The 141,975-nt window shown below is 47.6% G+C and overlaps 4 protein-coding genes and 1 pseudogene across 5 annotated transcripts; 2 read left to right on the forward strand and 3 right to left on the reverse strand.

Annotated features, from left to right (window-relative positions):
• Window positions 1–26,594: 26,594 nt before the first annotated feature.
• ITGAL (integrin subunit alpha L) lies at window positions 26,595–69,386 on the forward strand. Of its 2 annotated transcripts, none has more exons than XM_036278877.1 (31): window positions 26,595–26,801; window positions 27,847–27,949; window positions 28,539–28,633; window positions 28,744–28,811; window positions 31,328–31,445; window positions 31,569–31,699; window positions 32,446–32,591; window positions 36,266–36,398; window positions 36,567–36,717; window positions 39,623–39,696; window positions 39,788–39,920; window positions 44,655–44,806; window positions 45,126–45,263; window positions 45,719–45,916; window positions 46,043–46,173; window positions 47,673–47,833; window positions 47,933–48,084; window positions 49,699–49,788; window positions 52,785–52,838; window positions 52,928–53,001; window positions 53,291–53,432; window positions 55,336–55,446; window positions 55,769–55,848; window positions 55,961–56,047; window positions 57,732–57,807; window positions 63,236–63,349; window positions 63,609–63,665; window positions 63,749–63,850; window positions 64,234–64,329; window positions 65,040–65,150; window positions 67,191–69,386. In XM_036278877.1, the coding sequence occupies exons 1-31, from the start codon at window positions 26,747–26,749 to the stop codon at window positions 67,362–67,364; spliced, it is 3,507 nt and encodes a 1,168-aa protein (XP_036134770.1). In that variant the 5' UTR covers window positions 26,595–26,746; the 3' UTR covers window positions 67,365–69,386. The 2 variants fall into 2 exon arrangements, with proteins under 2 accessions (XP_036134770.1, XP_036134771.1); XM_036278878.1 differs by having other exon boundaries at window positions 63,752–63,850.
• Window positions 69,387–73,303: 3,917 nt separating this feature from the next.
• ZNF768 (zinc finger protein 768) lies at window positions 73,304–75,852 on the reverse strand. The gene is made up of 2 exons (XM_036279501.1): window positions 75,605–75,852; window positions 73,304–75,314 (listed from the first exon to the last, which is right to left on the reverse strand). Exons 1-2 carry the CDS (start codon window positions 75,687–75,689, stop codon window positions 73,801–73,803), a joined length of 1,599 nt encoding a protein of 532 aa, XP_036135394.1. The 5' UTR covers window positions 75,690–75,852; the 3' UTR covers window positions 73,304–73,800.
• A 6,637-nt stretch (window positions 75,853–82,489) lies between these two features.
• On the reverse strand, window positions 82,490–99,062 carry LOC118642169 (zinc finger protein 764-like). The gene is made up of 6 exons (XM_036279768.1): window positions 98,357–99,062; window positions 97,936–98,049; window positions 96,657–97,173; window positions 85,311–85,543; window positions 85,047–85,157; window positions 82,490–84,243 (listed from the first exon to the last, which is right to left on the reverse strand). The coding sequence occupies exons 1-6, from the start codon at window positions 98,550–98,552 to the stop codon at window positions 83,327–83,329; spliced, it is 2,088 nt and encodes a 695-aa protein (XP_036135661.1). The 5' UTR covers window positions 98,553–99,062; the 3' UTR covers window positions 82,490–83,326.
• A 10,096-nt stretch (window positions 99,063–109,158) lies between these two features.
• Window positions 109,159–109,496, forward strand: LOC118642859 (annotated as a pseudogene).
• Window positions 109,497–122,480: 12,984 nt separating this feature from the next.
• Window positions 122,481–127,230, reverse strand: ZNF689 (zinc finger protein 689). Its single transcript, XM_036280552.1, has 3 exons — window positions 126,698–127,230; window positions 126,385–126,498; window positions 122,481–124,570 (listed from the first exon to the last, which is right to left on the reverse strand). Exons 1-3 carry the CDS (start codon window positions 126,900–126,902, stop codon window positions 123,387–123,389), a joined length of 1,503 nt encoding a protein of 500 aa, XP_036136445.1. The 5' UTR covers window positions 126,903–127,230; the 3' UTR covers window positions 122,481–123,386.
• Between the last annotated feature and the right edge of the window lie 14,745 nt (window positions 127,231–141,975).

Below are 141,975 nucleotides of genomic sequence, written 5' to 3' on the forward strand. Positions count from 1 at the left end.
TGTAAAAGTGCTGGAGATGGATTGCACAATGGGAATGTACTTCACACTACTGAACTGTATAGTTAAAAATGGGTAAGATGGGCCCAGCCAGTGTGGCTCAGTGGTTGAGCGTCGACCCATGCACTAAGAAGTCACCAGTTCGGTTTCCCATCAGGACACATGCTCAGGTTGTGGGCCAGTGGGGGCATGCAGGAGGCGGCCAGTCAATGTTCTCTCTCTTTGATGTTTCTATCTCTCTCCCTCTCCCTTCCTCTCTCTCTCTAAAATCAATAAAGAAAAAAAAGTGGGTAAGATGGTAAATTTTATGCTATGTGTATTTTGCCATAATTAAAAATATAAGTAATATAGGAGCCACTTATAGTACCTGTCATTACACTTGGTTGTTATGAGTGCACAACACAGTATTGAGGCATGGAGTAAATTGGAAAGAACTTGAATGCTAGAATTAGCTTGAGTTGTGATCTTGGCTTGGGTGAATTGACCTTGGGCAAGTTGTCTAACCTCTAGAAACCTCAGATTCTATTGCCTATAAACTGGTCCTTTCACCTGAAGACAATACATACCAGAGAGGAATGTTATGAGAATAACATTTTTAAATGTGTATAAAGCACCTAACATAGTTCCTGACTGATGGTAAACTCAGATAAATGATAGACCCTATTATCATACAGTACTGTTAATGTAAATGCAGGAACTGGAATTTAAATTTACAAAACTTATAATATCTTGGAAAGTCTTTTATAAAAAATCCATTTTTGTTTCTTAAAAAAAAAAGAATAACTATAACAGCAAAACACTGGAAATAACCCAAGTGTCTGTTAAAAGGGGAATATAAAAATACATGTGGCATAATCTCACAGCGGAATATTATTTATCTCTGAAAATGAATTATTGATCTAAGAATCAATATAGATAATATAAAAAATAAAATATTGGGAATAAGAAGCAAGTTGCAAGATAATACATAAACTAAAATGCTGTTTATCTAAAGTTCAACAGTAGGCAAAGCAATAATATATTAAGAGATACGTAACTGAGAAAATGTTTTTAAATGGTAAGAGGAAATTAATAACAAAATTTAGCATAAGAATTACTTCTGGGGAAGGGCACATAGAGGACTATTATGTTAAATTCTGTTGCTTGGACTGGGTGGTAGGTACTGGGTGTTCTTTAAACATTTTTGAAAATAATTTTTTTTATTGACTTTAGAGAGAGAGGAAGGGAGAGGAAGAGAGATAGAGACATCAATGAGAGAGAACAGGGATTGGCTGCCTCCTGCACACCCCTCACCAGGGATTGAGCCCATGACCTGGACATGTGCCCTGACCAGGAATCACTGACAACCTCTTGGTGCATGGGTTGATGCTCAACCACTGAGGCACACTGACTGGACTACAGGGTGTTTTTTAAACTGTGCACATATATTTTTCCACACTTTTTTGTAAGCTATATTTCAACATTAAAAAAAGAAAGCATGCTATATTTCAAAATAAAGATACAAAAAGAATAAATGAGATCATGAAAAAGCAATAGATATAGATGCAAAAGACTTTTGGTTTTTGTCTGACCTTTGGATTTGCTATCAGTGAGCTGGCTGGCTTTGAGGAAGTTATATAACCTCTCTACATGTTAATTTCCACTTCTATAAAATGATGGTCATAATCTCTGCTTAGGATCTTGTGAAAGGTTTTCATATGAAAACCTCAGCTGTGAAAAGTTGTTTGCAAAATGTTCTGCATATTATACATGTGAGAGATCCTCATGTCACTAAAGGGAAACCAAAAACATTCTATTCCACCAGCGGTCACCTCACCTGGGTTAAAAAGTGACTAGATCAGCCCTGGCCAGTTTGGCTCAGCGGCTAGAGTGTTGGCCCATGGACCAAAGAGTGGAGAGTTCAATTCTGGTCAAGGGCATGTACTCTGGTCAGGCCCCTGTGGGAGGCAACCAGTGAGCAACCAGTCCGTGTGTGTGTCTCTCTCCCTCCCACTCTATCTGTACTTTTCCCTTTGTACTTTTCCATCTCAGCATTTAGCACAATTTGTAATTATTTGTTTTCTTCTGAGTTTTTGCTAACATGACTTTTTAAAAACAAGTATCATACCAGTGTGAGGGGTGAGGGTGGAAGAAGAGGGAGGGGAAGGGAGGGCAGGGGAGGGGAGAGAACAGGATATGGGGTAGAAATTCAGATCTATTGGTAGTAAAGCTCCAGGTTCATTTCATTGTGCATTTCATCACCAGTTTGTAATCTTTTTAATTTAAATTTTTACTTTATTGATTTTTTAGAGAGAGAGAAACATCAATGTGAGAGGGAAACATCGATCAGTTGCCTCATGCAGGTGCCCCACACAGGGGTCGAACCCCAAACCTGGAATCTAACAAGCCACATGTTGGTGTACAGGATGCTCCGACCAACTGAGCCACGCCAGCCAGGGCTCAAATTTGTAATTCTTTATTCATGCAATTACACCAGGACTATCTGTCTGCCCCTCTAGTCTGCTGGTATCACAGGGCAGGGACTTTTTTTTGTCTACTTTGGTTTCTCTAGCCCTTTACAAATGACAATTACATTTGTTGAATCATTGTATACAATACACTTTGCTGAGTACATATGATGAGCTAGGCATGGTGCTGAGCATTTCACATTTATTTACCTCCTCATAGCAGCCACAGGAGATTCGTATTATTATCTCCATTTTACAAATGAGGAAAACTGAGGTCCCAGATAGGTTAGGTCCTGCACAGGGTCATCATCTGGGAATCAACCTGAGAGAATGCAGACCCAGGTCAGTTTGAACTGAAGGCAGTGTTCTATCCCTCTTCCTGGGGGCCCAACAACTCCCACTATGCCCCTTGAAGAAACAGAACTCTTTTAGGGGAAGGTTTTTATTAATATAGTTCCCTATTGCTTCCATTTGGAAGCAATATTCACTTGGGCCAGTGCAAAGAAAGTCATGAATTTGTCTTGGCCCGTGACCAACCCACTGGGCTCAGAACAAGTTCATGTGCAGGCAATTCACATGGGACTCTTGAGGGTGATTTTTGTGACAGCATCATGGACATTAAAGCATCCTTTAAAAACAAATCTTTTTCTTGTTTTTTATTGAGAGATTCACTGATCTACGTTTATCATTTGGGTTAAAGTACGTGGGTGAAAGATTTCAAGGGTAATAAACCTGGAGAGGAGGTTGGGAGAGCACACAAAGGAGAAGAGAGAGGAGTTTCAAAGTCCCTCATTTGTTTTTCACATACAACAAAAGCATTGGGGCTAGGGCTATTTATAGTTTATTTTTTAGTATGATAATTTAGAATTATTACATTACATTTTAAGGTTTAGTACACTTTTTTCCAATTAAAATTTTTATTCTTATAAACAAATGTTATATTAGTTTCAGCTAATAATTCAACATTTATATACCTTACAAGGTGATCACTGCAATAAATCTAGTAACCATCAGTCACCATACATAGGTATTACAATATTATTATGACCTCGTGGCTAGGTGGGCCAGGGAATTTTAAAGTTCTAGAAAACTCTGTTCCCTATGCTGTACATTATGCTGCTGTGACTTATTCTCTAACTGAAAATTTGTATTTCTTAATCCCCTTCTCCTTTTCTTTAAAATTTTTTTTCCTTTATTGATTTTAGAGAGAGAGGAAGTAAGAGGGAGAGAGAGATAGAAACATTGATTGGCCGCCTCCTGCATGCCCCCCACTGGGGATCGGGCCCACAACCTGGGCATGTGTCCTGACCGGGAATCGAACCCACGATCTCTTGGTGCATGCGTCGACGCTCAACCACTGAGCCACAACAGCCAGACCCCTTCTCCTTTTCTGCTCAATCCCCCAGTGAAATCATATGGTTTTTGTCTTTCTCTGTCCAAGACTTATTTTACTTAGCATAATACCTTCTAGGTCCATCCATGTTGTCACACATGGTAAGATTTCATTCTTTTTTATGGAAGAGTAATACGTAATTATTATTATTATTATTATTTTTTTTTTTTGGTACGTGCCCCTAGTGGGAACTGAACCCGAGACTCTCTGGTCCGCCGGCCGATGCTCCAACCGCTGAGCCAAACCAGCCAGGGCAATAAAGTGATTATTGATAGGCATGTACTTGTTGACATTTTATGAATTGTTTTCTGTTTTTTGTTTTTTCAGTTTTCTATTCCTTTCTTCTTTTCTTGCTCTCTTGTACATTGATGATTTTCTTTAGTGATTTGCTTGGGTTCCTTTTTAATTTTTGTATATCTATTATAGGTTTATGATTTCTGATTGCTATAAGATTCATATACAAGAAGCTATAACTACCCTGGCCTGTTTGGCTCAGTGGTTAGAGCATTGGCCTGTGGACCAATGAGTCACGGGTTCGATTCCGGTCAAGGGCATGTACCTTGGTTGCGATTCCTCCCTGGCCTGGGTTGGAGTCATGCGGGAGGCAGCCACTCGATGTGTCCCTTTCACGTAGATGTTTCTCTCTCTTCCTCTCTCTCCCTCCCACTCTATCTGAACAAAAAAATGGAAAAATGTCCTCGGGTGAGGATTACAAAAAAAGAGTCTTTAACTTTTAACGTTTTAATTATGATGTGCCTTGGTGTGGGCCTCTTTGAGTTTGTCTTGTTTGAGACTCTGGTTCCTGGACTTGGATGTGTTTCCTTTACCAGGTTGGGGAAATTTTCAGCCATTATTTCTTTTTTTTTAATCCTCACCCAAGTATATTTTTGCATTTATCCTCAGAGCGGGAGGGAAAGGGGGAGGAAGAGAGAGAGAAACATCAATGTGAGAGACACACATCGACTGGCTGCCACCCACATGACCCCAACCAGGGCCACAGACAAACTTCAATTGAGGTACGTGCCCCTAGCGGGAACTGAACCCGGGACTCTGGTCCACGGGCCGATGCTCTAACCGCTGAGCCAAACAGGCCAGGACTCGGCCATTGTTTCTTTAAGTAGGTTTTCTGTCACTTTTTCTCTCTCTTCTCCTTTTGGGAACCCTATGATTTAAATGTTGTCCCAGAGGTCCCTTACTGTCTTAAAATGGTTTTTTGGGGGGGGGGGGTTGTTTGGATTCTTTTTTCTTTTTGCTATTCTGATTGAGTGACTTCTACTACTTTGCTGACTTGTTCTTCTGCATCAACTAATCTGCTATTGATTCCTCCCTTCCCCCCCATTATTGTATTCTTCAGTTAATGATTGGTTCTTTTAAATATTTTCTATCTCTTTTTGTTCTCACTGAGTTCATTTATTCTTCTCTCATGTGCATTGAGCATCCTTATCACTTGTGTTTTGAACTCTTTATCTGGTAGGATTGCTTGTCTTTGTTTCATTTACTTCTTTTTTTTTCTTGGGTTTTTGTCCTAGTCTTTTGTTTGGAACATGTTTTTCTGTCTCATCTTGGCTGTCTCTCTGTGAATTAGATAAAACAGCAACCTCACCTGGTCTTGAAGGAGTGGCCTTATGTAGGGGCTTCCCTTTTGTAGACTGCATGTGCTGCGTGCTCGGTGTCTTTGGCAGGCCAGCCGGGGGTGGAGGGAGACCTGGGGGAAAGTTAGGGTAGAGCTGGAGCTGGAGTGGGCAAGTACCATGTGGAATCTCTGGGGCAAGCCTTATTCAGGCTGCCCTGGCAGGCTGTTTGGGGCTGTAGTTGGAGACAGCTCAAGCCATGGAAAAGCCTCTCTGGGTCCTGGAGCTGTAGTTGGAGCAGGTGTGGGCCATGGGGAGTTCCGGGGACAAGCTGTGGAACTGGTGTGGGCCGGGGGCCTTTGCTCATACTCACTGCCTTGGCCAGAGCGCCTGGATCGTGCTCCTGCCTGTGTGATCAGGAGGGAGGGCGAGGGCCGCAAATGGCACTCTCCAGCGCCTCTGACACAGGAGGGAGTTCCTGCGGTCCCTCCCATTTGGCAGATGCTCTAGGGTTAGTACATGGAGTTCCTTTCCATGTAGTCTAGGTCCCCTTTAAACCACTATTCTTTGTTACTGTGCCCCAGGCCTTCGAGTCTGTGGGCTTGCCCTTCAATGACCCCTCTCAACAGCAGGGCAGTGTGGTACTCTAGCTCTGTCTCTCCCACTGTTTCTTAAGTGTTCTCTCTCGCGTTTGCTGTGCAGAAGCTGCTCTGCCAGCCTTCGGTTCTTCTTCAGGGACATTGCTCTGTCTGTAGCTGTAAATTTGACATGCTTAATGGGAGGAGGTGAGTTCAGGTCTTTCTATACCCCCACCTTGGACAGAAACCAACACTTTAAAAAATGTTTTTTGTTGTGGTAAAATATACACAGTTTATTTTCAGTACACTAAAAATACTTCAGTAAGTTCAGTACACTTTTAGTTTTTTTCCAATTCAAAGCCATTCTGTTGTCATTGTAGAAAAATTACAAAATGCAGCTCAGTAAGAAGGAAGCTGAAATAGATCGAAATCTCTCCTGCCACACTGAAATACTAACACCGTAGCTGAGCATATTTTACAGTTTTTTTCACTTAAATGAGAGACACCACCTCGCACTGAACTCCAGGGGGCACACTGACATTCTCTCCACGCTGTTAAGCAGTGTACAGTGTGCTCTGTGTATTACATATACTTTTTAAAAAAAATAAACCAAACAAAAAATGGGGTCATCCTATTTTTTTTCTAGTAAGAAATAAAATAATGACTGAAAAAATGTCTGGCATGTAACAGATGCTCCCTGGGTCCATTCACAAATACATATTGAAGACCTCTTTTGTGCCAATCACTGCACTAGATACTAGGACTATAACAATGAACAGAACAGACAAAAAAAAAAAAAAAAATCCCTGTCCTCATGGAGCCGACATACTAATAGAGATAGCATTAGATATAATCAATCATTTGTTAGTTAGGGATAGATACTAAGGAGAGCAATGAAGTCTGGAGAAAGGAGGGTAGGAATGTGTATTGTGTGATTGTGGCCAGATAAGTCCTGACTGAAAAGGTGACTTTGAAGTAGAAGACTAAGAGGGAAATAATTCAGAAAGAGTGTTTCAGGCAGAGAAAATGGCAGTGCAAAAGCCCTGGGGCAGGAGTGTGCCTGGAGTGTTCTAGAAGCAACACGGCCAGGTTGACTGGTGATCAGTGAGAGGGGAGAGCTGTAGGAAATGAGGTCAGACAGATGTGGCACAGGGTAGCACAGGCCATAGGGCCTCAAAGGTCACAGTAAAACTGACATACTCTGACAGTACTATAGCTTTTAATCTGCAGTCAAAACCCAGAGGGCCAAAACCTTTCCAATTCGTCTGAGACCCTACCACTCTGGCCCAACGTTCAGTTCAGTGTTCCTATTGCTGGTTCCTGACTTGGGCCCGACACAAACCAGGCACAGCCCCAGTTCCCAGCCCTCCCCTCCCCTGGGCTGCCCCACGGGGCTTCAGCAGTAGGCTCTGACTCAGGATACTTCAGAACTGACACCCAGGGCCACAGCCCTCACACACTTAACCACCTTCCACCATCCCAAGCGGCAGGAAGCTTCAGCTTTATATCTGGGGTAAATGTGAGAAGCCTTGGTGAATCACCTCTTGTCCTAAGAACGAGAGAGAGAGAAGGGAGAGAGAGAAAGACTCAGAGTAATGACAGAAGTCAGGAAGTGGACAATTCAGAGATAGAGATAAAAAATGAGAGGATGGTTTAAAGGTGGTGAGGGAGAAAGTCCTGGAATAATCTTGGGGAACAGTATTCTAGGCAGAGAAATATTCATGGCAAAGGGCTTGAGATGGAACAAGCCTTGTGAGTTAGAGGAACCGAAAGGAGGCCAGTGTGCTTTGTGATAAGTGGGTGAGGAGAGAGCAGGAGGAGGTGATGTGAGAGAGGAAATGAAAGGCCAGATGTATAGGCCACTGTAAGGCCTTTGAATTTGGCTCTGGGTAGGATGAGAGCCATGGGGAAGTTTAGATCCGAAGAGGGACACGATTCCTCTGGCTGTTGGGTGAGGGTGGATGGGATGGTGGATGCAGAAAGACAGTGAGGGGGCTGCTGCAAATTCCCAGGGGAGAGAAGATGGGGCTTGTACCAGATCATAAGAGGTTACCAGATTCTGGATATCTTTTGAAGGTAGAACCAACTAATTTTACATGATGGGTCATGTGAAGAAGTTTCGGACTTTTTGTCCTAAAAGAAAGAGAAGCCACAAGGATTGGTTTTAAGCAGGGTGATAACATGGTTGTATTTGCGTTTGTTTGTTTTTATCCTCACCCGAGGACATTTTCCCATTTTTGTTCAGATAGAGAGGGAGGGAGGGAGAGAAAGAAACATCGACATGAAAGGGACACATCGAGTGGCTGCCTCCCGCACAACCCAACCAGGGCCGGGGACAAACTGCAACTGGGGTAGGTGCCCTTAGCGGGAACCGAACCTGGGTCTCTCTGGACCACGGGCCGATGCTCTAACTGCTAAGCCAAACTGGCCAGGGCTGCCAGTTTGTTTTTTTAAAAATATGTTTTTAATGATTTTTTTTTTAGAGAGAGAGATAGAAACATCGATGTGAGAAACATCGATCAACTGCCTCCTGCACGCCCCCCTACTGGGGATCAAGCCCACAACCTGGGCATGTGCCCTGGCCAAGAATCGAACCAGGGTCTCTCAGTCCATGGGACAACACTCAATCCATTGAGCCACACTGGCTGGGCTGTACTTGTGTGTTTCAAAGATCATTCTTTTAAACTGGGCTGCTAGGAGGAGAATGACTAGAGGGGCAGCGTGCAGCAGAGGGCCAGTGAAGGTGGTGGCTTAGACTAGGATGGAATACGGTGGAGGGATAAACAGAAAACAGTGCAGCTCTCCCCGACTCTGGGCCTTTGCACAGGATGCTCTAAACCACCCAAAAGTCCTTTCTTCCCAACAAACAGTATTGTCTTCAAGACTCCAGGAAGTCCCTCCTCTGTGGTCCCATAACCCTGGGATTTACACTGTTCTAGCATTTATCATACTAGGTTTTCTCTGACATCTGTGAGCGCCTCATAGCTGGGCTCCATAGCCCGAGGCCCAGTATGTGGTCTGGTGCAGAAAAGGCCTCAGAGAGCATTTGCTAAATGAATCAATGGAAAGAATGTGGAGGAGGGAAGAGATCCACATCCTTATAGTCAGAGCTCGCCAACGCATTGCAAATATTTTATTATTACTGTTTTCTGATTATAAAAGTAATATGTGCTCTTTATTAAAAAAAAAAACACACTATAGCCTTGGCCAGTTTGGCTCAGCAGTTGGAGCATCGGCCGGTGGACCAAAGAGTCTCAGGTTTGATTCCGGTCAATGGCACATACCTCGGTTGTGGTTCAGTTCCTGGCCATGGTCGGAGCGGTGCGGGAGGCAACCAATCGATGTGTCTCTCTCACATCGATGTTTCTCTCTCTCTCTCTCTCCCTCCAACTCTAACTGAAGATAAATGGAAAAATATCCTCAGGTGAGGATTTAAAAAAAACACACTATAAATATATATCATAGCATGAAAATCCCCTAAACCTCATCCTCTATGCTCTAGAGATAACTCAGGACATCTCTAGAGTCTAGAAATAACTATGCAGAATTTAGTAAATTCCTCCTCCATTTGTTTTAATATGTATATTAAAAAATGAAATGTGGCCCTGGCCAGTTTGGCTCAGTGATTGGAGCGTTGGCCCGTAGACCAGAGTCCCGGGTTTGGTTCCTGCTAGGGGCACATACCAAAAAAAAAGAAGAAGAAGAAATGTGTAAGAGGCAGAGATAAGAGGCTGAGGAAGACAGACTGCCTGCTTAACAGAGAAATAAGATGTAACACACACTGTTTTGTAATTTGCATTTTTCTACTTGCATTATCATGGCAATCTTTCTATATTAGTACATGTATATCTACTATATTTGTTGACTAATGTTCTACAAAATGGATTTATTTAATCAATATAACCAACTAACTATTATTGCTGGATATTTAGTTTATTTTCTTCCCTTTTATATTAAAAGGTTTTTCGGAGCATCTTTATTGCCTTTATTTTGAGACACCAGATTTTAGGAGGATAGTTAAAACGGTGTTTCTCCTGGGGTGGTCAGAGGACTTGAAATTGTCTTATGGGGAATAGTAGATGTAACTGAGAATGTTCAGCCTGAAAGAGAGAAGAGTAAGGTGTGACAGGAACCTGCTCCAAATTTCTGAAGGGGCTTCCAGGTAGGGAAGAAAACAGACTTGTCCTGGGCATTTCCCCAGGGAAGAACCAGGGCTAAAGCATGGAAGTCACAAGAAGGCAAGTTGGTATGTAATACAACGAAGCCTTTTCCTACAGGTGATGCTACTGGAGACTCACTGCATCTCCTTGAGAAGTCTCTGGAAGTGTATAAGCAGGGCCTGGTTGAAGATTTAGTACCAGGTAATATATAAGGGACAGTTTATGCGATTGTAGAGGGTTGAATTAGGTGATATTCAGGAGTCCCTTTCAAATCTGAAATTGTTATTATACCTCTAGTCAAAGGTATCATAAAGATGGCATGGGAAAGTTGACGCGATGCCTTACAGGAGTGGGCAGATTTTGGAAGGGGTGCTGGGGAGTGCACACTGCAGGCAAAGGGGACAGGCTGATGAGAGACGGTGGAAGAAAAGTAGGAAATGAGGCTAAAGAAAGTTTGGGCCAAGTTATGGAGTAAGATTGAGCTTTGCCCCAGGGAACAAAAAACTTTTGGTGTTTCTGCCTAACCCTACAATGTCTACTTGAGAACTATCTACCCCGAGCTCCTTCTGGGGTTGAGGGTTTGTATTTAGGATGTGCCCCTGTTCCCTTGGCCATAGTTAATTACTGTATGGTAGACATTTGTCTCCAGCTACCCCAATCAGATTCTCCCTCCTGAGTGTAGAAATTCAGATATCGTAGTCTCTGTGGACTTTTCAATCAGTATATGTAAAGTTGGGATGAGTTTGTCACTGAGGGACAACCACATTGAACCTTTGCTGAGGTGGAGAAAGGTGGCCTGCAGAGAGACAGAGAAAAATGGGGGAGATGTGGCGCCCTTTCCAATCACCTTGGAGACCGAATTGTATTGGGGTTCCTAGTAAGGGCTTTATGATATCCTGTAAGCAAAAAAAATTTTTTTTTCTTTATTGAGTTTCAGAGGGAGAGAAGGATAGAAACATCGACTGGCCGCCTCCTGCATGTCCCCAACTGGGAGATTAGGCCCACAACCTGGGCATGTGTCCTGACTGGGAATCAAACCGGCAACCTCTTGGTGCATGGGTCAATGCTCAACCACTGAGCCACACCGGCCAGTCAGCAAATGTATTATTATTTTTTATCTATTTATTTATTTATTTTTATCCTCACCCGAGGATATTTTTCCATTTTTTGTACAGATAGAGTGGGAGGGAGAGAGAGGAAGGGAGAGACAGACAGAAACATCGACGTGAAGGGACACATCGAGTGGCTGCCACCCGCACGACCAACCAGGGCCGGGGGCAAACTGCAACCGAAGTATGTGCCCTTAGCGGGAACCGAACCCGGGTCTCTCCGGACCGCAGGCCGACGCTCTAACCGCTGAGCCAAACTGGCCAGGGCTATTTATTTTTTGGTACGTGCCCTTAGCAGGAACCGAACCCAGGACTCTTTGGTCCGCAGGCTGATGCTCCAACTGCTGAGCCAAACTGGCCAGGGCTGCTTTTTTTTTTTTTAATCCTTACCTGAAGATATTTTTCCATTGATTTTCAGATAGAGTGGGAGGGAAGAGGGAAGAGAGAGAGAGAAAAACATCAATGTGAGAGACACACATCGACTGGCTGCCTCTTGCACGACCCCAACCAGGGCTGGGGATTGAACCACAACCAAGGTATATGCCCCTTGACCGGAATCAAACCTGAGACTCTGGTCTGAGGGCTGACGCTTCAACTGCTGAGCCAAACTGGCCAGGGCTGTATTATTTTCATCTTAGCCAGGCAAATGAGTTCCTATTACTTGCCACAATAGGAGATTTGGCCAAGACCCTCTAAATTAATAGGGAGTCATGCAAGTGTTTGAAGGGAGTCACCCACAGCCGCTGAGAAGCTTCAGAATACTCAGCCGCAGGAGTTGTGGCAGAAGGGGCTGAGAATCGTCTGAGTGGTGGTGAGACCAGGGAGGAAGCCCTGCTAATCATCTAGGTATTAGTGATAGCTGCTGCTTCCTGTAAACACGTCACCTTATTAGACAGTGCAAATGCATCGTACAACAACCAGTCCTCTAGATTCTGTTTGATTTGTTTCCTCGATGAACTTAAGCTTCTAGTGAGAAGACATGAAATGTTTTCCTTTTACCTACTGAGGTAGAGTGATGAAAGGGAGTTCACTGTCCTTGGTGTAACAGGTAAAACACGCAGTGTATACTGCTATCGCCATCACATATGTAGCAGGTCAAACTTAATTTTAGGCCACTTTGGAAGTTCAAGAATGACTGCGTATGTCTGGAGAATGAACAAGGTGACCCTACAGAAGACCTTTTTTTTTTAACCCTTACCCAAGGACATTTTTCCACTTTTTGTTCAGGTAGAGTGGGAGGGAGAGAGAGGAACAGAGAGAGAGAGAGAAACATCGATGTGAAGGGACACATCGAGTGGCTGCCACCCGCACGACCGACCAGGGCCGGGGACAAACTGCAACCGAGGTACATGCCCTTAGCGGGAAACGAACCCGGGTCTCTCAGGACCCGCAGGCCGACGCTCTAACCGCTGAGCCAAACTGGCCAGGGCCAGAAGACCTTTTCAAGAGGAAGCAGTGCCCCGCCAGTGTGGCTCAGTGGTTGAGCGTCGACCCATGCACCAAGAGGTCGCCAGTTGGATTCCCGGTCAGGGCACATGCCCAGGTTGTGGGCCAGATCCCCAGTGCGGGGCATGCAGGAGGCGGCCATTCGATGTTCTCTCTCATTGATATTTCTCTCTCTCTCCCTCTTTCTTCCTCTCTCTCTCAAATTAGTAAAGGAAAAACAATTTAAAAAGAAAAAACAAAACAAAAAGAGGGAGCAGAGGAACTTCCTGAGAGTGGGGGGAGACTCGTGATAGTATGAACTTGACCCAGGAACAAAGTCTTAGTTGTCAGAGGGGAGAAGTGATGTACATAGTGGCTATTTTTCAAATATATGTCTGGCTCAGCCCCCTGAATATAACTCGAGGTTCAGTAGAGACTAAGAAAAGGAGCACAAGTAACCCCTGAAAGAGCTGCTCCATTAGCCTGTACACACTGGAGCCCAGGAAGAGGCACCTGGGGACACCTCTACCATGATGTAACTCAAAGCAGAGAGAGTCTCCTCAATTCTACCACAACCTCCCCTCAGCTTTGGCATTTTTGAGGGTTTGAGGCCAACAGTAAAGAACGGCTGTATCTAAGGTCTTGGCTATCAGAACACTAGCCAAGATGTGAGCTGGAGCAGCTCACGTGCCAGGGAATGGAGCACCAGTCAAATACCTCTGGAGACTTTCTGAAATAACATGGGAATTCACAGGAAGCCGGAGATCTTGTACTAGCAGGTGGAAGTAATAAGGCAACATATAAGAGTGTTAAGATTAATATGATCCTGTTTGAACTCACAGATTGGTGAGTCCTATAGAAGTCTGAGCTATGTGCAGAGGAAGGAACCAAGGCCCAGAGAGGTGGAGAGATTCATCTGCACGACATAGCAAAACACTATAGCCAGGAACTGGTTCCCAGGTCTCTGGCCCTGAACTGTCTGCTCTTTTGGCCACAAACATCAACCACATGCCTAGAGGCTGGAACGGGAGCCCCTGGAGTGAGGTTACCCCATGACAGCAGGGCCCCGTGGACTGGACTACATGTGAATACACAGGGTGTGCCATCCTTAGCAAATCCCTACCTGTGGTGCGTTCAGCTCAGCCCTCCCTCAGAAAATCCAGGCAGAGTTTGCTAGAACTTTAGAATGCCCTGGCCCACCTAGCCATGAGATCATAAGGGCCTTGGAATAGGGTGGTGATCTCCTCTTCTCTGAGGCCCAGCCTCCTTCTCTGGGGAATTTCCCCCTCTATCCTCCTCTCCTGCAGGTGGGAAGAAAGGGAAAGAGCACTGTGGTGATTCAGATATTTCTGTCAGAACTGTCCTGAGCAAAGCAGCCTTTGTCAGTGTACCCAGGAGGAAATGGTGGGTGGGGAGCCTGGGCCAGGAGATAGCAACTGATGGCAATCACCAGCAAACCTTCTGTGTGAATCTGAAGAGAGAATGTTGCCCTCATGATAGTATGAACTTGACCCAGGAACAAAGTCTTAGTTGTCAGAGGGGAGAAGTGATGTAACCGCACAGGGCCCTGGCCAGTTTGGCTCAGCGGTTAGAGCACTGGACTGCAGTCTGAAGAGACCCGGGTTCGGTTCCTGCTAAGGGCATGTACCTTGGTTGCAGTTTGTCTCCAACCCTGGTTGAGTCGTGTGGGTGGCAACCACTCGATGTGTCCCTTTCACGTTGATGTTTCTCTCTCTCTCTCTCTCTCTCTCTCTCTCTCTCTCTCTCTCTCTCTCCTTCCCACTCTATCTGAATAAAATATTTAAAAAAGTGTCCTCGGGTGAGGATAAAAAACAAAAAAGTAACCACACAGGGCGATCTGATCATAGGTTCCTAACTGGGTACGTCATGGTGGGTATTCGCGCCCCAGGCTTATAACTTCTTCAGTAAAAGGTTTATTTTTTATTTTTATTTTTTATCCTCACTCGAGAACATTTTTCCATTTTTTGCACAGATAGAGTAGGAGGGAGAGAGAGAGAGAGAGAAACATCGACGTGAAAGGGACACATCGAGTGGCTGCCACCCGCATGACCAACCAGGGTCGGGGGCAAACTGCAACTGAGGTTCATGCCCTTAGCGGGAACCGAACCCGGGTCTCTCCGGACCGCAGGCCGATGCTCTAACCGCTGAGCCAAACCGGCCAGGGCAGGCTTATTTTTGCCTTAAGCAAGCCCTCTCCATTGTTTCTGTGCATTTAGGTGAACATTCTCTTGGACTCATGTTGTGAAATTTTTCCTGCACCAAGTCAAGAACCCACACACTCCAGGCTGGCCCTAGGCAGACCCACCAAGGGCCAGGTCCCCTTTCCTGTAACTTAGCCACTACAGAAAACAGTATGGAGTTTCCTCAAAAAATTAGAACTGGAACTGCCATTTGACCCAGTGATCCCACTTCTAGGAATATATCCTAAGAAGCCTGAAACACCAGCATTATTTACAATAGCTAAGATCTGGAAATAGCCCAAGTGTCCATCAGTAGACGAGTGGATAAAAAAGCCGTGGTACATATACACAATGGAATACTGTGTGACTGTAAAAAAGAAGGAACTCTTACCCTTTGTGACAGCATAGAGGGACCTGGAGATTATTATGCTAAGTGAAATAAACCAGTCAGAGGAAGACAAATATCACATGATCTCACTTATATGTGAAATTGAGACAGGCCAGTGAGCCAGGACAAGTGGAACAGGGAAGCGGAGACAGAGCTGAACAAACTGACAGCAATTTACAGCAGATACGGAAGGTCACCTTCCTGGAAGTGACATCTAGGCCTCAGTTGTATTTCAGCTCCAGACCCAGAAAATCAGCAAAACCAGGTGGGCAACATCAGGACCAGCTTCAATGACTCAGGACCCCTTGCCCTGAACTGACTAATCAGTGATGCCCCCCACCGTGTAGGAGCACACCCAGGAAACTGATGAATATTGTTGAAAACCTCCTCTGAGACCTCCCCTAAGATTCCTGCCTGCAAGAGAGAAATAAAAGCCTCAAGACAAGGACCCAGCTCGAGTTCTCCTTCCCAGGAGCGCCCCCAAGTCCCCTTTTTCTTCCCCCACAGGCATGTATCTCCTAGACTGTAAGGGACTCCAGGAAGCTTGCAACCAGAGCAGCAATGGGCAGCGGCAGTTCATCCCAGGCAGACCCCTGAACCTGTCCCCAAGGCCCCTTTTCCTCTGACTTTTTGTAGTCCTCACTCTAGGATATTTTTCCATTGATTCCTCAGTAGAGTGGAAGGGAGTGAAGGGGAGAGAAATACACATCAGTTGGTTGCCTCTCACATGACCCTGAGCCGGCCAGGATAGAAGCTGCAACCCAGGTACGTGCCCTTGACCTAAAATCGAACCCGTGACCCTTTGGTCCGTGGGCCGACACTCTAACCCCTGAGCCAAACCGGCCAGGGCTTTCTCTGACTTCTTAGTGAGCCAAAGCAGAGCAGCCGAGGCTCATTTCCCTAGCCCTTCCTTGTTTCATTGTCCCCAGCTTTTATACTTGGACTCATGTTGTGAAATTTTTCCTGCACAAAGTCAAGAACCCACACACAGTCCTCACTCGCTCCAGGCAGATCCGCCAAGGACCAGGTCCCCTTTCTGGTAACAGAATCTAATGAACAAAATAAACTGACAAACAAAATAGATCCAGAGGCACGGATGCATGGAACAGACTGACAGAATGGGGGGCGGGGGGGACAGGAACGATTAACCAAGGAACGTACATGCATGTATGCATAGCCCATAGCCCATGGGCACAGACAATAGTGTGGTGAAGGCCTGGGGAGGGGCAGGGGCTGGGGGGGGGGGGGAATAGGGGACATCTGTAATACTGTCAATAAAAAATAAACTTAAATTCTCTACAGGTTTGGGTGTTTCTCACCTCAACAGCTGATCAGTGCTGGGTTTGTAGGCAGTCAGGCCTAGTGGACTGGCGTGCGGGTGGGAAGTGCTCAGCCTGCTTTTCTTGCTGCCATCTACATCAGCCAGAGGCCCATGGGTCCCCAAGCATGCCCAGAGGCTCCCTGCTGTCACACCGCTGCTTTTCTACATTTTATTCATGTAAGAGCCATAAGAGAGAAAGAGTCCAGTGTGAGAGTATGTGGACTGGGTCTAGAGAGGCCATTGGGGATGGAGGTAGCCTTCCGAGTTATCGCTGTTCCTCCGTAGACCTCATGATTTACCTCTCAGGACATCTGCTTCTCTGCAGTTCTGCACCATTCTCCCCTTATTTATAACTGTGCAATCCTCTCTACATCCTTGGAAGGAACTAACTGATTGCTTACCTGTCTCCAGTTTGTTATTCAATTTTATATATTTATTAAATAAATTCCTGGCTCTGGAAATTCAGCCCTCTTCTTTTAACTCCTTCCACTTTTCCATTTTGGAGATACAGCGTTTTGCTTCTAAGAGCCTAGGCTTTGGAAAGCAAAAAACCTCTTAACTGTCCTCAGGGGCAAAGGGCAGCCCCAAGGAAGCATTCACTCACTCAGTAAATATTTATGATTATGTATTTACCTGCTATGCTCCAGGCACTGTTTTAGATACTGGGGATACAACAGTAAACAACAAATACTAGGACTGTCCCAGTAGAGTTTACATCCTATTAGGGAAGATGGACAATGAAATTAGAAAGTATAAATAGAAGTCTGTAAGTGTTAAGGATCAAGATCTAAAGGAGATAAAGGTATGAGCCCCGAGGGTTTCTTGAGAAAGCCAAACAAGAGAGTAGCAAGTGCAAAGGCCCTGAGGCAGAGGTGTGCTGGAATGATATAACAGTGTGACTGGAGCCCTGGCCAGTTTGGCTCAGGTTGGGGTCATGTAGGAGGCAGCCAATCCATGCCCCCCCCCCCCCCGCTTCCTCCCTTCCACTCTAAAATCAATGGAAAAGTATCCTCAGGTGAGGATTAACAACAAAAGCAAATAAATAAGAGTGTGCCTGGAAAGGAGTGAGCTAATGGAAGGAGAGATCAGAGAGATAATGGGATATCTGATAGGTTAAGGCTTCGTAGGCCACATTGAGAACTTTTGTTTTTAGCCTGAGTAAAACGAAAAGCCAATGGAGGGTTTTGAGTAAGAGAGTGACATGGTCTGACATATTTTTAAAGGATCCCTCTGGCTGCTGTGTGGAGAACAGACTGTAGCAGGGGAAAGGTTGGAAGCAGGTAGACCAGTTGGGGGAGGGGGGGATGACACAAAATCCAGGAGGCACAATATGATAGTGTCTTGGACCAGGGAATAAGCAGTGATAAAGATGAGAAATGGCTGGACACAAAATCCTGTTTACTCTCTTAAGTGGAGCAAGAGAAAATGCTCTCTCATTGTTTTCGGAGAAATCTATAGAGAAATCTATAGAGAAAATTATTAAAATAATTTTACCTGACAAAGGACACAGGACTTGAGGCATCCATACCACTGACTCTGTCTTAGATACACAGATTCTGGGTACCCCAGAATGTCCCAGTTTAGGATCTCCTTTGTCATTCACATATTAGATTATATGTTTGAGTCCATTTCCATGATCCTGTATGGAAAAATTCGTAGTGAGTATGGTGACCAACCCATCCTGAAGAGAGCTGGGATGTGTTGGGTTCGGTCTATCCATGGCCACCATTGCCCTGGGCGTTGATTTCAGGTCCTGTCAGCCATCACCTCACCAGCAAGATCAGTTCATACTGTTCATCTGATGTAGCCAAGATGAGGTCATGCTGCTGAAGCTGCTTTCCTCAGGGGCTGCCAGTATGGCCAACATTTTGAGTTTCATACTCTCCAGATACTTAGTCTATCTGAACACTGCCGAGAGAGTCGGTGAGTTAGAGCCCAGGGTATGGAGAGGCAATGAGGCTCCTGAAATATGCCCACAAGCTTGAACTTGATTTAGTGTATGCGAAACGGAAATCATGAGAGGTTTAAAGGCCTGAGAGGCATGCTCGGGTTTCTCCAGGTTAATCTGAGAAAAACTTCTCTAGGGGGAGCCAACTGAGAGGAAAAGAAGAACTGGAGCGGCAGTAATGGTCCTGTCGAGATGAAGGTTCAAACAAAAGGAATAGAACTGAGAGACAGTTCAAGGTACTTGGGCCTTCAGAGAGCTGATAGTCTGAGATATGAAGTCGGCCGGTTGTCCGTGTGTGTGTGTGTGTGTGTGTGTGTGTGTGTGTGTAAGGAACATCCTGCCTCTAGACATCCCCATGTGCTGCCAGCCTGAGGTCTCTGCAGCCTGACTCTTCAGGGGAATTACCTGCTCTCTGGGCGCTGAGCCCCTGACTACTTCCCAGAACACTTGGGGTTTACTTGTACTTGGGAGATTCCTTAGCTTTATAGTTCTTAACCAGAAGGGGAAAAGGCATTCTTTTTTTTTAAAAACAGAACATGATAAATATATAAATGAGTATATTTTCCTGCTGAAACATATGCATAAACTGTAATCTAGGCAGTGGAGACTTTGAGATTATTTTCTGGCCCTGGCCGGTTTGGCTCAGCGGTTAGAGCGTGGGCCTGCGGTCCGGAGAGACCCGGGTTTGGTTCCCGCTAAGGGCACGTACTTCGGTTGCAGTTTGTCCCCGGCCCTGGTTGGTCGTGCGGGTGGCAGCCACTCGATCTGTCCCTTCACGTCGATGTTTCTCTCTCTCTCCCTTCCTCTCTCTCCCTCCCATTCTATCTGTACAAAAAATGGAAAAATGTCCTCGGGTGAGGAAAAACAAAAACAAAAACAGAAATGAGATTATTTTCTGAATTCCTTTTATCCCAGGTGTTGCTCAGATACACTTAAAGTTTCTATAAACTTAAGCCCTAAGGCAGGCATCTAATTTTTTTTTAACTCATCTTTTTTTTTATCCTCACCTGAGGACATTTTTCCATTTTTTGTTCAGATAGAGTAGGAAGGAGAGAGAGAGAGAAACATCGATGTGAAAGGGACACATCGAGTGGCTGCCACCCGCACAACCCAGCCAGGGCCGGGGACAAACTGCAACTGAGGTACATGCCCTTAGTGGGAACCGAACCCGGGTCTCTCCGTCCCACAGGCCGATGCTCTAACTGCTGGGCCAAACCGGCCAGGGCCCAAGCGGGAAATTTTTAACTACAAGTTTTCACAGTACTTTAGCTGTATGTTCTTTATGTTTTATTGCCCTATTGTCTGTCCTTCACACCCACACTGTTGTCAGTGTCCATTGGTTGTGCATATACGCATAGAAGTTCTTTGGTTTATCTCATCCCGCCCTCCCTCCTCCTTTCCCTTTGAGGTTCATCAGTCTAACAACCAATTTGTACTTCTTAATTCCTTCTTTTTCACCCACCTCCCCAGCTCCCACCCATCTGGCAAGCAACAAAAAGTTCTGGGTATCTAGGAGTCTATTTCTGTTCTGCTTGCTCATTTTGTTTGTAGATTCAATTGTTAATATATATGTATTAATTGCCATTTTATTGTTCATATTTTTGTTCTTCTCCTTCAAGAAGACCCTTCAACATTTCATATAATACTGGTTTGGTGGTGATGAACTCCTTTAGCTTTTTCTTGTCTAGGAAACTCTTTCTGGACCGCAGTCTGACGCTCTAATCATAGGAAACTCTTTATGTGTCCATTGATTCTAAATGATAGCTTTGCAGAATAGAGTAATCTTGGTTGTAGGTTGTTGCTTTTCATCACCTTGAATATCTCTTGCCACTCCTTTCTGGCCTGCAAAGTTTCTTTTGAGAAATAAGCTGACAATCTTATGGGAGCTCCTTTGTAAGTTACAAACTGCTTTTCTCTTGCTGCTTTTAAGATTCTCTCTTTGTATTTGACCTTTGGAATTTTGATGATGAAGTGTCTTGGTGTGGGCCTCTTGGGGTTCATCTTATTTGGGACTCTCTGTGCTTCCTGGACTTGTATGTCTGTTTCCTTCACCAAGCTAGGGAAGTTTTCTGTCATTATTCTTTCAAATAGGTTTTCTTTCTTTCTTTTTATCCTCACATGAGGACATTTTTGCATTTATCTTCAGATAGAGCAAGAGGGAGAGAAGGAGGGAGAAAGAAAGAAATATCGATGTGAGAGAGACACATCGAGTGGTTGCCACCCACACGACCCCAGCTGGGGCCGGGGACAAACTGCAACCGAGGTATGTGCCCTTAGCAGGAACCGAACCCAGGACTCTGTGATCCGCAGGCCGATGCTTTAATCACTGAGCCAAACCAGCCAGGGCTCAAATAGGTTTTCAATTTCTCGTTCTCTTTCTTCTCCTGGCACCCCTATGATGCGAATGTTGCCACGTAGGCTCTTTACACTATCCTCATTTTTTTGGATTATTTTTTCTTTTTGCTCTTCTGATTGGATGTTTTCTGCTTCCTTATATTCCAAATTGATGGTTTGCTTCTTGGCTTTACCTACTCCACTATTGATTCCCTGTAAATTATTCTTTATTTCAGTTAGTGCATCCTTCATTTCTGACTGGTCCTTTTTTATATCGTTGATGTTCTCACTAAGTTCCTTGAAGGTTTCCGTAAGAAGTTCCTTGAAGGTCTTACTAAGTCCCTTGAATGCCTCGCCAAGTTCCTTGAGCAACCTTATAACTTGTTTTCTGAACTCTGTATCTGATTGATTACTTATCTCCATTTTGTTTAGTTCTTTTCCTGGAGTTTTGTTCTTTTCTTTCATTTGGGACATGTTTCTTTGTCTCCTCATTTTGGCTGCCTCCTTGTATTTGTTTCTATGTATTAGGTAGAGTTGCTATGTCTCCTAGGCTTCAACGGGTGGCCTATTATTGTAGGTGTCCTATAGGATCCAGTGGCACAATCTCCCTGATCACCCCAGCTGAACCCTCGAGGTGCACCCCTAGTGTGTGTACACCCTTCTGTTGTAATTGAGTCTTTTTTTTTTTTTTTATCCTCACCCGAGGACATTTTTCGATATTTTGTTCAGATAGAGTGAGAGGGAGAGAGAGAGAGAGAGAAACATTGACGTGAAAGCGACACATCGAGTGGTTGCCACCCACACGACCCAACCAGGGCCGGGGACAAACTGCAACCAAGGTACGTGCCCTTAGCGGGAACCGAACCCGGGTCTCTCCGAACCGCAGGCCAACGCTCTAACCGCTGAGCCAAACCGGCCAGGGCTGTAATTGAGTCTTGATTGCTGTTGGCACTTCAATGGGAGGGATTTATTCAGGCTGATCAGCTGCAAGAACTGGCTGTGCCCACTGACCACTGGCCTCTGACTACCTTGGAGGATCAGCTGTGCAGGGGCCACCACACAGAGCAAGACTTACTTCATCAGGGCTCTGGTACCCACTGAGTCCACTCTTTGGGTGTGTCACTTGTGGAGGTGGTTGGGTGGTGGTGTTTTGATGTGGTCTGAAGCTGGCTCTGGGCCAAGGTCAGCCACTGCCTGTGTTCTATCCAGAGCCACCCGGCATAAGCTACAAAGCGATCTGCAGATTGCTTTTTGTGCTGGGCTTGGAGGTGCCCAGGAAAAGCCAAGTTGTGAACCAAGGCTGGCTGCTGCTAGTGCCAAGACTGGGCCACTTAACGAGAGGAATGGGGCTCGCTGAGACTAGATGCTGCTTGTTTGAGAGATTTTAGGAAAATATGAAGCAGGATCCAAGACAGGCCAATCCTATGGTAAAGCCTTTAGAGACAGCTTGGGTGGGCCTGAAAGTTGGGGGGGCGGGGGCCTCAGGGAATCACCAGGGCGGGGCAACCAGTGTGAGCCAGGTTGCTGGAGTCCCTGATATGGTGGCTGTCTGCCGCCCCAGGGAAGGGCTCACCAAAGGAACATCAGCCTCCACCAGCACCTCTGTCTAGAAGAAAGCTGCCTCTCTAGCCCCCGTCCCGAGGCCAAACATCTCAGTTTTTCCCTGTATGTTTCTGGTGCCCCTCAAGCTGCCTCCCCTCCAAGGTCAGAGAGAGCAAGTCCAAGTAAGTCCATGTATGGGCCCTTTAAGAAATGCTGCCTGGAGCTCCAGAAGCCGCAGCCTCCCTCAGCCTCTTCCTGCTGGTTTTACAGCCAGAAGTGATGGGGATTCTCTTCCTGCACTGGAACCCTGAGCTGGGCGCCTAGTGTGGGACAAGGACCCTCACTCCTCAGAGAAAACCTTCCCAGCCGAGGTGTTCCTCCATGTGGCTGCCTCTTTAGTTTTGTAGTTGTAGTACTTCCATTCAGCTCGATTTCAGGTGGTTCTGAATGATGGTTGTGTTGTAGTTTAGTTGTAATTTTGATGTGGTTGTGGGAGGAGGCGATACCGCATTTACCTACACCGCCATCTTGACCAGAGTCTCCAATTTTTTAAAAAATAAATATTTTTATTGATTTTTAGAGAGAGAGGAAGGAACAGAGAGTGAGAAAGATCAATCTGAGAGAGGAACATCTATCAGCTGTCTCCTTGCATGCCCCCTAATGGGGATCAAGCCTGCAACCCAGGCATGTGCCCCAACTAGGAATTGAACCAGTGACCTTTTGGTGTACTGGGTGATGCCCAACCAACTGAGTCACCCAGCCAGGATGCATCAAAATTTGGAGGCCTAAAGGAAAACCTTCACACTGGAGATAGCTAATTTGATTGTTAATTCTGGGTAGATGTTCTCTGGTGAGATAATTACAGTTTTTCCAAACAGGTCAAACAGTTCTAGTTAACTAGAACTAACAATTTTTTGTCATGAAGATTGTATGGCTCCAAATTGTTAACTATGATTATTTTTGAGATTTAGGAACAAGAGGTGGATGTTAAAAGAAAGTCTTTATCCTTTTACTCTATACACTTCCGTAACTTTTGAATTTTAAAATGTATATTTTTGTCACTTCAGAACAAAACAAAAGAATTAGGTTCGATGTAAATTGGAACCACTATACAGAGAATCAAAAAAATCAGTCTGAATTATCTGATTTTAACTGAATTTGAAAAAGACTGTCTGACATCATCTAACGACCAGGAGCCGACTTGCCATGTTGCAGCTGCCTGGCAGCAGACCACACGTCGACCTGCAGAAGCCGCTGCCGGGGCAGTGACGCTGGGAGTGGCCTCGCAGGTGGAGCAGGCCTTCCTCCAACAGGGAAACTCTCCGCGCCTTTCCCTTTCCCATAAACACACACAGTTCCTCTATTCTGTTGTGTTTTTAATATTTTTATTTTTTCAAAACTACCCATCAGCCCTGGCCGGTTTGGCTCAGCGGTTGAAGCGTCGACCTGCGGTCCGGAGAGACCCGGGTTCGGTTCCCGCTAAGGGCACGTACCTCGGTTGCAGTTTGTCCCCGGCCCTGATTGGTCGTGCGGTGGCAGCCACTCGATGTGTCCCTTTCACATCGATGTTTCTCTCTCTCTATCTCTTCCTCTCTCTCCCTCCCACTCTATCTGTACAAAAAATGGAAAAATATCCTCGGGTGAGGATAAAAAAAAACAAAACAAAAAAACTACCCATCATATATCGTTATTGTAAAATAATTTTTTTCAGGCAAAACAAATGTATAAACCTTATTCTGTTTGGAGTGTGGTTGTGTCCTTTCGGATTTGTTTTACATACACACATCCACACTTAATTTCAACTTCTATTTTTCATTTTTCGAGATGTAATTTACATGCCATAAAAGTATCATTTTAAAGTGTATGATTCCGTGTTTGTTTCTCTGTTTTTGTTAATCCTCACCTGAGGATATTTTTTTTCCAGATAGATCGGGAGGGAGAGAGGGAGGAAGAGAGAGAGAGAGAAACATTGACGTGAAAGGGACACAGCGAGTGGCTGCCTCCCCCACGACCCCAACTAGGGCCAGGGACAAACTGCAACTGGGGTACATGCCCTTAGCGGGAACCGAATCCAAGACTCTGGTCCACGAGCCGACGCTCTAACCGCTGAGCCAAACTGGCCAGGGCTCCATTAAAGAGAGTGGAAGGGAGGGTGGTGGGGAAGAGGCAGGGAGAGAGAAAGAGAAACATGGATGTGAGAGAGACACATCAATTGGTTGCCTCGTGCACCCAACCAGGGCTGGGGATTGAATCTGCATCCCAGGTACATGCCCTTGATGGGGATAAACCCATGACCCTTTGGTGTGAGGGCCAACACTTGAACCACTGAGCCACACTGGCCAGGGCTACAGTTCAGTGGTTTTTAATACATTCATAAAGTTGTGCAACAATCACTACTATCTAATTCTAGAACATTTCATCACCCTGAAAAGAAACCCTATACATACCAGCAGTTACCATTCCCTACTTCCTCCATCCTCACAACCACAAATCTACTTTCTGTCTCTATCGATTTGCCTATTCTGGACATTTCACTTAAATAGAATCATGCAACATGTGACCTTTTGTGCCTGACTTGTTTTTGGTTAATCCTCACCTAGGATATTTTTTTATTGGCTTTTTTTTTTTTTTTTTTTTTTTTTTTAGATAGAGTGGAAGGGAGGGGGAGAGAGAGAGAAAAAGAGAGAGAGGGAGAGAAAGAGAGGAAAACATCGATGTGAGAGAGACACATTGGTCGATTGCCTCCCACTCAACCCCAACTGGGCTGGGAATCAAACCTGCAACCCAGGTATATACCCTTGACTGGAATCGAACCTGCAACTCTTTGGTCTGTGGGCCAACACTGTTTGTTTTTTTTTCTAATCCTCATCCGAGGACATTTTTCCACTTTTTGTTCAGATAGAGCAGGAGGGAGAGAGAGAGGGAGGGGGAGAGAGAGAGAGAGAGAGAGAGAGAGAGAGAGAGAAACATCGATGTGAAAGCGACACATCTAGTGGGAGCCACCTGTACGACCCAACCAGGGCCGGGGACAAACTGCAACCGAGCCCTTAGCGGGAACTGAACCTGGGTCTCTCTGGACTACAGGCCGACTTCTAACCGCTGAGCCAAACTACAGCCAGGCCAATGCTCTAACCACTGAATCAAACTGGCCAGGCTGTGCCTGACTTTTTTAACTCAGTATAAGGTTTACAAAGTCCATCCATGTTGTAGCATGTACCGGTATTTTATTCTTTTTTATGGCCAAATAATATTCCATTGTATGGCTACAAACCACATTTTGTTTATCCATTCATCAGTTGATGGACAATGCATTGTTTCCAGTTTTCCTAATATGCATAATGCTGCTATGAGAATTTATGTATGTTTCTGTATAAACATATGTTTTCAATTCTTTTGTGCCCCTTGTCTATCCCTAGGACTTGCCAGGTCATATGGTAACTCTGTTTATCATTTCTCTTTTTTTGAGAAACTATCAAACTGTTTTCCACCATTTTACATCCCCACTGGCAAAGTACAAGGGTTTTAATTTCTCCACATTCCCACCCACACTTGTTATTTTCTTTTTCATTCTATCCATCCTAATGAGTGTGAAGTGATATCTTATTTTGGTTTGATATCCATTTTTCTAATGACTAATGATATTGAGCATCTTCCCATGTGCTTGGTGGCCATGTGTATATCATCTTTGGACAAATGTCTATTCAAATTCTTTGCCCACTCCAAAAATTGGGTTGTCTTTTTATTGTTGAGTTTCAAAAGTTCTTTTATATTCTAGATATTCTAGATATCCCATAACAAATATATAATTTTCAAATATTTTGTCTCATTCTGTGGGTATTATTTTTTATTTTTTAGAATCAAAATGAATGTCTAAATATACTGTTCTGTAACTTGCTCTTTTTTTTCACAGTGTATTGTGGGCATCTTTCAATGGTAAGAGAAAGCTATCCATTGTGGCTGTACCACAGTTGATTTGACCAGTCCTCTACTGAGCTTTAAAGAATCTTCAGTCCGTGTGTCAGTGAAAGACTAAGGTACAGCAGCTCTTGGTTACTGTGCTGTTTGCTTCTGGATGATTTGAAAAAGCAAGCAGGCCCAGGAAATATCTCTAACCAGCTGACACTTCCTCTCTGAACCCTTGCGGTTTCACAACCCCTACAACCCCTCCTTCACCACCACCTTGTGTCATCAGCCTGGTGCTTCTGTGAGAAAGTTCCACTGCAAGAGGCCCCAGAGCATTACCATTTCCCTCTTTCGCCCTGTCTGGGTTACCAGCAAATCCCAAGGGTCCTTGGAGACAACCTTGGTCAGGTCCCGCCAACTGCTTGAAAGATGAACTCATGCATCACTGTGATGAGGCTGCTGCTGTCTGGGCCTTTTCTCTTTGGTAAGCAAGGGAGGAGAGGAGGGGAAGGGACAGGTGTCTGTGAGCAGGGAACCACAAGGCTGTGGATCGAGAGCAAAGGAGGAGTTGTGCTAAGGGTGGTATTGGCCTTAGGTAATGCGGTGCCCAGGAATCTAGAGGGAGAGGAAGGCAAAGAAAGAAGGTCAGAGCCCAAAGCATAGGTGAAGTATGGAGAAAAGACAGAGAAGGGAGACAAAGATGGCAACAGTGAGAGACGAGGGAGTGGGACCCTAAAAAAGGCAGATGGTACTTGGTACCTAGAGCTGTGCTGGGGTCTGGTCCCGCCTATGGTACTACCTCTCTGTGCCATCTCAGGCAAGTCCTTTTCCCTTCTGGGCCCCAGTCTCTTCATCTGAACATGGTGGGCCTCATCTCTGACATCCTAGGATGCTGCGAAATAAGCCTGAGGCCTGGAAGGAGAGCAGGGCCAGAAAGGAGCTTGGGGCTTGCACAGGAGCTGAGGCTGCCTGAGATGGGGTGATAGGAGACCCACCAGTTAAAGAAGCGGGGAGTTAAAGATGGGGAGTGCATGAGAGGAGTGAGAGGCAGCTTCATGGGGATCAGGGGATCTTGAAACCATGAGCCTGTAGGAGGAAGCCTGAGGCTAATTATTTGAGTTCTCTGAGCGCCTGGGCCCCAGGCTCAAAGGAGAAACGAGTGTGTGGGGGAGACTCACCCTGCCTTGGGGCATCCCCTTCTCAGGGGGCCGCTTCTGCTCCTCTCTCACGGGCCTCTGTCTTCTCATCCTTCCTTTGTTGAGGCCAAATGGGAAGTTGTGTCCTTCCCAGGCCCTGGGGCTGCCAGAGATCTGGGCAGTAGGGAGTCGCTGCTTCCAAATTTCCCTGAGGCAAACACCCCACGGGAAAGTCCAGGGAGGCTGGTCCCAGCTCTGCCTCGGGTGTGGGCCACCTGGTCAGGAGGGAGCCCATCCCCTTGGGGCATGTGTAGCCAATCAGTGGGCGGGGCGCGCAGTGGGCGGGGGAGGTTCCTGGCCAGAAGTGACCTATGTGCTCGTTGTCTCCCTCAGCCCTGGCCTCCAGCTACAACCTGGACGTGCGGTATGTGCAAAACTTGTCCTTCCCACACGCCGGGAGGCATTTTGGGTACCGTGTCCTGCAGGTTGGAAACGGGTGAGCTGATGCCCCAGGTCTTCCCTGCCCTGCAGAGCGTGGGTCGAGGCCCCCCATGCCAGTCCTGGGGCTGGCCAGGTCTCAAGGAGTCTGTGCTGGGATTTCTCATAAACAGGAGCAAGTCCATCAGTTGGTAGGATGAGGACCATCCACTGCTAAAGCGCCACATAAGCGAAATAGAAAGGGAAACATCGGAGCCCCTAAAGCTCTTGGCAATGCTTCCTAGGTTCCTGAGTCTCCCCCCGACTGGACAGTGAGCTCCTTTCCCCTCGCCTAGCACATAATAGCTATGCCATAAATGACTTTTGAATTGATGGCTAGTTGAATGGACTTATAATGTAACATTCTGGCATATTCTCTGGGCCTCAGGTTTTCTAGACTGTAGGTGGAAAAAATCCTTAACTTTCTAGAATTCTGGTGTATTAGATTATTTATCTGGAATTCAATAGTGAAGAAATAGATGGGGCCTGAAGGAGAATGGCTGCATTGCTTTGAGGTACCTGGTGGGGGATAAGAAACCCCTTATGAGGTATGAGTGGGTAGGTGAAAATCTGGGTAACTCCATCTCACAAGTGAGATTTCTCATCAGGGTTGTCGTGGGAGCTCCAGGCGAGGGGAGCAGCCCAGGAAGTCTCTATCAGTGCCAGCCAGACACTGGGCGCTGCCTGCCAGTGAGCCTGAGTGGTGAGTAGCTGATGAGGGAGCTGGGAGGAGTTGTCTCAGGGAAGCGGAGGCTGGCCCCACCACACCTGGATTGCCTAAAGTCCTGCACATCAATCTTATGGTGCCTACAGGTTCCAACTACACTTCTAAGTACTTGGGAATGACCTTGGCGACAGACCTCACAAATGGAAACCTTTTGGTAAGAATTTTATGTAGTGTGATATCAGTCTATGAAGCTCGATGCTAGGAAACAGATTGAAAAAAAGGAAGAAAAAACTGGATTAAAGATCCTATAGAAGGCCCTGGCCAGTGTGGCTCAGTTGGTTGGAGCATCATCTGTGAACCAAAGGGTTGCAGGGGTTGAATTCTGGTCAGGGCACATACCCAAATTTCAGGTTCCATCCCCAGTGGGGCATGAACAAGGGACAGCTGATCGGTCTCTCTCTCTCTCTCTCTCTCTCACTCCCCCCCCCTCTAAGAAATCAATAAGGAAACATATCCTTGGATGAGGATTAAAAAAAAAAAAAAGAACCCTGGCTGGTTTGGCTCAGCGGTTAGAACGTCGGCCCGCAGACCAAAGAGTCCCGGGTTTGGTTCCCGCCAAGGGCAAGTACCTCGGTTGCAGTTTGTTCCTGGCCTTGGTTGAGGCTGTGTGGGTGGCAACCAGTCGATGTCCCTCTCATGTCGATGTTTCGCTCTCTCTCTTCCCCCCTCTCTACCTTCCTGCTCTATCTGAAGATTAATGCAAAAAATGTCCTTGGGTGAGGATGAAAAAAAAAGATCCTGTAGAAAATTAGAGGCGTCAGAGAGATTCAAAGTCAATCCTTTTTTTTTGAGAACAAATTATATACCAGCTATTTTCTTTTTTTTTTTATCCTCACCTGAAGACATGTTTTCATTTTTTGTTCAGATAGAGTGGGAGGGAGAGAGAGGAAGAGAGAGAGAGAGAGAGAGAAACATCGACATGAAAGGGACACATCAAGTGGTCGTCACCCTCATGACCCAACCAGGGCCGGGGACAAACTGCAACCGAGGTACATGCCCTTAGCGGGAACCGAACCCGGAACTGTCTGGACCACAGGCCGATGCTCTAACTGCTGAGCCAAACTGGCCAGAGCTATCCCAGCTATTTTCAAGACCTTACTTACCTTTTTCCAAATATTAAATGTAACAATTGATATACAAGATGATTTTTTGGTGGTATACAAACTCAATTTTTTGTTGTTGTTAATTCTCACCCGAGGATATTTTTTCCATTGATTTTTAGAGAGAAGGATGGGGTGGGGAGAGAGAGAAAGATTGATGTGAGAGAGACACATCAATTGGTTGCCTCCTGCACGGTCCCAACTGAGGCCAGGGATTGATCCTCCAACCCAAATACGTGACCCTGATGGGAATTGAACCCATGGCCCTTTGGTGTGTAGGGCCCACACTCTAACCACTTAGTCACACTAGCCAGGGCACAAACTTAATGTTTTAATACTTATATATTTATTCAGTAGATTAGTAGAAAAAATATAGAACAAGCACATCAAATTCATGATTTCATAGATTGCATTGCTTAGGATGAGGCTAAAGTTTTTTTTAAGTAAATAAAATATTAAGTAAATAATAGTATGACTGTTATACCATATGGCAGAAATTGTAAAGCAGTTCACAAATGTTTAAAGTTTGAAAAACACTGCTTTATCTCTTTTAACCCTCAAGACAGTCAGGTGAGTTAAGGATTAGTATTCACCTTTTACTTGTGAGGAAACAGGCTCAAAGGGGAGAGACTTGGCCAAGGTCACATGGTTTTAAAGAGGTAGAGCCAGGATTTGAATCAAATACCCACTTGATTCCAAGTCCATTGCTCTTTACAATTTATCCCAGCAGCATCCAACAGCTACATGAGAAATAGAAGACTGACTGAAATAACGATCCGTATTTAACTGGAGCTTGTTTACTTGGCTACTAATATATGCTAAGCAGTATCCTAGGTTATGATGAGAGAAGGGGAATGAGATACAAAGATGACCGTGACGTGGGTCCTGACTTTTAAGAAATTGCAGTGTAGGCCTGTCCAGTTTGGCTCATGGTTAGAGCATCATCCCTCAGACCACAGGGTCTTGGGTTTGATTCCCGGTCAAGGTCATGTACCTGGGTTGCAGGTTCAATCCCCGGCCCCAGTTGGGGTCCAGAGGCAATCAATTGGTGTGTCTCTCTCACATCAATGTTTCTCTCTCCCCCCACCCTTCCACTCTATCTAAAAATTGATGAAAAATATTCTTGGGTGAGGATTAATAAAAAAAAGAAAAGAAAAGAAATTTCAGTCTGGCAGGAAAAATAGTCACAAATGAAAGGAACACCGCTGTATATTCTGGGAATAGTGAGTAATTTGATTTGGCTTAAACACAGAATGTGTGATTGGGGATGGAAGGGGATGGGCCTGAGAATGTAGCATAGTGTCCAACTGTAAACAATATGAGTGCCAAACCAAGGATTTTAGATATTATCCTCTAGGCAGTGGAGCACCCACTGGCATAGAGCGTTGGTAATAGGGATGGAGATACTGGTATAAGAAACCGAGAGGCAGAATTACCTTGGCTTGGTAACCACCTGGATATAAGGAGTGAGGTCAGAGGATGATGACTCTGAGGGTTTTGTTCTTGGTTGATGATACTCAAAATACACAGCAAAGGGAAGCTGAAACCCTTTTATCTTTGCTTCCTTCAGGCCTGTGACCCTGGGCTGTCTCGGACATGTGATCAGAATATCTACCTAAGTGGCCTGTGTTATCTCTTCCACGAGAATCTGAAGGGTCCTGTGCTGCAAGGGCGTCCTGGTTATCAGGGTAAGAAGCTGGGGGTCCGGTGGGTAAACATACCTCCGAGTGGCTACCCATTCATGGGTACCAGCACGGGCAGGCCACCACCAGAGACACTTTACCAAGTCACTTTGTGTCTGGCTCCTGTAGAATGTCTAAAGGGCAACGTAGACCTGGTATTTCTGTTTGATGGCTCAAGGAGCTTGCAGAAACATGAATTTCAGAAAATTGTGGACTTCATGAAGGATGTGATGAAGAAACTCAGCAACACTTCCTACCAGGTAAATATATTAGTTAGGATTCGTGGTTATAGATAATACATGCCTACCCAAACTAGCTCAAGGCATAAAAGGAAAATTTAGTATGAGGTGTCTCCAGAACCTAAAGACATGGCTATAATTGTACCTCTAGAAGGGACAAGAACCAAGGAATAGAAAGCTTCTAGAATTTTCTCTAGTTCTTATTTCTGTTTTTATTTGACTTTTGCTTCCCTTTTCTCTCTCTCTGTAGAATGGCTCCTCCAGCTTTTTTGGATCACATGGGCCTTTGGAAAGCTCTTAAACTCACATGTTAAAGTTTCAAGAGGTGTTTTTTTTCTTCGTGTGTTTGGTGTGTGTGTGTGTGTGTGTGTGTGTGTGTGTGTTTAATCTTTCTCTCAACCAACCCTTCCTCGCTGTAAATTCCAAATTCTCAGGGAAAAATGTTATTACTGGCCTAGCCTCAGTAAAATGGCTGTCTTTGGTCCAGCCAACTGTATCTTATTTAGCGGGGTAACTCAGCAGAAGTATGGCTACTGGGAACCATTTCTGTTGGTGAGGTAGAAAGACCCAGAGAACAGGAGTTTAGCAGACAGCATTACATAAAGAGTCAGAGGTTTATTTAATTTTATTTTTGTATTTGTTTATTTTCAGAAGAATGGTTTGAGGCAGGGAGGTGAAGTTGGCTTGCCCAGGTCCCGGACAGGAAGTAGAGATTGGAGCAAACAAGAAGGGATATATAACATTTCATTTCTTCCTTCTTCTTATAGTTTGCTGCTGTTCAATTTTCCACGACCTACAAAACAGAATTTAATTTCTTGGATTATGTTAAACTGAAGAACCCTGATTTTCTACTGGGCAAAGTAAAACACATGGGCCTGCTGACCAACACCTTCGGTGCCATAAACTATGTCGCGTGAGTTCCCTTTTGCAGGAGAGAGCCCGCCCTTCAGTTGTCCTTTGCGCACTAGTTTCTTCGAGTTGGGCTGTAGAACTGTAGGCGGGTTCAGCAAAGGGCAGGTTCTTGTCAGAAATCAAGTGGAGCAATTTCTATCCAGGTTCTGGATTGTAAGTAACCGAAATTGATTTTATACTGACTAAATCCCAAAGGGATGCTACAGGGACAGCTCACCAGCCTCCAGGACAGGAGTATTGCTAGGCCTCATGAGGGATGAGAACCAGGACTTGGAAAGTGATTGTGAACCATGGCAGCTACAGCAGCTCCACTTCTTAGATGGAGATCGGCTTTGAAATCAGTGTATGAACAAAAATCTCAAATAGTCAAAATTATCCTTGAATTGTTCATAAAATTCAATATATTCAAATCCCACAGTGGAAACTAGCATACCTTGATTTCCTAAATTTACTACAGAAAAAAGTTTTCCCCAGAGTTGGATAAGATTGCTGTGTTTATTTATTTATTTTTGTTAATCCTCACCCGATAATATTTTCCCATTAATTTTTAGACAGAGTGGAAGGGAGGGAAGGGTAGAAAGGGAAAAAACAACAACAACAACGTTGATGTGAGAGAGACACATCAATTGGTTGCCTCTTGCAGGACCAGGTCGAGGATCAAACCTGCAACCCAAGTATGTGCCCTTGACTGGGGATCAAACTCGGGACCCTCTGCTCTGAGGGCCGATGTGCTAATCTCTGAGCCAAACCAGTCAGGGCCAGATTTCTGTGTTTAAATTGAGGCCTAAATGAACATAGTTGGATTGTATGGAAGGACCATGTTGTATATTTTATAATACCTCTTTTTAAACATTAGACTGGCCATGGAAACTGAGACCCATCTGAGGACTAAGAGAATTATACCTCCTATCCCATGCTCCCCCTGGGTATACACTTGAGTGAAATAGCCTGAAGGAGCTCCTGTACTTTTACACTTATTTCTCTTATTTTCATTTCTTTTCAAGTATATAGAGTTGAATTTGCATACGTGAACCATGCATGTGGTACATCTCAAGGCTCTGCATGTATGTTTCCAGCTCTTTTCTTCTTGAGTTCACTTGACCTGCCATGTACACTTCATTCTCTTCTCTCTGTAGACAGCTTTGCTGGGTACACAGTCAAGAGATGTCCACTGAAAAAATGGCAGCCTCGCCCAGCCGGTGTGGCTCAGTGGTTGAGCATCGACCCATGCACCAAGAGGTTGCTAGTTGAATTCCCAGTCAGGGCACGTGCCCAAGTTGTGGGCCAAATCCCCAGTGGGGGGCATGCAGGAGGTGGCCAATCCATGTTCTCTCTCATCAGTGTTTCTCTCTGTCTCTCCCTCTCCCTTCCGCTCTCTAAAATAAAAAAAATAAAAAAAAGACAGCCTCAGTTTCCAAACTGAATCCCAGCTTCCAGACAAGAAAATAATTGGCCAAACCTGGCTTAGGTGTCCACAGGTCCACCCAGCTGTGGCCTTGGCCTACTTGATGATGTAGAATCACATGGCACAAACATGGATTCTGAAGTCCTCCATGGGAAGGGGGCAGTTCTTAGAGAAAAGGGTCACTGCAGGATGGAAAGACACCCCAAAAGGTGTCAACTGTGGGAGCAAAAGGGGACAGTCATGGAAATGTATTTCACAAATACTTCTTGACTTTCTGGCTGTGTGACAGGCAGTGTTCCAGATTAGGATTTGGCAAATTTTTTCTGTAAAGGGCCAATTAGTAAATAGTTTAGGTTTTCCCGGTCACATACAGTATCGTTGCATATTTTTCTTTGTTTGTTTTTATAACCCTTTGAAAATAAAAATATAAAAAACCATTTTTAGCTCACGGACCCTATGAAAAGAAGCTGTGGGCTGGCTTGGGCTGGCAGGTGGGTGCTTGCCATGTTCCAGGGCCTGGCACTATAGCAGTGAGTACAGCAAAGGAAAATCTCTGCCCTCTTGGACCTTGACTTCCTAGTAGGGGAGAGAAATGCAATCAACAGGATGCATAAGTAAATTAGATAATACAGTAGAAGATATAACTTGGATTAAAAAATAAAGCAATACGCAATAGGACGCTCAGGGAAAGTTACATTTGAGCAAAGACTTGGAGGCGAGGAAGCGAGCCACGTGGACGCCTAGGGGAAGACCATCCCAGGCAGAGGGAATAGCAAAGCGCCTGAGATGAGAGCTTGGATGTCCCGAGAACAGCCAGGACACCAGTGTGGCTGAAGAGAAGTTAGTGAGAGGAGAAAGACGTGGGAAAGGAGGGTATCTGGATGGTTTGGAGACCATTGTGAGGACTTTGGCTTTTATTCTGAGTAAGATGAGAAATCATTGGAGGTTTTGAGCAGAGAGGTGATAATCTGATTTATGTTTTTTAAAAGGATTTCTGTGGCTGTAGGGTTGACATTAGACTGTGGAGGGGGCAGGGATGGAAGCAGGTACACCAGTTAGGAGACTATTGAAAAATCCAGATGAGAGATGACGGTGGTTTAAATTGGGGTGGAAATCCAGGAACAGGACCCATGACAGGCCATGTCTGTGGGGATGGAGGTTAAAGAAATGCTTGCATCACAGTAGAACTTGAGGTTGTGACAGCAGGTGTTTAGGCCCTGCCCATGAGAGCTCCTCTGTTTTGGGCAGCTTCCAAGTAACTTTTCAGCCCTCCTCTCTGTATCTGTCCTTCACCTCCCACTGTGGCCTCTCCATGTGGCTTTCAGCTTCCACTCCCAAGGCAGGTCGTGTCATAGTCAGACTGCCCTTGGATTAATTGTCCATCTCTGGTTGCTGTGGGGTGGGGAGAGAAGGAAGGATCGGATGGTTCAAATACAACTGTTATCCTAGCAAAGGCTGTGAGCAACCTATCTGGCTTCATGAGGAGGCTATGGGCAGGAGTCTGGAGCCTTGGCCTGGTCAGTGTTCAGTCCTTCTGTTCTATTACTTCACACTCACTGAGCACCTGCTCTGTGTCAGCAGCCAGAGATACAGCAACAAATCAAACATGGCTCTCCCCTTCGGGAACTCAGGTTGCAAGAGTTTGGGGGGAAATTGACACAGAAATAAGTCACTTCAGTTCCCTAGGAGACTTGATGTACCAGAGATCTATAGGCAGCCTGGGGCTGGTAGGGGTGGCAGAGACAGTGCTATATGAGCTTGCTCTGGACAAGTGACTTTCCAGTTTTTTTTGGCCATGGAACCCTTTCTTTTTTTTGGTACATGCCCCTAGTGGGAACCGAACCCAGGACTCTCTGGTCCACAGGTCGATGCTCCAACCGCTGGGTCAAACCAGCCAGGGCTGGAACCCTTTCTTTTCCCATCGAAATCTCACCTAAACCACTAGCATATCTGATTAAAGAGGGTTGAAATGGAGAGTAGGAAGCCCAGAATCTTCCCTCACAAAACCTCCCCCTTCCCACCCGTGGACTCTGGGACAACGTCCTGACCACCGGAATTCGGTTGAGGATGCTGGCTGAGAAGGAGGGGTGTGGAGCAAGGGCACGGCCGGAGGTTCAGAAGAGAACTTGGAAGGCTGAGAATAGCTGGCTGGGGATGTGAGAAGGACTTCTGCATCATCAGCAGGGCAGTGATTGAATAAGAGGGGTTGAGCGGGGGAGACGTCATATGATTTGGGGAGAGTCTTTCACATTCCTCTTTCCTGAACACAGGACCCAGGTATTCCGGCAGGACCTTGGGGCCCGGCCAGATGCCACCAAAGTGCTTATCATCATCACTGACGGGGAAGCCACTGACAGTGGCAACATTGCCGTGGCCAATGACATCATCCGCTACATCATTGGGGTATGGGCTCTAGGCCCCAGGCCTCTGCCTTCTTCCTACATCTCATCTTCCCTCTCCTGTTCCCAAACCCTACTCCTCTTTCTGCTTGGGGCCAGGTCTTGTGAAAAGAGCAGAACCTTGGTCTGAGATGCTGGGGATGTCAACGCTTCCCTCTTCTCTCCCTCACAGGTCGGAAAGCACTTTGCGACCAAGAAAAGTCAGGAGACACTCCATGAATTTGCCTCAAAACCTGCAAAAGAGTTTGTAAAAATTCTGGACACATTTGAGAAGCTCAAAAATCTGTTTACTGAGCTGCAAAAGAAGATCTATGTCATTGAGGGTGAGTGGCAGACCCCGGGGAGAGAGTCCCAGAGATCACATACAGCAACTCTTCTGGGATATTAGGTTAGAGAAACACGGAACGTAGAATGAGCACTCTCAGTACCTGACTCCCTGCTACGAGTGCTCCTGACAAAAGACCTCAGGTTGGAATTTAGGAGAGGGTGGTTTAGGAGCAACCTCTCTTCCCTCTGAAATTCCATCTTGCTCTTAAAGGTTAGCTTGGTCTAGGCTGGGGCCCAGGACTGACCGCTAGCTTACTGGTGTCAGCTGAACCCTGTAGAATGACTATAATGCCTTCCTCCTCCCTCAGTTCCCTCATTTTCACTTATCCTAGGCCTCAAATTACTTAAGATGGGCTGGGGCCAATTTCAGGTAGCCCATAGGTCCTCTTCCTTGGTCCAGAATAAGAAGATGTTGATTGGCATCACCAGATGGAGGACTAGCCATGGGAGGGTATTTCTCCAGGAGGCTTAGTCTGTTGGAAGGTATATGGTTCCCACAGGGGAGGCCCCTTGGCTTGGGACACAGCCTTGGTATTCAGTTTAGCACTTTGGTGGCATCTGCCTGGCCCCACGTCTTGCTGGAATACCTCAGCCCTGTGTCCAGGAAGGGCAGTGTGAGAGTTCAAGAGCAGTGTGGGGTTTATAGTAGAACCAGGCAGACCCGCTCAAGAATCCACTCTGGCTCTGCTGTGTGACCTCAGCCAGGTCATCTTCCCTCTCTCTGAGGCTCCCTGTCCTCTGTTAAATGGGGATAACAACACCAGTCTCACAGGATTGTAAGGTTTAACTGCTGTATTAGTTTAGATCTGCTATAACAAAGTACCAAAAACCGGTGGTTAAAGCAACAGAAATGTATTGTCTCATAGTTCTCTAGAGGCTAGAAGTGAGAAATCAAGGGGTCAGCAGGGCCATGCTCTTTCTGACAGTTCTAGAAGAGAATTCTTCCTTGCCTCTTCCGCTTCTGGTGTTTGCTAGCAGTCCTTGGCGTGTACTGCATCATGCCATTCCCGTGGCTGTCTTCTCCCTGTGTGTCCCCACGTCATCTTCTCTCTGTGCGTGTCTGTCTCTGTGTCCAAATTTCCCATTTTACGGGGACATTAGTCATATTGAATTGGGGCTCACCCTAATGACCTCATTTTAACTTGATTAATTCTTAAAGATTGTATTTCCAAATAAGTCCCATTTGGAAATACTAGAGGTTAGAACTTCAATATACCTTACCCTGGCTGGTTTGGCTCAGCAGTTGGAGCGTCGGCCTGCGGTACAGAGAGACCCGGGTTCGGTTCCCGCTAAGGGCACGTACCTCGGATGCAGTTTGTCCCCGGCCCTGGTTGGTCGTGCGGGTGGCAGCCACTCGATGTGTCCCTTCACATCGATGTTTCTCTCTGTCTCTCTACCTCTCTCTCCCTCCCACTCTATCTGAACAAAAAATGGAAAAATGTCCTCGGGTGAGGATTAAAAAAAAAAAGAAGAACTTCAACATATCTTTTTTAGAAACACAATTTAGCCCCTAACAACTACTTAGCAAATTGGTACCTTGTAGGCACTCACTGAGTCTAGCTCTTATTATTTGTAGCCCTATTCTCTCTCCTGACCTACCCTTACTCAGCAGTCAGGTCTCAGTTCAGAGGTCACTGCCTCTGACAAGGTCTCACTGATCCCCAAGTCTGGGCGAGGGGTTTCTTCTGTAACAGCTCTGTGCCTACTCAATGTCTGCTTCCCACACTGAACTGTGAAGTCCATCATGGAAAGAGTTGTGTCCGCTTCTTCTCCATTGTATCCCTGGCACAATGATGAAAAGGCAGTGAATGAGGAAAGGCAGTGAAATAGTCATAATAATTACTATTTCTTGCACTTTATTGATATGATTTCATTCATTCCTCTCAGTGTCCTTGCAAGGCTGGTGGCATTATTTTCATTTTCATGCATGCTTGCAACATCCATTACCATGCTCCAAGGACAACACACTCAAGGATGTTGCCAAAGTCGAGTTCATGTTCAAGTTGGATAGAGACAGTAAACTATAGATAGGTTTTTCAAGGAAAACACCTTTTTTTTTTTTGGTGGAAATAAAATTCACCCTGACATTACTTTTGAGCTGAGACATGAAAGACGAGACTCAAACAGCCATGTGAAGAATGTGGGCAAAGCATGTTCCAGGCAGAGAGAAGAGCAAGGGCTATGGCCCAGAGAGGGGAGGGCTTGGCCTGGTGGACGAACAGAAAGAGGGGTCAGTGAAGGGAGCGTGGTGAGCAAGGGACAAGGATGGTTGGAGAGATAGGCAGGGACATTCGAGATCCTAATAGGACTTTGAATTTTGGTCTAAAGAGCAATGAGGAGTAATGAAGGGTTTTTTAAGAAAGGGAAAGATGTGATCTGATATATGTTTAAAAAATATATATATTACTCTGGCTTGCTCATGGAAAAAAGGCCCAGAAAAAGGAAGAATGGAGTCAGAGACCAAATCAGTAAGTTTCTGCATTGGTCAGAGAAGAGATGAGATTGGGTTGGAGTAGTGTGGTGGCAACACAGACAGTTCAGGTGTATTTTGAAGGCACAACCAACATGATTTAGTGATATGTTGGAGATAGAACAGGGGGACCAGGAAGAATCCATGCTTATTCCTGGGTTTTTAACATGCTTCACGAGGTAGACGGGGAGCCGTCTGTTGCATTAGAGAAGTCTGAACAGGAACAGAAATTGAGTGTGCATCTTAGACATGCGGATTGCAGGCACTGGATACCATCTGTGTCCATGGAGACTCAGAATGTGAGCCACTTCCCAGTCTGTCATGCTCTTTCTACCTTGCAAATTCTGTGCTTCTCCCTGTGTCCTTTCATGAATATCACTGTTTTTACCACTCCTTGAGTCTCGGCCTGTTCTCCTCCCCTTGTCCCTTAGGCACAAGCAAGCAGGACCTGACATCCTTCAACATGGAGCTGTCCTCCAGTGGGATCAGCGCTGACCTCAGCGGGGTGAGTGGCCGGCCTGGAGCAAGGGGCCAAGGGATGTTGTGGGGCTGCCGCTGACCCTGCTCTGACCCTGCCTGTCTCCTTTCCTGGGCAGGGCCATGGCATCGTGGGGGCAGTTGGAGCCAAGGACTGGGCTGGGGGCTTTCTAGACCTGAAGGCAGACCTGCAGGATGATACGTTCGTGGGGAATGAACCACTGACACCAGAAGTGAGAGCAGGATATCTGGGTGAGTGCTTCTCTTTTATGCTCGGGTTTGGGGGTTTGAGGGGCCAGAGAGTCACTCAGACTGACTTTCAAAAAAATAAATAAATGAGCCCTGGCCAGTTTGGCTCAGCGGTTAGAGCGTCGGCCTGCGGTCCGGAGAGACCCGGGTTCAGTTCCTGCTAAGGGCACGTACTTCGGTTGCAGTTTGTCCCCGGCCCTGGTTGGTCGTGCGGGTGGCAGCCACTCGATGTGTCCCTTCACATCGATGTTTCTCTCTCTCTCTCCCTTCCACTCTCTCCCTCCCACTCTATCTGTACAAAAAATGGAAAAATATCCTCGGGTGAGGATAAAAAAATAAAAAAATAAATAAAATAAAATAAAATAAAATGAAAACAATTAAGCAACCAGCATGAACAAACTCAGAGTTTAAATATGGTTATAGCATTCATGCCTTGGCCAGTTTGGCTCAGCAGTTAGAGACTCGGCCTTCAGACCAAAGAGTCACAGGTTCAATTCCAGTCAAGGGCACGTATCTCAGCTGCGGTTTGATCCCCAGCCCTGGTTGGGGTCGTGTGGGAGGCATCCAATCAATGGGTCTCTCTCACATCGATGTTTCCCTCTCTCTCTCTCTCTCTCTCTCTCTCTCTCTCTATCTCTCTCTCTCACCCTCCCTCCTTCCCACTCTATCTGAAAATGGGAAAATATCCTCAGGTGAGGATTAAAAAGAAAATTAAATATGGTTATAACATTCTTAACTTTTCCCTTAATAACCCCTCAACTGGGTATTCATCGTTATTTTATGTTCTGTGTTTTATGGGCCTTGATATCTCGGGGCCTTGCTAGCTCTGGAGGGACCACTGCTCCCAGGGCCAGCTCATTGCTCCGTAGAGCAGACAGCACGCCTGTGAGCAGGCCTCGCACTTGCCAGACAGTGAATCCAGAGCCTGGAGCCCCAACCGCCCTCTCTATCTAACTTTCGTAAACCAGGCCAACATTCCCCCTGACCTAAATCACCCCAGGGCCCGCATTAAACACCTAAAGATCACCCCTGTAGCCCAGAGCCTGCCAACAGTGTTCAAACTGTCCAATCCTAAACTTGCTCAAGTTTGCCTACCCTGCCTCTCGTTCCTTCCCTCAGAGACCACAACACAGGCTCTAGGCCATACCCGCCCCTCCCTCCTCCTGCCCCCTCCCGCCCCTACTGATGTCGCTGCTTCCCCCTTGTGGCCCTGCATGGCCTGCCTGCTGCTGCTTTGGGGAGCTGAGAGTAAAAACTTCTTTCTGACCCCTTTGTGTTGTCACTTGGTCATACCTCTAAATTAAATCCCAGGTACATTTTTTTTTTTATCCTCACCCAAGGACATTTTTCCATTTTTTGTTCAGATAGAGTGGGAGGGAGAGAGAGAGAGAGAAACATCGACGTGAAAGGGACACATCGAGTGGCCGACACCCGGGGACAAACTGCAACCGAGGTACGTGCCCTTAGCGGGAACTGAACCCAGGTCTCTCGGGACCGCAGGCCGATGCTCTAACCGCTGAGCCAAACTGGCCAGGGCTTTTTAAATGTTTTAAATTGATGTTTTAGAGAGAGGAAGGGAGAGGGAGAGAGAGAGAGAAACATCAGTGAGAGAAGCATCAACATTGATTGGCTGCCTCCCTACTGAGAGATCGAGCCTGTGGCTGGGAATCGAACCAGTGACCTCTTGGTGTATGGGTCAATACTCAACCACTGAGCCACACCAGCCGGGCCCCAGGTACATTTTAAAACAGGCTGCCTCGTTAGTAGGAGGACCAGCAGCATCGCCGAGGCTTCCTTCTGTTGAATTGGCCGGGAGCTCCAGGCTGACTCAGTCTCCAGAGTTCCTCAGGTGCCAGGCACAGAGGAAAGCAGTGTGGTTACCCACAATGGCTGCCGTGCGCCTCTGCCTCCTGGTGCCACTGCTGCAGCCTTGTCCGGCCCAGTTCTGTAGGTGCTCGTCTACTCAAGGGGATGGTAGTCTCAGGCTACAGAGGGGTCTCACCGTATGTTCGGAGGCTATAGCCCTTTTAGTTCACATTCATGTAGTCAGCCTGTCCCAAGGCACAAACTGGCTCCAAGAGCCCTGGGAAGGACTGCTTCCAGGTTCTGCCTTCTCAGAGGTGGAGAACCACCCTGCCGCATCCAGGGTCTCTGTCTAGGGGATGGGCCACTCCTTTACCAGACAATCAAAACTAGGATCTTATTAAGTTATTTCCTCGGGAAAGTTGGTGCTATTCATCTGGCATTGACCCTTCTAAGGGAGGCTGCCTCAGTGATTTGTTTCTTTTTTTGACGTTCTTTACTGAGCAAGGCACTGTTCTAAGTGCATGACACGTATTAATGTATTTGATCTTCAAAACAACCCTGTGAGTAGGTATTTTTATTATCTCTAGTTTACAACTGAACAAACTGGAGAGGTTAAATCAGTTGCCCAGGGTCTCAGAACTGGTGGTGCAGCCCAGGCAGTGCCCTGAAGTACCTACACCAGCGCCTTCAAGGTGGTTTGTTTGTCCTTCAACATCCTGTAAAATAGCTGACAATGTCTCTCACTAAAGAAGAAGAAATAACTTCAAAATGTAATGTCTAGTTAAGCACTCACCCCACTGCACACACACATACACGCATGTACAAGTATATGAATAAAGTATGAATACATATAATCTGTAGTGCCTATTATGCTACTATCCTTTAGATCTTAGTTTAGATATCTCTAGCATAGTGCTAAGCATTTTATAGCAATGGTCTTATTTACTCCTTAAAACCACCCTATAAGGTTGGTTCTATCCCCATTTAAAAAAAAATTCTAACCCAAGGATATGTTTTCATTGATTTTTAAATTACTTTTTTTTTTTTAATTCTCACCTGAGGACATTTTTTCATTCAGATAGAATGGAAAGAAGAGAGAGAGAAACATCGACACGAAAGAGACACATCGAGTGGTTGCCTCCCGCACGACCCAACCAGGGCCGGGGACAAACTGCAACCAAGGTACGCGCCCTTAGCGGGAACCGAACCTGGGACTCTCTGGACCACAGGCTGACGCTCTAACCGCTGAGCCAAACCGGCCAGGGCTGTTTTTATTGATTTTTAGAGAGAGAAAGATCAATTGGTTGCCTCCTGTATGTGTCCCCCAACCGGGGATGGAACCCTCAACCTAGGTTTGTACCCTGACTGGGAATCAAACCCACAACCTTCTGGTGCAGGGGATTATGCTCCAACCAAGTGAGCCACTCAGCCAGGGTTATCCCCATTTTTTTTCGATGAGAAAACTGAGGCTCAGCAGCTAGAAAGTAGTAACACTGGAATTAAAACCTTGTCTCTCGCCCAGCCAGTGTGGCTCAGTGGCTTGAGCATGGTCCCATGGACTGAGAGGTCCCGGTTTGATTCCTGGTCAGGGCACATGCCCGAGTTGCAGGCTCGATCCCCAGTAGAGGGCGTGCAGGAGGGAGCCAATGGATGTATCTCTCTCACATCGATGTTTCTAATTCTCTTTCCCTTCCTCTCTCTCTAAAAAAAATCAATAAAAACATATTTTATTTTATTTTTTTTTATTTATTTATTTTTTTATCCTCACCCGAGGATATTTTTCCATTTTTTGTACAGATAGAGTGGGAGGGAGAGTGAGGAAGGGAGAGAGAGAGAGAGAGAAACATCAACGTGAAGGGACACATCGAGTGGCTGCCACCCGCATGACCAACCAGGGCCGGGGACAAACTGCAACCGAAGTACGTGCCCTTAGCGGGAACCGAACCCGGGTCTCTCCAGACCGCAGGCCGACGCTCTAACCGCTGAGCCAAACTGGCCAGGGCTTTTTTTTTTTTTTTAATTTTTTTCTTTATTGATTTTCAAGAGAGAGGAAGAGAGAGAGAGAAACATCAATGAGAGAGATCATCGACTGGCCGCCTCCTGCATGCCCCCCTCTGGGGATCAGGCTCACAACCTGGGCATGTGCCCTGACTGGGAATCGAACCGGTGACCTCTTGGTGCATGGGTTGACGCTCAACCACTGAGCCACACCAGTCGGGCAATAAAAACATATTTTAAAAAACAAACAAACCACCACAATAAAAAACCTTGTCTCTCTGATTTCAAAGACCTTTGTGCTTCAACAATATGCATGAATGGATGGGGAGGGGGTCAGTCCCTTCCTCCTTCCTCCCACGTGCTGTAGAATCGCAGACATCCCTGCTTTTCTCACTCACTCTCGGCGGCTTCAAGCAGTGTTCCTGTGGGTGGCCCCTGGCTCCGGCCTCACTCCTGGCCGCTCCCTGCAGCATCCCCCCAGACATGTCCTGGGTGCCGTGGGGAAGGGGCTGGCACCTCGCCACCGGAGGTGTGATGTACGAAGGTAGCCTTTAAGCAGGAAATGTTCGCAGGTGTCCTGCTTTATCTTTAATATTTGTGCAAACTTCGCATTCTTTTTACTAATATATCTCATTTTATTTTATTATGTATTTAAAAACGTAGTCTCCCTTACCAACCCCCAGGTGAGCTGAGCCTCGGGAAGACGCGCCATGTTTACGCTGTGGCTTCTTTCCTTGAGTGTGTGTTGTCCGCAGTATGGGAAATGCAGCCTCGGAACACATGGTTTCTATTCCCAGGAGAAGATCTGGATGTTTCAATGGATCTTTGCTGCTAACCAGTTTCCGAGGGTCTCCACCCCTTTTCCCCTGGGTTTTACCTTCTTCCAGCAGCCGTTGCGTTGCTAACTCCAAGTCCCACTCTCTCTCTCTGTAGGTTACACAGTGACCTGGCTGCCCTCCCGAGGTCTCACATCGCTGCTGGCAGCCGGAGCCCCTCGATACCAGCATGTGGGGCGGGTGCTGTTGTTCCAAGAGTCAAGGGACAAAAGACAATGGAGCCAGATCCAGATAATAAATGGGACCCAGGTGAGCAGGTCCATGAACGCTGCAGGTCAGGGGCTGGTATGACACCATCTATGCTCCCTGCTGCCTCTGAACACTTACCCACCTGCTGCACGGCAGGCCTGTGCCAAACGCTGTCACATTGTTCCCCCACGAAACCCTCTGAGGTAAGCTTTGTCATCTCCATTTGCCAGTTGAAGAAACTGAACCTCAGAGAAACAAACTTGTCTTAGTTCATCCAGGCTCTCAGTGGGATCCAGATGCAAACTTTCATTGGAGACCCCTGAGGAAGAGGGGTATCCTGCTCACCGGCTCCTCCTCAAACATATTCCTCTCTCTGCAGATTGGCTCTTATTTCGGTGGTGAGCTGTGTGGCATTGACATGAACCAAGATGGGGAAACAGAGCTGCTGCTGATTGGAGCCCCCTTGTTCTATGGAGAGCAGAGAGGAGGCCGGGTGTTTATGTACCAGAGAAAGCAGGTGGGGACCAGGGCATCAAGCCGAGGGGGTGGGAGAAACAGATTTCCAGGCCTGCTCAGGTCCCAGTTATTGTGAAAGGCTTTTCCTGTTTGATCATGTGTTAATCAGACCTTTGAACAACAGACAAACAGCAGCTGATACTCACTGGCAGTAGACTGTGTGCAAGGCCCAGTGCCAAGCCCCTACTGCATGTGAGCCCGTATTTGGTCCTCACAATCACCTCGCCAGCTACTGGGAGCTTTATCTGACAAATGGGAACTCTGCGGCCTAGCAAGGCTGGGGACTTCCAACGCCACAAAGTCACGTAGATAGCAAGAGGTGGGCTGGGCCTTGAACCCGGGTGAATCTGATGGCCTCTCTCCAGCTCTGTGAGGGGCTGCATCACGTATGAAACAGCTCACCTGTGGAAGCTTGCTGAGTGATTGAGGTGGGACCTGTCACCTTGCTTCTCCCAGCTGGGGTTCGAAATGGTCTCAGAACTGCAGGGGGATCCTGGATACCCCCTTGGGCGATTTGGAGCGGTCATCACTGCCCTGGCAGACATCAATGGCGATGGGCTGGTGGACGTGGCTGTGGGAGCCCCTCTAGAGGAGCAGGGGGCTGTGTACATCTTCAATGGGCAGCCTGGTGGGCTGAGCCCCCAGCCAAGTCAGGTGAGGTACCCTGCTCCCCGGGGCCTGGCAGCGTCTAAGCCCAAATCCCACTCCCCGGACTGACCCTTCCCCACCCTTCAGCCCGTCCTCTTCCTAGCTTAGCATGAATTTCTCTCTTGGTCTCAGCGGATAGAAGGGACCCAGGTGTTGCCAGGAATTCAGTGGTTTGGACGCTCCATCCATGGGGTGAAGGACCTTGGAGTGGACGGCCTGGCAGATGTGGCTGTGGGGGCTGAGGGTCAGGTGATCGTGCTGAGGTAAGACAGGGCTCCGGAGTCCCACCTAATAATAATTGAAGCTCTCATCCTTTGAACAGTTACTCTGTAGTGCGAACTGCTTATAGGCATTAGCTCATTTGTTCTTCCCTCCAACCCTGTGAGACAGGTTCTCTTTTTATACAGACCTCATGCCTTACCCCAGGTTAAGCAGCTGCTAGGATTTGAACCCCGGCCTATCTGACATTAAAACCTAGAGAAGCAATACCATGGCTTTAGAAACTGGTGACCTGGATTCAAGCCGAAGCTTTGCCATATGCTTTAGATAAAGTGGAAGAGAGGGAGTGGGAGGGAGAGAGAGAAACAGCGATGTGAGAGGGACACATCAATTACCTCCCCTTGACCCCTACCAGGCTGGGAATCGAACCCGAAACCCTTTGTACACAGGCCAACACTTTAACCGCTGAGCCAAACGGGCCAGGTCTGCCATTTACTTCTTGGATGATCCTACCCCAGTTACTTAGCTTCTCCAGACTTCAGTTTCCTCATCTTCGAAATGATGATTAAATCTCTTGCTTTTCCATATCTTAGAGTTATTGGAGGCATCATGTAACATCATATAGTGAATAGATATTTACTGAGCACCTGCTGTGTCTTAAATACTGAACTGAGTACAGTGTATGTATGGGAAAGCATATAACAAAAACATAAACAAATAATTGCAGTTGCAAGTGCTGTGAGGGGAATGAACAGGGTCCTGGGAGAGAGAATAGCAGGAGAGACCTACTACAGTGTGAGTGGCCAAAAAGGGCCTCTCTGAGGAGGTGATATTTGAGCTGGGACATGAAAGATGAGAAAGAGCCGGGCTGGCAGGAGTCTGGGGTAAGAGGTTTCCAGGTAGAAAGCCCAGGATGTGCCAGGCTGTAAGGTGTGGCTGGAACGTGGTCAGCTAAGGCAGAGTGTGTTAGGAGATACGACTGGAGAGGAAGGCAGTGTGGCGTGGATAGTAAAAAGTTTGCATTTTACTGTATCACGTGGCACGAGTAAAGGGTTATAAGCCTGGAAGTAGCTCCGTATGATTTCTCTTTTTAAAAGCTCACTTTTCTGGCCTGGCTGAAGTGGCTCAGTGGATTGGGTGTTGTCCCATGGACTGAGAGGTCCCAGTTTGATTCCTGGTCAGGGCACATGCCCGGTTGCAGGCTTGATCCCCAGTAGGGGGTGTGCAGGAGGCAGCTGATCGATGTTTCTATCTCTCCCTTCCTCTCTCTCTAAAATATCAATAAAAACATATTTTAAAAAGTAATAAAATAAATAAAAGCTCACTCTTCTGTATGGAAAATGGGTCAGAAGGCTGCTAGATTGAACCAGGAGCCCTAATAAATTATCATTATTATTGTTACTGTTGTTGCAAGGGGACAGTGATGTTGAGGTCTGCTTTAGAGAGGGAGGAGGCCTCTGGACTTTGATATGTGGAGCTCTAGGTCTGACTGGGGATTGAAGTTGAGGCCGAGGGAGAAAGTGCGTTGTTTCATGCCCGGCAGCTCACGGCCTGTGGTCGACGTCATCACTCTGATGTCCTTCTCCCCGGCCGAGATCCCAGTGCATGAAGTAGAGTGCTCCCACTCAACCATCAACAAGAAGAAGGAAGGAGTTAACATCACAGTCTGTTTCCAGGTCAAGCCTCTCACCCTCCAGTTTCAAGGTCAGTGCCGTCTTCCTGCTCCCCAGAGCATCGGCCCCTCCAAATCCAGGTGTATGGCCCAGGATCTGCCACCTTTCAACTCCTTTTCACCCCGCTCAGGACTCCTGGTTACCAACATCACTTACACTCTGCAGCTGGATGGCCATCGAACAAGAAGCCGGGGACTGTTTCCAGGAGGGAGACACGAACTCAGCGGGAGCACAGCTGTTACCATAGACAAGTCCTGCACTAAGTTCTGGTTCCACTTCCCGGTAAGAGAACCAGCAAAGCTGCTCCAGGAAGTGACGGGGTGGATGAGAGGCAGCCTGGGTGCAAGGCTTAGCTCTGGGTCGCAGCTGACTCGCAAGTCACTTTGATCTCTCTATACTACCATTTGCCCTACTGTACAACAGTAGTAATAATACCTTTAAAGTATTTTCTTCTAGTCCTTGATCTATATATAGAGAGATGCATTTTCCACATGATTATGATTATAAAATACTTACCATTTTTTTCTACTCTTTTTATATATCATATATTAATGCTGCTACCCAGCTTTCACAATTATTTATAAGAGCTATAGAATATTCACTCAGGGTAGCATGTCATTATCTGCTTGGTACACACTGTCATTTGTTATTCACAGCCATTCAGGAAAAAGATTTGTTAATATTGATTTAAACAATTACTGAAACACCCAAATTCAGTTTGCTCATCACAGCCCTGTGTAAAATAGTTTTGACTTGTAATTATTCTGATCTCTTGAATATTCATGAGACATATGATTGTTGTATAAGATCTTCACGTTGGTTTTATATTTTTTATTATGGGAATTTTCAGACATACAAAAGTTCTAAAAATATAGTTGAGTGAACTTCCAAGTATCTAGCACCAGCTTCAACAATTATCAACTCGATTTTATTTCATTTATACCTTCAACTCAGTGCCCTTTTGCCTCCTCGCATGCCGCCACCCCATTACAAGACTTGGAAATTTTAAATATAAATTTGCCAGTGAAGAGGTACTGTGACATGCTGGAAAAAACTGAAGTTTAGACTTGGGAGTTGGAGAGATTTGGGTTCACTTCCTTAGAAAAACTGTGTCACCTTTTTGTACCTTATTTCCCCCTCTTCATGGTGGAGATACTAATGCCTGCCTCTTCGACTTGGTAGAAACTAGGTGAATATGATTTGAGTGCCTTCAGAGTTCCAGTGTCCGGCCCTGGCAATTACATAAAAGACTTAAGGCCCGCCCTGGCCGGTTTGGCTCAGCGGTTAGAGCGTCGGCCTGCGGTCCAGAGAGACCCGGGTTCGGTTCCCGCTAAGGGCATGTACCTCGGTTGCAGTTTGTCCCCGGCCCTGGTTGGGTTGTGCGGGTGGCAGCCACTTGATGTGTCCCTTTCACGTGGATGTTTCTCTCTCTCTCTCTCTCCCTCCCTCCCTCCCTCCCTCCCCCCCCCCTGACTCTGTCTGAACAAAATATGGAAAAATGTCCTCGGGTGAGGATTTAAAAAAAAAAAAAAAAAAAAGACTTAAGGCCCTGCCTGATCTCAAGAAACTAGGATACTCTAGAATAGTCTTTTCTTGTGCAAATTTTGATAATGGTTGCCTAGAGCAGTTGGACAAAGACTGGGGGCTCGGACTTCGGTCAGACCTCCATGGAAGAAGGTGATAGCTTGGCGATGCCTGCCACGGAGTTGGGGCTGAGGAATGAGGCCTGTGCTGAGAAGCAACCCGATGCACAGTAAATGTCATCCCACTCCTAGTAAAGAAGACCACTAATTACTAGAATTCCATCATTTGTAAAACGTGAATAAGGTGTGCATGTACTGGGAAGTGTGGCAAAGGCTAAACTCTTGACATAAGATGTATTCTTATCACCCTCAGGTGTGCATTCAGGATCTCATCTCTCCCATCAATGTCTCTCTAAATTTCTCTCTCCTGGAGGAAGAAGGGACACCAGGAGACCAATGGGCGGTAAGGAGAGATCAGCTGGGGGAATTGATAGGAAATAGAGGAGAGTAGAAATTTAATTTAGTAAGACTGTATTATAGAGGAGTCTTTGGTTTAAAGCAATAGAAACCAGCCCTGGCCAGTTTGGCTGAGCGGTTAGAGCGTCAGCCTGGGAATGAGGGTTCAATCCCCAGGATTGGTCAGGGTTGGTTGGGAGGCGACCAATGGATGTGTCTCTCTGTCACTGATGTTTCTCTCTCTCTCTTTCTCCTCCTCGTCCCTTCCACTCTATCTAAAAAATTCGATGGGCCCTGGCCAGTTTGGCTTAGCGGTTAGAGCGTCGGCCCACGGACCAGAGAGTCCCGGGTTCGGTTCCCTCTAAGGGCATGTACCTCGGTTGCAGTTTGTCTCCAGCCCCGGTTGGGGTATGTGGGTGACAACCACTCGATGTGTCTCTCTCACGTCGATGTTTCTCTCTCTCTTTTTCTCCCTCTCTCCCTCCTGCTCTATCTGAAGATAAATGCAAAAAAATGTCTTCAGGTGAGAATAAAAAAAAAAAGAAAAAAAAATTTGATGGAAAAATATCCTCAGGGGAGGATTAACAACAAAAAATTTTAAATGAAGCAATAGAAACCAAATATGGCGTACTTAAGCAGGAAAGGAATTTTTGGGAGTTTGTATTTAAGAAAAATTTGGAAAAACAAGATTGGGAAGAAGGGAATCAGGGTGGACGCTCTAGGGCCTCTCCAGGGGAAAGAATAATGGATGGACTAGCAGGGTACTCATCTCATTAGTCAACATAATCACATTGTCACACCTAATTAAAAGAGAGCCCGAGAAGCCCTGGCCGGTTTGGCTCAGCGGTTAGAGCGTCGACCTGCGGTCCAGAGAGACCCGGGTTCGGTTCCCGCTAAGGGCACTTTCCATCGGTTGCAGTTTGTCCCCGGCCCTGGTTGGTCGTACAGGAGGCAGCCACTCGATGTGTCCCTTTCATGTCAATATTTCTCTCTCTCTCTCTCTCCCTCCCACTCTATCTGAACAAAATATGGAAAAATGTCATTGGGTGAGGATTAAAAAAATAAAAAATAAATAAATAAAAGAGAGCCTGAGAAACACACATGGTCATGTGGCCAGGTTTTTGTTTTTTTTTATCCTCACCCGAGGACATTTTCCCATTTTTTTGTTCAGGTAGAGTGGGAGGGAGAGAGAGAGAAAAACATCGATGTGAAAGGGACACATCGAGTGGCTGCCACCCGCACGACCGACCAGGGCCGGGGACAAACTGCAACCGAGGTACGCGCCCTTAGTGGGAACCGAACCCGGGTCTCTCAGGACCGCAGGTCGACGCTCTAACCGCTGAGCCAAACCGGCCAGGGCTGGCCAGGTTTTTTAAATGGAGGCTTTACTTTAAAGGTAGAAGGTGCCCTGGCCAGTTTGGTTCAGCAGTTAGAGCGTCAGCCTGCCGTCCAAAGAGCCAGGTTCGGTTCCGATAAGGGCACGTACCTCGGTTGCAGTTTGTCCCCAGCCCTGGTTGGGTTGTACAGGTGGCAACCACTTGTTGTGTCCCTTTCACATCCATGTTTCTCTCTCTCTCCCTCCCACTCTATCTGAACAAAAAATGGAAAAATGTCCTCGGGTGAGGATAAATAAATAAATAAATGTAGAAGGTGAGGGTGGATATATGGGGACAACCAGCAGTCTGTCATCTGCACTAAATTTTAAAAAGCCAAACTGTGTGATATAGGAATTTAGGGTAGAAAAGAGACCTGAGATCACAGTTGTCAAAAAAAGGCTTTCTGGGGGAAGTGGCACTGTCCCTGGATCCTGCAGAATGAGCAGACTTTGGGTAGGTGGAAAGAGAAGAGGCAAAGGGAACAGCATGGGGAAAGGTATGGTGGTAAGTTCAAGGCAAATGGGAGGTGGGCTTGGATGCTGGCAGAAGGAAACTGAGCAAGACAGAGGCCCTGAGTGCCCACTGGGGGCTGGCTGCGGTCCAGTGGGTGGTGGAAATCTGTATGAATGTTGAGGTTGGGTTTGAGCAGTCAGCTAACGCTGCCAGGACCCCCCACCCCTCAAGGAAGAGTCTAGAGGCTGCTTGGTAGGTGACCTGGAAGTTAAAGAGTCTGGAATCTCTCTAGAACGTACAGCTGATAACCCACAAAATAATTCTATGACCTCATTACGCTCAGGATAAAGTCCCAACTCCTAACAGGGCTTGCAAGGCCCAGGGCACTCTGGACCCTGCCCCTCTGACACATGGCGCTGCAGCCTGAGTATCTTTCTGTCCCTACACAGGCATACTCTCTCTTGCCGTGTGGTCTGTTCTTTCTTCCCTCTCCATTTTCTTCACTTGGCTCCCTCCTGCTCATCCTCTAGACTTTAGTTGAGAGGCCATTCCTTCAGTAAGATTCCCTGGTCCCCAAGTGTGGGGTAAGATTTCCTTCTACATACTCCAAAGATATCCTGTTCAATCGTAACCCTGAAGATTCGAGGTCGTTTCTGCCACCAGATAGGGAGGGCAGACAGTGTGTCCACTTTGTTCTTGGTGTATACCCAGTACTCAGCATGGGGCCTGGTCTGAGCAGAAGCTCTAGAAATGTTGCAAAAACTGGCCTTGATCTAGAAAGCTGTTCCAGGGGGAGCTGGGGTGCACTGAGGAGAAGCACAATAGAGGTCACGGGCAGGCGAGCCCGAGGTGTGCAGCAGACATTACGGCCAGGGGAGGAGATGGGCTAGGAGGAACTGTGGGAGCTGCTCTGTCAAGGCCCAGATCTTCTGTCCAGGAGAGGGAATGGACACCCTGATCCTCCCTCCCTCAGGGAGCTGCTACCAGAGGAGGCCTACACAGGGGCCCTGAGGCTGAATCAGGAGGTGGGACCTGCCCTGGGATGTGGTGGTTCCTGGGAGGGGTTAGCCCAGCTGAGCCCCAGGCCCCGAGCTACTGCATGCCTCCTGCATGAGTTCGGCTGCCTCAGCTAACTCTCCTGTCTCCCGGCCCTCCCACTGCTCCGTGTTCACAGGGCAAGGACATGCAGCCCATCCTGAGACCCTCGCCGCACTCAGAGACCAAGGAGGTAAGAGGGGAAGAGTGGCTGACAGAGGTCAGGGTCGGGCCTGGGTCTGGGTGCCTGAGCCTCCTGGTCCTTTCTTCTTGGCCTTTCAGATCCCTTTTGAGAAGAACTGTGGAGAGGACAAGAAATGTGAGGCAAACCTGGGGCTGTCCTTCTCCCCGGCAAGGTCTGTAAGGCTCCCAGCCCATTCTCCTGTTCTGCTCCCCAGACCCTCACCTGCACTCACTAGATGTGTTATCTGGGCCTTCGTCCTTCTCTCTGAGGAATGCCGTCCCTGTCTGTGGCATCCTGTCAGGATTAAACGAGATCGCAAAACGCAAAGCCTGTGCATAGGAGCTTATTTATGTGTATTTATTTTTTCTGGACTACCAGATTCCTCAGTTCTGAAAGTCCCCACCTCTGATCCTGCTTCCTTCGCCTTGGCTCCCATAACTTTCCCCTGACCTTCCCCCCAGGTCCAGAGTCCTGCATCTGACCCCCTCTGCCAGCCTCTCCATGGAGCTGACACTGAGTAACTCGGGAGAAGACGCTTACTGGGTCCAGCTCAGCCTGACTTTCCCCTGGGGACTCTCCTTCCGCAAAGTGGAGATGCTCAAGGTGAGCGAAAAGGCAGGCCTGCCCACATTCCCTGCTCGTCCCTGCGATTCTGCTACCCTCTGGGAGCCTCTGCCGGCCAGGACAGCCGAGCACATGGGCAACAGCTGGCATGCAGAGGTCTTTGGGCCACATGTGGGTTCGCAGCCTGATAGCCACCCTCAATTATATGACGTGAGATATGAGGTTCACCTTCTATGAACTTCAGTTTTCACAACCTAAAAATGAGGCTGGGGACACCTGCAGGGTTAGTGAGAGGGCCCCATGAAATGGAGCGTGACAGAGGCTCTTGGGCCTGGTGACCAGGAAGATGTGCACCGGTTTACCTCCCTCCTCAACGTGGTTTTGAGACCTGTGTTGGTTTAAATACAACTTGCATTTTTTAAATTGTTATTACAATAGTAATACATGATCCCCACAGAAATTTGGAAATTACAGAGAACTTTAAAGAGGATAATCACTCATACTTCTACAACTCAGCAATTACTCCTTTAAAATTTTGGTGTTTATCCTTCTGTTTATATATACAAATTACATCATATGTTTATTTATTCTGTATTTGTTTTAACTGAATTGGCATTTTACTCTCCATATTTTTTTCCCGTTTTTTAAAAATGTTTTCATTGTGGTAAAATATATATAATATAAAATTTACCATTTCAATTATAGAGTTCAGTGGCATTGAGTACATTCATGACGCTGTGCAACCATCCCCACCACCTATTTGCAGTATTTTTCATCATCTCAAACAGAAGTTCTATACTCATTAAGCAATAACTTCCTGTTCCCCATCTTCTCCCCATGGTAACCTCTAATCTACTTTACATCTCTATAAATGTGCCTATTCTAAATATTTTATATGAGTGGAATCATATATTTGTCCTTTTGTATTTGTATTCCTTCACTCAGCATAATGTTTTTGAAGTTCACGTATAAATTTCATTCCTTTTTGGTGTACAAGACAATGCTCCAACTAACTCATTTCTTTTTGAGGCTAAGTAGTATTCCATTGTATGGATAGACCACAATGTTTATCCATTCATCTGTCCATGGACACTGGAATTATTATCATTATTTTTTTAAATCTTTACCTGAGGACATTTTTTTTTTTCATTTATCTTCAGATAGAGTAGGAGGGAGAAAGAGAGAGAGAGAGAGAAATATCAATGTGAGAGAGACACATCGATTGGTTGCCTCTCACACAACCTCGACCAGGTACCACAACTGAGGTACACGCCCTTGACTGGAATCGAACCCGTGATTCTTTGGTCCACCAGTCGATGCTCTAACCACTGAGCAATCCAACCAGGGCTGGAATTCTTTTTATACAGCAACATTAAATGCTTCCTTAAGGGGTATCCAGTAGAGGTATAAAGAATTTGAGATCTGGAGTCAAACAGACCCGTGTTCAAGTTCCTTGCCACCTTACCCAGCTGTGAGACCTTGGGAAGCCACTTCACTTCCCTGAGCCTCTGTTTCCTTATCTAGGTCCCTTCTCCATCCGAGGCTGAACCTGTCCCTCACAGAATGTGATGGAGATAAATGTTTCATGCTGTTTAGTCCAGGACCAAATTCTTTTTAAAAATGGTTGCTGAATGTGTCGATGTAGCAGCATTTTAACAACCTCACAATATCCTCTCCTGTAACTGTATCACAATTTCCTGAATCATTTCTATCTCTTTGAACTGCTTGATCACTTCCAGTTTTTCACTATTATAAATATTGTTGCAGTGAACACCTCAGTACTAACCCTTTGGCTGTGCCCCTGGTTCTTTGGCCCCACCTCGCTGAGAATGTGCCCTGAAAGGGACAGAGCCGGAGGAGGTGGGCCCTGAGGGTTGGTGGCCTCTGGGGAACGCTTAGCCTTGACAACTAAAAAACTTGTTCTCTCTCTTCTCACCCCCAGCCCCACAGCCAGGTACCTGTGAGCTGCGAGGAGCTTCCTGAGGTGCCCCAACTTCTGACCAGGAGCCTCTCTTGCAACGTGAGCTCTCCCATCTTTAAAGCAGGCAGCTCGGTGAGTGCTTCGAGCTCGGGCGGAGAGGGGGCTCCTGGCTCCGGGGAAGAGTGCAGGTGATCGGCTTACCCCACCCCTGCCACAGAGGAGACATGTGCAGACGTGACTGTGTCATGAGTGGGGTTACTCATCTTGTGGCTTCACACACGCACAACTTAACCACGGATGACGGGGATCAAACCCCAAGGCCAGAGCTGAGGTGTAGTGAGCACTCCATGAGTGGTCGCTGTTATGGTGGTTGGGTACAGGGACTGTGAGGTGCTAAGGCTGCCCCCTGGGGCTTAGGCCCTTCCTTCTTCATCTCCTTCTCTTTCCCTGCCAGGTTGTTATCCAGGTGATGTTTTACACACTGCTGAATAGCTCCTGGGGGGACTTCGTCAATCTACACGCCAATGTGAGCTGGTGAGCAGGCCCAGGCAGGCCCCCACCAGCATTGCTGCCCTGGTCTCAGGCTGCCATGCAGTTCTGGCCAAGCCCTTCTCGTAATATTGCCCTTTCCCTTGCCCCAATGCAGTGACAACGAGGACTCGGGCCTCCTGGAGGACAACTCGGCCACCACCAGTGTTCCAGTCCTGTACCCCATCCACATCCTCACCCAAGAGTGAGTCATGAGCCCACCTAACCCTCTCCTCCCACCTCAGCCTCCCACCCAGGGCCCAGACCTTGCCTCCCGAGCTGTCCCTCAAAGCCCCCTCCCTGTTCTAAGTCCCCCAGCTTCAGGGTAATTAGAACTGACTCCAGCTACAATCTCAACAGTTTTCAACACTCAGAAGAGTGAAGGGCCTTTAAGAGTTCTGAGTCGGCCCTGGCGGTTTGGCTCAGCGGTTAGAGCATCGGTCCGTGGACCAGAGAGTCCCGGGTTCAGTTCCCGCTAAGGGCAGGTACCGCGGTTGCAGTTTGTCCCCGGCCCCGGTTGGGGTCGTGTGGGTGGCAGCCACTCAGTGTGTCTCTTTCATGTCGATGTCTCTCTCTCTCTCTCCCTCCCTCTCTATCTGAAGATAAGTGCAAAAATATCCTCGAGTGAGGATTTATAAAAAAACAAAAGAGTTCTGAGACAGAGCAGCATTTACTGATGGAGAAAAAGCACCTTGAATGCTGACCTTCCGTCAGACTCTGCAGCTGCACCGAGGCTGGTGGCTTTCCCTGGGCTTTAGCGCCTCCAGAGGCAGCTGTGCCTCCGCCCAGCTCACTAATGAGCACCCAGGGCTCGGAGTGGGGAGGAACTTGCCCAGAGGCCTACGCCGAGGAAGTACTGACGCAGGAATCTGAACCTAAGTCTGAGTCCAAGGCCCCAGCCAAGCCCTTTACTGTTTCAGCTGTGCTCCGTCCCCTTCCTTCCTGGGGCCAGCATTGCTAGTAGAGGTGAGAGGTTTTCACGGTGGCCCTTGCCCACACAGTTTATATTCAGATAGGCAGGACCAAACTCATGCACATACACAGTCAGTGAGTTTCAGAATATTGTGGAAGGAAGGACCCATGGGGGTCACTACTTGGATTTTCTCATTTACAGAAAAGGACATTAAGCCAGAGAAGGGGAGCGGCCCTTTACGCTGGCTCAGTGAGAGGGCGCCAGTGCCTGAGCCAGGGCCTCTGGTGCTTTGGAACACAAATGCCCAACAATGATGTCGTCAGAAGCGTGATGTGAAACTAGAGCCAGGGAAGATAATGTGGGACAGAGGGAGATGGAAGGGGTCCTGGAGAAGCTGAGGCTTGAACTGGGGCCAGGGAGGAGGGAGGACATTCTCGTCGGAGGGAACAGCCTGCGTGAGGCATGGAGGCAGCAGGCAGTCGGGCAGATCTGGGAGCAGGGAGCGAGCGGCTCAGGAGACGGCAGGTCTGCGTTGGGACAGCAGGCAGGCAGATGGGATCTGGCTTTGGACCTGACCTTGTGGGAAGCTGCGAGCCTCTGATAGATTCTGTGTAGGTGAGTAGCCAGGTCAAAGAGTTAGGAAGGTCAGGGACAGAAAGGGTGGGAGCCAGAGCCAGTGGCTGGCGCGGTTTCGAGGAGACGAGTGGGAAGTGGGAAGAACATGGCTCCAAAGGCACACCCACTGGGTTCCAGTCCCGGCCCTTCGCTGCACGACTCTGGGCAAGAGACTGACCCTCCCACAAGCCTTAGTTTCCAAAGGGAAAGAGCAGGGCATATGAGGATTACATGATGTCAAGCTAGAGAGGCCCCTGGCACAGCACTGGCCACTCAAAGCTCCCCTGGCCCAGGCCCCCTGGGTTTCCTCTGTGTTGTTGTCTTCTCCACCTTCTACCTCTGCTCTTCTCTCTCTCCACAGCCTGGAAAACTCCACATTCTACATAAGTTTCACCCCCAGGGGTGCCAAGGTCCACCATGTCAAGCACATCTACCAGGTAGGAATCTCAGTGTGAAAAGGTCCCTACAGGTCACACATTTATTCAGCCCCACCTGGGACCCAGGATGCAGAGACCAATTAGACACAGTCTCATCCTCCATGAGTCCAGCCCTCCACCTGGTTCTCCCGTCCTTTCTGAATGGTTCCCAAGTGCTCCCAGTGGAGCACAGTCACCGACTCCCTCCCACCACTGGATACATTATTTTTAGAATCAATCACAGAACTTGAGAACTAGAAGGACTCAGAGAGAGGTTCTAGTTTTTCATTCAAACATTTAATGAGCCACTGTTCTCGTGTAGGTACTTTGCTAGGCTCTGGGCCTAGCAAATAAAACAGGGTCCCTGTCTACTCACCAAACCCATTCTGTGCCTGGTGCTTATGTACAAAACCTGCATAACTCTCACAGCAGCCTGTGCGAGCCCATAACCTGTGCAAGCCCATAACCTGTGCAAGCCCATAGCCTGTGCGAGCCGGTAGCCTGTGCGAGCCCATAACCTGTGCGAGCCGGTAGCCGGTGCGAACCCGTAACCTGTGCGAGCCTGTAGCCGGTGCGGGCCCGTAGCCGGTGCAAGCCCATAACCTGTGCGAGCCCATAACCTGTGCGAGCCCATAACCTGTGCGAGCCCGTAGCCGGTACGAGCCCATAGCCGGTGCGAGCCCATAGCCGGTGCGAGCCCGTAGCCTGTGCGGGCCTGTAGCCTGTACGGCCTGTAACCTGTGCGGGCCCGTAGCGTGTGCGGCCCGTAGCCGGTGCGGCCCGTAACCTGTGCGGGCCCGTAGCCTGTGCGGGCCCGTAGCCTGTGCGGGCCCGTAGCGTGTGCGGCCCGTAGCCTGTGCGGGCCCGTAGCGTGTGCGGCCCGTAGCCTGTGCGGCCCGTAGCCTGTGCGGGCCCGTAGCGTGTGCGGCCCGTAGCCTGTGCGGCCCGTAGCCTGTGCGGGCCCGTAGCCTGTGCGGGCCATAACCTGTGCGAGCCGATAGCCTGTGCGAGCCCGTAGCCTGTGCGGCCCATAGCCGGTGCGGGCCCGTAGCCGGTGCGGGCCTGTAGCCTGTGCGGGCCCGTAGCCTGTGTGGGCCCGTAGCCTGTGCGAAGCACTGGCACTCCCGTCTTACAGATGAGAAGTCTATGGCACAGACAGGTCAAGTAACCTGCCCAAGGTACACAGCTAATAGGGGAAAGGTCAGATTCAAGCCCTTATTTGAATACCAAGATCCCTGTGTTCAACCTCTAAGTCAAGGATCTGTCATCTCTCACGCAACATGTTCAGTATGTAACAGCAATCCCCACTACTCGGAAGAAGGAGGCCTCCCTGAGTCCAAAGCTTGGGAGTGTAAGACTTTTTAGGGGTAACCTCAGGAGAGAATTAGGCACTGACCAGTCAACAGCATTTTCATTTTACGGTGGAGAAAACTGAGGCCCAAAGAGGAACTTGTCCCCTAAGGCCGCCCCGGAGGCAGGGCAGACTGGGAAGGGAGCCCAGCAGGAAAGGGACCCAGAGCAGTTTAGACTCTTTCAGAACAGAGGCCGGAATCATCTCCCCTGTAGACTGTGCTGGGGGAGAGTGGCCCTGGGGAAGGTCAGATGCGCCTGCATTGCAACAGAATGGAATAGCCAGTTGAGTTGGCCACTAGTGCTGTTCCCTGGGATGGCTGGAGCTTCCCGCAGAAGGCTGGCCATGCCATTCCTTTTACCAGGCATGGATCCAAACCCCGACTCTGCCGTTTGTACACTCTGTGGCCTTGGGCCAGGGACTTAGCTGTCCATGCCTCTGTTCCCCCTGTCACAAATGGAGTTTGGAATAAGAACTTCACTGGTGACATGAGGTTCAGTGGGTTCCTTTCTCCCTGTGGCGTGCTTGGCACAGTGCCTGGGGAGGTGGGGTTGCCGGAGGGGAAGGCGGGTGCTGTGCTCAGCCCTGCCATCGCCCAGCTGCTTCGGAAGCTCCTGACATTCTTGCCTCACTCGGCCCAGACCCAGCTCAAATCCCGTGAGCTTTCCCTTTCCTTTGGAGGCTGGAGACCTCCCTCCATCTATCTCCCTGCCCTCCAGCATCTCAAGCCAAGCAGTTGGCTCCCCACCCACTCTTGCTAAAGACTCTAAGATGATCTCCATTTTAATGAAACTGGCACAATATGGGACACTGGTAACCCATTCCCTATTTCCTGAAACTCCTCTTAGTCGAGCCCTTTTTGCCACAAGGAGGTCAGCTCTACTAATTGAGATTTATTATAAGCTGGACAGGCGAGAGCTGGGCCACAGAATCCCCTTCCTCATGGTCACCTGCTCCCCTCGCTGATAAGGAACACAGGCTTTAGTCAGACCTGACATCTTTTTGAACTCTGCCATTTAAAGCTGTGTGGCCTTGGGCAGTTTACCTAACTTCTCTGAACCTCAGTTTTTCAATCTATAAAACAAGGATAATAACCCTCTCTTTATGGGGTTGTTACAAGGAGCAAATGAGAAAATGTATTTCAAGTGCTTTGCCTAGTACTTGACACGTAAGGTATCTGTCAACATTGTCTGTTTTTAGTAGTATTACTATCACTGTTACCCAAGGAAGGCGATGGAGCATAGTACTTCTTGTCTCTGGAGTCAGCCTATGTTGAAAGGTCAGCTCTAGTACTTGATAACGTCCGACCTATTAACTCATCTCCCTGAGCCTCAGTGCTCCCATCTGTGAACTGGGGGTGGGAGTGTTGTCCACCACAGAGGAATATTGACAGAACTAAATAAGGTGATGCGTTTAGTGAGACTCAGAAGAGGCCTCGCACTCACAGTGCTCAGTAAATGGTGATTCTACCCGCGGTTCTAACCCTCTGTTTTCTGCTTTGTCATCACTACCACCCCCGCATAGCAGGTCCAGGCCCTGGGCTGGTGCTGCTGGCCGCTAGGTATCAGTTTTCCCAGCGTCCCCCTTCCAACTGACAGCTTCAGACTGCGTCCCTCCTCCTCCTCCAGTGCACCTGTCCCTGCAGCTTGTCACTCATCTCCACCAGGATGTCTTCCTAGCATCTGTGTGTGTGTGTGTGTGTGTGTGTTTTAACAACTTTATTGAGATATTCACACACCACATGATTTACCCACTTAAAGTGTACAATTCAATGTTTTTTGTTTTTTTTTTATCCTCACCCGAGGATATTTTTCCATTTTTTGTACAGATAGAGTGGGAGGGAGAGAGAGGAAGGAGAGAGAGAGAGAAACGTTGATGTGAAGGGACACATCGAGTGGCTGCCACCCGCACGACCAACCAGGGCCGGGGACAAACTGCAACCGAAGTACGTGCCCTTAGCGGGAACTGAACCCGGGTCTCTCCGGACCGCAGGCCGACGCTCTAACCGCTGAGCCAAACTGGCCAGGGCTCAATGTTTTTTTTGTACGGTCACAAAGTTGTGCTGCTATCACCATAATCTAATTATAGAACATTTTCACTGCTCTGGAAAAGAACCCTGTATCCATTTGCTTTCACTCCTTCATCCTCCGTCCCCCAGCTCTGGGCAACCACTGCTTTTGTCTCTCTGTAAAGATTTACCTATTCTGGACATTACATGTGGCTGAAATTACACAACATGTGGGCTTTTGTGACTGACTTCTTTCACTTAGCGTAGTGTTTTCAGGGTCCATCCATGTTGTAGCATGTGTCAGTATTTCATTCATTTTTCTTGCCAAATAATATTCCATTGTAAGATAGACCACGTTTGATTTATGCATTCATCAAATCACGGACATTTGGGTTGTCCCCACTTTTTGGCCACTACAGATAATGCTGCTTAAATACTCCTGCACAAGTTTTTGTGTGGACATATGTTTTAGTTCTCCTGGCTGTACATTTGTCCCTTGCCACTTCGCGCTTCGACTTTCGCGGCTTCACTCTATCGTGAATTTTTCTAGACTATATTTGAAAAACCGAGGATAGAGTGAAGCCGAGAAAGTCGAAGCGCAAAGTGGCAAGGGACAAATGTATGTAAATGAAGAACCCTACTTCGTGGAAATTCATTTATTGCCATAGAGTCTGGAACTGATTAACCGCGATAAACGAGGGCCAACTGGATAACTAGGACTGCAACTGCTCCTCTCGAAACTTTGGACTCAGCATGTTCTAAATTTATTTTCTTTTTCAATCCCAGCATCCTCTTTGGTTTGCTTAAAAGCCCTTAAAAGCCCCAGTTTTTCCTCAAGCCAAACTTCCAAGTCCGGGTGAATTTCTCTTTCCAACGTGCCTGGACGCACTGCCTCCTAACTTCTGTTGTCTATACTGTTTTATCCCTCTTGTCCCCAGTACTGCTCAGACTGAATTTCTCATCCTCTTGCAACTGGATTACTGGCCCAGGCTCCCAGCTTGAGCCTTGATCCACCTTTCCCGACTTCTTTCCATTCCGTGCCTGCAATGGAGGAGTCCCCTGGAGTCACCCCTCCTCGGCTGCTTTCCGTGACTCCCCACTGCCTAGCCAGGGTCCTCTGACATCTTGCCCCCAGGCCTTCTGGGCCCCACAGACTCTGCCCAAGTCTCCTTTCCAGACTCGTCTCCTATCTCTCCCCAAGCAGCCTACCCTCCGGCCACATCACACTCACCTCGTTGTCCTAACTCCCTGCACTTTCTCTTTCTGGGTATCTCCCCCCATCTTCACCTGTTAATTTCCTATCCATCTTTAACAGGTAAAGTCAAATGCTGCCTCTGACATTAGACCTTTTTAGTTTAATGTCACTGACATTTTAAAGTGTCCACAAATGATTGCTGAGTGATAGAATCCCTCAAATTGGATATCTATTTCCCTGCTTGACGTCCCTGAGACTGTCATTGGTGCTACTCTTGTGTCATTTTTTATACATTTCTGGGTCTTCCAACCCTAGCACAGATAGCTCTTTTGTACAAAAGGTACTCAGGAAATATTTCTTAAATCAGTTCAATGCACTTGCCAAAATGAGTCTTTCCCAACTGTCATTGTGCACCTGTCCTTGTGGAATGTCATTCATTCTTTTACTCATTCAGAAAACAACTTTTCTTGAAGCCTGGTATGTGCTAGTTTCTGTGTTGAGCAGTAGCGCACTGCGGGTGAAATAAACCACAGCTCCAGCTCTCATGAGCCCACGGCCTCGTGGAGATACAGACACACAGATGCTTTGCCATCCTGCTGGGGATGTAGAATGCTGTGGAAACACAGGAGTGGGAAGCTGCCCTATTCTTGGGGCAAACATTCATAATGATATTTGGGCAGGACCGTGCAGGATGTGTGAGGGTTTGCCACGTGGAGAAAGCAGAGAAGCTCATGTGACCCACACATGTCACTGAGGACAGGGACGGGGTGTGGTGGATTACTGCCCACAGCCTAACAACCGGGCCCTTTGGCCTCAGCCAGTGAGGATTGGATCTGGGGTGGCAGTTAGAGTGGCTGGCATTCAGGGCTCAGCAGCCTTTTGTCCTCTGTACCAGGCGAAAATTCAGCTGTCTGTCCATGACCACAACAAGCCCCCGCTGGAGGCCTTGATTGGGGTACCTGCATTCCACAGTGAGGGGCTCATTACTCAAGAGTGGATTGTGCAGACGGTGAGTGCTGCCCAGAGGAGGAAGGATGCCCAGGTCTGGGAGGGTACGCTCATAAAGGGGTACAGATGCTTGGGAAGGGAGTGAGGATGGAGGAATCCTGTCACACTCAGTGATGTCTGAATCTGCCAAGAGCCCGTAGGAGAGAACTGGAATGCCAAGGTCATATCTTTGGGGTGGAGAGGCATACCAGGTTCTGGCCTGAAGGGGCTGTGTCCTCTCATCTCTGGACTCACTGAAGATCTCGCCTCATCATTCCTAGGAGCCTCCTGTCGCCTGCAACTCTGAGAATCTGGAAAGGCCGCCCAATGTGGCTGAGGTATGGGTGTGTGAGCTGAGTGGGGGCGGGGCAGAGTGCAGGTAGAAAGGCCTCTCCAGCCCCTTGCTGTTCCTTATTCCTAGCAGCCTTGTTTGCCTGGAGTCCAGATCCGCTGCCCAATGGCCTTCCAGGAGGAGATCCTCGTCCAAGTGGTCGGGACTGTGGAGCTGGTGGGGGAGATCAAGGTAGCAGCACCTGCTGGCAACAGACAGGAAGTGGTCGTGGGGGCCTTCGGGGTGGGGGTGGGTTCCCCACCACGTGATCTTCCTGAATCTCCCGTTTTATCTGATGAAAAATCCCCGATGTTTACACAGTTGCAGATGAAAGGGAACCATGATGTGTTCGAAATTTGCAGGGCTGTTTTCACCGGCCTGTGGATAATTTTTATAGGTTTTTTTATAGGAAAACTTTCCTTCCAGCACTGGGGAGGGGCACACTGGAATGCAGAACTTCATAGACTGATGCCCCAGCTGGGACCACCCTCCTCTGCTTCTCCCCCTTGAGCTGAGGTGGGGTGGGAGTCAGTGGGTACTGGGGCCTTGTAACGCCTGCCCCGCTCCTCCCACAGGCCTCGTCCATGTTCAGCCTCTGCAGCTCCCTCTCCATCTCCTTCCAAAGCAGCAAGCACTTCCACCTCTATGGCAGCAACGCCTCCCTGGCCCAGGTATCTCGTTACCTCCTCAGGAGACCTGAGGTCAGCAGAGAGATCTGAGGAACCACAGGGCAGAGCTGGAAGAGCCAGAGCTAGGTGTGGGCAGCCACGTGGGAGAAGGTTTGGGCTTAGCACAGTAAGAACTTCCGCACAGCCAGAGCCACCAACCTTGGCAGAGGCTGCCCGGAAGCCATGAGCTTCACCACCACTGGGCAAGCAGACCGCAAGGTCACCTGTCTGAGATGCATCAGGTAAAGATCAATGTGATGGCAGCTGAACAGAGGGGTCCCCACTCCACAGGCAGAGCGTGACAGGAAGACGCTCTAAGCGGGGAGAGCAGCCAGTGCAGGGCCCAGAGTGGAGAGAGTGCGTGAGGCAGGTTCAAGAACGAGGCTCAGAGCAGGAGAAGGGAAGTTGCAGCTAAAACGCTAAGCAGAAACCAGGTTCTGGAAGGCTTCGCAGGCTGGGCTGAGACTCTGGCATTCTCTCCTGGGACTAAGGGAGGCCACTTAAGGTGGCTGCGGTGCATGTTTGCCAGCTCACACTGGTAGCTGCAGTGGGAGGGACACTGGACAGAGGGGGCTGGGCCAGAGCCTGGTGTCATGACACAGTTCAGACTGGAAACGTGAAGACCTAGAGATTGAGGCCAGATTCACAAGACATCTTAGCAGGGGTGGGGGCGGCCTTCTTCCCTGCACTTCCCTCCTCTTGTCCTCCCCCAGGTCGTCATGAAGGTTGACGTTGTATATGAGAAGAATATGCTCTATCTCTACGTGCTCAGCGGCATCGGGGGGCTGTTGTTGCTGCTGCTGATTTTCCTGGTGCTCTACAAGGTCGGAGCTTCTGGAAGGAACGGGCATGGCTGAGATGGGCAGGCTGAGGCAAGGGGAATGGCAGGAGTCAGGAAGGAGGATGCCAAGACCAGGGAACATTAAAACCTAGACGGGCCTCAGCCTGCTCCCTCTTTCTACAGATAAGCCTACTGAGGCCCAGAGAGCAAGCGAGCCTTTTCCCCCATCACGCCCCCGAGCTCTGGCAGGGCCAGGACTGAGGAGCTCTCCCAGTACCCAGGGCTGGGCACTGAGGTCCAGAGGCACATACCACAAACCTGTCCCTTGCCTTTGTGGAGTGCGTAGTAATGCGAGAGACAGACAGGAACACACAGGCTGAAGGCTCCTTCATGGGGCTGCGTGCTCTGGAGCCTGTAACAGGAGCCTCACTTAGGTTGGGGGAGTCTGGGAAGGCCTCCCAAGAAAGGTGGCATTTGAACGATGAGTGGGAGTTAGCCGGATGAAGAGTGCTGACGGGCAGGTGTTCCATGTAAAATATGCAACTATTCCAGAAAAAGTTTCTTCCTATTGCTTCCCACTGAATGTTGTCATTAACAACTTTTTTGTTTCTATTCCTCTAGGTTGTAGTTTTGTTGTTAATAATGTGTGTATGTGTGAGCATGGGAGAGAAAAATCAGTGTATGTGTGTATATTAGAAAATGTAAATGGAATCAGACTGTATATACTGCTTAGGAACTTGTATTTTCCTCCGGATGTTACACTTTGATGTCTTTCCGTCCAGACACAATCAGATCTATTTGCTTTGTAACCTGGGTGGTTTTCTGCCACCTGGGTGCCCACCTTTTCTTCAACACGTTCTCTACTGATGAACATTTAGATTGTAATTTACATCTATTTCAAACAGTACGACAAAAAAGGCTGGTACCCACATCTTCGCACACTTGTCCAAATGTTCTTTAAAATTAATTCCTAGACCTGGAATTGCTGAGCCAAATAATATGTATGTTTTGAGCTTTCAACAGAGACTGCATGACACATACTAAGAACTATGTGAACATGGGCTTTTATTAGTATTACAGATATTGTCCAGTCACCTTCCTAAAATATCCATACCTGACATTTTCATGAACCTAAAGGACGAACCAGTAAATGTACAGCTTTTTAACATATCGCAGGCAGACACTCTCACCTGTCCCTGGAATGGACACCACGTCTGTGGCACATATGAACTATTTTTTTTAAATCCTCACCTGAGTATATTTTTCTGTTTATCTCCAGATAGAGTGGGAGGAAGAAAGAGGGAGAGAAAGGGAGAGAGAAACGTCGATGTGAGAGGGATACATGGACTGGTTGCCTCCCACACGACCTGACCAGGGCTGGGGATGAACCACAACCGAGGTGCGTGCCCTTGACTGAAATCAAACCCATGACTCTGGTCCACAGCTGATGTTCTAACCACTGAACAAACCCGGCCAGGGAGGCACATATGAATTTTTTTTTCTTTTTATTGATTTTTTTTTTTAGAGAGAGAGGAAGGGAAAAGGAAAGAGAGTTAGAAACCTTGATGCACCCTGGCCAGTTTGGCTCAGCCGTTATAGTGCTGGCCTGTGGACTAGAGAGTCCTGGGTTCGGTTCCCGCTAAGGGCGCGTATCTCGGTTGCAGTTTGTCCCCGGCCCTGGTTGGAGTCGTGTGGGTGGCAACCAGTCAACGTGTCTCTCTCATATTGATGTTTCTCTCTTTCTCTCTCCCTCCCTCTCTCCTTCCTGCTCTATCTGAAGATAAATGCAAAAATGTCCTCGGGTGAGGATAAAAATTTTTTTTTTTTTTAAAAGAAACACCGATGATAATAGAACATCGACTGGCCACCTTCTGCATGCCCTCACTGGGGATCAGGCCCACAACCTGGGCATGTGCCCTGACCGGGAATCGAACCGGTGCCCTCTTGGTGCAGGGTCGATGCTCAGCCAGTGAGCCGCATTGGCCAGGCTGAACTATTAACATAAAGAGTGCTTTCATGGTTTTGCCAGGGCCAACTATGCTCCATGGACTTTCTGCTTAATCATTTTTTTGTCTTCCTACAGGTTGGCTTCTTCAAACGGAACCTGAAGGAGAAGATGGAGGCTACAGCCGATGCCTCCGATGGAATCCCTGGAGAAGACTCTGGGAAGCTGGCGTCTGAGGAGGAGGCCGTGGATCCGAGCCGCGTGGATCTCCTTCAAAAGGAGGAGGCCCAGGATGGAGGCGGCGCATACTGAAGCCCGGCCTGAGGCAGAGGGCCCAGGATTGGACTTGGGAAGCCTGGTGCCAGTCTGCCTCTACCTGCCCGCCACTCTGTGTCCCCTGGCAAGTCACTGCCCCTCTCTAAGCTCCAGTTTTTCGGTCTTGAACATGGAGCTCACTCCTGCCTGCCTCCTTTGCAGGCTCATGGTGAGGATTCACCGAGGGATGGGACAAGAAGGCTACCAAGGTGAGGCCCTGTAATTATCAGATAGTCCTGGCTTCTACCAGCCTCTTAGTTTCCTCCCCTAGAAGAAAATGTGTGATCTAAATTTGGAGAAACTGTAGTCCCAGGATCTAGTGACATTCCCAGGCCTTACACCCACCTGCCCTTGGAGATCCACAGAAGCCCCAGACTCCCAGAACTTTGCCCTGCACTGTCTCTGCACGGAGTCCAGCCCACTTTCCATTCTGCTGCCAGAGCAGATGCGATGTGTCACTACATTGCTGCTGCAGACTCCTTGCTCTTTAGCTAAAGACCAAATTCCTTAATGTGTCTCCCCAAATCTGCAAAATACTCTTACTATGCCAATGCCGGATTGGGCCCTGCTGCCTTCCTGGCCTCCTGTAGAGACATCCCACCTCCCTTCTAAGCTCCAGTTACACAGGCCTTTCTCACCTGCCAAGCTTTGTCCTGTCCCACTGCCTTCACCCGGACTGCTTTCTCTGCCTGGAACATTCCTCCCTCTTCCTGGCTAACTCTCATCGGTCTTCAGATCTCAGCTCATACATCACTTCCTCGGGCAGCTCCCCATGCCCACCATTTGGGTTCCCAAATTACGCATGCTTACACTAGCGTGCGACTACCCATCACAGCAGGGATATGTGTTCATTGTTAAATGGTTTACTTCATATCAGTATCTTAAATTAAACAAGTGAACTTCATAGGTGGGGACCATACCTTGGGGTCCCTGATGGTATCACAGAGCCAGATACATAGTTGGTGCTTGACGTGATTTCACTCAATTAATGAGGGAGTCATTGGGAAGATGGAAAAAAAAGTTTGGGTGGGTCCATGGCATCCCATTCTTAAAGGCTCAGTCTTCCCCAGGCGCCTGCTCCCTCACTCCACGGTCCCCTCCAGGACTCCATCACACCCCCACTGTGGTCCCCACTGTGAGACTCTGAGCTCAAGGGTGGGGACCATGTCCATTCACCTGGCTCTCAGTGCTAAGCACACTGCCTGTGTATAGTTATCCAATTAATGTGAAATTCTTTCCAATTTTGAGATGTTTCTGTGCTGGTGCAACATTCCAGCCTGGCTCAATTAAATGAACATTTTCTTCTCGACACTTTCACTATGTGGGACCCAAACAGTAGCTCTCATTTCTCTTTTCCTTTCTCTTCTCTCTCTCTCTTCTGGGGTCCCAAGACTGACCTGCACCTGCTATTGTGGGCTAGTTCAAAAAAGAAGCAGGGAGAGAAACACAGGAAGTGAGGAAAGGTTAAGGAAGCATTGACAATTTGCTAAGATGTGAGGGTAGACTCTCCCTAGCCCTCCCCCCTTTTTAAAACCCTGAGGCTCCCTCCTTTAGAAGGGACAGAGGAACCAGTCACTACTGCCCTCTTGTGGTCCATTTTAACTATCAGGAATATCACAGACCTACTAAAAGTACGTAAAGTGTAGGTCTCGAGAAGCCTGTCAGGTTGTGTTCATTTATGCGGTATTTCTTGAGTGCTTTGTGTCATACTCTGTTCTGTGCTCTGACAACATGGGATGAACATGACAGACAAGTTCCTGCCCTCGGGAAGCTTCACTCCAGTGAGAAAACAGTAAACAAGTAGAAATGAGATTCCAGGTAGTGATAGGGCTGTGAAGAAAATAAAGCAAGATAATGGGTTAGACAGTGATGGAGAAGGTCCCTTTAGATAGGTGGTCAGGAAAGTCTCTCTAAGGAGGTGATAGTCCAGCTGGTGTAGCTCAGTGTTTGAGTGTCGACCAAGAGGTCTCTGGTTTGATTCCCTGTCAGGACACATGCCCAGGTTTCTACCTCAATCCCCAGTAGAGGGTGTGCAGGAGGCAGCTGATTGGTGTTTTGCTCTCACATTGATTCTCTCTCTCTCTCTCCACCCCCCCCCACTTCCCTTCCTCAAAAATCAATAAAAAAAATCCCTGGCTGGTTTGGCTCAGCGTTTAGAGCTCCAGCCTGCGGTCCAGAGAGACCCGGGTTTGGTTCCCACTAAGGGTTGCACTTTGGTTGCAGTTTGTCCCCGGCCCTGGTTGGGTCATGTAGGTGGCAGCCACTCGATGTGTCCCTTTCACGTTGATGTTTCTCTCTCTCTCTCTCCCTCCCACTCTATCTGAACAAAATATCAAAAAATGTCCTCAGGTGAGGATAAAAAAAAGAAAAAGAAAACATTAAAAAAAAAAAAAAGATCTGGGAGACTCAGTTCAGGAACAGACCTGCCATCATCATCCCCAGAAATCTATATCCCAACTCACTTAACAGCACCTGTCCTCAAATACCTGCCTCTCCTTCCCGCCTCTGTGCCTTTGCACATGGCGCTCCCTTGCCAGCAGGTGCAGTTCCACCTCTTTTCGGAAACCCTCCTACTTCAAAGCACTTTGAAGCTTTTCTCACTCCCACAACTCCTAGACAGATTACCCATCCACCCCCACTTTGTTTGCACCTCACTGGGCACGTGACGCTGGCTGTGTGGGCTTCTGTTTCAAGAGTAGGAGCTTCTGGAAGGCAGGACTCAGGCCTCCCTCATATATGTTACCAATGCTGACCCCTCACCAGGGCTGGCACAAAGGAAATGTTCAAATGTGGCCCTCAAATGTTTTGGTTTCACGACCCCTGTATACTCTTAAAAATTATTGAGGATCCCCAAAGAGTTTTTTTAAAAGTGGGTTATATCTATTGAGGTTTATCCAGTTAGAAATTAAAATGGAGAAAAAACTTAAAACATAACGCCCAAGCCTACATTCCACACAACCCATCAGAGTATGACATCTGCCATGACAAATCATGCGGCCTCTAGGAAACACTCTACTCATGGGAGAGAGACAGTGACAAAGTAAATAACATCTTAGTATTGTTAGGAAAGTAGTCAAAACCCAGGCAGCCCTAGGTTTGCATCCAGGCTCTGATGTGGGGCAATTCTTATCCTCTCTGGGACTCATTTCTTCATTGGTAAAATAGGAATAATAATTGTACAAGGGTGGACAAAAGTAGGTTTGCAGTTATTCGTAAAGAAAATTATACAGTAATTAATAAATAACAATATAAGAGTAAACTCTATGTCCCGTGTACTCACAATTGTAAACCTTCTTTTGCTCCACCTCAGAGCTGTCCTGAGCATTAAGTGAGATAACACTTGTAAAGTGTTCCTAGCCCATCAGTGCTTGATAACAGTGGTGGGCAGAAACGGTCGTTTAGATGTGCAGGATGGTGTGGTCAAAGCAGCATCCTGGACCGAAGTCAAGACATCTGGTGTGGAGTTCTAGCTCTTCCATCGTGATCTTAGGAAAGACACATGCTCTCCTGGGTTTGATCTGCCCCACCTGGGATCTGGAGGTACCTTAGGAGTTGTCACGAAAAAGAGGTGTGGGGGCTGAGCAGCTGAGCCCCCACACTCGTTTGATCAGCTTTTATATACTAATGTTCTGTTCTGGCATACAGGCTACTTTATCTTTGTTTTGTTTTTTAAATCCTCACCCAAGGATATTTTTCCATTTTTAAATATGTTTTTATTGGTTTTGTTTGGGGGAGGGAGGAAGGGAGAGAGAGATAGAAACATCAATGTGAGAGAAACATTGATCGGCAGCCTCCTGCAGGCCCCCTACTGGGGATCCAGCCCGCAACCTGGGTATGTGCCCCAACCAGGAATCAAACCAGGACCTCTCAGTCCATGGAATGACGCTCAATGCACGGAGCCACACTGGCCAGCTTCATTGTTAGATAGAGTGGAAAGGAGGGAGGAAGAAAAAGAGAGAGAGAGAAACATCAATGTGAAAGAAACACATGGATTGATTGCCTCCCGCAGGGCCCCAGACGGGGTTTGAACCTGCAACCCAGGTACATGTCCTTGATCAGGAATCAAACCCTTGACCCTTTGGTCCAAAGACACTCTAACTGCTGAGCCAAACCAGCCAGGGTCAGGCTACTTTATCAATTAAGCCCCACATGCACTGTGCCCAAGGCCTCCCAGCTTTCAAGGGCATAGGCTTGTTTGCAAGCTGAAAAATAATCAATTCCAAAATATGAAAATTAAACTGTATAGTTGAAATAAATGTTGAAGTAAATGTAGTTTCATTTCAGGTAATCAAATGCAATTCTATGTATATACTTACATATATGAACTATATTAATTGTGGGGGGCAGAATATTTCAATATTTGAAATTTGGTATGGTGGGGCATCTGTACAAAAATGTGCATAAAGTTTACAAAGGTCTTTATAAGACTGAGATTTTACTTTACTTTTCTACTTCCAAAAATAATTAAAACTTTGAATACTACTAAACACAATCAAACTCTATTGAACCACATGATCTCTAAGAGCTTGCAGACCTTGAGAGGCTAGATTGAAATATGCTTAGAGAAGTTATTTACTCGTGACAAGTTCCAAGGTCCTGAGTATGGGTATGGGAGTCGGGGGGTATAGTCAGGATCCTGAGGCCCAAGAGACCTTACAGAGCAATGACTCCCCACCTGCCTTGAGGCCAAATTGCTGGGGACAGGTGGAGCCAGGCAGACGTCGCCTTAGTTTCAGAGTGATTTTGAGCAGATCACTTAGTTTTGTGAGCTCCATTTTCCTAATCTGTGAAATAGAATAAATAAACCTTGACAGGGCACTGTCAGGCCTGAGCAGTTCATCTCACGACAGTGCCAGCAGCCAGGTGATTCCCCAAGGCATGGCCTGTCCTCCTCAGGTAAGGTATCACAGGCCACATCCCAGAACCCTCCCTACACACTCACTGATGGCACCAACCTCCCATCCTTTCCTAAGGGCCAAGTGTTAGGAGGAGTGAGGTTCAGCTAGGAAAGGAAAGTAGGATAAAGGTGAGATGATAACAGGGTGATCCCACCAAAAGGTACAGGGGTCCTAAAAAGGAGGCAGAGCTGTGGTAAATCAGGCCAGCCTGGTGGGAGGGTTTTTTGTGTTGTTTTATTAATCTTCACCCAAGGATACTTTCTCCATTGCTTCTAGAGAGAATGAAGGAGAGCAAGAGGGCATGAGAGGGGGAGAGAAACATCAATGTGTTAGAGACACATCAGTTGGTTACCTCCCGCAAGTGCCCTGACCCGGGCAGGGAATCGAACGGGCGACTAGGTACATGCCTTTAACTGGAATCATTTAACCTGTGATCCTTCCGTGCACAGGCTGACGCTCCAACCACTAGGTCACACTGGCCAGGGCGTGGTGGGAGGGTCTTAAAGGCTGGCACCCAATTCTCACACTGGGTCCAATACATGAACCCCTATGGGTGGGATTGGAATTTGCAGTCCTGGTCAGAGTCAGGGTCTGCACAGAGTGGTGGCTAGAGGCTGTAGCTGGCGTTTGGGGTGGGGGTGAGAATGGCACAGCTGGGTGGTGGAAGCCAGAGAGAAATGGTACAGTTTCCATGCCCAGATAGGAGAATCAGGGTCTATTTTCTGGCTCAAGAGCAGACCCTCTATGTTTGGGAAGAGGGATATCCACAAAATTGAAGGGCTTTCTCAAACCCACAATGGGCCCCCTTTGTGTCTGTGCAGCATTCAAAGGATGGAAGATGAACCTGGGCAGATATGGGAAAGTCACATCTCCTGAGCCTTTGATAAGAATCCAGTGAAATTCTGACTATAAAAGCACTTCCCAGACACAGCCCCATGGCTTCATTGGCTGCTCATAGTTATGATCACTTAGTGTCTCCCACTGCCCAGGGCATTGTCCATGTACACATTTTAAGGACAAATCTCTTTGACCAAAGAGGTTTTTATTGAACTCAAATTCAGGGGCTCCAAAGCCTGAGGAAGACAAAGGGAGACTGGGGTTTGCACTCAGAGGCCCAGGTCCCACTCTGGGCTTTACTCCCCACCCCACCTCCCCTCACCCCCTCCTGACTCAACAAGGGTTTCAGTAGCTACTGATCTAAGCTACCCCACTCTAATTAAGTAACCCTTCCCCTCCCCCCTCCCCATCTAGCACTTTGCCAAGTAGGCATCCGCCAAGGGGCATGCTGCTGCTGAGGCCAGCTCTCTGTTGACCTCCTTCTGGATTCTCCCAGAGCCTCCTGCTGCCTGTTTGGCCTCCCTCCAACCCCTCTTCATTACCCATTTCCCATAAATCTCCAGGGCATGTAACTTCCTCCACCCTAGTCCCCTCTCCTAGAATCCTCAACTCCAGCTTTTCCACTACTCTAAAGATTTCTCTAGCTCCCTGTCCCCTCCTCTTCTGCCCACGATAGCCCCACCCGACAGGGCCGCCAGTCAACGACGGCCGGCAGCGTGGGTCCGCTGGTGGCGGATAAGGTCGGAGCTCTGTGAGAATGCCTTTCCACAGTCATCGCACTTGTAGGGCCGCTCCCCGCTGTGGACCCGGTGATGCTGCAGCAGCGTCGAAGAGCGGCAGAAGCCCTTGCCACACACAGCGCACCTGTAGGGCCTCTCACCTGTGTGGGAACGCTGGTGCTGAATCAGTGTGGAGGAGCGATTGAAGGTCTTGCCACAATCTGGGCAGCTGTAGGTGCGGCCTGGCAGGTGGGTGCGGGCATGAATGGCCAGCACAGAGCTCTGACCAAAGCGCTTGCCGCACTCAGGGCACTTGAAAGGCTTCTCACGGGCATGGCTGCGGGCATGGGGGATAAGTGCCGAACGCTGGGAGAAGCTCTTGCCACAGATGCCACAGCTGAAGGGCCTCTGCCCAGTGTGCACCCTCTGGTGACTACGCAGGGATGAGTTCTGGCTGTAGCATTTGCCGCACTCCGGGCAGCTGTAGGGCCGCTCATGGCTGTGAGTGCGCTGGTGCCGCAGGAGGTAGGAGCTGTCTCCGAAGGCCTTGCCACAGTGCGGGCACTTGTAGGGCTTCTGACCAGAGTGAGTGCGCTGGTGGCGAAGCAGGTAAGAGCTGTCGGCGAAGGCCTTGCCACAACGGGGACACTTGTAGGGCCGCTCCCCCGTGTGTGTGCGCTGGTGTTTGATGAGGTCAGAGCTCTGAGAGAAGGCCTTGCTGCAGACCTCACATTTATAGGGCTTTTCACCTGTATGGATGCGCTGGTGCTGGATCAGGGTGGAGCCCCTGCCAAAGCTCTTCCCGCAGATGCCACAGATGTTAGGTCGAGGGCCCTGCCCACCCCTGGCGCGACCACCCCTTCGGCCTGGACCCCGCAGGGTTCCCGTCAGGCCCAGAGGATTCTGGAGCATCTCAAACTGGGGTGTAGCCAGCAAGGCCCCTGAGGGCATCTCAAAAGGTGGCCCTAGGGGAAGGCCCCCTGTGGGCTGCTCCCCAAACCCCTGGGTGAAGGAGTCCAGGGGATGAACTCCCAAAGAGATGCTCAAGGGATTCTTTTCCTCGGGACTGAGAAGCATCTCTGTACCTTCCTGGAATTTGGAACTTTGAGCTTCAAATTCAGGGCTTTGGGTTTTTAATTCAGGGCTCTGAGATTCATACCCAGGGCTCCGAGGTTCATATCCAGGGCTCCGGGGTTCATACCCTGGGCTTTGGGGCTCATACCTGGGACTTTGTGGTTCAGACTCAGGGCTCTGAGAATCTGATTCAGGGGTTCTGGGTGCAAATCCAGGGCTTGGGGGCACAAACCCTGGGCTTCGGGACTCAAAACCTGGGCTTTCAGGCTCAAACCTGGGGCTTTGGGGTTCAAACTCTGGGCTTTGTGGCTCAAACCCAGGGCTCTGGGGTTCAAGCCCAAAAGGTATCTCTTCGACCTCATAGTCCCCAATGCCTTCTTGCTGAGAGATTTCCTCTTCCTCATTCTCACGTATGTTGCCTGCAGGATCAAAGAATTACAGAAAACCCATATGGTGTGGAGCCTGGAAGGTCACTGGGTCCCACCATTAGTTGTCACAAACCTCTCCCTCCTGCTCAAACATGGTCGCTGGCCCTTGTACAGGTGCTGAAATTCCCACCTTCCCCTCAGCAAACCCAGGACACCCGGTCCCCGCCCCCACCTCCTCCAAGTCCCAGGTGTCCAAGTCCTCCGCTCTCTTACCCCCCAAGGACCACAGCCCCCTCTCCCGCTCCCAGGCACGCTCCTCGGAGGGGCGCTCCCTCCCTCACCTTTAGGGGACCCTTCGGGCCCCACTTCGTCAAGACTTTGCACATCCTGGGGCTCGAGGCCCCACGGCGACGCCTCCCGTTCCATCCCCGCTGGCTCCCAGTGCGGCGGCGGCGGCGATGGCGGAACGATCCTGCGACCTGGCCTGAGTGCCCGGAGACCCGGACCCTCGCCGCCCGCCCGCTCAGCGCCGCCCAGGGGACCCGGCTGCCCAGCCCCGGCCCCCAAGGCCGGACGTCTTGACCCTGGGCCTCTCTGGCCGGCCGGGCCCCTCCCCTCCCCGCGGCCCCGCCCCCACCCACCAGGTCTCGGCTTGCCTTGGAGCCCTCACGGGCCCCCACGCGTTTAGCCTCGGAGATGGGGGGGTCTTCACGACTAGCCCTGCTGCCCCCAGACACTGCTCCCCGCCCGAGACCCCGCCGTCTGGACCCCAGCCCCAGGCTGGGCTGCGGCAATCGACCCCCTCCCCCCGCACAGGAAGTGTCCGTCCGCGGCCAGTTCCCCCCGGTGGCTAGCACCGCGGCCTCTCTAGGAGCAGCTGGAGGTGGAAACTCGTTGGCATTAACCCTGGGCTGGATGGCCCCAGCGTTGAGGTGGGTGAGGACAAGGTACCCTGGAGCCGGCGGGAGAGGCTGGGACAGTTTGTGTGCCTATGTCCTGGGTCTCCGTCCGTCCAGTGGCCTATCTGTCCTTCTACTGGGCTCTGCACCCGTCAGTGACTGTGGCCAAGGGCGAGGCGACAAGCGAGACCAAGGTCAGCGAGAAGGAGCGACGCTTCCCGGCGCCAGCGGGGGCGGCGTCTAGTTTCTGCCGCTCTGGGGCCTCGGGGTCAGCTCCGGCCGCCCTCGACGGACCCCCGTCCCTCTTCGAGTTCTTGGAGACTAAGACAAGCCTTCCCCGCCCCGCTCGAATTCCACTACCCCCCACCGGCGTGTCTACCCCAATTCCTCCGGGCTCCCTCCTCTCTCTGCTCTTAATCTCCCTCCTCCCCCTTCCTGCCGGGTTAGGATCGTTGCCAAGGAAACAGCTCCGCCTCGGGTTTCCAGAGGCGCCGCCCCTACCTCTCAGAGAGTTCAGCGATTGACCAGTAAAGGTCGTACTCTTACCGCCCGCCTTCTCCCTCTATAGCAGCTGCTCGGCTTTGATGGTCGCCGGGGAATGCGAGGCGCCTTTGATTCTTTGGGAGGTGCGCAGGCTGGTTCCACCTCTCAAGTCCGCCGAAAGAGCCTGCGGGAGGAGTGGGAGGGACCTGCCTGGCGTCTCCCCTCGAGCTGTGCTTTCAGAACTTTTACCGCCTCCGTTTACCCTTTATTATGTTTTATCTTTCTGAAAAATGAAAGCCTAGAGATTGAGGGCAGACACCCTTTCTCCTCCTCCACATTCCCTTTCCCATCACTTTCCTGAGAGAGCCAGTCGGGAGATCCTCCCTCAGAGAGGAAGCTGCTTTCTTTTCAATTACCCTGCCTCTTCCCTCCACCTGAGTTTAACTCAGTCCTTGGGAGCCTTAGTCCATGGTTCCTGGGTTTTCTGGCAGGGAGGCAAGGATCCTGTGGGAATTTCTTCCAGATGAGGGTGGGGTGATAGAGTCCAGGAGTGGAAGTGAACAGAACCAGTTAGACTTTAAGGCGGCTAAGAACCCTCCAGTCCTTTCTGGCTTGTAAAGAAAGGAAACCTGAGAAACACTGCCCTAGGTGCAACTTTGAATCAAGGGGAAAAAACAATCCTGGAAAGACAATAGGGTCCAATTCTTGTCCCTTGCTGCTGAAAACTAGTTTGGTAGCCTTCTTGATAGCTACCAAAGAGCCAAATTCTTCTGTGTGAGTGACACAGGAGTCATGGTTTATGTTTTCTTGTTGCTTTCCCAGATAAATGAAGGGAAGAAACTGGTTAAGAGGAATGATGGAATCTTCCATTCTCCTGAAAAGAGATGAGAATTTGGAAAATTCCAAGTGATAAAAGATTGGAGAGAATGGTCTCAATAGAGGCTTACAAATAGAATGACAGATATCTTTCTACAAATAAAGGGGGAGTACTTTTCTGCCCTCCAGAGCAAGAGCTTCTAGCTCCATGCCTCTCTCCATCCCAATGTCTATCCTAAAACCACTGTTAAGAATGCACACCCGCCCTGGCCGGTTTGGCTCAGCAGTTAGAGCGTTGACCTGCGGTCCGGAGAGACCCGGGTTTGGTTCCCACTAAGGGCACGTACTTCGGTTGCAGTTTGTCCCCGGCCCTGGTTGGGTTGTGTGGGTGGCAGCCACTCGATGTGTCCCTTTCATGTCAATGTTTCTCTCTCTCTCTCCCTCCCACTCTATCTGAACAAAAAAAAAAGGAAAAATGTCCTCCGGTGAGGATAAAAAAAAAAAAAAAAGAATGCACACCCTACATGTGTACTGATTTGGGAAGAGCTGGACCTGGGATACCCCCTTGTCATCCCCAAAGCACTCACACAAGTAAGAGACAAATGTCTCCTTCATGAGACATGACTTTCCGACCTGCTTACACACCAGAAAATTCACACAGGAGAAAATGTACACAGGAAAGCTGTGGCCCCTGCAAAGAGTGGCAAAGATTCTAGCCACAGGTCTGCTATGGTCCACTGCCTGCATTCTTCATAGCATGGGCCAAAAGCACACAAGTAGCAGAAGTTGGTCCAGGGCTTCAAGCTGCTCTAGCACCATCATTTCCACGTGGAAATTCAGTTTCACTAGTGCCTAGAACAAAAGAGTAGCTATCTGACTTCCAGGATGCCTCCTCTAGCACCAGATCTGTCTATGCAATGAGCCTTCAAGAGGCAGCCAGCCTACGTCTGCCACCAGTCCGTAGCAGTGGGAGGCTCAAAGCACAGGAAATCTTCTGATGAGGGTTCCAACTTGATCCAACACTGACTAATCCAAGTTAAGACTGACCTTGCTCTACCACTGAGTGTTAGTGAGTAGCCTGTGTGTATCCCAAGTTGAGCATCATCCTCTGGTGTGCAGAAGGACTGGGGCAGAGCTGTTCAGAGCACAGCCAAGACTTATGGTAGGCCCTAAGTCCTCACTAAAGTTCTCAGTGTGAGGGGATCCTGACTGAACTGCTTCCTCCCTGCATGCAAAGGACAAGCTAAGAGGCCTCTGTTGTGCTGTAAAAGATGCCCCAGTATATTCAAGATTTGAAGTACACAGGAAGATCCCTGGCCAAATAGCTCGTTGGTTAGAGCATCATCCCCATGCACCAAGGTTGCAGGTTTGATCCCTGGCCAGGGAACATACAAGAATCAACTAATGGCTTTGGCCAGTTTGGATCAGCAGTTAGAGGGTCGGCCTGTGGACCAAAGGGTTGCAGGTTCGATTCCTAGTCAAGGGCACATACCTAGGTTGCAGTTTCGATCCTTAGCCCTCGTCAGGGTCATGCAGGAGGCAACCAATGGATGTGTCTCACATTGATATTTCTCTCCCTCCTTTCCACTCTATCTAAATATCCATGGAAATATATCCTTGAGTGAGGATTAACAACAACAAAAAAAGAATCAACCAATGACAGCATTTAAATAAGTGGAACAAATCAATGTTTCCCTTTTCCTCTCTCACACACACACACACACACACACACACACCAATGTTTCCCTTTTCCTCTCTCTCTCTCTCTCTCTCACACACACACACACAAATCAATAAATTTTTTAAAAAAGTACACAGGAAGAGAGCAGCCACAGCAGCACAGGCCCCTTTAGCAAGAACAAAGGAAATGGGAGTCTTGTGTATGGCTAGGTCATCCTCTGACCTAAGATTTGATACAAGCCCTGAGACCAACCCCTCTTCTTGCAAAAGCTCAGAGTCGTTCTCAAAGTTTAGCAGGCATAAAATGCCATTCCTGGAGGTTCAGATTCAATAGCTAGAGACAGACAGGGCCCAGGGAACTAGCTACATTTAAATAAATAGTATATGATTCTTTGGCAGGAAGGCCTTACTTTGAAATGTACTGGTCTAGAGCAGGTTTTAGCTTCCTTGAGTGACATCCTGTTCCTAGAAAGATGCATGTAAACATTCCTAAAAATATTAGCGGTCCTTTGGAATTCAAATCAATACTTACCCTTATTTTATTAAATATTTTCTTCTTTTTTTAAACCATAATTTTATTTATTTTATCCTCACCTGAGGACATTTTTGCATTTATCTTCAGATAGAGCGAGAGGGAGAGAGGGAGGAAGAGAGACAGAAACATCGACATGAGATGTTTGTCACAAGTGGGATATGGTGTAACCCCCCGGCATTACTGAGGGTTAGGGGATGGGAGGGGTTGTACACTGGCTGGCTTCTCTTGGGAATTAAAAGCTGGTACATCCTACTACCAAAGTGCCTTCTTACACCATATCCCACTTGTGACAAGATGGCACACAACCCCAGCTGGGGCAGGGGACAAACCGCAACTGAGGTACACGCCCCTAGCGGGAACTGAACCTGGGACTCTGGTCCACAGGCTGACACTTTAAACGCTGAGCCAAACTGGCCAGGGCAAATATTTTTTCTTTATTGATGTTATAGAGGAAGGGAGAGGGGGAGATAGAAACATGGATGAGAGAGAACATCAACTGGCTGCCTCCTACACACACCCCACTGGGGATTGGGCCCACAACCTAGGCATGTGCCCTGACCAGGAACTGAACCGGCGACACCTTGGTACATGGGCCAATGCTCAACCAGTGAGACACACCGGCCAGGCTCACCCTTATTTTAAATGTCTTGGACAAACTAGGGACATGTGGTCATATCCTGGCCTCTCACACTGGCCATATGGATGGGCTCGTATCTGGTACAGACAAGTGTTTCTCCAGTGATGCCCTAGAAAAACTCTCTTACCAGTTTACATTGTTTCAGATTCTGAGCCTCAAAGACCTGCAGTAGCAGAAAAAGAGCCCTACCTTTGGTGGAAGTATCTATGCCAAGAAATGAGGAGCTAAGAATGGAGTGAGGCTGAGGCATTTCATGACACTCAAAAATTATCTTTTAATGGTGCGAGTTGGGTCTGGTGTTTAGGCCCTTAGCAAGCCTTGCAAACTTCAAAGCACTCAGAGAAAGTAATAATTATGGCACCTTTAATTGGCAAGCTGAGGTTAGGGTCCAGATCTGAGCCAAGAAGGGTGTTTCAAGCTGGGTTCCCACCCCCCCACCCCCCGGCATTACTGAGGGTTAGGGGATGGGAGGGGTTGTACACTGGCTGGCTTCTCTTGGGAATTAAAAGCTGGTACATCCTACTACCAAAGTGCCTTCTTACACCATATCCCACTTGTGACAAGATGGCACACAAGCCAGTCCTCCCAGAAAAGTTTAGGGTGGGCTCAGATCGCAATCAGGTCAGTTCATTACTTTCACCTGAACGGTGTTTTCCCCCAAATCTTCTACCTTTCTTTAGAAGTTTCTCCAGGTTGGCAAATCGGGTTCCTTCCTCCCTAAGGTAGGCCAGACATGGGGCTGAGTTCAGTAAAGGCAAGTGCACACAGGCTAGCAGGGGACATAGTCCCTGCTATTCCTCCTCAAGTGAAGGGTCATCCTGACCAGAGGCAGGACGGGGTCTGCCCATGGCTGGCTGCTTCCATCACCTGGACAAGGCTGGGCTCTGACCATAAACGATTAATAGATGGATAATGGAGTCACAAGGGGAGTGGGGAAAGAATTGGCAACCAATCCCAATGTTCCTGGCCTCGTTCCTGTGGATTCATGATGGTGGGTACCTAAAGAGAGTGAAGATCAAGCTTTTCTTGTTTGCCATGAACTCTCATCTCAGGCTGGTTTCTCCCTTGTCTTGGTCTGCTATGTGGCTATATATTATATGTATGTATATATATTTTTAATCCTCACCTAAGGATATTTTCCCACTGATTTTCAGATAGGGAGGGAGGGAGAAACATCTATGAGACATATCGATTGGTTGCCTCCCACACAACCCCAACCAGGGCCAGGGATTGAATTGAAACTGAGGTACATGCCCTTGACCGGAATTGAACCCGTGACTCTTCTGTTCATGGGCTGATGCTCTAACCTCTGAGCCAAACTGGCCAGGACATGGCCATTTTGCCACTCATACTCAGGTTTCACTGACATGGAGCTGGTCTGTCCCCAGTCCTGGTCAAGGCCTAGGTGCCCTCATAGGGAGTGGGCAGATGTCTCCAGAACCCTGGCCGAGACCTTGGCAAGAAATTCAAGAGTGGTGTGGTAAAGACAGCAGTAAACTAAGAACCCCGCCATCTGTGTTTGACCTTGGACAGGTTGCTTAGCCTCCCCCAGTCTCAGTGTCCCCAACTGCAAAAGCTCGGATCTCTTCCAGCTCTGAAACGTGATGAGGCCCTCCTGGCTGGGTCTAGGCTGGACAAGGCCTGAGCCATACGGCTGTCCCAAGGAGGCCCAAGACAACTGGAGGGCACGTTCAGGGCCTTCCCCTTCAAAACCAGGAACTGCTGGTGGACCGAGAGCAGTGCTGTGGTAGGGAGAAATGCCACTGGTGTAGAGCGAAAGATACAGTCCTGACTGCCTCTTCCTGACTAGGCTGTCCTGTCCAAGCAAGATGCTCTCTTTCTCAGGCAGTTAAGAGGGTGACATGAGTTCATGGAAAAGACTGTATTTTGTAAACCATAAGATACAATGCAAGCAAGATACAAAATAAAGGCTGCTTTTACTTCTCTCCTGCCATCCTTTCACATATATGCTCTCTACCTGAATCCCTGACTCAAGAAAACTTGAATGATATAGACCATGGTGTGGCCCTGGCCGGTTTAGCTCAGCGGTTAGAGCATCGGCCTGTAGACCAAAGAGTACCGGGTTTGATTCTGGCCAAGGGTACGTACCTCAGTTACGGTACATACTCCCTGGCCCCGGATGGGGTATGCGGGTGGCAACCAGTTGTGTCTCTTTCACATTGATGTTTCTCTCTCTCTCTCTCCCCCTCCCACTCTGTCTGAAGAACAATGTAAAAAGTATCCTTGGGTAAGGATTAAAAAAAAAATTAGACCATGATTTGTATGCCTGTGACCACAGGAGCCCAACAGATCACGTAAAGGAGTAAAATATACCGGATAGGAGAGGGCTGCTTTGCCAGAGACACGGTCAAGCCATGAGTGCCAGCCAGTGCTGGTCAGGAGCTGACGAGGGGTGGCGAGCATGCCGAACTGGAGAGCACAGGCTCCGGCTCCATCCAAAGGAAACAGCTGCCTTCAGCTCCTGCCAACTGTGGTTTTGTAGGAGCTTAGGTCGAGTTGCCAAATCTTCGGATTTATCAAGTCAGAAACTTGGATATTTGTGTGAAATCTTCATCAATAACTTGTAATATTTCAAATTTCTGACAAGACCAAAAACATAAGACAGCTACAGGCCAGATTCAGTACATGGCCCCCAGTTATTAACTTCTGCGGTAAAAACACAATGGGTAAACCAAGGTTCTCCTCTACCTCAATCCTCTTAACACATATTAGCTGAGAAACAGCCTTTCCTTCCCACAGTAGAGGTCTGCTTGGGGTTCTCACCTCAGCCCTAACTTAGCAGAGGGCTCCTAGAATGTAGGCCAGCACCGAGTGAGGTGTCAGCATATCAAGCTGGTGAAGGCCTAAAATATGATGGTCCTCAACCCCCAGGTCCAGCTTGTACAAGGAATTCTATGACCTCCCTGGAACCCCCAGAGGTTCTGTACTGATTCCAGCTTGGGCTCAGGAAATGTTTATGTCTTCACCCTTTGTCTTTTCACCTTTGAGGCCATCACCCACACTCCTGAAATATCTCTGGGTAGAGCTGGAAACCCACAGGTGGGTCCAAGTCCCCTCCGCCAGGGGCCAGGGGCACAGACAACCCACTAGCACCCTGGCCCCTGTGTCCCCCGGCACCAGGCCTATGGACCCACTGGTGCTTGGCCATGGCTGACTTCTGGCCAAAGCACCTGCCACACTGAGGACAGGGGTAGGGGCGTTCCCCACTGTGGGTGCGCCGGTGCGCTGCCATCTCGGAGCTCTGTCGGAAGCAGCGCCCGCAGTCTGGACACGGGTAGGGCTTCTCGCCTGTATGGGTGCGCACGTGGCGCCGAAGGTCTGAGGCATGGGCAAAGGCACGGCCACAGTCTGGGCAGGAGAAAGGGGTCTCACCACTGTGGACCCGTTGATGCTGGTAGAGGGCAGAGCTCTGGCTGAAGCAGTGGCCACAGTCAGCACAGCGGTAGGGCTTCTCACCCGTGTGGACACGTAGGTGGGTGGTGAGGGCAGAGCGCTGAGTGAAGGCCCGGCCGCAATCGGGGCAGCGGTGGGGACGCTCCCCACGGTGGATGGCACGGTGCTTGCTCAGAGAGGAGGCCTGGCGGAAGCCTTTGCCACAGTCAGGGCAAGAGAAAGGCTTCTCACCTGTGTGGGTATACAGGTGTTCCACCAGAGTGGAACGCCAGGCAAAACTCTTTCCACATAGGTAGCAACCATGACGCTGGTCTGCCCTAGGGACAGGGGGATGGGCAAAGAGTGGGGGGCGACCCCGGCGAGGCACCTTGGATGGCTGCTCCAAACTGTAAGGGAGCCCAGCAGAAGGGGGTTTGAGAGCCTTCAGCCTAAGAGGCCCAGCGTCCACAGAAAGGATCTTCTCCAGTGCCTCAGTGCCTTCTCTTAGTCCTTTCTCTTCCTTGTTTCTGGAATCTGCTGGGAGATAAGGGGAGAGCTCAGACCCTGGCTTTTTTATCCTGGTCCTTGAATCCCACACCACAGAAGGTGACAGAGGCCTCTTATATACAGCCACCTTCTGAACCCACAGCCGCCCCAGGGGACTCAGCTCAGTACAGGCAGAGAAGCTGAGGACACCTTTTCCTCAGGTGCAAAGGATGGATAGAAAAGCAGCAGAGACAGAGTAGAAAGCAACAGTACATTCTGCCTCAGGGCTGAAGAAATGGCTGGGGGGTAGGCAAAAGACATTTTAACTGGATCATGGGAGATGTGTAGATGCTTAAGAATGCTTCCGGCAGCAGGAACAGCACAAAGAGACATAAACCAGGCTGAACCAAGTTCAGAGGGGCTTGGGTACTGTGCAGCAAGTTGCCAGAAAAACAGTGGAAGGCAACAGAAAGGAAGCTGCTACAAAAATATAACAAAACAGGAAAGTAAACTAAAACATAGGACATGGCAGAGGAAGCTAGATGTAGGCAAACAGGAGGGATGAGGTGGAGCTCAGCACCTCAGAGAACAACTAGATGTGAGGGGCTCAGGTTCGCAGGAGCTGGGGGCAGAGGCAGGTATGCCAGGGCCCCACACCACAGCAGAGGTTGGTCACACTCACAGCCCCCCTCTAGGCTGAATCCAGAAGCTAGGCAGCAGCCAGGCACAATCACCTCAGCCGGGAAAGCACTTCAGGGAAGGAACTGGTGAGCAGGGTAAGGTGTTGGCAGAGGGTAGCAGGACGGGTCAGGCCCAGAGGAAGACCCTATGAGACGGAGTCCCAAGTACTTCACCTGGGTCTTCTGTCAGACACTCTCCCAACTCGGGATCTCGGGCATCTGGACCCCACAGTTCAGCCTCCTCCTCCAGCCAGGAGATGAGGGCCGGCTTGGTGCCTCGGAATCCTAGGGGAGAAGAACGCAAACCGCACGCTGCCCGGAGGCCGCCGCCCACCGGCGGTCCCGCCGTCCCGGACCTGGGGCCTCACGCTCCCCGTGCAGCGCCCGAGGCTGGCAGGGTGGATGGGGATGCCGGCCAGGCGAGCAGTAGGGCCTCACCGAGCGCGCCCAGGTGGCCGTAGGTCTCCTGCATCACGTCCCGGTACAGGGCCCTCTGCGCGGGTCGCAGACACCCCCACTCCTCCGGGGAGAAGTACACGGCCACGTCCGCGAAGCTCACGGACCCGGGGCCCCTCCCCTCGCGGGCAGCCGCCTCTGGTTCACGCGCGGAGAGCGGGGCCGGAGGCGGCGCCATGGGAAGTGCCAGCCCCGCGGACAGGCCAGCGCCGCCCCTGGGTCCCCAGGCCTCACGTGCTCCGGGACGCCTGCCCGGCGGGCCGAGGGTCGGGCGCGGTCGGGAGGGCCGGGGAAGCAGGGAGCGGCCTCTCCAGGGACCACGCGGGTGGCTGAAAGCTAGGAGTTGATGGCTGAAGGTACACAGAAAATCAGGACTGGAGGTCGCCTTCCTAAGAAATGGCGGCAACGCAGCCTCACGAGCTTGGCTCCTATGCAGCTTTGCCCAGATGACGCCAACCCGGGGTCTCTGGGTTACTTGGTCGCCAGCCCTCAACCAAAATGGCCGCGACGGCTACCCGGGCGGAAGCAGCGCCCCGCCCCGCCGGGGGGCCAGCCCGGCCACCAGGTCCCCGCGCCAGTCCCCGCCCCGCCGCGCGCCGGGCAGCCCGCCCAGGTTTGGCCTTGGCCCGGCCCACTCCGCCTCTGGGAATTCAGGCCTTATGTTTCTTGGCTGGGCGTTTATAATTGTGCTTTGGCCTATCAATGGGTGACAGCAATCTTTCCCCAAATGTTGAGGGTTAAAAAAAAGGTAGTGGGTAAACGAGAACTATTGGAAGTTTGTTGGAGCATGAAATTCTGGGAGCTTCTATTTCAGGACATCTTGGGGCAGCTCAGGGAGAGTAGGGTAAGATGTGAAAAAGATCAGAAGGACCCTCTTTCTGCAGGCTTACCCTTCTCCCCACACATGCCCTGCAGGACGCCTTCCCTATCTATTTGCCTCTAGCTCAGATGGCTCCTGAGCTCCTCTTGATGAGAGAACCACCTGCCACCTTGCCTCTGCATGGATGTCCCACAAGTACCTCAAACTCAGCATGGCTCAAGCTGAACTCATCCCTTTCTTCCCCCAACCTGCCCCTCCTGGGGTCTTTATCTCAGCAAATGGCACCACCTCTCCCTATCATTCTACCTCCAAACCTTCCTCTCTTGGTGGGCATATTTATTGACTGCTTACTCTGTGCCCCCACACGTCTTCATAAACACCCTGCCCTAAGAAGACGATACTTTTCTTTGGGCCAGCTATATCAATCACAGTATTTCATACATTTCATGGAAATGCACTCCCCATCTTCAGCAGGTTCTGGCTCTAGTCTGGAACATTTCTCTGCTTGCCTCCTTCTGTAGTAGGATAGTTAGATAGGCATGAGTAGGAGCCATAGGCCAAGTGCATAGAGTCACCAGGACAAGAGCCCTGGGTGCCTAGCAATGGGCAAAACTGCAAGCCCTTGCAGGACCACTACGTTAAGTATTAACCCCTGGGAATGACATCTAGGCCTCAGCTGTGCTCTAGGCCCAGAGAAGAGCAAAATCAGACCCAGTGACTTCCATGGCTGACATCAGGTGATGGCAAAGCATGATTGCACTCGGGGCAGGGATGAGAGTGCTCCATTAGTGCCAGGTGTTAAGGCTGGGCGCAGATGTGAGGGGTGGGGTGGGGGGCAATGGGAAAGGTCTGGCTACAGAAAGCCTTGGCCACAGGCTCAAAGACAGGGTCAGTGTTTCTGATCCCAGGGGGCTCATGACGACTCTGGAAGAGACTCCTTCTCCTGGCCTTTCTAAATGTATTGTTTTTCTGAGTGGCTGTTGTGAAACAACGCAGATTCAAAACTTGCCTTGTTAATTGTCCAAAGTCTAATCATGTTCAGGTGACAAATCGAACTTCAAGACGCAGAAGCATTCAGATGGGTATCTAGTCCCTGGAAGCTTCCCCTAAACTGTGTTGGCCAATTGAAGGGCTCATGAGTCAAGGTCCACCTATCTCAGGATCAACCAGAGGAGCAGCTGTTACAGGGTCCAGGGACCTGGAGACAGAAAGGTGAACTGCCTCCATCCTAAACTTCAGTTCACACACTGCCACTGGACTAGAGTTTGAATTATTCATATAGCGTGACCTAATCATGGGACCACTGGATGCCTCAGTCAACCGAGAAAGAGAATTTTAAGATTTCAGACTCCAGTGGATGTCATAAATTCGGGTCAAGAAAAATTAGTAAGGAACGTGTAAATGATGTTTCTTGCTCAAGAAAACGTTTTCCTTCCAGCTGGAACTGAGAACATTGCCCCCACTTCTCACCTTTCTGTCTTTCTCAGGCTTCCTCCCTCCGGGGGATCCTGAGCATCTGCACCCCACAGCTGGGTCTCCTGCTCTACCCAGGAGGGCTGGTTTGGGGTCTGGGAATCATGGAGAAGAACCCTAACCACTCAAACATTTAATACTATGCATTCATTTAATGAAAACTTATTGGGCACCTCTTGATGTTCTAGGTGTTGGAGGTACTGGCAGAAGTATGGAGACCGTTGGGCAGACTGCTCAGGTCTATATAGACACAGAGCCGCAGTTCCGAGATTTTCAGCATAGGGTAGGAGAGCTCCAAGGGGAATTTCTAGAAACAGCACTGGAGAAGGGCATTGAAGGGTGTTCGATTTGAAGGTGTAACGTCTACAGAGCAGAATAGCAAGAGCATATAGGCTCGCTGAGCTAGAGGTATGTCCAAAACCCAAAGATCCCATTTACTCAGAGCCAAATGGGACCGCTTGCCTGTAGGGAGAGAGATCTGGTTTGAACTGGAGGTTAGCGTACCATGGGCCTTCTTGTCGTGGCACGGGTTCTAAAACTTTTGCAGAAAGTCCTGGAGAGCCACTGGAGGAGTCAGCCCGGGGAGACTCTGTAATGAATTTCACTTACGGTGATCTGGGGGGAATCACAGGAAACGGAAGCACCTGGGACAGTACTGGGGGCGAATAGAGCACCTGGCCCTGCCTATCCCTTTTCAGAGATCAGGGACGGCCAGCCCTCACGGAGCGCGCCCAGGTGGCCATAGATCTTCCACATCATGTCCTGGTCCAGGGCCCTCTACGCGGGCAGCAGACAGCCCCACTCCTCGGGGAAGAAATACACGGCCACCTCCACGAAACTCACGGCGCCTGCCCTTTTCCACCCCACTGTCCCTTTCACCCGGGCCTTCGCGGGCATCTCTGCAGGAAGCCAAAGGCAGGCACCGGGATAGAGCCATGTCTGACCCTGATCCACGAAGGGATACGGTTAGGGATTCGGACTCTGGGGACCCAGGTCCTCCAGAGCTAAGGAACCGGAAGTCGCTCTGAATGGGGCCGCCCTATGACGCTGAGAGCTGGTTGCGCGAACTCTGTGGTCCCAGGACCAAGAAAATGAAGGCGCCCTCGGAAAAAATGGTGGTACTCAAGCGTGTTTTACTTTTAGAGTAAGGCATTTAACAGCTTCGACGTCGGTCTGGTGTTGATGACCTGGTTTGTTAACCCGCTCGAGTTTCTTCTCTTGCTGTTCTGCAAGCGGCCTTGGGAGCGCCCTTGCCCATAGTTAAGATGGCCGCAGCCACCTCGGTGCCCGCGGTCGGGCGGGTGAAAGGTGAAGCTGGGCTGCGTGAGCGCCAGCGGCGGCGGCAAAGGGTCTAGCAGAGCGGGAAACGGCCAGCGTTCAGGGAGGCACTGGCCAGACGTCCACTTCCCAATACCCACAAGAAGGCTAACTGAGGGACCGGCCTTAAAAAATTAGGTTGTTTTTTTTCTCCAAACCAATTCATTTTTCAATTTTTTTTTCACTTACAAGGTATAGAATAATACTCTCTCCTCCCAACCTAATCCTCACTTAACAATTTCCTAAATATTCCTCTTGAGGATGTCTTTTTGTGTGTGTGTATATATATAACGTGTGTGTGTGTGTCTGTCATCTATATCTGGTATTTCCAACATTTACTTTATCTTTAACTGAGGACAGGGCGGAATGCCTTTCTGCCTCAGAGTTCAGTTATTTCACAGATGAGGAAACCAAGGCCCAGCTGTTGCTCAGTGTCAGGCAGCCCATTAGTGATTGCGGGTCTTCAGACTCCTAAATGCCAGCCTTTCCACCACCTCATCTTGCCTCCTCCAGGCCTGTTCCAGAAAAGCAACATGAATATATATAAATTTGTTTTGTGTGTGTGTGTGTGTGTGTGTGTTTTGTGGTACGTGCCCCTAGCGGGAACCGAACCTGGGACTCTCTGGTCCGAAGGCTGACGCTCAACCGCTGAGCCAAACTGGCCAGGGCAACATGAATATTTTGAATTTACTGACCCCTGCTGACCTTGTGAAAGCAAACTAGATTCTTAATTTATTAAATTATGATTGCATTAACAATTTGATGAGTTACTGGATGGCAGGGCTCATTGTTTTAATGCTCCACTTAAACATGCCCCCTGATTTCCCAATTCCAAGCTCTCCTAACAGAATAATGGCAGACTATGAAAGAGCTGAATAAAGTTGGTTCTGTGATATGATGAAGACTAATAATCTTCACTTACCTTGATTGGTCACTTACTATATGGCAGACTGTTCTAAGTGCTTTTGCTTGTTTAACTCATTTAACCCTCACCATACTTCAGAGATAGGTACCTTTCTGGATCAGGAGACTGAAGCAAGAGGGGTGAACTTGCCCTGAGCCACACAGCTAGTAAATGGTGACAACCCAGGCAGTTTGACTCCAGAACCCATGCTGTTTGAATGATTGAAGGCACAATCTCAACAACCAGAGAGGTGGGATTTTAGGCCTGGTTATCAAGTTGTATTGTGGGCTAGTGCAAGAAGCAAGAGCCTAGGAGGTCAGAAGAGCTGCTCTGGTCACACACACAATTCCATACTGCCATATAAATGTACAGAGAACATTTTTATTTTTATCTTATTTTCCTTTATTGATTTTTAGAGAGAGAGGAAGGGAGAGGGAGAGAGAGAAACATCTATGAGAGAGAACATCGATTGACCACCTCCTGCATGTCCCCTGCTGTGCATTGGGCCCACAACCTGGGCATGTGCCCTGAGAATCGAACTGGTGACCTCTTGGAACATGGGTCAACACTCAACCACTGAGCCACACTGGCCAGGCCAGAGTGGGTTTTTAAAATGCAAATAGAGCCCTGGCCAGTGTGGCCCAACGGTTAGAGCGTCGGCCTGCGGTCCTGAGAGACCCGGGTTCAGTTCCCACTAAGGGCAGGTACCTCAGTTGCAGTTTGTCCCCAGCCCTGGTTGGGTCGTGTGGGTGGTAACCACTCGATGTGTCCCTTTCACATCGATGTTTCTCTGTCTCTCTCTTCCTCTCTCTCCCTCCCACTCTATCTGAACAAAATATCGAAAAATGTCCTAGGGTGAGGATTAAAAAAAAAATGCAAATATATATATTGCAAATCGGATCACCTTGATACTCTGCTTAACCTGCACCCCCTACCCCAGTGGTTTATATGACGTACCTAGTGTATTCAAATTCATAGAGACAGAAAGTAGAATGGCGGTTGCCAGGGGCTGGGGGAAGGGGACATAAGGCATTTTTGTTTAATGGATACAAAGTTTCTATTGGGGAAGATGAAAGTGTTCTAGAGAAGGATGATGGTGATGGTTGCACAACAGTGTGAATGTACTCAATGCCACTAAACCGTACACTTAAAAATATTTAAAATGGCCCAGCCGGTGTGGCTCAGTGGTTGAGCATTGACCCATGCACCAAGAGTTTGCTGGTTCAATTCCCAGTAGGGCGCATGCCCAGATTGTCGGCCAGATCCCCAGTGGGGGGCATGCAGGAGGAGGCCAATCAGTGTTCTCTTTCATCGATGTTTCTACCTCTCTCCCTCTCCCTTCCTCTCTAAAAATCAGTAAACAAAAAAAAAGTTATTAGCCCTGGCTGGTATGGCTCAGAGGTTAGATCATCGACCTGCGGACCAGAGAACCGCTTTGGTTCTCACTAAGGGCATGTACCTAGGTTGCAGTTTGTCCCTGGTCCCGGTTGGGGTCCTGTGGATGGCAACCACTCGATGTGTCTCTCTCACATCGATGATTCTCTCTCCCTCCCTCCCTCCCTCTCTCCCTCCTGCTCTATCTGAAGATAAATGCAAAAATGCCCTTGGGTGAGAATTAAAAAAAAGAATTTTAAAGGGCCCTGGCTGGTGTGACTCAGTTGGCTGAGCATGGTCCCATGCACCAAAAGGTCACTGGTTCGATTCCCAGTCAGGGCACATACCCAGGTTATGGATTCAATCCCCGGTTGGGGTGTGTGCAACATGCAACCAATTGACATTTCTCTCTCACATCAATGTTTCTCTCTCTCTCTCTCCCCCCTTGCCCCTCTCTCTAAAATCAATAAAAATATATTTAAAAAAAATTTTAATGACAAGTTCTGTTACTTACATTTTACTGCAAAACAAAAACAACCCAGTGATCTCCCAATATATTTAGAATCAAATCCAAATTTTGTATCATGGCAAACAAGAGCTCTGTGACCTGTACCCTTCCCCCTACTCCAAGCTCATCTATAAATCTTCACTCAGTTCCTTAAGCCAGCCACCAATGTCTTTTTCTGTGCCTCACCCAAACTCATCCTTTCCTCAGACCATGGCACTTGCTGTTTCTCTGTTCGGAAACCCCTCTCGTCCCCTCTTACTCCACCCCCACCCTTCACTCCAGCCTCTGAAGCCCTGCCCTCTCCAACTGCCACATCTTGCCAGGCTGACCGTTTCCCCTTGACTTCTGCTCATTTGGAACTCAGTTCAAATGTCTCATTTTGCCCTGGCCAGTGTGGTTCAGTTAGTTGGATGTTGTCCTGTGCACTAAAGGGTTGCTGGTTTAATTCCTGATCCCCAGTGGGGTTCGTGCGGGAGGTGGGGGGCGTGCAGGAGGAAGCTAATCAGTGTGATTGCTCTCAGATTGATGTTTCTCTCCCTCTCTCTAAAAATATATATATAAAAATCTCTCGTCCTCACCAAGTCTGGCCTAGGTATCCATCTACAACAAGCACTTTCAGCACATCTGTTTTAGTCCCTTTGTAGTGCTTATTATTTGCAAAACAGTACCTTGTCTTACTTAAGCTTATTACTAGTCTCCCCACCCTACTCAAATGTAAGTTCCAAGAGGATTCTATGTCTGTTTTCCCTGCTATATCCTGGCACACAGAATAGTTCCCAGTACATGGTAAATGCTTGCTAGATATGTTACATAGATAAATGAGAAAGGGCAGACAGCACTCATCCTGTGCCTCATGCTGATCATGGTTGGTGGTATTGTGCTTGACACTGCCTGGTTCTGCTCCCCCCTCCCTAGTTGTACCTCCTCTCTCCAGCTCCACCTTCTCTTTGAAACACCCCTCCCCAGTACTGGTCACCTCTTGGCCTCCACACCTTCCCACTCTTGACTGCCCCTTGCCCAGCCGTCAGGTTCCCTTGCTCCAACTCTCCATGCTTGAAACCTCTGGGACTTACTTGTTTACAGTTCATGTTGGCAGCCACTGAGCCATGCAGCACTATGGCAGAAGCCTCTCATGAGTATGTTTCTTCTTTTTTTTTTTTTATCACCCTCACCCGAGGACATTTTTCCATTCTTTGTTCAGATAGAGTGGGAGGGAGAGAGAGGAACAGAGAGAGAGAAACATCGATGTGAAAGGGACACATCGGGTGGTCGCCACCCGCACAACCAACCAGGGCAGGGGACAAACTGCAACCGAGGTACGTGCCCTTAGCGGGAACCGAACCCGGGTCTCTCCGGACCGCAGGCTGATGCTCTAACCGCTGAGCCAAACCGGCCAGGGCATGAGTATGTTTCTTCTCAATTCCAAGGTCAGGAAGCAAGAAAAGATCTTGCTTTTTAGCTTGGTCCCAGCCCCTGATCATCTCTATCTAGGAGCAGATGTCCAACAGGTCTCTAGTATCCATTTTCCTCCCACAGGTCACACTCTACACTGTTTACAAAGACATCTTTTTTTTTTCTTTCTTTCTTTTTCTTTATTGATTTTAGAGAGGAAGGGAGAGGGAGAGAGATAGAAACATCAATGAGAGAGAACACTGATCGGCTGCCTCCTGCATGCCCCCCACTGGGGATTTTGCCCACAACCTGGGCATATGTCCTGACTGGGAATCGAACTGGTGACCTCTTGGTGCATGGGTCAACGTTCAACCACTGATACACCAACCAGGATCATTATCTAGTTCTTTATGTTTCAGTCAAATAGAAATACTACCATTTCTCATACATGCCTATCCTGGTTGAAATGTTTCTCATCCTTCAAGGCCAACTTGAACCACTTCCTCCAGGAAACCTTCCTTGTTTCAGAAGACCTGCCTGTGTCTCCTCTTCATCCTCTTCACATACTCTTTTGTATTGATTAGAATAATAACCATAACCGTGTTTATTAAATACTAATGTACAAGGTACTCTTCTATATTATCTCTCTCTCTTTTTTTTTTAATCCTCACCCGAGGACATTTTTTGTTCAGGTAGAGTGGGAGGGGGAGAGAGAGAGAGAGAGAGAGAGAGAGAGAGAGAGAAACATCGATGTGAAAGGGACACATCGAGTGGCTGCCACCCGCACAACCGACCAGGGCCGGGGACAAACTGCAACCAAGGTACATGCCCTTAGCGGGAACCGAACCCGGGTCTCTCGGGACCGCAGGCTGATGCTCTAACCGCTGAGCCAAACCAGCCAGGGCTATATTAGCTCTTTTAATTCTACAGCAATTTTTTATGAGGTAGGTGCTATTATTATCCGGGTTTTCTTTCTTTTTTTTTAGAACTGATTTTTTAGTTTCTTTTGTGTTTTTGTTGTTGTTGATCCTTACCCAAGAAAATGTTTTCCATTGATTTTTAGGGAAAGTGGAAGAGAGGGAGGGAGGAGGAAAAAGACAGAGAAACATCAATGTGAGAGAGACACATTGATTGGTTGCCTCTTGCACACATCCTGACAGGGGCCAGGGATAGAACCTGCAACCTAGGTACGTGCCCTTGACTGGGAATCAAACCCACAACTCTTTGGTGTGCAGGCTGACACTCTGCCCACTGAGCCACACCGACTAGGGCACTATCCAGGTTTTATAGATGAAGAAACTAAAGCACAGAGAGGGGACTTGGGGTAAGAAGTGACTTGCTCAAGATTGCGTAGCTTAAAAGCAAGTGAGTCAGGATCTGGACCCAGACAGTCTGACTCCAGATACTTACCTCTATTCCACTGTGTCCATTTTTTATCTTTTTTATGAAACAAGGCTCCCTTGCTGCTGCCTGAAAATCTCCCCACACACCAATTACTACTACCTAATGCTGTGGAAGGCATAACCCTCTCCTCTCCAAGATGTATTTCCAGGTATATCACCAACCAGGATGGGTTAGGTGGTACCTCTGGACATCCTTCATCACAGCCCCAATCACTCTTCTGAGTCAGCATGTCCCTGGAGCCCAGCACAAAAACCCACAGAGGCCTCAGATGTTGATTGTTGAATGACAGAATGGAGTCAGCCTTCCTCAGCCTGGAATTCCCTTATCATCTAGCTGTCTCTCCAGCAGAAGGCCATTGAATATTGACTGTACTTTTCTTAGTGAAAGTTCACTGGCTTTGGCTGGGCTCTTAGTTTTCCTGCTGAGACTCTCCCAGACAGACAGGGTTGGGCCCTGCATCTTGAGGAACCAGCCCTAGTCCCAAGGAGAGGCCTCTCTCTGGCTGGGAACTAAGGACCAAAAAAACTTTTTAAAAAATTTTTATTTATTGATTTGAGAGAGAGAAACAGTATCCATGTTTTCCTATCCATGTATTCATTGGTTGATTCTTGTATGTGGCCTGGCTGGGGATCAAACCCTAACCTTGGCATGTCCGGATGACACTCTACTTGAACCAACTGAGCTACCCATCCAGGGCCAAAAACCTTTCTTGTAGTTGTTGCTGTTTGCTGTCCTGCTGGCTTCCTGCCCAGATTTCAGCTCTCACCTCACTCTCACCTGAGCCCTGACCTGTGTTCTGTGTAGATCTTACTGCTCAGAGAAAGTGGTAGAAATATCTGAGCTTTGCTGCCTTAAGGCAGTGAAACGTTGAAAAAAATCACTTCATCTCTCTGAGCCTCAATTTACTCATCTGCAAAACATAGCTATTGATATCCATGCCCTGCCTCCTTAGCCTTTCTGAAGTGTAAAATGTCAATAATTCAGTTTCAACACATGTTTATTGCACATTTACTATGTCATACATACTATCTTGTTAAAATTTCAGTCTTTACAGTAACCCTTTCCTTTGAGGTAGATATTAGTAATCCTCATTTTTTTTTTTTTTTTTAATTTATTTTTTTTTTTTTTTATCCTCACCCGAGGACATTTTTTGTTCAGATAGAGTGGGAGGGAGAGAGAGGAAGAGAGAGAGAGAGAAACATCGACATGAAGGGACACATCGAGTGGCTGCCACCCGCACGACCAACCAGGGCCAGGGACAAACTGCAACCGAGGTACGTGCCCTTAGCGGGAACCGAACCCGGGTCTCTCTGTACCACAGGCCGACGCTTTAACCGCTGAGCCAAACCGGCCAGGGCTTTTTTTTTTTTTTTAATCCTCACCCGAGGGCATTTTTCCATTGTTTGTTCAGATAGAGTGGGAGGGAGAGAGAGAGAGACATCGACATGAAAGGGACACATCAAGTGGTTGCCACCCGCACGACCCAACCAGGGCCAGGGACAAACTGCAACCGAGGCATGTGCCCTTAGCGGGAACCGAACCCGGGTCTCTTGGGACCGCAGGCCGACACTCTAACCGCTGAGCCAAACTGGCCAGGGCAGTAATCCTCATTTTACAGAGGAGGGAGTGAGTCTGGGGAGAGCTGGTGACTTACCAGCTGTGCCTCTGCGGAGACTAGCTCTGTGCTGGGCTTCTGTGCTCTTTCCACCCACTCCACTTCCTGAGCTCCCGGCTGGTGTCAGTGAGCCCGGGCTTGACTGTGCCCTCCATCTGGGCCCCTTCCCCAGGCCTGAGTCCTCCTCAACATTTACTTGTTATGAAGATAAGCAGCAAGGGGTGTTTTCTGAGACAGTGGAAAGATCTTGGTTGCACCTGCTACTGAAATAACACTGAGAAAAGTCTAGTGTCTCACTCTCTTCATTTTTTAGAAAAACTGGGGAGACGGATGTCAAGTTTAATCTAGCTGAATCTTTACAGGCACTTTCCTTTTTACATGTTTGAAAACTTGAGGGGTCCTTGAGGGAAGCCCAAAGGAAAAATTTAGGTTCCCAAGTCCCTGACTTAGAGCCTCCCTCAGGGCCCAGCCAGTCCTTATGGCAGAGGTCAGGCTCAACCCCGCATGTGGGAGCCACTCACCCGCACTCCTCAAAGATGTCTGGGTAGTGGCGGAACAGCACGGGCGGGTCCCGGTCACCCCGAACGGGGGCCCGTGGCACAGCCCGGATCCCAGGCCTCCGGCCTCGTCGGCCCCCAGAGCAGGAGCGGTGGATCCACTGGTGAGCTTCCACCGCAAACTTCCTCTTGAAGCGCATGCCACACTCGGGGCAGGGGAAGGGCCGCTCACCCGAGTGCATGCGCCGGTGGCTGACCAGCAGAGAAGGATAGGTGAAGCGGCGACCACAGTCTGCACACACGTGGCGCCGCTGGCTGGCCTGACAGCCCACGCTGGGCACCTGGACTGGGGGCTGCAAGCTTGTGCTCTGGTCCCAGGCAGCTTTCGTGGGTGTCTGTGCTCTTGCCAACGCCTTGCTGATGGCCAAGTCAGGGTTGTATTTAACCATCTCTTTAGGCCTATCGTTCCCAGGAGTCTTTCTGGGTCCCTTGGCTCCTGGTACTGCTTCGGGTTCCTCTTTCTTCTTGTTTGGGGCATCTCCTGGGAAACAGGAATTAAGATACATTTTTAAACACATTTGCTTAGACTGTCTCAGGTTCTAGGGTGCTTTTACTTTAAAAAGTGCCAGAAAAATAATGCACAGTGATTAACACACAGGCTCTGAAGGACAGTAAAATTCAAATCTCTTAAGAATGACTTATCTGGGCCTTGTTCCCTCATGTGTCAAATGGGAATCAATTTCTTTACAGGGTTGTTGGAAGGATTAAATCAGTAGAAGCATGTTAAGCCCGTAGTAAATGTTCAATAAGCAGTAGATATTACTGTGTTTTCTCGATTTTCTGTAGGGTAAGACTTTTACAGAGGAGGGAACCTATTTGCTGGAGATCACTCTGCTAAGGAATGATGAGGGGAGAAGAACCAAGTTGATTACTGGGCATTTTCTCATTTACTGCTTTGCTTTGCTTGAGGAATGTCACCAGTGGATCTAAAGTCATTTCCATTCTTACAGGATTTTAGTTGTTCCTGAAAAAGGGAGAATGAGTGGTGTTTTCTACCACAGGGACCTGGAAACAGTGTTGGACATGGGCCCCTGATTTTCCTACTCTGGTTTCAACATGATAACTGTTTCAAGTTCTGAAAACTTTGTACCAGGTCTGCCTCCTTTCCGCTATTATCCAACACTGGCTGTCTCTTTCATTCCTTTAGGAATGCTGGGGGTGGGGATCTGAAAAACAAAAACACATTGCAGTACAGGAAGCCCTGGAGTGTCAGGTGGGGGGAGACTTTGGGACAATCCCTCACCTCTCAGAGCTCCTCCCTCGCTTTCCCCCTCCTCAGGATCCTGGTCCGCGGCGCTCCAAGCCTCACTCTCCTGTTCCATCCAAGAGATGAGGTCTGGTTTGGGGCCTGGGAATCCTGGGAGAGAACAGGGATCACAGTGCTAACCTGAGAGGCCGCCCTGGGAAGATAGCATCCCCCTGCCAGAGTGAGGGCACTTCCTCAGAACTCATGTTCAACATGGATAGAGTCTCAATGCTCCCCACCTGAAGGAAGCAAATTCAGGATGGAAGAGTGCCCAAGGGGGTACCTGAAGCCCTGGGAATAGGCGGTGGCTGGTGCTGTTGGTGGAATAGTTCGGGGTTAGGGCTCACAATCCTCCAAGTCCCACTATATCATCTCTGTGAACCCCAGTGAAGGAGGGGGGCCCTGACCCGGGCCTCACCGAGTGCGCCCAGGTGGCCGTAGGTCTCCCGCATCACGTCCCGGTACAGGGCCCTCTGCGCGGGCTGCAGACACCCCCACTCCTCCGGGGAGAAGTACACGGCCACGTCCGCGAAGCTCACGGACTCGGGTTTCCTGCAACCAGGCCGGGTCTCCCCAGCTGTCAGCGCCGGGAGTGGGGCTGGGGGCGGTGCCATGGGGCCTGCCAGCCCCAGCTGCAGCTGCCTAATCCCGGGGGCCACCGCCTCCCCGCTCCCGACGCAGCTGTCCTCGTCCGCAGGACCGGCTCCCCAGGCCGCGGCCCCTCCCAGCCTGGGCGTCCGAACGCAGCGGAGGGAACCGAAGTAGCAGGGACTAGCTGCTAGGGATTCGGGATTCTGATAGGGACAAATCAGCCCCCTCGGTGTTTATTCACTTCTTGGCAGCTTGGCCATAGACACCCGGGTTGAGGGACCCGGAAGGTGCCTTCAGGAAATATGGCGACATCCTGGCTTCGACTGTCACCAACTGCTCTTAAGGGCGCCGTCCCTTGGTCATATCAAACATGGCGCCGTCTGGCTTCTCTGGTCTCATCTTCCACTTGCCCTGAAATAAAGTGGCCGCTGCAGGTGGGTTTTTAGGGGGAAGACAGAACAGAGGGCAGTTCGTGGGGAGCCTTCTTGCCTTCAAGAAAGATGGACGGGCCAGCTTCCAGCAACCCCCTCTGCCAGCGCGGCACAGCGACCGATGATTGGCCCGGAGCGCAGGAAGCGGCTGAGCGAGGCCCGGGACTGGAGGGGCGTAGGAAAAGGCACCCACGCCCCCAAGTCTCGGTTGGCTGGCTCTGGAACCTATCGAGGACCTTAGAATTTGTGGAGTCCCAGGCTGTGTTCCTGATGGCCTTCCCTCCGTGCCTCCGGACCGCGGAGTCTAGTCCCCAGCCCCATCAGGAATACGCTCACACTGGCCAAACCCTGGGGACGGCCGAGGTAGAGAAAGCATGTTCCTGTTTGCAGTCGCGACCACAGCCGCGGGGCCCACGGCTCCTTGCCCCGGTGGCTCGGCTCACAGCCTCCGGATCGGCGCAGCGCGAAGGAATGTGCTTGATGAGGTTCAAATTGGAACGGGGAAATTTTAAGTTTCATTTTATTTTTTCCCAAAGTAATTAATGTATATGGTTTTAAAATAGTGATACGTTTTTGTAATGAAAACAAAAAACAGTCCCCTGTACCCATTTCCGCTGTTCTCGAGTGGCAACTACTTTTTAACCCTTTTTTAAAATTTGAATATTTTATTAATTTGTATATACAGTAAAATGCACAGATCTTCAGTAAAATTCGCCAAGTTTTGACATATGTATACAACCATTAACTGTTACCCCAAACAAGATATAGGACATTGATGTCACCCCTGAAGGTTTCCTTGTGCACACTTTCCAGTCAATACACAGTTTTAAAAATATATATTTTTTCCCTTTATTGATTTTAGAGAAAGGGAGAGAGAGATAGAAACATTGATGAGAGAGAACATCAATTGGCTGCTTCCTGCATGCCCCACACTGGGGATCGGGCCCACAACCTAGGCATCCAGCCCACAACATGGGCATGTGCCCTGACCAGGAATCGAACCAGCGACCTCTTGGTGCATGAGTCCACGCTCAATCACTGAGCCACACTGGCCAGACAATACAGAGTTTTTTATTGTGGTAAATACACATCACATAAATCATTACACATCTGCCATTTTATTTTTTAAACCTTTTAAAAAATATTTTTACTGATTTTTTTAGAGAGAGAGGAAGGGAGAGAGAGAGAGAAATATCGATATGAGAGAGATACATGGATCTGCTGCCTCCTGCATGACCCCACTAGGGATTATCCTGAAACCCGGGCATGTGCCCTGACCAGGAATTGTACTGGGACCTCTCAGTCCATGGGAGGACACTCAATCCACTGAGGCACACAAGCCGTTCAATTCAGTGGCATTTAGTACATTTACAGTGTACAATGGTCATTACTTTCATCACCCCTAAAGGAAACTACCTACCCATTGAACAGCCACTCCCATTCTCCTTTTCCTTCAGCTTATGGCAATCACAAATTTGCTTTCTGTCTCTATTTGCTTTTTCTGGATATTTTATATAAATGGAGCCATGCACTATGTGGCCTTACCTGTCTGACTTCTGTCTTTAGCATAGTGTTCTCAAGGTTTATCCATGTAGCATGTGTCAGTACTTCATTCCTTTTTATGACTGAATAATATTCTATTGTATGGATGCATCATATTTTGTTTATCCATCAGTTGATGGAGATGGACATTTGGGTTGTTTCCACCTTTTGTCTAGTACTGCTTTGAACAATTGTGTACATCCCCTAAGTGCCCCAACAGGAATTGAACCGGCAAACTTTTTGGTGTACAGGATGACACTTCAACCAACTGAGCCACCTGGCCAGGGCCCATTTCTTTTTTTTTTTTTTTAACTGTTTTTCTTTCAGGTCCCATTTTAACCATTTTTATGTTTACAATTCAGTGACATTAATTACATTCACAATGTTGTACAACTATCACCATTATTGACTTTCAAAATGTTTTCAGCACTGAAAAAGGAAACCCGGAACCTATTAAGCAGTCACTTTCCGTTCCCCTCTCCCCAAGTCCCTGGTAAATTCTCATTTTTCTTTCTCTATGAAGCTGCCTTTTCTGGTATGTCATATAAGTGGAATCATACAATATTTGTCCTTTTGTGTCTGGCTTCTTTCATTTAACATAGTGTTTTCAAGGTTCATCCATGTTGTAATGTGAATCAGCAATTTCATTGCTTTTTAAAAATTGTGGTAATACATAACATAAAAGTACTATTTTAATTATTTTTTTTCTTTATTGATTTTAGAGAGGAAGGAAGAGGGAGAGAGAGATAGAAACATTGATAAGAGAGAACACTGATTGGCCGTCTCCTATATGTCCCCCACTGGGGATTGGGCCCACAACCTGGGCATCGAACCAGCGACCTCTTTGTGCATGGGTCAATGCTCAACCACTGAGCCACACCAGCTGGGCCCATTTTAATTATTTTTAAGTGTACAGTTCAATGGTATTAAGTACGCTCACATTGTTGTGCAACCATCACCACCATCCATTTCCAGAACTTTTTCATCTCTCTAAAAAAAAAAAAAAATCAGCCCTGGCCGGTTTGGCTCAGCGGTTAGAGCATCAGCCTGCGGTCCCGAGAGACCCGGGTTCAGTTCCCGCTAAGGGCACGTACCTCGGTTGCAGTTTGTCCCTGGCCCTGGTTGGTCGTGCGGGTGGCAGCCACTCGATGTGTCCCTTCACGTCGATGTTTCTCTCTCTCTCTTCCTCTCTCTCCCTCCCACTCTATCTGAACAAAATATGTCCTCGGGTGAGGATAAAAAAAAAAAAAAAAAAAATCAATAAAAACATATAAAAAAAAAAAAAGACACTGCTATTTCTTGATATCCTCATTTTAGACATATAATCTATGGGCATCCTGCTATGATACTTGCTTAGTTTCTGGCCCCATTCCTCTCACCTCTTTTCCCAACATACTTAATGCAATAAATTATTATAAATAATATTTCCTACACATTCCATGATTATATTTCCTTACTTGTCAACTGTTTTTTAAAAATTTAGATATATTTGATGTATAACATTGTGTAAATTTAAGGTGTACATGTTGATTTGTATATATTTTGCTATAATTGCCATTATCACTTTGCTTTTCTTGAACTAATTGTCTTTCTTTTCTCCTTGCATTATCTGCCCTTTCTGCTTCTTGTACTTGTTCCAAATTACTAGGGATAGCATCAGATCTCAAATACCCATTTTTTTTCCTGGGAAACCTTCCTCCTAGAGCCCTCGGTCCTTTCTCTCCAAATTGGGATCATTCTGAGTTGTCATCCAGGATCTTGCCTTCCTGCTCACCTAGGTTGTATCCTTTGTTTCCTGGACTCAACATCTTCCTATATTTTATTTTTTAATCTTCACATGAGGATATTTTTCCATTGGTTTTTAGGTAGAGTGGGAGGGAGGGAAGGAGAGAGAAAGAGAGGAAAGAGAGAGAGAAAGAGAGGAGAGAGAGAAAGAGAGAGAGAGAGTGAGAGAGAGAGAGAGAAACATTGATGTGAGAGAGACATTATTGCCTCCCCAACAACCCCAACCAGGCCAGGAATTGAACCTGCAATCAATGTACATACCCCTTTTATATTCAGCTAGTTTTGCTATGTTATCGTGTTGAAAATTTTAAAGATTTTGTATCAAGGCAAAATCTTTTCATTTTATAGGAAACTGAAGGAGTGGACCAGAGTAGGCGAGAGTTGGACATAAATGGTTTTGGAGGATGTTGACAGATTAGATAGGGATGATGCTGAGTGAATTCAACTTCTGATGGAACACATAGAGCCAGACTATCAAACTATGCTGCTTCATTTTGAGGTTGAGTCCAAAAGGGAAAGCATATTTTTGTATCTTGGAAAACGTTCATGTGAAATTGAGATTTCATATTATTGGACAATTGTCTATTTATTCCTCCATCCTTGTTTTTTTTATTTTAAAATGTTCAGAGGAGCTTGCAGTCTTGAACCTGTTTATGATCCTCTTGCAAAATGGACATTAAATGATCTCCCAAGGTGCTATTGAAGGCCATCATCAAAAAGTCTACACTTGCATTGTTCTCTGGCTTCCATAGGACATTTATTATGGCATCATGGCTGCAGGTCAAACAAGTTTTCTATTTTTTTTTTTTTTATCCTCACCCGAGGACATTTCTCCATTTTTTGTTCAGATAGAGTGGGAGGGAGAGAGAAACATCGATGTGAAAGGGACACATCGAGTGGCTGCCACCCGCACAACCAAACCGCAACTGAGGCACATGCCCTTAGCGGGAACCGAACCCTCTGGACTGCAGGCAGACCCCCTAACCGCTGAGCCAAACCGGTCAGAGGTAAAATGTTCAAAGGATATTAAGGCAAGACTACATTTAAAATGGAGTTTAGAATATTAAATCTTTACTTTTGGTGATTATTTTATTTGATCAAAATTTCAGTTTATTGAGGCATGTATGAGTTTTTGTGTCTTTTCCTATTCAGGTTTCAAAAAAGTATTTTCACTGAAAATAGTTTCCTTTAGAGAGATTATAAACCGAGGTTTACTAGCAGTGGAAAAGAACATTTTGAGGTATGTGATTGATCTGCTGACAATGAAATTATATTGGAGCTGATTGGGTAAAATTATTTTTTCAATCAAAAAACAAAAAAAATTATGCCCCTACTCTGTCTCAGGTATTGAGGATGGTGATGGCCCAGCCTTCGTGGAGCTTGCAGTCTTGAACCTGTTTATGATCCTCTTGCAAAATGGACATTAAATGATCTCCCAAGGTGCTATTGAAGGCCATCATCAAAAAGTCTACACTTGCATTGTTCTCTGGCTTCCATAGAACATTTATCATGGCATTATGGCTGCAGGTCAAACAAGTTTTCTATTTTTTTTTAATCCTCACCTGAGGACATTTTTTTATTTTTTTCGTTCAGATAGAGTGGGAGGGAAAGATAGAGTGGGAGGGAAAGAGAAAGAGAGAAACATCAACGTGAAAGGGACACATCGAGTGGCTGCCTCCCACAGGACCCAACCAGGGTTGGGGACAAACTGCAATTGAGGCACATGCCCTTAGCGGGAAACGAACCCGGGTCTCTCTGGACCGCCGGCCGACGCTCTAACCGCTGAGCCAAACCGGCCAGGGCAAGTTTTCTATTTTTAAAAAACTTCTAATGACTGGCATTATCCATTACACTGTGATTCACATAATTAATATCCAAAAGGAGTATCTGTCTTCATTATATCACACAACAAAAATCAACTTACACTTGCTTCCCCTTTTCCTTAGCTGCCTTGGAAGCTCAAGCTCTATTTTGCATTAAACCGGGGTTGTCCAGTATGATTAAACCCCAATTTAGCCGTTCTGTTGAGCCATGACCCTTCTCTGGAGATGAGGTGCAGGCAGATGGGCCTTTGGAGGGGCAGTGTGTGCTGAGGATCCGATGGGGAGGAGAGAGGGTTCTCAGAGGTCACATGCTGGGGTTTGGAGCGCAGTACCTGCGACCCTTCCCTCGCCTCTGCTGACAGTTGCTAGGCTCTCACCCTCTGGATCCTGGGCCTCCACGCCTCCACCTCTCCTTCCACCCAAGAGACAAAAGCAGGTTTGGGGCCTGAATATCCTGCGAGGGGAAACAGTGGGCTCGGCTGAGAACCTGCGAGGAGAGGGTGGGCCGCTTCCTCAGCGCCCCGCACTTCCAGGCCTTCACTCCGCTTCCCACAGATTAGGGGCCCAGGCCGACGGCCGGCCTCGGCGAGCGCGCCCCGGTGGCCGGTCTCCCGCATCACGTCCCGGCCCAGGGCCCTCTGCGCGGGCCGCAGACACCCGACTCCTCGGGGAGAGCTCACGGCCCCTGAGCCGCCTTCCCGTCTCCGGCGGTCCGGCCTCCCAGGTCATCGCCGGGAGCGGGACCCCCGTCGGCGCCATCGCGAGCCCCTCAGTCCTTCGCAGGGAGAGGCTTCCAGGATTGTGGAAACGCTAGGGCTGTCCCGGCTTCCTCAGAAAAAGTCCCCAAGGGCTCATAGCCCTGTCCTTAAACAAAGTGGCGCCTCTCCGGCTTCCACATCCCCCTCGGCCCTGGCGTACCAAGGGGCACCCAGAGGAGACGGCCCCACGCGTAAGAAACCGGTGGAAGGTGCGCGTGCGTTGGCCGGCGCGGCGGCCGGAAGGGGCTGTGATTGGTCTCCCCGGAGCGGCCTCTTTGAAAGCGCGGGTGCAGGCGCCGCTGGGCTGAGGTGGCGGTTGCTGGCCGGCGGCAGGCTCTCTAGATTTGACTTTCCCAAGATGGGAGATAAGAGAGGTTTGATCGGCTGAAGCTACTCCCTTCTGCCGTTTACATGAGGCCTCTTACGGGCAGGTCCAGATGTCCGGGGCTTGGAGGTGAAATTAAAAAAAACAACGAAGGGCGGATGGGGGAGGGAGATCCATCCCAACTCGGTGTGCTGCGGCTGCTCGCACAGGGTCCCCAGGCCTATGCCCGGAGGTCACAGATGTCTTCCCTTTTGCAGAGGCAGAGCCCGAGCGACAGAAAGACCCTAATCACAAGGACAGAGTCAGATTCAAAGTGTTAGAAAACAAAATTGAGCCGAATAAATGTGAAGATCTAATTGGCTTCATGCATGTATGGGGCAACATCTCATCTAGTAACCTTAAGGGCGTTCCAAGGGGTTGTACAAATGGAAAGATTTTATAGGAAGAAGTTTGGGGCAAGTGTGCTATTTAGCAAGAAAAGAAAGGATTATTTTGAAGCCAAGACATCTTATCTTGTGGAAAGAGAAGGGGAAGGTTTTTATATCCTAGATTGCTGCTTCTTTGGGAGGGGGTCAGAGTGGGAGGGAAGAAGAAGGGCCCACTTGGCATATTACCTTACTGGTGATTGGCCAGAAACTACCATATTCATTGATCAAGATTATGTTGCTCTGGCCAGTTTGGCTCAGCAGTTAGAGCATCAGCCCATGGACCAGACAGTCCCGGGTTTGATTCCCCCTAGGGGCAAGTGCCGCGGTTGCAGTTTGTCCCCCCCCCCCCCCCACGGTGGCGGCCAATCGATGTCTCTCTCACGTGGATGTTTCTCTCTTGCTCCCTCTTTCCCTCCCGCTCTATCTGGGAAAAAGAAAAAGATTGTTTCTGGGAGAGGTTGAAACTGCAGTTAGGTCAGGTATTAAATCTAGGTTTGGTATTATGGACTTTTAGCATGAGTGTCATCATTTGGGGCCTGTGGTGTTTGTTTGTTTGTTTTCTGTGTTTGTTCTTTAACAAAAGTCATCTTCTGGCTCCCAGGTTTAGCTAAGTGCTTAGTGTAGAGCCTTGCACAAGTAAGTGATACCAGACATAAAAGGGTCCAAGCTTTTTTTTTTTTTTTGCTATGGGAGTCAAATAAATAGAGTCCATTTGAATCTTTGTGGTGCGTTTATTTAATCAGATAGCGTAAATATGAGAGTAGCAGGTGAAAACCCTGAAAAAACTGCTCTGACATTTCATTCCAAACAAACTCTTATATAGGGTTAGTGGGTGGGAAAAAATAGAAAGTTACTGAGTTCCCAGGGTCTACCTTTTATCACTGTCCTTGCAAAGATTAGCCTGTCTCCCTTCACATAGGTTCTGCCCTTGATCTGTGCTTAAAATGTATTTTCTTTTGAGTGACAGACTCATCTGGGCTCCTGGGCTGCCTTCTTTCCAGGGCCTATGCTTCCTCTTGCAATACATCCTCCAGTTTTCCAGGGTCTGTAAGAAAATCACTTCTTTATAATGAGTAGCTATTAAACACTGTGATTCTCTTTCTATTATGTGCCCTTCCCCATCATAAGTACATAATAAACATGAATTTATAGTTGTAATTGTAACTATATTACCATCTGTACCCTGCTCATGAATGAGTAATAAAACAGAAATGAATCAGATATTCTCTTAAGATTGGTTTTCAAACAGTTCCAACCAAGTATTTGTAAGAGCAGAGAAATAAAGTTCTAGAGGTGTAACAAAAAACTGTCCACCCAGCAGTGAAACCACTTTGAAAACGTAGTATAGCTTTAAAATTTATGTAAACTTGCATTCTATTTCATAATATAACCAAATTAAAAATAATATATACTTAAAAATAAGTTTTGCAAGTGTCGAACACTTTTTTTTTTAATCCTCATCCGAGGACATTTTTGCACTTATCTTCAGATAGAGCAGGAGGAAGAGAGAGGGGAAGAAAGAGAAATATCGACGTGAGAGAGACACACATCAACTGGTTGCCACCCACACAACCCCAACCGGGGTCGGGGACAAACTGCAACCAAGGTTACGTGCCATGCTCTTAGTGGGAACCGAAACCGGGCTCCTCTGGTCTGAGGGCGGACGCTCTAACCACTGAGCAAAACCAACCAGGGCGCAAGTGTTGAACACTTTTACACAACTGGTAGAGTGTAAGTTGGTACAACCACTTTGGAGAACTGGCAGTCATGTACTAAAGCTAAATATATTCATACACTATGACCTAGCAATTCCACTACTAAGTGTATACACAACAGAAAATCACACATATATTTACTGTAAGATATGTGCTCAAATGTTCACAGTAACACTAGTTGCAATAGCCCAAAACTAGAAACAATCCACAACAGTAGAATGAATAAGTAAATTATGGAGATATTGTCCAGCCGGTGTGGCTCAGAGGTTGTGCATCAACCCATGTACTAAGAGGTTGCCGGTTCAATTTCCGGTCAGGACACATGCTCAGATTGTGGGCTAAATCCCCAGTGGGGGGCATGCAGGAGGCAGCCAATTGATGTTCTCTCTCATCGATGTTTTTTTATCTCTTTCTCCCTCTCCCTCTCTCTCTCAAATCAATATAGAAAAAAATTATGGGATATTCATTAACGGGAATACTATTCAGAAATGAGAATGGAGTACAACCACATGCATAGTATGGATGAATTTTGTAGACACATGAGCAAAAGAAGCCAGACACAAGGTAGTATATTATATATGATTCCATAAATATAAAAACAGAAAACTAATTCAAGCTACTAAGAATCAGAATAGAGCGCCCTGGCCGGTTTGGTTCAGTGGTTAGAGCGTCAACCTGACGTCCAGAGAGACCTAGGTTCAGTTCCCATTTAGCGCATGTACCTCGGTTGCAGTTCGTCCCCAGCCCTGGTTGGTCGTGTGGGTGGCAGCCACTCGATGTGTCCCTTTCACGTCAATGTTTCTCTCTCTCTTCCTCTCTCTCCCTCCTACTCTATCTGAACAAAAAATGGAAAAATGTCCTCAGGTGAGGATAAAAAAAAAAAAAAAAGAATCAGGATAGCCTGGCTGGTGTGGCTCAGTGGTTGAGCATCAACCCATGCACCAAGAGGTCGCTGGTTCGATTCCCAGTCAGGACACATGCCCAGGTTGTGGGCCTGATCCCCAGTGGAGGGCATGCAGGAGGTAGCCAATTGATGTTCTCTCTCATCAATGTTTCTATCTCTCTCTCACTCTCCCTTCCTCTTTCTCTAGTATCAATAAAGGAAAAAAAAATTTTTTTTAAAGAATCAGGATAGCCCTGGCCAGTTTGGCTCAGCGGTTAGAGCGTCGGCCTGCGGTCCGGAGAGACCCGGGTTCGGTTCCCGCTAAGGGCACGTACTTCGGTTGCAGTTTGTCCCCGGCCCTGGTTGGTCGTGCGGGTGGCAGCCACTCGATGTGTCCCTTTCACATCGATGTTTCTCTCTCTCTCTCTCTGTTCCTCTCTCCCTCCCACTCTATCTGAACAAAAAATGGAAAAATATCTTCGGGTGAGGATAAAAAATAAAAAAAAGAATCAGGATAATGCATTACCCTATTTGCTTCTTTGCTTCTAGGGTGCTTGCTAATCATATGTTTCTTGATCTAGGTGCTGATTACTCAGATGTGCACAGTTTTGTGAAAACTAATTATTCTTCAATTAATAAAAATGTCTCCCTCCTCTAGTCCCCTTCCCCTCCCTAGATGCAACTTCTGTTACCAGTTCCTTATGTCCTTCCTGAGATAGTGTAGGAATATAAAAGCATATCTTATGTTTTTTCTTTTCACAAGTAGTATACTAAACACACTGTTCACCTCCTCAAGTCTTTGTTGTTGAGCAGCCTTCTGTGGTCTCCTCTGCAAATGGGCTCCATAATTACCACTCCCATTTCCACCACCCATGATCACCCACCCACTGAGGCCCAGGAGGTCACAGCCAAAGTTTTTACCAGTCTACAAGCAAGAGCATGGCAGCCATTCCCTCTAGCGTTCACTCATGGCCACCCACGACTACTACCAGTGCCGCCTTGGTTCCACTTCTAGTAACAGCTCCTGTGGAAGTGCTGAGTACCCTGGGGAAGCCATTCCTCCCCAAGACTAACCAGTGTCACTGGTGCACTGGTGGGGGAGCTTCATTTTCGGGAAGTCCACTCTTGCGTTCATGGCCACAGTGTTGGAGTCCACAGAGCACTTGGAATCTCCCCAGGTCCCCAGCAGCATCATCACCTGTGACCTAGCTCCGAAAGCCACAAGGAAGCAGCCTGGCGCCCAACCCTGCAAAGCCAATGCCTGGCCCCCATCCTGAGTGGGGCCAGCCACCAGATTTCCAGAGGCCCTGGGCTCTTTTGAGTCCCTCCCCCTCCCCCTCCCCCTGTATCCCCAAACCCCTTCCTCATCACACCCCATAGACTAGGCAGGCTGCAGCAAGCAGAAGCAGTTGGATTCTTTTATATCAAAACAGAAAAACACAAAAAAGGAAGTAGAGAGAGCTCCACTCTTCCCTACCCAAGTCACAAGGGACACTTCCTGGCACCCCATGACTGCATGCCTTGCACTAAGTGGAAAATAAACAACAAGCAGCCAGCAAAAACAAACAAATAAAAAACACTGTTCACTTTGGGGTTTTTTTTCTCACTTATATCTTGAAAATTGTTCAAGTTCAGTACATACAGACTGCTTCTTTTTTGCACAGCTGTATAGTGTTCCATTGTGTGGATGAAACAATTTAGCCTGTGAAAATGAATAAAGAAAACCAAACTGGAGCCTGGAAGCAGTGAAGGGAGGGTTCTCATGTACTTCGAAACTTACTTTACACATACCAGCAGGAACACAGATTTTCTCCTTGCTCAGCAACAACCCAGCCAATGAGAGACTACCACACACACACAAAAACGATGATCCCCCCTCATGCATATTTATTTATTTGATAGAGTGAGGGGGGGAGAGAGAGAGAAACATCCATGTGAGAGAGACACATTGATTGGTCGCCTCCTGCACAACTCCAACTGGGTCCAGGGATCAAACCCTGGACCAGGAATTGAACCCGAGACTTTTTGGTCTTCAGGGTGATGCTCTAACTGCTGAGCCACACCAGCCAGGGCCTTATGCATATTTTTAACTAAATGCATAGACTTTACCAAAACTAATTCAGAACTTCAATGACCATTATAGGGAATTCTTACTTTCCCAAACTTGTGTTTCTCAGAACTAAATTAGAATATTACCACTCTAAAATTAAACAGACTAAATGGAATGCCTATTTTTTTTTAATATGTTTTTATTGATTTTTTTTTAGAGAGAGAACAGAGATAGAAATATCAATGTGAGAAACATCAATTGGCTGCCTCCTGCACACCCCCTACTGGGGACTGAGCATGCAACCTGCGCATGTGCCCTGACCACAAATCAAACTGGGACCTCTCAGTCCTGGGACAACGCTCAATCCACTGAGTCACACTGGCCAGGCTGGGATGCCTATTTTAATCGGTACCTGAAGACTTCCAAATTTATTCAAGACTCTAAAGTCATTGGGGTGGTAAAAACACAATACAAGCCCTGGCCAGTTTGGCTCAGCGGTTAGAACGTCGGCCTGTGGTCCAGAGAGACCCATGTTCGGTTCCTGCTAAGGGCACATACCTCGGTTGCAGTTTGTCCCTGGCCTTGGTTGGGTCGTGCGGGTGGCAACCACTCTATGTGTCCCTTTCACGTCGATGTTTCTCTCTCTCTCTCTCTCTCTCCCTCCCTCCCTCCCTCCCTCCCACTCTATCTGAACAGAAAACAAACAAAAAAACCCCACAATACAATATACAAATGATGTATTGTACAATTGTATATCTGAAACAATTTTATTAACCACTGTCATCCAAAAAAACTTTAAAAAAAAACAGACTCTAAGGTTACCTCTTTACAAAATTCCATTTATAAATTAACCAAGGCCAACAAATAATTGAAAGAAAACAAAACAGGGAGGAGGGTGTCTGTGGGGGGAAAAGGAGAACATCTGTAACAACAATTACTTAATAAAAAAAATTAAAAATGAAATAAAAGAAAACAAAACAGCTTCTGCGGTCTCTTTTTCCCATCCCCCATCCTTTTTGTCTCCAGTTCCATCTTCCTCTTTTCCTTTCTGTACCATCTTGTTTACTTCCCCTGTCCTCTTTGTCTCCAGGCATGTGGCAGCAATCTTGTGCCCAAGTTCTCCCTACTGCACTGTCTCCACCCCCTCTGTGCCCTGTGCTTCCTCATTCTGTTCCTGTCACTGGACTTCCCTTTTTCTCCTAATCCCATCCCACTCCTTCCTCCCCTGAACGTTTTGGAGTCAGACTCTCTGAGGATCCAAATGCTGTGACCATAAATAAGAAATAGTCAAACCTGTGAAGAACTGTTGTGAGTGTACTTGAGCCAAAACTGTCGAAAATTGCTGGGAAGCAAAACCTCAATGGATTGAGATAATGCTCCAGAGAATGGCAGTTTTGCACCTTATTTTATACATTACAATCAAAAGAGGAGATATAAATGGATTACATGAAATCTGTTGGTGATAGATTCCGGAGGCTGGAGAAAGCAAAATGGGAAAACCTCTGAGATTGGATAAACAGTAAAATGACAGACATACACATCTTTTACACAAGTGGGTTCAGTGTAATTGACAGTCGACAATGAACTCAGTAACGAGGGGTTTGTGGTCTCCACAGAGTGGTGTCTGCTTTGAGGGGTCCAGAAAAAGGAAAATTACTTTGACATTCGAAAGATATGTTATCATAGATGCAAAAAGACAACAGACAGCCCTGACCAGTTTGGCTCAGTGGCAGAGCATCAGCCTGAGGACCAATAAATCTCAGGTTCAATTCTGGTCAAGGGCACGTACCTCGATTGCAGTTCATCCCTGGCCCTGGTCGGGGTCGTGTGGGAGGCAACCAGTTGATGTGTCCCTCTCATGTTGATGTTTCTCTCTCCCTTTCTCTCCTTCCTACCCTATCTGAAGATAAGTGAAAAAGTGTCCTTGGTGAGGATTTTTTAAAAGTATATTATATTAAAAAAAAAAAAAAAAAAGACAATAGACAGGCGCAGATAAAGTAAAGATTAACTTTGTCAGGGAAGATGCCTGCCTAGGACATGACTACCTGCCATAAACTGCTTTTAGTTGAAAAGTTTTCATTTCAGACCATCCTTTGTGGTTACTTTAGGCTTTTGAGTTTGCAAGGCTGCCACACAGGCCTCCCCTGAGCTTGTCAGGTTAGCATGTGGCCCCTTTTCATCCATAATGCTAAATCCCTAATTTCTTATGTTTCCTGGACTAAAGCTGAGTTGCGATTTTTTTCAAAGTAACTGAGGATCCTGACATATTTGCTGAAGAATTTAATGCAGTAATGCAGTAATTAAAATTTATCAGCCTGGTTTCTCTGACTTATATCAGCTAGTTCACATGCTTATTGGTGAAAGGCAGACCCTACACTGGATGAATCCTGCTAATTGGGATGATCCCAAGAAGCCTCTAGAGTTAAAACCTCGGAAAAAAGAAACCCCCAATGCCTTATTATATAATCAGGTTTGGGGGATCGATAGGCAACTCCATTTGGCAATTGCTGGGGCTCTCCGAAAGCTAGTCAATTGGAATAAAATTCAGGCTTGTACCCAGAAGACCAATGAGCTTGTGCACTGTAGCTGACTCCAATTTGTCTTTAAGAAAAATTCTGGTCTTTGAATGTTGAATCCATTCAAGACTTTGGATTATTTGCATTCAAATAATCCAAAACCTTTCTTTTCTTTTTTTTTTTTTTTTTGCATTTATCTTCACATAGAGCGGGAGGGAGAGAGGGAGAAAGAGAGAGAAACATCAATATAAGAGAGACTCATCAAGTGATTGCCACCCATACGACCCCAACCGGGGCCGGGGACAAACTGCAACTGAGGTACATACCCTTAGCAGGAACCAAACCTGGGACTCTGTGGTCCGTGGGCCGACGCTCCAACCACTGAGCCTAACTGGCCAGGACTAATCCAAAACCTTTAACTCAATGTTTAGTAATGTGCTGACCTGGGATCTTTGCCCTCTAGTTTAAAGTACTAGAGTGGAAAGGGAAACTATATCCATTCTGAATTTAGTTAATTTATCCAACCAGCTCATATTCATCCTAGGTGATTCTACTAAAAAGACCATTGCCCTCGTGGGTAGCTTAGTTGGTTAGAGCATTGTCTCAATACTCCAAGGCACATAAAAGAATCGACCAATGGTCCTGGCCTGTTTGGCTCAGCAGTTAGAGCATTGGTCAGTGGACTGAAGGGTTTCAGGTTTGAATTCCAGGCAAGGGTATGTACCTGAGTTGCAGGTTCCATCCCCGGCCCTGGTTTGGGTCATGCAGGAGGCAACCAATTGATGTGTCTCTCTCACATAGATGTTTCTCTCTCTCTCTCTCTCTCTCTGTCCCTCCCTTCCACTCTATCTAAAAATATCAATGGAAAAATATCCTCGGGTGAAGATTAACAAAACAAACAAACAAAAGAATCAACCAATGAATGCATAAATAATTGGGATAACATATAGATGTTTCGCTCTCTCCCCTTTCCTCTCTCTAAAATCAATCAATAAGTAAAATATTTTGAAAAATAAAAATAAAATAAAGACCACTAAAATCCTTGATTTTCAACCAAAACCCTAATGATTTCTGCCATTATTGCAAAACCCAGACATTGGAAAGAAGATTGTTACAAGCTTAAACATTCTAGGTATCTTCAGCCCTCCAACCAATCTTTCCAATGCCCTCCCAATCCACAGTGACAGGACTCCAAGGAACTAGAGTCGCCCCCACCCCCAATCCTTCCATTTATTTATTTATTTACTTATTTACTTACTTACTTATTTATATCCTCACTCGAGGACATTTTTTCCATTTTTGTTCAAATAGAGTGGGAGGAAGAGAGAGAAACATCGACGCGAAAGAGACACATTGAGTGGCTGCCTCCCGCATGATCCCAACCAGGGCCGGGGACGAATCGCAACTAAGGTACATGCTCTTGGCCAGAATCGAACCCACGACTCACTGGTCTGCGGCTCTAACCGCTGAGCAAAACTGGCCAGGGCCCAGTCCTTCCCTTTAAATGACTTAAAGTAATCACTCTCCAGATTGGGAATGAATCTCTCTCTTTCTCTCTCTCCTTACTGACACCAGAGCACAATTATTAAACAGCCCCTATCTTGGAGTACTAAAACAGTTTGAACAGTAGTGGTCTCAAATAAACCTCAACAAGTTTCTGTCCCTAAATTTATCCCTTTTTGTTGAAGCTCTCTGAGTTTTGCATACCCTTTTCTTCTTAGTTCCTTGACAATTAATTAATTTATTTATTGGGCTGAGATTTCTTACAAAAATATCATGCTGGAATTTTTTTCTACCAAAGGGAGAAAACAACTGTAGAATTTGGTAGCAGTGGCCAAAATGTCCACATTAGACAACCCTTCAACATTTTCTTAAAATATATTTATATTGATTTTTTTAGAAAGAGAGAAAAGGGGAGATACAAACATGGATTTGAGAGACACATCTATCAACTGCCTCCTGCACATCCCCTACTGGGAATCAAGCCCACAACCCAGGCATGCGCCCTGACCAGGAATCAAACCAGGACCTCTCAGTCCGTGGAATGACCACTCAATCCCCTGAGCCAAATTATTATTATTTGTTGTTGTTGTTGTTGTTAATCCTCATCAGAGGATATTTTTCCATTGATTTTTAGATAGAGTGAAGGGGAGGGAGAGAGGGAAAAACATCCACGTGAGAGAGACACATGAATTGGTTGCCTCTCAAACGTACCCTGACCTGAACCAGGGATCAAACTGGCAACCCACTTACGTGCCCTTGACCAGAAATTGAACTTTCAACCCTTTAGTCTAAGTGTCCACGCTCTAACCACTGAGCCAAACCAGCCAGGGCTGTTTTGCATAATTTTTTTTTTCCTTTATTGATTTCTTTTTTAGAGAGAGATGAGGGGGGAGGAAGAGAGAGATAAAAACATCAATGAGAGAGAACATCAATTGATGTCCTCCTGCATGCCCCCCACTGGGGATCAGGCCCACAACCTGGGCATATGTCCTGGCCGGGAATTGAACTGGCGACCTCTTGGTGCATAGGTCAACGCTCAACTACTGAGCTACACCAGCCAGACTACATAATTATTTTTAAACTTTGTAGCTGTTGCCTGACAAACTCTTGAGGAAATGATGTACCCAATAGCTCAACACTTTAAGATGATCTCCAACACAATATTGATAAGATATCGGTTTTGTCTTTTTAAATATGTTTTTATTTATTTCAGAGAGAGGAAGGATGTGGGAGAGAGATAGAAACACCAATGAGCCCAACCAGTGTGGCTCACTGATTGAGCATCGACCCATGCACCAAGAGGTTGCTGGTTCGATTCCCAGTCAAGGCACATACACAGGTTGTGGGCCCAATCCCCAGTGTGGGGCATGCAGGAGATGGTCAGTCGATATTCTCTCTCATCAGTGTTTCTATCTCTCTTTTCCTCTTCGTTCCTCTCTCTCTAAAATCAATAAAGAACAAATATTTTTTTAAAAAGAAACTGCAATGAGAAAGAAACATCTATAGACTGCTTCCTGCCTGCCCTACATTGGGGACTGAGCCCAAAATCCAGGCATGTGCCCTGACTGGGAATTGAACCAACGACCTCCTGGTGCATGGGACAATGCTCAACCAACTGAACCACATCAGCTGGATGCAAGATATCGATTTTAGATGGAATATGCCTGAGAGCTCTTTCTCCTACCCTTCCTTGTTACTCAAATGTGGCCTCAATGGTTTTATTTAAGAAAAGTTTTTTTGTTTTTTTTTTTTTAATCCTCACCCGAGGACATTTTTCCATTTTTTGTACAGATAGAGTGGGAGGGAGAGAGAGGAAGAGAGAAAGAGAGAGAGAGAGAAACATCAACGTGAAAGGGACACATCGAGTGGTTGCCACCTGCACGACCAACCAGGGCCGGGGACAAACTGCAACTGAAGTACATGCCCCTAGCGGGAATCGAACCCGGGTCTCTCCGGACCGCAGGCCGACGCTCTAACCGCTGAGCCAAACCGGCCAGGGCTAAGAAAAGTTTTTAAAATATGTTTTTATTGATTTTTGAGAGAGAGGAAGGGATAGGGAGAGAGAGAGAGAAACATCGATGTCAGAGAGAAACATTTATCAGTTGCCTCCCACATGCACCCTGACTGGGGACTGAACCTGCAACTTGGGTATGTGCCCTGACCAGGTATGGAACCAGAGACCTTTAGGTGAATGGGCTGATGCTCAACCAACTGAGCCACATGGCCAGGGCCAATACTTGTTATTATATTAATGATGGTCATTCTGACAGGTGTGAGATGATATCTCATTGTGGTTTTAATTGACATTTCTCTGATAATTAGTGATGTTGTACATCTTTTCATATGTCTATTGGCCAACTGTCTCAGGTCCTTTGCCCATTTTAAAATTGAATTGTTTAGCCCTGGCCGGTTTGGCTCAGCCATTAGAGCGCTAGCCTGCGGTCCAGAGAGACCCAGGTTCGGTTCCCCCTAAGGGCATGTACCTCGGTTACAGTTTGTCCCTGGCCCAGGTTGGGTTGTGCGGGTGGCAACTACTCGATGTGTCCCTTTCACGTCGATGTTCCTCTCTCTCTCTCTCTCCCTCCCACTCTGAACAAAATATGGAAAAACGTCCTTGGGTGAGGATTAAAAAAAAAAATTGAATTGTTTGTTGTTTATGGTATTGAGTTGTATGAATTATTTATAAATCTTGGATATTAACCCCTTATCAGATGTATCATTGGCAAATATGTAGTCCATTCAATGGGTTGTCTTTTCATTTTGTTGATGGTTTCTTTTTCTGTGCAAAACTTCTATAGTTTGTTTTTTTTTTTTAATCCTCACCCGAGGATATTTTTACATTTATCTTCAGACAGAGTGGGAGGGAGAGAGAGAGAGAAAGAGAGAGAAAGAGAGAGAGAGAGAGAAACATCCACGTGACGGGACACATCGAGTGGCTGCCTCCTGCACGACCACAACCAAGGCCGGGGATGAATCACAATCGAGGTACGTGCCCTTGACAGGAATCGAAACCGTGACTCATTGGTCCACGGGCCAACACTCTAACCGCTGAGCCAAACTAGCCAGGGCTGTTTATTATTTTATTTTGTTTCCCTTGCCCAAGGAGTTATATCAGAAAAATATATATTACTAAGAGAAATGCCAAAAATTTTATTGCTTATGTTTTCTTCTAGGAGTTTTGTGGTTTCAAGTTTACATTTAAGTCTTTAATCCATTTTGAGTTTATTCTTGTGTATGGTGTGAGAAGATGGTCTCATTTCATTTTCTTGATGTATCTGTCCAATTTTCCCAACACCATTTATTGAATAGACTGATTTCACCCCATTGTATGTTCTTGCCTCCTTTATCAAATAGTAATTGACCATATAGATGTGGGTTTATTTATGGGTTCTGTATTCTGTTCCACTGATCTATATGTCTGTTTTTATGCCAGTACCATGCTGTATTGATTACTGTGGCCTTGTAGTATAGTTTGATTCAGATTAAAATCAGACAAGGGGAAAGGTGCATGTAGCGACGTTCAGGAGAAACCAGGCACAAACCCAGGTATTCTTTCCCAGTGGAGTTGAACAGGAATGCATTTACTTCTCCCAGCAATGATTTGTGATAATATATACAAATAGTTGCCAACCAGAGAAGCTCACCTGAGCCTTGCTGTGCAGGATTTTTATTGGGGTCAGTCACATAGACATGGAGTGCCCACATGACTGACTTCAGCTAGTCAGACCCCAGTCCCTCAGAGCAAAAACAGGCATTCACCATAAATCACATTGGTAGGATAAATGTATCTGGTCAGACTGGTACAGCATGGTTCAAGGCCTCCAGTATTCAAAAATACTCTAATTAGACAAAATATTTCAAGGGCTCAGTTTATTATTATTAATCTTCCACAATGAGCCAAATGCCAGTCCTAAAGATAATCAGGGTTTGAGCAACCTCAGTGTGCTGAGTTAGCCTTTTTCTGCAAACACCTGATCTCCAAGAATTATAATCAATTTAGAGCCAATGTCCAGTTCTCCAGTGCCCAGTCACCCTGGTGAATGACTGCAGGTACATTTGGAAAATACTAGGAAGATCTACTGCATGTTTTTGCCAATGTAATGTGGTCCTTCGTTAACAGGACCCAGACTCCCTTCATTCACTGGGGCTCTAGGTCTGGAATTGGCGAAAGCCTGAGAGTTTGAGGGTAGGGCCTTTCATTTATTGCATACTCAGCAAGTATGTAGCAACAAGAAAAGCTTATGGAGGAACATCTCCTAATACCTACTTTATGGGGTTCTTGTAAAAATTAGATTGGAGCCCTGGCCGGTTTGGTTCAGCGGTTAGAGCGTTGGCCCACGGACCAGAGAGACCTGGGTTCAGTTCCCGCTAAGGGCACATACCTCAATTGCAGTTTGTCCCCAGCCCTGGTTGGGTTGTGTGGGTGGCAACCACTCGATGTGTCTCTCTCACATCGATGTTTCTCTCTCTCTCTCCCTCCTGCTCTAGCTGAAGATAAATGCAAAAATGTCCTCAGGTGAGAATTAAAAAAATAATGGATTGGAATATACATAAAGTGCCTAACACAGTACATGGGACATCATAAATGCTCAATAAAGTGGTGGTAATACTATTGCAGTAGGCCAAAGAATAAACAGAATGGATACAGTTAATGTAGACTACTGCTTCAAGAAATTTAGCTGAGGGTGGTAGCAGGTGGAGGGGGGTCAATGGGGGAAAAAAGGAGGGACATCTGTAATATTTTCAACAATAAAAAAGAAAACCCATCAAAATTTAGCTGAAAATAGGAGATGGGAACAGAGGCCAGAGGGAAAGTTCTTTATTGTTTTTAAAGATAGATTTTAGCCCTGACCGGTTTGGCTTAGCATTAGAGCGTCGGTGCGTGGACCAGAAAGTCCCAGGTTCGGTTCCCGCTAAGGACACATATCTTGGTTGCAGTTTGTCCCCGCCCCGCTTGGGGTTGTGTGGGTGACAACCGGTCGATGTTTCTCTCCCCCCCACCCCCTTCCTGCTCTATCTGAAGATACATGCAAAAATGTCCTCAGGTAAAGATTAAAAAAAAAAAAGATAGATTTTAGCATGTTTGTAGGCTAGGGTGTGTGTGTTCCAGACAAGAGAGGGATTCTGAAATCATTAAACTAAAAGGAGAGAGAAAAATAATATATGGAACGAAGTCCCTGAGGGGGTAGTTGATGAAATCCAGGCACAGCTGTTGATGAGCATTGTCTATGAGGGGCTTTCCTGAGATGGAAGGAAGCAAGTAAGATGGTCACACTGGTAAATTTGGAGACAGTGGGGAGTGGAATGTTGAAGGAGTTCCTATTTAATACCTTGTGTTTTCTTAGTGAAGGAGAAGGTACTCAGGGGCTCAAGATATATGGAAGAATTAAGTGATATTGAAGGTTTAAATGAGGTTGGAGATCAGCTCTGGCCAGTGTTGCTCAGTGGTTAGAGTGTTGGCCTAAGCACCAAATGGTCGCTGATTTGATTCCCAGTCAAGGGCACATACCTGGGTTGCAGGTTTGATCCCAGCCCCAACTGGGACAACCAATTGATGTCTTCCTCTCACAATGTTTTTCTTTTCCTCTCCATCCCTCCCTTCCCCTTCCACTCCCTAAAAATCGATGGAAAAATACCCTCAGGTGAGGATTAACAACAAAAAAAGATCAGACGTTTTTCTTCATAGCTCATAAATAGGCATACAGGCAGATGGGAAATTAACCCATATTGGGGCTGCTTATTAGTTAATTCTTTTGGTTGCAAGTAACAAAAACTCAAACTACCTGAAGAAACGGGAATTTGTCCTGGTCAGCTTGGCTCAGCAGTTAGAGCGTCAGCCTGCGGTCCAGAGAGACCTGGGTTCGGTTCCCGCTAAGGGCACGTGCCTTGGTTGCAGTTTGTCGCCGGCCCTGGTTGGGTCATGTGGGTGGCAGCCACTGAATGTGTCCTTTTCATGTCAATGTTTCTCTCTCTCTCCCTCCCACTCTATCTGAACAAAAAATGAAAGAATGTCCTCGGGTGAGGATAAAAAAAGGGGGGAGTGGATTTACTAGAAGGATACAGCTGGTCATCAAATGGACCTCAGGACTGAAGTATTTTAGGAAACCTAGGAAGTTGTCTCTCATCTCTGCCCTCTGTAGACCACATACTGGACCTTGGCCACCAAGGGCTCCCAAGTATTTTTTTTAATGGACGTTTCTAGGCCTTCTTTTTTCCCCCTTCTTTATTGATTTTGGAGAGAGAAGGAAGAGGGAGAGATAGAAACATCGATGAGATAGAACATGGATTGGCCGCCTCCTGCATGCCCCCCACTGGGGATTTGGCCCACAACTTGGGCATGTGTCCTGACTGGGAATCGAACTGGCGACTTCTTGGTGCATGGGTCGATACTCAACACTGAGTCACACCCGCGGGGCATTGTGTGGTTTTTTTTTTATCCTTATCTGAGGACATTTATTTATTTATTTTTTGCATTTATCTTCAGACAGAGCGGGAGGAAGGGAGGAAGAGAGAGAAACATCGATGTGAGACAGACACATCAAGTGGTTGTCACCCACACGACCCCAACCAGGGCTGGGGACGAACTGCAACCAAGGTACGTGCCCTTAGCTGAATCCGAACCCGGGACTCTCAGGTGCACAGGCTGACACTCTAACCGCTGAGCCAAACCGGCTAGGGTGGCTCCCAAGTTTTAATGAGTTAGTCAGGCCCAAAGAGTTATAAATTCCTAGGTAAGGAAATAGTTGGGTTGGCCTGGTGATAAAAGTAGGGAAAAGAGCCAGTTCTAAAATAGGGGGCTAGCCCTGGCTGGTTTGGCTCAGCGGTTGGAGCATTGGCCTGTGGTCCAGAGAGACCCAGGTTCGGTTCCCGCTAAGGGCGTGAACCTCGGTTGCAGTTTGTCCCCGGCCCTGGTTGGTCGTGCAGGTGGCAGCCACTTGATGTGTCCCTTTCACATCAATGTCTCTCTCTCTCCCCCTCCTGCTCTATCTGAACAAAAAATGGAAAAAAATGCCCTCGGGTGAGGATTAAATAAATAAATAAATAAATAAATAAAACAGGGCTAGGCAGACATCTAATAGGTCTCTGCTAGAGCAGGACAAATCTCTATCAGTAAAAATTTCTACTTGGTTAAAGACTAGATTTATATTTTTACAAACAGTAATTCCACAAGGAACATAATTCATTCAACAGATATTTTAATGAGATCCAGTCTGGTATGAGTCCTACTTGGGGGCGGATCATCATCCAAGAAGAAACAGTTACAATGCAACTTGCTAAACACCAGAACAGAGGTAATTACAAAAGCTGTTCCCCAGCTGCACCCCCACTCTGGAGCTGTGATGAGGACAGATACAGGGGTAGGATGACCCCTTCCAGCTGTTGGAATGAGATGAGTCAGGTTTGGAAATTCCAATTTGGTGCAGCTACCCAAGGAAGGTAGTAGGCCTGTTCATTCAATTCAATCAAGCCTTACTGAGCAGCTACCTAGTCAGGTGTGGGTGCCATGGAGGCATATCAAAGATTAAGTAAGACACATTGCTGCCTTCTGAAGCTTATGTTTACAATTTGATGACTGTTTTGTTTTGTATGTAATTACCCAATTTTCTACCCTCCTTGGATGGCTTCACCTCATTTTATGAAAAAAAAGTTTTGACTGAGGACTCATGAAAGGTGCTATGCTGAAGTGAGACCTAGGACTTTCCAACCACTGGCTGCCAGAAACCAATCCAAACCCACCAGATAAAGTACAACAAACCGGTCCTGTTTTCACTTCTTGCTGCTACCCATACCTCCCCCCTGCTTTCCCTTAAGATCAATCTTGTCCCGCCCTGGCCGGATTGGCTCAGCGGTTAGAGCGTCGGCCTGCGGTCCAGAGAGACCTGGGTCCGGTTCCCGCTAAGGGCACGTACCTCGGTTGCAGTTTGTCCCCGGCCCTGGTTGGTCGTGAGGGTGGCAGCCACTCGATGTGTCCCTTTCACATCAATGTTTCTCTCTCTCTTCCTCTCTCTCCCTCCCACTCTGTCTGAACAAAAAATGGAAAAATGTCCTCAGGTGAGGATAAAAAAAAAAAAAAAAAATCAATCTTGTCCCAAAGCTCAATACACTTATGTCCCAGACCCAACTTTAAGCAATTTTCCAAACACAGGGTGCAGAAGACTTAGCTTCACAGCATGTGGTTTTTAAAAAACTTAGGTATTTGGGTATCTGCAACCCAATACACCCTGGTACAGTGCTGCCCCTCTTCCCAAATCCAATGTAATCTAGAGCTGGTAAAACAACTCCAGACCAGGAGGTATATACTGTGTACACTGTGGTGCCGGTTTATTTTTATATGACCCCTTAAAAGGAACACTGAAAAACCAGCACCTGTTTGGAGTTCATGTATGGGAACTGAAACCCTATCATTAAAGAATGACTGACCAAATTAATGCTGTTTAACCTGAAAACATGAGGCAAAGTAATTAGGATTAAGTTATCTGAAAAGCTGCCATGTAGAGGAAGTACTAAACATATTCTGGGCAAGGCTTACAGGGAAGAATGTGGCACTTAACCACCTTCAAAGATCACAGCTATCCTATAATGAAATGACCTGCTTTGTGAGGTAGTGAGCTCCCTGTCAAGGGAGGTTTTAAAGCAAGGGTGGAACACCACTTAGCAGGAGTATTGTTAAAAAGGGGGCTAAACCAGGTTTGTTTAAACCTGGTATGGAGGAGGAGGCAGAGTAGGAGATCCTGCCACCTATAAAAAGGATCCTCCTGACTACATGCAAAGGGACAGGTAATCCCTATATGCAAATTAGAAAGGTAGACAGCCCCTAAAATATCTGGGGAGAACTTTCACTCTGATGGCCACGCACAGAAATTTTTAGGATAAGATAGCTTGTTAAATTTGAACCAAATGATGTCACCTCTCCTAATGGGACTATCTGTTCTAGACAGAGTAAGGCAGCCAGTGTGGAAGAATATACTCAAGTTCAGGTCTGTGTAGCAGAAGACCTGGGTTTTAATTCTGAATCTGCCCTGTATGACCTGGGCTTCTCCTTCCCTTCTCTAGGCCCCTCCATGAAATGAAATGAACTTAAGACAGTCCTTTCCATTCTAAAGGGCATTGCCCTTCTGACTGGGTCCCTCTATAGCAGATCTAGAGCTACAGTTTTGGACCCTGGGGCTACACTTGTGGACAGCCAAAGACCACCTCTGGCGAAAGCAACGGCCACACTCAAGGCAAGGGAAAGGTTTCTCCCCAGTGTGCAGGAGCTGGTGCTGGGCCAGGTGGCTCCACTGGGCAAAGCGCTTAGAGCACAGGTCACAAGCATAGGGCCGCTCGCCTGAGTGAACGCGCCGGTGACTAGCCAGTAGTGAGGGGTAGGCAAAGCGGCGGCCACAGTCTTCACACGCATGCAGCTTCTCCTCGGTGTGTGTGCTGCGATGTATGGCTAGGGAGCCGCTCCGACGGAAGGCACGTCCACAGTCTGGGCACGGGTAGGGCTTCTCTCCTGTGTGCAAGAGCTGGTGCTGGAGCAGGGTGCTGCGCTGGGAGAAGCGGGCCTCACAGTGCTCGCAGGCATAGGGACGCTCCCCAGAGTGCACTCTCCGGTGGCTCACCAGGCGAGAGGACGAGGAGAAACGCCGCTCACAGTCTGGACATGGGTAGGGCTTCTCGCCCGTGTGGATGCGCTGGTGGATGACGAGAGCGGTGCGCTGGCGGAAGCGGCGGTTGCATTCCAGACAAGTATAGGGCTTCTCTCCTGTATGTGTGCGCTGGTGGATGGCTAGCAGGGAGGGGTAGGCAAAGCGCCGCCCACAGTTAGGGCACTGGTGGGGTTTTTCGCCTGTATGTGTGGTCCGGTGATTGGCCAAGGACCGGCTCCTTCGGAAGCAGCGGCCACAGTCAGGGCAATGGTAGGGTTTCTCGCCTGTGTGGATAACCTGGTGCTGAGAGAGGTTCTTACGCTGCGAGAAACGTTTGCCACATTGGTCACAAACATAGGGACATTCACCAGAGTGTGCCCGCCGGTGACTGACCAACAGGGATGGGTAGGAAAAGCGGCGCCCACAGTCTGGGCAAGGGTAAGGCTTTTTTAGATTCTGGGCACACTTGTGGCTTTTCAGAGTTGGGTGATCAGGGAAGGTACAACCACAGTCAGGGCAGATGGGACCCCCAGATGTCTGTCTGGGAATCAATCTGGGCTTGCTGGGCTTCCGCCCTCTCTTCCCCTTCCGGGGTGCCTCCTTAGGTGGGAAAACATCTTTCTCTTCAGTCTTCTTTCTGGCTCTGGTTTCTACAGGGACACAGGAGAAATTAATTTAACAAGTACTGGGCTTCTACTCTTGCCTATTACAGTGTTACAGAATATAAATCAAATAGACTCTGCCGGTCTTCAAGGAGTGTTAGTGACAAAGACCCAGTGTGACATACTGCTATGAAAGTATGGAGGGAATTACAGGAGCCCCTAACCCAGATTGGAGAAGTTGGGGAACATTTCTGGGAGATTACGCTGACTTTAAAAATTAGTTTTTGAAGAGGGTGTAAGGCAGGGAGTGGAAACAAGGTATGAGCTGGCAGTGACTAGGTAATAAGCCCTCTAAGCCAGAGGTTCTCAAATTTTATTGTGATCAGAATCATTTGGAGGGCTACTGAAACAGTTTTTGATTCTGCAGGTCTGGGGTGGGGCTCACAAATTTGCATTTGTAACATGATCAGGAATGATGCTGCTACTGGTCTGAGGACCACACTCTCAGAACCACTTCTGTAAGGACTTTGAACTACATTTTACCCAATGGTTCTCAAACTTAAACATACATCCAAATCAATTGGGGCTATTAAAACACACACATTCCTAGACATCTGTAAAGATAAGTAAATAGTTCTAGAATTGGGTCCAAGAATCTGTATTTTTACCAAGTTCCCCAAGTGACTAGATATAACTGACAACCATCTGATAATCCACGCTGGCAAAAACTGAATGTTTTTTGTTGTTGTTTTTTAATCCTCACCTGAGGACATTATTAGAGAGAGGAAAAAGGTAAGAGAGAGAGAAACATTGATTAGTTGCCTTCTGTATGCTCCCTAACTGGGTATCAAACCCTCAACCCAGGTATGTGCCCTGACCAGGAATCAAACCGACAACCTTTACGTGTACAAGATGACATTCAACCAACTGAGCCATTCCAGGTGGGTTGAATGGTTCCCCTACCCTTTATTTTATTATTATTTTTCCATCATCATTTATGGGCTGAATGGTTTTTGTTTATCCTCACCGGAGGATATTTTTCCATTTTTTTGTTCAGATAGAGTGGGAGGGAGAGAGAGAAAGAGAAACATCGACGTGAAAGGGACACATCGAGTGGTTGCCACCCACACAACCCAAACAGGGCCGGGGAACAAACTGCAACCGAGGTTCGTGCCCTTATAGGGAACTGAACCCAGGTCTCTCGGGACTGCAGGCTGATAACCGCTGAGCCAAACGGACCAGGGCGGGCTGAATGGTTTTAAGCAAAGAAATATCATGGTCAGATCTGAACCTTAGAAAGATAGCTCTGGTCTTAGAGAATCTGACATAGAAACTCCAGCCCAGATAGTTCCTTCTGCCCCTGTGAGTGGATCTGGGCCCTTCTACCCGAATGGAATTAATTAGAGCCTTGCTTGATCCTGAGGAGAGTGCAGTATGTCCTGCACTGATCAGAGTCCGGCCAGGACAGAAAGAGGCCACTGCACGCCAGGCAGCTGTTCTCCATGAAGTCCCTTAAACCAAAACACAGAAAACTCAGAAGTATAGGGTCTCTGAGTCAGAGCCCAATTCAAAGGAGGCTGCAGGCAGGCATCCTGGAAAGGAGGCAGAATAGTATCTCCTTTTAAAAGCTCACTGATTTTCACTCACACAATAGAAAACTGCCAATAGTTAGTCTTCAAAATGATATGTGAATCTTTGTGTGGTGGACCAAACCAACACCACCATAAACAGTACCCTGAAATTGTGAAAATGAACTCAGTAAATGGAGCACTAAAACATGGGTCATGGGTACCCCTAGCTACCATAACTCCGGACGGAGTCATTGGAAGCTGCAGGCCCTCCGCGGGCATTTTTTCACTCACTTCTTTGGACTGTTAACCCCCTTGGGCACTCCTGTGGATCCAAGGCAGCTGGTTCCCAATCATCGGTATTTCGTTCCAACCAGGAGATGAGGGATGGTTTGGGACCTGCGCACCCTGGGGAAGGAGAACCAGTCAGAGGTCCAGCTCATAAATAACTGGGTAAATATCTACCCGGTGGCATCTCCTACCAAGCCCCGGTCCTCCTCCCCCGACACAACCTGGTCGCAGGCCAGGACCCTGGACACTTTGCCCCCCAAACGCCAAGCTCCTCCATCCCTTCGGTCCCGCGGAAGCGGATTAGGCCGGGCCTCACCGAGCGCGCCCAGGTGGCCGTAGGTCTCCCGCATCACGTCCCGGTACAGGGTCCTCTGCGCGGACCGCAGACACTCCCACTCCTCCGGGGAGAAGTACACGGCCACGTCCGCGAACTTCACCGCCCTTGGCTTCCTTCCCCTTCTCCGGCCGGGTCCAGCCTCTCCTGGTCCCCGTTCGGGGAGCGGAGCTGAAGGCGGTGCCATTGGACCCGAGAAGTCGGTGGCACGACCTCCCCTGGCCCGGCCTTGGCCCCTGGCGGACCCGGGATTTGGGAGCCGGCGCCGGACCGGGACTGAGTGTGCCTAGGGCAGGCCAGCAGGGAATCGGAAACCGCCGCCTGCGGGGCTAACGGAAACCTGTCGCTGTTCTTCAGGAAACTCCTACCCGAACTTGGGGGAAAGGCACCGGAAGATGCCTTCGGGGAAAATGGCGGCGCTGCTACTGCACCGCCTTTGCCTGGAACACAGGCAGCTTCCAGCTATCGATTTTATTGACCAGAGCGCCATGCCGGCTTCCTACCCTCTTTGCCCTCAAGTGTGATGGCGCTGCGATTGGGCTTCACGCCCTTTTTCCTCCCATTCCACGCGCTCATTGGGCGGCGGCCGAAGACCGAGCATTCTGATTGGGTGTTTACGAAAGCGGCCTGTTTGAACGAAGCCAACGGAAGCGTAAGGGCAGGAAGTTGGCTCATGGTGTCTGGTGACTGATTTTTGAGGCGGGAAGCCTCGACGTGGCCTGGGATTAGCAACCGGCCCTTGTTCGTGGGGGCCACTGCCTGCCTGGGGGAGGGGCAGATTCGAGCGAGGGAGCCACTCCTGCCAACCCAGGCTGAAGCTCCTGGGTTCTTTTTCGTGTCTTTCTCAGGAAGAGCCTTTGCTTTGGATGATGGGGAACTTCCTTGTTGCCCTTTTGGGAGGGGAATTAACGTTAGTTTCCTCTGGGCTGGCACCATACCCAACACGTGACACATTCTATCTTATTTATTCTTTTTTTTTTTTTTTAAGAATGGTAGTTCTTTTTAGTTTAGTTTATCCTCACCTGAGGACATTTTTTTCCATTTTTTGTTCAGATAGAGTGGGAGGGAAAGGGAGGGAGGGAGGGGGAGAGAGAGAGAGAGAGAGAGAAACATCGACGCAAAAGGGACACATCGAGTGGTTGCCACCCGCACCACCCGCACGACCAACCAGGGCAGGACAACCTGCAACCGAGGTACATGCCCGTAGTGGGAACCGAACCCAGGTCTCTCTGAACCGCAGGTCGACGCTCTAACCGCTGAGCCAAACCGGCCAGGGCTCTTATTTATTCTTTGACAACATTGTGTGAGGTGATGGTTATCCTTCCAGTTCCACTAATGAGGAAAGATCTCAGAGGGGTACTGCTAGTAAAGCAGAGGGACAGATTTAAACTTGGGCTGACAGAGCCTTTATTCATGCCCCTGAACTAGGCACTGTCCCCTCCCACTATTTTAATTGGATTGGTAACTCAAGAATCCACCTGGGCTCCTGGGCTCTTTTGAGGTTCAATCTTCTGTGTATCTCTCCATACTTCATTTTTACATGACATCTGTTCATGTACAAAGTATAGTGGTGGATAGTGAGGAGAGGCCAGGTTACAAAAATAAGTCATGGGCCATGCCCTGAATGAAGTTTACAGTCTAGTGAGGCATATAAATTCACAACTAATAATAACAGAATGATATAAGCACGTATGGGAAAGACACATCGGAAAGGAAAATTGCTGATGGAACCAGTCAGCACCCATCCCCATCGGTCTGTCCCCACTTCTGTGTAAATGTTGTGGTTCAGAGTTTCACCAGCTTAGTGTCATCACCCAGGGGAACTGGGGACAGGAGAATACACCATTTGCTGTATCTCTTACCTCAGCTGATGCCATATACATTTATCTTTCCAACCCATTACCTTTTTTTTTTTTTTTAGATCTATCCATATTAAATATAAAACTTTAGAAGAAAGCCTAGAGAACTATGTGAGTTTATGAGAATTTAACGGGGAGGGGAAAAGCCTTGCAATAATCCAACCATAGGCTACAGTACATATATTACCTCAGGAGCTGAATGGGATTTAATGGGAGCACATAAGAGGTCTTAGGATGAATGCAATGATTTAGTAGCTAGACATACACATCAGCCAACTGTCAACCTCCTTTGATTCCCACTCCCCTTTCTAATGAAACAAGAGGGCCAAACCTCCAACCCATTAATATTTTATTTTTTTAAATGTATCTTTATTGTTGAGAGTAATATAAATGTCCCCCCATGTTTTCCCTCCTTGACCCCCTCCACCCACTATTTCTTAATGGATTCATGTTGTCAAGTTTCAACCTCTTCCATTTCTGAGCAAGGTAACTAACGCACTGACACATTTCTGATTACAGCTATATCCCGCTCCTTGAAGGGGGACTTCAATGCACCTACAGACCTTGTCACTTTGTATATCTCCTTTTCCCCTCTCTCTCTTGCCCCTGCTTGCTCTGCATGGTCAATACTTAACAAGGAGAAATACCATCCATCAGAAGCTCCATTGGGGTACCTGACCAGGTCATGCACACTTTTGGAATTTATCTGAGAAACAGTGAACATAAACTGGGGGGTCATGATCCTCAAGGTCAGAGCCTGGCATAGGGACTGACCAGGTCTCTAACACTCTGCCTCGCCTTCTTTGCCTGATAGATCCACTGGTGGGTTTTCAGGGCATACTTTCTCTTGAAGAGTTTCCTATACTCATTGCAGGGAAAGGGCCTCTAGTTATGGCTGCATCCACTCTAACCAGAGGCCCTAAATGTGTGTATCTGCCAAGGGAGCCTCTAGTGGAAGCACTACCTACAGCCATGAGCTCGTGCTGGAGTAAGTTTTCCTGGTAAGCAAAGTAACTACTACATTGTAGGGAATGGTGGCAGTGCTTACCCAAGTGCACAAGCTGGTGGTTGGCCAGGAGGGAGGGGTATGCAAAGTGGCACCCCTGGTCTGTGCACATATGTCTGTACCTGTGGATATACATACCCCTGCTCGGGTGGAAGGAGCAGCCACAGCCAGGGTACAGGTAGGGCTTGTCTCTTTTTGTGGAGCAGCTGGTGCTAGAACAGGTAAGCCCACTGGTAAAAATGGACACCACATGACCTATAAACATGGGGACAGTCGCCAGAGTGGATCTGTCTGTGTCTGACAAACAGTGAGGGGAAGGCAAAGAGCTGCCAACAGTAAAGACATGCATAGGGGCTTCTTCCTTATGTGGTGGCCAGTGCTCTGCTTTTTCAAAAGCAGCAGCCACAGTGGGGGCAGAGAAGGGGTGTCTCACCTGTGTGGATGAGTTGATGCTGGAGCAGGTCCTTGCACTGAGAAAGCTGTACCCATACTACCACAGGGTAGGGCTGCTCAGCAGACTAGACCTGCTGGTGGCTGGCCAGGAGGAAGAGAACAGACATGAGTGTGGCCTCTTTGGAGCTTGAGAGCACTGTTGCCCTGTGGCTGAAGAGCCCTGAGGCAATTACTGGCAACACCCCCTGCAGTTAGGGTCCTCAGTTACTTCCAGGGGTATTGCCACATCTTCTGCGCTGGCCTCTATCTCACATAGACCAAATTAAGTTTCTTGATTCCCATTTCTTTCTTTTTTTAAAAATCCTCACCCGAGGAGGTTTTTACATTTATCTTCAGACAGAGTGGGAGGAAGAGAGAGAGAGAGAGAAACATTGATGTGAGAGAGACACATTGATTGGTTGCCACCCGGACGACCCCAACTGGGGACTCTTTGGTCTGCAGGCTGACACTCTAACCGCTGAGCCAAACCTGCCAGGGCTCCTTTTTTTCTTCTTATTCTTGCTTTCTGCAGAGACAAATGGAACCAAAGACTGGGCAGTTGGGTATGAAGAAGAAGCAGCTCCTGAGACTAAGAGCCTGTTTGTTCAAGGCATAAGGGTCTAAGTGTGAATCCCTCAATGCCCCACCTAGCTCAGGCAGAAGTTTCCCATTTTCTAAAAAGTTCTATCCCTCCCCCTCCTCCTCCTACTTCTCCTCCTTCATTCAGGGCCTCCAAAATTGCACAGTGTTCTCATAAAGAAAGGCCAAATTCTTTTCAGAATTAAGCTGGCATCTCTCCCTGTTAAAGACCTTAAATGTGGGCATTTCAGTGCAAATAGTCTCCAAAAAATTGCGACCTCAGTGCCTTTTGAGCACCCCAAAACACCTGTTTCCATCCTAATTGTAAGTTGGCAAGTCACCAAATGTTTTATATATGTCAAGAGTGCTCCAGACAGCTTCAAATAGCAGGGTATGTTGCCCTGGGAGACAAGGGCAGGCCCACAAACCTAAGTGAACTTCTAGCCCCTCTCCAAGCCAGTAAAAGTATAGCATTCAGATCATCTGGGCTTAAATAACTGCAAATTAAAAATTCACCAGACACACTTCAAGTGCTAAATAGCCATCTGTGGTGGCTTGTGGCTTCTCTGTTGGACAGCACAGACATAGAACATTCCCATAATTGAAGAAAGTTCTTTCAGACAGCAATGCTCTAGGTACTTAGCTGTAAAGTAGGTAGAAGATCTCAATCCCCAACAAGGCTGCCTCACCTCTCAGCCCGAGTAGAGACCAGTAGGACCAACTAGCTACCTCTGAGTGCAAGGAAGACTCCAGGTATGGGAAAGAACTTTGGAAGAGAAGATTCAGAGGATTCTTACCAACTGGGGTCTTTAAAGAGATGAGTGGGGTGGGGGTGGGGGGGCTGCTGGGAGAAAGGGCAGCCCCTGCTTGCTCCCAAGTGACTGACTTCAACCTCAGCGCTCACCTATCCTAGATCTTGGGTGCCTCACTCCCTTTTAGGGCTCCTCAGCCTCTAGGCTCCATGCCTCCTCCTTTCTCTCCATCCAGGAGATAAGGGCGTTATTTGGGGCCTGAAAATCCAGGTAGGAGATGAAGCGTAGAGAAGGTGCTTCCTCTGCAAGGGTGGGATACATCCTCCTGAACCCTTAGAGAGAAGACCTCCCCAACGCTCTCAGGCGCTTCCGGACGGAAGCCGAATGGTCTCCGTGCCGCAAACAGGGAGAGAATGGAGGGTCGGTGTCTTCGATCGCGCGCAGGTACCCAGGGTCGGCCGCACCGCGTTCCTGTCCAAGGCGCTCTGTGCAGCCCTGGGTGTGTAAACTCTTCGCCCTCAAGTATCATGGCGTCATGCGCTGCTCGGCCTTCTCCCTGGGTGGCCCGCGGCCGAAGGAAAGAGCCAGCGTTCTGATTGGGTCTCAGGAGAATCGTCCGGTTTGAAGGAAGCCGGCTGTAGCGTGCAGGCCCGCCCCTTCCCTGGAACCACTGCGGGCCGCAGGGCGCATTTGTTGGCCCGGCTTCGGGCCAAGTCCTGGGCCCGGCTGCAGGTGCCAAGGGACAGCGGTGCAGCCCTGCAACCCAAGAGTCCTCCGCATCGCCCCTCTCTCGCGGCCTGGCACTCGGCCCGCTATCGCCAGAGCCCCGTCTGCGTCGCTCTCGGACTCCCTACCTCTTTGTACCCAGGCTTGACGAATGTACAAACGAGGAATGTACAAACGTTTATGGAGCGCCTACTGGGTTGAGCATAGGAGTGTAGAGCAGGGAGCTAAACCAAGTCTTCCTCTCCACAGCCTTCCTGATTCTCAGGCCTCCGCTGGCATTGACCCAAGGTTTAGTCCTCTGGCGCTTTCCATGTCTGAAGAGATTTGACACGACATCTTAAAACAATACTAGGGATCGGAAAGGTGGCTGGCTCTAAGGGTGCCTGCTCTCAGTGGTGCCTACAACCTAATGAAGCAGACACACAATATACAAACGAGGTGCCTAAGATGCTGGAAAAGCCTGGAGTGGAGCCAGCAGCCATCAGGTGGAGGCGTTATCACACAGTGCAGACTTCACTCCTAGCTTAGTAGTGTCTTCTGTGAACATCTGAGGGCAGGACAGTAGGCCTCCTGGATATTTCCCCGCAGGTGACAGCCTTATTTCCAACATTTTTATTTATGAAGATTTATATGGGATCTACTATGAGAAAGCAACAGTTGTGTGACACTCTAAGGAATTATGAGACAGTCTCACCTCTGAGGTGAGCACAGAAAAAGATAAGTATTGTGAATCATAAAGAAGGAGAAGAAGGGGAAGAAGAAAGGCAAATTGCTCCCAACTGGCTGAAACATGGAGAAAGAGCAAGAGAAATTACATTAAAAGCAGTTGTTTAAAACAGGAATGATTAGATAAGACTGTCTTCCATTTTGAAAAAACTCACCCAGCAGGTGTGGCTCAGTGGTTAAGCATGGACCCATGCACCAAGAGGTCGCTGGTTCGATTGCTAGTCAGGGCACATGCCCAGGTTTTGGGCCCAATCTCTCATCGAGGTTTCTCTCTCTCTCTCTCTCTCTCTCTCTCTCTCTCTCTCTCTCTCCCTCCCTCCCTCCCTCCCTCTCTCTCTCCCTCTCTCTCTAAAATCAATAAAGAAAAAAATTAAAAAGAAAAAGAAAAAAAACTCTACTGTCCTTACAATTAGGATGGCTACTATAAAAAAAAATAAAAGAAGAAGTGCTGGCAAGGATGCAGAGTAATTGGAATTCTTGTGCACTGTTGGTCAGAATGTAAAATGGTGCAGCTGCTGTGGAAAACAGGATGACAGTTCCTTAAAAATTAAAAATAGAATTATTTTATGATCTAGCAATTCCATTTTGGGTATATACCCCCAAAAATTCAAAGCAGGATCTTTTTTTTTTTCTTAAACTAGTCATCTTTTATTAGGTGTTAACTATGATATGAAAGGATTCAGAGGTAATGGGCCAAGGTCATGGTCAGGAATGTGGAGTCCACACTGGGCCCTCTTCAGTGGTACTTGTTCATCACTCACGTTTGAGTTCTTTGTAAGAACAGCAATAGTCAAAAGCACATAAACTGCCAGTACCATAGAAACCCCAGCAACGCTCCCTTCACATTGACATATTTGTAAGTACCGGTAGTAACCTCTGTGAAACATTCCAGCAGTGCCTTTAGGGGAGAAAACCTGCATCAGTATCTAGTTAGGCAGTTCCCCTGTTTTAACATCCATGAGTTTCTTCTCCTTCAGTGGTATGATTGACACCATCTTGGAATCCCAAGTGTTCACTAAAGCAGATTCTTAAGAGATATTTGGCCCAGCTGGTGTGGTTCAGTGGCTGAGCATTGATCCATGCACCAAGAGGTCACTGGTTCAATTCCCAGTCAGGGACATGCCCAGGCTGTGGGCCTGATCCCCAGTGGGGGGCATGCAGGAGGTGGCCAATCCATGTTCTTTCTCATTGATGTTTCTATCTCCCTCCCTCTCCCTTCCTCTCTAAAATAGATAAAGAAAATTTATTTAAAAAAATAAAAACTAAAAGTGAGTTTAAAAAAAGAGATATTTGTACACCAATATTTATAGCAGCATTATTCACAATAGTAAAGAGGTGGAAGCAACCCACTGTCCATCAAGAGATGACTGGATAAGCAAATGTGGTGTATACACATAATGGAATATTATCTGGCCTTAAAGAGGAAAGAAATTCTGACACATACTACAACATGTGTGAAACTTGAAGACATTGTGCTAAGTGAAATAAGCCAGTCACAAAAAGACAAATACTGTATGATTCCACATACATGAAGTATCTAAAGTAGTCAAATTCATAGAGGCAGAAAGTAGAATGGTGTTCGGGTGATTGCTATAGGCTGAGGAGAGGGTAAAATGGGGAGTTGTTTAATGAGTAGTGTTTCAGTTTTGCAAGATGAAAAGGTTCTGGAGATTGGTGCACAGTAATATGAGTATACGTAACACTAATGAACTGTAAATTTAAAATAATGAATATGGTTCCCAGCCTGTGTGGCTCAGTGGTTGAGCATTGATTGACCCATGGGCCAAGAGGTTGCCAGTTCGATTCCCAGTCAGGGCACATGCCCATGTTGGGGGCTCAATCGCCAGTGGGGGGTGTGTGTGCAGGAGGCAGCTGATATTTTTATATGTCTTCCTCTCTAAACATAAATTTAAAAAACATTAAAAAATGGTTAATATGGTAAACTTTGTTGAGTGTTTTACCATAAACAAATTAATAAAAATAAATACATAATAAAATACACTAGCAGACCAAATGCAGCAACATATAAAAAGGATTATACACCATGATTAGAAGGATTTATCCCAGGATTGCAAGGTTGGTTTAACACCTGAAAATTAATTAATGTAATACATCGTATAGTGATAAAATAAAGACAAAAACCACATGATCATCTTAACAGACACAGAAAAAGCACTTGACAAAATCTACACGTCTTCATGATAAAAACACTCAATAACTAGGACTAGAAGGGAATGTCCTCAACCTAATGAAAGACTGAATGTTTTCCCCATAAGATAAGGAACAAGACAAGGAGGTCCACTATTGCCTATTCTATTCTATTCTATTCTATTCTATTCTATTCTATTCTATTCTATCCTATTCTATCCTATTCTATCCTATTCCATTCATCATTATTACTCTCATCACTTTTATTTTATTCTATTACATTGTACTGTTCTAGACAGGATAGTCAGGAAAGAAAATGAAATAAGAGGTATACAGGTTAGCTTGGCCGGTGTGGCTCAGTGGATTGAGCGTTGTTCCATGAACTGAGAGGTCCCAGTTTGATTCTCAATCAGGGTAGATGCTTGGATTTCGGGCTTGGTCCCTAGTAGGGGGCATGCAGGAAGCAGTGGATGAATGTTTCTCTCTCTCTTTTCCTCTCTCTAAAAAATCAATAAAAACATTAAAAAAGGTATCCAGCTTAGAAAGGAAGATGTAAAACTATTGCTATTTGTAAATTATATGATATACAAACTACTAAGGAAATTGTTTTTTTAAAAAAGAACACAACAAACTTTATTATGGTCACTTTGGAAAACTGTCAGTTTCTTACAAAACCAAACATACTCTTACCATGCCATCCAGCAATTACACTTTTTGGTATTTACTCAAACGAGTTGATAACTTATGTCTACACAAAAACTGACACACAGACATTTACAGCAGCTTTATTTATGATTGCTGATTTGGAAGAAACAAAGGGGTCCTTCAGTAGGCAAACAGATTATACACCATGGCACATTCATACAGTGAAATATTAGTGCTAAAAGAAATGAGCTAACAAGCTATAAAAAGACAAGGAGGAAACTTAAATGCATATTGCTAAGTAAGAGAAGCCAATCTGAAAAGGCTACATACTGTATGATTCCTGCTGTATGACATTCTGGAAAAGGCAAAACTATGGAGTCAGTGAAAAGATCAGCGGTTGCAAGAGGTTGAGGAACAGGAGAGATAAATGGTGGAGCACAGGGTATTTTTAGGGTAGTAAAACAATTGTGTATAATGCTAGATACTGTGATGGTATATATATGTCTTTAGACATTTGTCAAAACTCATGAAAAGTACACCACCAAAAGTGAACCTAATGTACACTATGGATTCTGGGTGATAATATTGTTTCAATGTTGGTTCATAGATTGTAACAAATGTACCACTCTGTTTTGGGATGTTAATAGTGGAGGAGACTGTGTATGTGTGAAAGCAGAGGGAACTCTTTGTACTTTCAGCTCAGTTTTCCTGCTAACCCTAATATACTCCAAAAAATAAAATCAATTTAAAAAATTTTAAATATGATTCCTGGTACATCATTTAAAAACATTATATTAAGTGAAAGGAGCCAGATTCAAAAGACCACAGAGCTTTTGATTCCATTCCTATTGTGTCCCAAATAGGCAAATCTATAGAGACAGAAAGTAGGTTAGTGGTTGCCAGGGGCTGGAGGAGGGGAGAATGAGGGAGTGATGGCTAAGGGGTTTCTTTCTGGGGTGATAAAAATGTGTTAAAATTTATTGTGGTGATGGTTTCATAACTGAATATACTAAGAACATTGACTAGTACACCTTAAATGGGCGAATTATATAGTTTGTGAATAACATCTCAATAAAGCTATTAAAATAACTACTATATTGTAGTTGTAGACATGGAAAGATGGCCATGGTAAATTACACACACACACACACACACCAAAAACAACAACAACAACAACAACAACAACAACAAATAAACCAAACCAAACCCTTAAGGCTTTCAGGAGTCATTCTGGAACAGTCCTTCCCCAAGCCTCAGCCTGATACCAGCTATTCTAGCTCCTCCTTTCCCTATCCCCGTCTAGGCATTTTGCACCAGGAGGGGAGGGTAGTCTCAGCGTCTGCAGCTCTCGCCCAAGAGTAGAGTAGATAGCGAATAAATGAATAAACGCAAAAATGGGCAGCTCGAGGCCCGAAAGGACTTCACGGAGCGCCCCCAGGTGGCCATACGTCTCTGGCATCACGTCCCAGCACAGGGCCCTCTGAGCCATAAGCTTCAACACTCTCCAGGGAAGAAATGCACGGCTGTGGCCACGAAGCTTCACGACCCCTTCCTCCTCGACTTAGGTCCAGGCTCTGGGCTCCGCATGGGGCGCGGGCCGGGGACAGGGGCGGCGCTTTGGATTCTTTCAGTCCCCATATCCTAGATATTACAAACCCATGGCCACTGTCTCTTTCGGGCTGAGGAGACACTGCTCCGGGGAACCCGCGTCTGAGCCTGCCTGGATCTGGCTCCGCGTGGGTCCAAGCTGCGGCCAAAACAGAGGAACCACAGCGTCGCCTCGTGGATCACTCTGATACTCAGAGTGGAATAACGGTACCAGAAAAAGCCCTAAGAGAATATGGCGGCAACTTGCGTTCACGATCCTCATTCAGATGCAGTCGGAAGCTTGTCATTCGTTCCTTCCAGTTGATCCAGCTCCAAATCCTAGCTCCTGCTCTTACAATTCCTAACCCCTCATTTGGTGCTTGCAGCGATTGGCTTGAGGACGAGGCTTCTGAAAGCGCCCGGTGATTGGATTGCTCACTGAAATAACTATGTCTGCGCTGATTGGCTTCTTGGACCAGACTCTAGGACGCTGTTGCTAGGTAACGCTTGACAGGAGGCCGGGTTCTGACAAGCACAGTAAGGCGTTCGAAGGAGTTCACCGGCCTTAGTCTGCATCCTCTGTGTGATTCTACCTCGGCTCCTCTGTTCCGCTGACCCACAAGGCCTCTGAGAGTGCGTCCTGGCCGCAAAATGAACTGGTTCCTGTCCTGAGAGAAGCCAACTCTGGGAAGCCAAGCACATTTATGGATTTCTACAAAATGGAATCCTCTAACCCTGAGCAACGCTCCACATGAGGGTAGGCAGCGTGGTCCCTATTTAAGAATAAGAAAATTAATACTGGCCTGATCACTAGGGATTTCCCTTCTGAGCCGGCAGGGCCTTGGAGGAGCTCACACACACTCCTGGATTGAAGCCCCTGGCCACCAGCAGGACTTCACTGATTCACATAAGCGCCCTCTTTCCTTTTCTACGCCGCTTTGAGAACTGAGTAGACAACGTCAGAATCATTCTTTGTTGCTCCTAAGCATCTAATAACTGTAGTGATAGTAAGAAAAACAACAACCTACACAATGTGCTGGAAATTGTGCAGAACACCCCAGATACATTATCTCTTTAATTTAATCCTCAAGACAAACCATGAGGCTGATCATCTCACTTTCCGAATGGGGGCGCTCAAGTTCAGTCCAGTAAGAAACTTGCTGTAACAGCTAAACGAAGCCATCAATAGAATCCAAAGTATAGGACTTTGGAGCTCACATATACTGACCATTACGCTATACAGCTTCTCCTCAGCACAACGATTGTTCACAAATAAGAAAGTAATGAAAAGATTTTTTTCTTTGCTTCCCCCTTGCCTCTGTGCCCCACCCTTAACCACCAAAAAAGAGACCCTCATTCCATAACTAACTTCCTTTACTGGTATGAGGTACAGAACCTGAGCTCAGGCCTTGGAGTCAGGGGTAACTCTTGAGCCCTGCCTCTCCCTCTTGGCACCTGTATAATATAGGCATAGTTCTTCATCTTGCCAGTGTAGGTTTCTTCGTTTGCAAAATTGGGGTCTTACTATCTACCTCACAGATATGTCATTGACATTTAAAAGAGTTAACTGGCCCTGGCCGGTTTGGCTCAGCGGTTGAAGCGTTGGCCTGCGGTCCAGAGAGACCCGAGTTCAGTTCCTGCTAGGGGCACGTACCTTGGTTGCAGTTTGTCCCTGGCCCTGGTTGGTCGTGCAGGTGGCAGCCACTCGATGTGTCCCTTCACATCGATGTTTCTCTCTATCTCTCTTCCTCTCTCTCCCTCCCGCTCTATCTGAACAAAAAATGGAAAAATGTCCTCAGGTGAGGATAAAAATATAAAAATAAAAATAAAAGAGTTAACTGTAGCCCGGCCGGTGTGGCTCAGTGGTTGAGCGTCAACCCATGCACCAAGAGGTTGCTGGTTCAGTTCCCAGACAGGGCACATGCCCAGACTGTGGGCCAAATCCCCAGAGGGGAGCATGTGGAAGGTGGCCAATTGATGTTCTCTCTCATAGATGTTTCTATCTCTCTCTTCCTCTCCCCTCCTCTTTCTCTAAAAATCAATACAAAGAAAAATAATTTTTAAAGAGTTAACTATAAAGTGTGGGTCCCATGGTAGGCAGTTAATTCAAGGGAATTATTATCTGAAAGAGATGGAACTTAGCTAACAAGAGGGGTGCTGTTGGTTCACAACCTAGGGAATTTCCCAGGTGAAATCTGAAACTGGTTCCCATACACAGAGGGCAAGGAGAGACCAAAGAAAGAAGCAGATTACTCCAGACTGGTAGGTAGTAGGTTTAACAAGCCAAGGGAATGTGCATAGAAGGTTTGTCTTGGGCAACTATAAGTAGATCTCTGCCCATGCCTACCAGAATCTTAAAGGTTTATATAGAGGCCTTAAGAGGGTTCAGTCATGTATATTGTCCAGATGGTCTCAACAATACATTGCCTTCTCAAGTCTTCATCCTTGAAAATGGCTTCCATTGTGGAACCAGTGGGCAGAATATATATTCCAAAGACAGGGGAAGTGGTGAGGGGCCTCCCATTGCCCAGGTTTGACTCGCAGACCAACCAATAGTCTTGTTCTCATGATGACCTCCCCCAACAGATGCTTCCTACCATGTTCTACAATCTTGAAGCAGTGAGAAAACATCATAAATATATAATTTTTATTCTTGGAGAAGTCTTGAAGGTTGGGGGTATGATTTTCAACCCTACCTTCTTCCTATCCTATCCTTTGGCTATTCAAGTATCTTCTATTCCCATATTCCTGGGTGCCTTCCCCCTCACTCTCCCAGGATGACTAACCTAGACTTATAGAAGGTATCTGGGAAATGCTTAATCTCTGGAAGATATCTCTGGATCTGGATCTAAGAACCGAGACCCAAGCTCTTGGCTACTTATTCACATGTATCTTGTTTTTGCTTTTTATTTTTCTACCACAGAGGGTGGTTCTGCTGATGCTAATTCAGGTGATGTCCTGTGAGAGCTGAATAGGGCCCTGCATTTCACGCACATGTAGTGACATTTCCGGGTACTGTTTCTGTGGATAATCAGCTCCTAGGTTCCCAGAGAAGCAATATTCACACTCAGGCAAGTCAATGCATCTTGGGTGCAAATGCAAGGCAGAGTTAGCAGAGTCTAGCTACAGTCAAGGCAATATATCCGATTCGGTGTTTGCAGTGGGGAAATAACACAGAGTTGGGTGGAGATTTCAGGTTCAAAGGTGTTAGGGCATAGTGCATGCCAGGTCATGGCCCTTTGTCTCAGGGTCAGGCACCTGCTGTGGCACTGGCATCTCTCTCCTAATGTTTCTCAACTTTTGGTCCCTTCCTTCTGCATCTCCTTACCCTTGTTTTCTTCTGGAAAAGAGGGAGAATCTCAGGACTTGGGCTGTAAGCAGTTTTAGTCCATAAGGCTTTTCAGGTTCTTGGAGAGGTGAGGATGAGGGCAGTGGGAAAATTCAAAGACTTGAGTCAGAGCTCCCCTGGATAGTTGATTCAGAGAGATCTTCAAGTCCCCATTGCTGGCTCATAGTCCTATAAAATCCTGGCAACACTGACCCCTCGCCAAGAGCCCATCTTGTCCGTGGACACTGATAGAATGCCTCAGTCAGGGGCATTGTTCCTCGCCTGTGAAAGACCTTCCCTCCATACTCCTCATCAACAACAGAAACTCTCTAGGACCAGCTCAAGAAAAAAAAAACAGGATCCTAAGATCCTCAGCCTGTAAAGAAACTACTTCGTCATTCTTTATATTTCAGATTTATGAAGGTCCAAGATTAGTAACACATGAGTATTCAGAATAGTGTAGCTGAAAAGCTAAAAAAAATTTTTTAAAGGCCCACTTGCCCTCGCCGGTTTGTCTCAAAGGTTAGAACCTTGGCCTGTGGATCAAAGGGTCACAGGTTCAATTCTGGTTAAGGATATGTGCCTTGGTTGCCGTTTGGTCCCCAACCCTGGTCAGGATTGTGTGGGAGGCAGCCAGTGGGTGTGTCTCTCTTACATCGATGTTTCTCTTTCTCTCTCCTTCTCTCCCTCCTTCCCACTCTATCTGAAACTCAATGGAAGTCCAAAATCAAGGTGTCAACAGGGCCATGTTCCCTCTGAGACCCTGAATAACATCCTTCCTTACCTCTTCCTAGCTTTTGGTGGTAGACAACAGTCCTCCGCATGCCTTGGCTGCATCATTCTGATTCCTTGTTTTAACCTTATATGCAGTACATGTCTAATGTACTGTTTAATCTATAAATAAGCACTTTAAAAACAAAAAGGGCATGAAATGTAAATGAAAATTTAACAAAAAGGAAATGAAATGTATAGTAAAAAATGAAAATTTATGTACACACTAGAACTTACCTTTCATTTTGAGAGCTATTGATGACTAGATATGGAGAGGAGGGATGGAGGGATGCTATTGTTTGGAAGGAGAGTCCCCTTCCATAAAAACATCAGGTAGCTGTTATTCCGGGGCTCTTTCTCTCTTTTGTCTCTTTGCTCCACTAGAACTTGCTTCAGGCCCATTGGGCCTTTATCTCATTAAAACCTATCCAGTGATGTTTGGTTTTGCCTGTATTTTAACACTTGCCTGAAGTGAAACACTACATTGTCACTGAACAAATTTATTGTATGGTTTGCTACTTCCTCATCAGGGTGATATTTTTCAATAAAACTTTGCATTTCTCCCCATTTCCCCAGCATTTCCTTTATTAGTTAAGTAGGAATATCCTCCCTTCCCTCCTCCTCCTCTGAAGAGAGCTCCTCAGCTGCCGTCTGCTGCTCCCTCTGAACATCTTGGAGTCCCTCAGTGGTCAGCTCAGTGT

This window comes from Molossus molossus, unplaced genomic scaffold, assembly GCF_014108415.1.
Source record: "Molossus molossus isolate mMolMol1 unplaced genomic scaffold, mMolMol1.p scaffold_m16_p_3, whole genome shotgun sequence".
NCBI lineage: Eukaryota > Metazoa > Chordata > Mammalia > Chiroptera > Molossidae > Molossus > Molossus molossus.

Coding starts and splice junctions, on each gene's coding strand:
- ZNF768 (XM_036279501.1), bottom strand. CDS start 75,689: ATGGAACGGGAGGCGTCGCCGTGGGGCCTCGAGCCCCAGGATGTGCAA. Junction 75,315..75,604: donor GCCCGAAGGGTCCCCTAAAG/GTGAGGGAGGGA, acceptor TTGATCCTGCAG/GCAACATACGTGAGAATGAG.
- LOC118642169 (XM_036279768.1), bottom strand. CDS start 98,552: ATGGCACCGCCCCCAGCCCCACTCCCGGCGCTGACAGCTGGGGAGACC. Junction 98,050..98,356: donor CGGCCACCTGGGCGCACTCG/GTGAGGCCCGGG, acceptor GTTCTCTCCCAG/GATTCCCAGGCCCCAAACCA. Junction 85,158..85,310: donor CGGCCACCTGGGCGCGCTCG/GTGAGGCCCTAC, acceptor CTTCTCCCCTAG/GATTCCGAGGCACCAAGCCG.
- ITGAL (XM_036278877.1), top strand. CDS start 26,747: ATGAACTCATGCATCACTGTGATGAGGCTGCTGCTGTCTGGGCCTTTT. Junction 31,700..32,445: donor TCAGCAACACTTCCTACCAG/GTAAATATATTA, acceptor TTCTTCTTATAG/TTTGCTGCTGTTCAATTTTC. Junction 52,839..52,927: donor CGCACTCAGAGACCAAGGAG/GTAAGAGGGGAA, acceptor TTGGCCTTTCAG/ATCCCTTTTGAGAAGAACTG.
- ZNF689 (XM_036280552.1), bottom strand. CDS start 126,902: ATGGCACCGCCTTCAGCTCCGCTCCCCGAACGGGGACCAGGAGAGGCT. Junction 126,499..126,697: donor CGGCCACCTGGGCGCGCTCG/GTGAGGCCCGGC, acceptor CTCCTTCCCCAG/GGTGCGCAGGTCCCAAACCA. Junction 124,571..126,384: donor GGGGTTAACAGTCCAAAGAA/GTGAGTGAAAAA, acceptor GTGTCCCTGTAG/AAACCAGAGCCAGAAAGAAG.